Source organism: Squalius cephalus, assembly GCF_949319135.1.
Source record: "Squalius cephalus genome assembly, contig: scaffold_62, whole genome shotgun sequence".
NCBI lineage: Eukaryota > Metazoa > Chordata > Actinopteri > Cypriniformes > Leuciscidae > Squalius > Squalius cephalus.
The window spans coordinates 238,029-382,207 of NW_027645841.1; the positions used below are offsets into that span (position 1 = coordinate 238,029).

Here is a 144,179-nt window from a genome sequence, read left to right on the forward strand (position 1 = left end):
GTGCTCTGAGGCCCGTCCTCGCCAGTGTTCAGCGCTGGTGCTGAGAGCAGAGTAGACCATCGATGATAAACTCCCTACACTGATTATATCAGGCTTTACACATCTCCAGAGGGAACACATCAGCTAACAGCACAGTTACCCCTGTACACACACATCCCGGTGTAGATTTAAAAATCCTCCCATTATTGTTGAATCACGGAAGCTACACCAGTTACTTTTGCCAAGAGATTTATTATGTATACATGTGTCATGTGTCAGAAAGAGAGAAACAGGCATATGAGAATATAAGGCTACATGAGAGGAGGTCTTCATTCCTCTATCTTCTCCCCCCATCATGCTAGCTGTAAATGGGTTAACCCTTACTCCATCATCTCTATGTTTCTCCTCTCACCCCCTCATGCCTTTATGTTTCTCTGGGGTGGTACAGTAAAATTGAGCTTATATACATCACACAGAGACTTACAGCGTCCTTGTAAGGTAGAAAATAATGTATACCTAATGCTTATGTTTAAAGTAGGCTCCTTATTTGCCAGATGCTGAAGCTCCACTGTTTTTATTCATTTCGGTTTTAAAATAGTTGTAATTTGTAATTGGATGACCTTTAGTTAACTGGAACTCTCCTGCAATCTTGCATACCGTATCAGCATCCAATTCCCCACCATCTATTGTATTGATCCACGAATTATACAGTTTGACTTCTCTGTCTATGACTTCTTTAAGGGGAGACGTTCTACTAGAGGAAGCAGTTGGTGTGCTGAGATCTTCAGGTGTTGCTGAGCCGCTAAATCCACGTAGGTCCTTGTTAATCCAACCACCTCCTCTTGCCATCGAATGCTCTTCATAAAGAAACTTCTCTCCTATCTCTCTGGTGTTTGGGTTTTCAACCATTTCCACGGCCATAAGAATCAGAGGAAATGTCCGGAAGTTTCGAGCAGATTCAGCTATAACTGATGCAGTGAAATATGTGGTGTACGTGGGCTCATCTTTTAGCTGTAGGAAAGTTTTCTCTCCATGAAAAATATCTTTCACATAATTAGCATATGTTGTTTTACTAATTGAAGCTCGAAGGTTTGTGTAATCTACTTTGTCTGTCTGTCCCTCAATACGTTTCTTGACTTCTTTCCTTTTCTTCTCATCATCTCTTTGATTTTGGTCAAGCCTTTTTCCAACTGGATACACATACAGACTTACAGGATCAACTTCGTATATCCAGTCTTTGACCATCAGGTATGTGAGCTTATCTTCTCCATCCTTTGCATAATGACGGATAATACTTCTGACATCTCCTGCTGTGTTAATCTCATAACAACTGGAAAGAACATTATTTAGTCCTTGCTGATCTATTATCCACTGAATTTCAACCTTGTTATTTTTTTGTATTTTTCTTTCCCCTATTACATAATGGTTTATGTTCTGGCTGGCTGTTACTCTTTGTGGAGGGTCCAGGTGTTCATGAAAGAAGGCCCAGGACAGAGCTTCAAGTTCATTAATAGCAGTTTGGTCAGCAGGGGTTAACTTGCCAAAAACATTCTGGTCAATAAATCTGCGTGGCTTATCAGACCAGCCGTATTTGTTGGTAACTTCAGGACTACTTGTTGTTCCTTTACTGCCAGACGGTTTTGGTTGGTTCTGTTTTTTGGGCATAAGAAAGTTTCTTTCATGAGTAAAGACTTGCTCTCCTCTCCTGCCAGGCTCATTTCTGATAATGACGTCTCCGTTCCTATCCAGGGTTGCCACCACCTTCTTGCTGTCATCGTTCTGTCTCCACTGCAGCCCTTCCTCAGAGATCTCCTGGGTGATGATCTCTCCTGTGTGTCTGACCTGGAGCACAGCACTCCTGAGGTGCAGCTCGGTCTCGATGTGGGCCGTCTCATGGAGCTCCCTCAGCAGGGCTTCAGCAAACTCTTCATCTGACCCCACCTCACAGGCCACCACACTGGTGGTTCTGATTCTGTGGCCCGTCCTGAAGGTGTGCTGAATGATTCTGGCCACGTCTCGAGCCGTGTACCCTGCCAGTCTCGTCTCTCCAGAGCTGTCTCTCTCACCGTGGCCTACCAGCGTCAGTCGGCTGTCCTCTGACAGAGGCACAGAGGCACCGTGGATCAGTTCGGGTCTCTGGTTTTCATCCAGAGCGTAGACAGAGGTCACTGTTGGACGTTTCTCATAGAGAGAAGCAGCAGCTCTCCTGACAGTAGGGTCGTCCTGCATAATGAGGATCTGCTGGTGGTCATACTGTGTGCTTGGTGGAGTTAGGTAGAGAGAGACTGAGTCAGGCTGGGTCATGACCTGGTAGAGCTGGGGATTCTCCTGGACTGTTTCTAAGACTGCTTTAAGGCCAGACACAGCTTGTCCATCTTCTGAAACTCTTCCAGATATCTTCACTATAGTGTCGCTGTCTGCTTCTGGTCCACATGAGCCATTGAACAGGCTTTCTTTGCTGACTCTTGCTGAGTAATGAGGACTCACGCTGGACTCCTGCTGGACTCTGTCCTCGGCTGGCTTCTCTTTCTCAGTCATGACCAGAAGTGTTCGGCTGTAGCTGTGTGAGATCTCTGAAGCACTCATCTTCTGTTCATCAACATGCTGGAAAATGAACATATATATGACATTTAATATAAAGATTAGGTCAAGATGATCATTTATGAAACGTGGTATCTCACTCCATGTTTTCTGATGTTGAACTCTTTTAATAACTCGTTTTATTAATTTAACACTGACTGTGTGGGCAGAAATATGTGTCACTAGAAACTGAATTTAGATTTGAATTTGAATTGCGCAATTATTGAATCATTTTAATGTATTAATTCCAATCATTTTTTAACTGACTGTAATATTATGAAATTGAATAAATTTGCTGTGAAACTGAATTTGTTCCTCACTGAAAATCCATCCATCCATAACCCCTTATCCTGCGTTCAGGGTCTCGGGGGGCTGGAGCCAATCCCGGCTCACATCGGGCGAAAAGCGGGGTACACCCTGGACGGGTCGCCAGTCCATCGCAGGGCCACACATAGACACACAACCACTCACACTCACACCTAAGGACCATTCTAGAGACACCGCTTAACCTAGCCTGCATGTCTTTGGACAGTGGGAGGAAGCCGGAGCAGCCGGAGAGAACCCACGCAGACATGGGGAGGACATGCAAACTCCACACAGAAAGGCCTGGAAGGAATGACCAAGGTTCAAACCCACGACCTTCTTGCTTTGAGGCGACAGTGCTAACCACCGCACCCCCGTTAAGGACTGAATGCATGCAAAAACTGAGATACTGACAGAATAAGCACTTTTACTTTTGATACTTAAGTGCATTTAATATGAAATACTTTTATACTTTTACTTGAGTATAATGTTGAGGATGTTTTGGTAAATATGGTATGTATTGTACTATATTAAAAGACAATTGTTCAGCGTTTAGTGCAAACAGTGGCAGAGTTGTTGCCCTTTGAACAGCATGCCCGGGATTTAAGTCAAGTAAGTCAAGTATATTTGTATAGCGCTTTTCACAATACAGATTGTATCAAAGCAGCTTCACAGTATTAAATTAAAATAATACAACAAGGTTTGTTTCTAGTGGAATTTATTGATTGATAAAATTAAATTAAATATCCCCAAAATATTCCCAACTGAGCAAGCCAAAGGCAACAGTGGCAAGGAACCGAAAAACTCCATCAGGTGACCTAATGGAGAAAAAAAAAAACCTTGGGAGAACCCAGGCTCAGTCGGGGGCCAGTTCTCCTCTGGCGTTTATGAACTAGAGGTCGGATTTAACTGTAAGATTAAAAATATTATATGAATGCCTGACTGAAGAGATGCGTCTTTAATCTAGTTTTAAACTGGGAGAGCGAGTCTGAGCAACGAACAGTATCAGGAAGGCTATTCCAGAGTTTTGGAGCTAAATATGAAAACGCCCTCCCTCCTTTGGTGGATCTGGATATCCTAGGTATGACCAAAAGCCTCGAATTTAGTGATCTTAAAGAGCGCGATGGATTGTAGGGTGTATATTATTTACATCCTGGTCAGGCCAAAGTCGCTCTACTATTGTTTATTTTCTTCTCCTAAGGAGGACAATAACTAATGTGACTGAGCAAGGCATTTCCCTCGAGTCTCAACTATGACTCCTGCTGCTAAATGCTGTCTCACCGCTTTCTCCTAGAGAATTACAGTACAGCTTTGTAGCCTGATATATTATTATTATTCATTAAATTAATTTTCCAGTGACACATATTTCTTCCCATAGATTTGGCTTCCGGTATTGAATTCAGTTCTTCTAAACTCTGCGGTGTTTACTTGTTCTTCTTCTAAAGTCCACCAACCTGTTCCTCCTGAGTGCCATGGGATGTAAAGCCTTCCTCACACTGATGCCAATGACCCTGCTCACTCTGGCCAATGCCCAACCTGGGGGAAGATGTTTATTATAGAGGCTGTGTTCACACAGTAATTACACACGTTCATTAAAACCTGATAAAGACCATGTGAAAACTTAAAGACTTCAGATTGAGCGTTCCTTCCCTAAGAAAGAAGAATAACAACACATTGGTATAAATGTATAATATTTAGCAAAATTAAACATTTTATTTGTATAAAAATGTCAATCCTTATTGACTCTGAAAGACATGATATACTGTAAGATCTTGCTTATTATTATTCCATACTATGATCGATATGTCAACAACTTTTGTTTTGTTTTTACTTCATCTTAATCTGTGGATTATTTATTCAGTTCATCAATTCATGAAGATTAGAAACTGTGAAAAATGCCTGTTCACACATGTTGATGTCATCGTATGTCTTGTTTTGTTCAACTAATTGTCCAAAACCAAAAGATGTTCAATTTAATATAACCTTAACACAAAGGAAATTATTAATTAATAGAACATTATGGCTTTTGAGAGGCTGGAAACCAAATGTTTGGCATTTGTGCTTGGAAAATTACTACGATCAACAAATAAATAATGAGCTAATTGTCCTGGGGATTCTTTCACAACATCGATCATAACTTTTGAGAATGTTTTAAAACTACCTCGGAGATGAACTGCTTTTTAAAGTTAGAATCCGCTACAATAATCCAATAAAGCAAAGAACAGTAGGCAACAGGCGCTCACGGCGAGACTGGTCTTCTCAGCGGCGTCAGTGGTTCTTCTTCACTTTTCTACAGTTTTTGTAAGTATCTCTCACATTTGTGAAAGAGACACTTTCTTTTTTAGAAATCCAATACTTTTATGTATATACCGTATATCCACCTTGTTTGTAGCTATAAAGGAAAGGCAAAATGTAAAAGGTGTTCATAGAACTTAAAAAAATGAAGGCAACCGTTTTCATGGCCTTATGGCTTATTTTGTTGAATTAATTATTATTTAAATTAAAAGTATTCAGTGAAATGTCTTGACTGAACTGAAAGTTGCCCTAACTTAATTTCTGCCATCATTATACCAGATTGAATAACTCTAATAAGATTTCTAACAAGTTTTATGCATGGTTCCCATGCATGGTTTTAAATGGTAAAATTGTATGTGCTTCTTGACTTTTTTTCCAACTCATTTTTATAGGCCTATTACCTTGTATGCTTATTTATGACTTTAAAAAAAAATATTGTAATTGAATGCATGTACTTCCTAAAGTTGTATGTTCAGAATGGTAAGTAAACCAAAACACCCTTAAATATATGTAAATCTATGTTTATTTTTTCAGCATTATTTATTTAATCTGTGTGTGTGTGTGTGTGTGTGTGTGTGTGTGTGTGTGTGTGTGTGTGTGTGTGTGTTACAAACTCTGACCCTCAAGCACACAGCACATGCTGCAGGTTTCCATCTCTATTTGATCCCGGGCACATGGCCAGCTCTCTCCCGGGTCCACAGCAAAAAACAAACAAACCTCAGTGTGCCATACACAACTACAAGCGGCCGCCACCACAACCTGTTCGCCTTCCCCACCAGGTAGTCTAGTCTCCTCCAGCCCTGTCAAAATGTCCTGCTTTAATGGCCATCCAACACTAATTCAATCAGTTTTTTTCAGTCTCACTTCCCAACCCTCTCGTGTGTCAGAGTGACAAAGGCCTTTGAACGAGATTCTTAAACGTAAAACACTCTGTCGCACAAAGCCAGTGAGGACGAGGCGGTGTAATGAGGAGACGGCCGTAACAAGCGGACCGAGGGTGACAATTAAGGACATCCAAAGAACAGTAGGCGACAGGCGCTCACGGCGAGACTCTGTGCGGTGGTTTGGTCCGCACCACAGACTGTATAAGACAGGTGGATGTAGACACCGTGATGTCACCCGCTGGTTTGTGGACTACCGCTTTGGAGCCTTGAGTTCGATATAGTGGCCGTCGCCATCTTTGATTTTTGGAACCAAGTGACCATATTAGGACAAAAGGGTGGAGCTGTGGAGGGATATGCATTATTACTGTATGCCTGACAGGTTGCCGTGGTAGCGACTTGTCAATCAGCTTGTAGCCCCGCCCTAAAGCCTCCCCTGCTCTCTGGTCTATGTTCATCTAAATGGGACCATAATTTACTAAATGATCATCATGCTGTGTTGAAGAAGACTTGAAACTAGCGACTGAGACCATAAACTCATTAGGAAAGTGTTTACTGAGGTAATAAATCAGTTGAGAAGTAGCCTCATTTTCTTTTTTTGTGATCAACTTTTTATTGTCTTTAGAAATAACATCCATTCAAACAAACAGACAGGGAAGGGGGAGCAACAGACATATTATCCATAATTTAACAATATGAAAGAGTGATAAAAAATATATATTAATTAATTAAATTAAAAATAAATAAAACACCTTATATTGTCATTCCTTTATATAGTCCAATATGTTGGAAGAAAAACATTCCCATGCATCAATGGTACTAGGTTTAGCCTTGTTAATTTGTGCTGTTGTACATTCACAAGTCACTATTTTGTGTAAGCTATGAATCCAATATGTTTTTGCACACATGTGTGGAGTAAACCAGTTCTGTATTATTGTCTTCTTTGCAGAAGTAGCCTCATTTTCTCATAGACTTCTATACAAACACACTTCTTTCTGCAGCCAGTGGGGGCGCCCCCTGCTGGTCATTAGCTTGAAGCACTGGCTTCACTTTTATTTTTTATTCACAGTAATTTGTTTAGGCTTGGTTAGTAGGGAATTACAAACCTGCACACATGTATTCAAACACACATAACTATAGAACCAATTCTTAATGCGCATGTGAACGCCATCAGCGTTTCTCACAGGATCGCGTTTAAAGTCTGTGTAGAGAGAATGGTGTCGTCTTGGCGGCCCCTAATTGAATTAAAATTATACATAACTTTACCTGATAGGCCTGCAATAGTTTAGCGGGGATGCTCTGCCATGTGAATTCCCTCCTGTTGATGTCCTGGGTAGGGTTGCACCAGCCGTTCGTAAGTTCTTTCTTAAATTGGAACGTAAAGTCCACACTAGAGGCTTAGTAACACTGTAAAACCTAACACTCAAAATCATTAATTGGTTTGAGTAGGACAAACTTAAACTAAAACTAATTAGTTCAGTCCAATTAACTTGTTTGAGTATTTAGCACTTTCTTTTTTTTTCAAGTTCACATAACTGATTTATTTTAAGTAAACTGAACTGTTTCATTGTTTTGAGTTTTATGAAATTATTTATTTTAATTTAGACAAACTTAAGTTTAACTGAAACGGCTGGGATGTCTATTTCCCAACATGCTTTGCCGATGGCACTCGAAAGGGAATGTAAATGCTAAAATTAAGTGTAATATAATGGGGGGGGGGGGTGTTTTGTGTGTGTGTGTGTGTGTGTGTGTGTGTGTAAGATTAATGTTAAATGTGAGATTTAGTTAGTGATTAATGTTTTGTTATGCTAATTTAGAAGAATTTATGTTAATATTGGCTTTACACTGTAAAAAAATAAAATCTTTAAAAAAAGGGTCAATGACTGTCAGCTACGGCTGCCGTACAAAACAAAAAAATAAGTGCAAAATACTTTTACAGAATCTTCATTAATCTTTTTTAACAGAAACACAGTTATTTCACATTTATTTTCAGATTTTTTTTTACTGAAAAACATGCAGTTAACTACACGCATGATTTGTTGTGACTATACGTCGCTGTATCAGCAACTACACAGTTACTGTCTGTTAAATAAAGCAACATGCAGCATTTCATCAGTGTTTCTCTGCTCATCCTGGACTGAAGCTCAGGCTCTACTCTTCAACACAACGGTGACACACGAAACACACCATACAGAAACACTTTAAACCCCGACAGAACATTAAACACTAACAGATCTCTCAGGATCTCAGCATCTTCACTTATTACAATCCAGACTTTATTTCTTTCATACTAACATTCTTATTGAGAATTAACAGAGGTTTAGAATCTGAAGCTTTATTGAAAAGAATAAAGTTTGATGTCACCATGATGGAGATCAGTGTTTGCTTAGTTGGGCTCTTGACCTTTTAATGTTTAACTTAAGTTTTTCTCTGGCAGCTTTAACTGTGTGTGTTTAATGCATGTTATGGAGGAATCCAAGAGAAACTCATATCAGATGATGTTGGTCACTCTTTAGTGATAATAGTCATCATGTAGTGTCCTCCTGCTTCATTGATCCATCTGAAGCGTAATATCTGATTAAGTTGTTAAATATTAGTTGCTAATTTTGCATGATAAAACTGCTATAAATGATCCTGCTGTGATGCTCAGATTTTATTAAATCATTATACAGAAAATGTTATTACAGGACCATATAGACTCACTCAGACATCAAGAATCAGCGTATGCATCACAACAATGGTGACAATGAAAAAAAAATCTGAACTACTATAAAGTCACAAAAAGGCTTTGTTGGTTGTCACCATTGTTGAGATTCATATGTTGAATCTTGATGTCTCTATACTACAATAAAAATGAACCAGCTCAACATTTTTTCTCTATAATAAATATTTATTAAAATTTCAGATCGTTATAATACTGATGCCACAATATTTCTAGGGTCATGTGAAAAGTTGTGGCATTATTGACTTTTTATAAAGCTACACTCCATCTACATATTACATAATCTAACCTAATATATTCATGCTTGACTGACAAATCAGTGAACCAGATCACCATATGATGATTATAACATCACCATTAACTGACCAAGATCATCTGATATATCAAATACACAGTTAAAGCAGCCAGAGAAAACTAAAGTTAAAAGCTCAAGGGTCATGAGCCCAACTAAAGCAGACACTGATCTCATGGTGACATCAAATTTATTTTAAAGTTTTTTACACTTTATTTAAATTAGCATATTTTACTTTAATTTTATGGTTTTTGTTTGGCAGCTGCCAGTCATTTGACCCTTTTTTAACGATTTTTTTTACAATGAAGGTATATGATCATAATAATGCAGGAAATACCTGTGAAATAACAGTGTTTTTCAGTTTATTTAAATAAGCATATTTTACTTACATTTTATGGTTTTTGTTTTGTTTTGTTTGGATTTGTTTTACAGTGTAGGATAGTTACCATCATGGTGACAAGTGGTGCATGCAGCTTGATTTTAGAGCAAATAATCCCTTTATATTGTTGCGCTCATACAGCAAGTGCTTCTGTATAACGTACTATTGCTAATATGTTAGCAAATTAATATGTTAGTATTATAGTCAGGGCTTGACATTAACTTTTTTGCTCACTAGCCAATGTGGCTAGTGGTTTTCCAAAGTTACTAGCCACACAGCATTTTTACTAGCCACATTTTTGTTGTTGTGAAATTACCTGATAAAAGTAGGCGTGCTAAAATTTACTTGAACTAGATTAACCCTTTTAAAACCACTGTACACACCCAAATCAAGACTACATAAATAATTTAATATATAACAATACAGGTCATTATCATTAGCTCTGATAAGGTTGTGTGCAAAGCTCATTTTTTTAAAATAAAACCATGTATTATGTATTATATGTCTTTACATAGCTCCAACGGCATACGTAACTTCAGCAGGGCAGCTAGCTGTCTCTTCGTTTCTGTGTTGTTGGTCACTAGCGCGCAAACGCAAGGCAACACTGTGTCCATGTAATACTCATTAGGGCTGTCAAAATTGCTCAAAAATGACGTTCGAATATTCCCTCTAAAAAAAAACACAGCCTATATTCGAACTATTCGAACATGGTTGCGCATTTTGTCAATTACGAGCATTACGTCAATAACAGGACAAATTAATACGAAGAGACATAACTACTTGTATGTAGTTTATTTAAGTTTAGTTTAAACATATTTGACAACGTATTACCTACACAAAAACAAGTAAATCAACTAATAGCCAAGACCGCAGACCTCGCTCTCGCACTCTCGCTCGCTCACTCGCACTCGCAGGCACTCTTTCTCTCTCTCGCCCTCACCTCATGCTGCGTTCACACCAAACGCGAATAGAGCGTCTGGCGCGAGTGATTTCAATGTTAAGTCAATGTAAAGACGCGTTTACGCGCGCCTGGAGGTCTTGCGGCGCGAATGAGGCGTCACGCTCTCTGCGCATACGGTTTAAATGAACAACAACAATAAGCAAATGTTGAGTGCTGATCAAGAGTTTTGTGCAAGCAATTTAAGGTCGTGAGACTCGTGACTCTTATATAGCAGGCTTCATTCAGTGATTGAAACAAATATTATTAACATTAATTTAAGTTTTACAGTATAGAACCGACATTGAATGCTCCGAGCGAGCTGTGCACGGAACTTTTCCTTGACATGAAACGGTAATCAAGTGGAAGCCTGCAGTGCATGAAACTGCTGTATCTAACCTACCTTATTCATGCAATATCTATTCATTCAGTACAGTAGCCTTAGTATGTTTCTGTTTAACGTTAAGCTTCTTCCTGTTACCTGCTGTCCCTGATCCCTCAGGCAGCGCGCCCACTCGCAAAGCAGACAGCCGCGCCTCTGCTACCACGGGCGTTTTTCCACATTCGAATATTCATTTTCACCTTCGAAATTCTGTTTTTTAAAACTATTACAATATATATTTGACAGCCCTAATACTCATGGGAGTTGTAGTGTCACACTTATTTCAGATGCCTTTTGAAAAGACTACAATTATTCAACCTGCCAAAGTGGCTAGTTGGAGTGACTATGTTACCCGCCACCAGCAAAATCCACCCGCATTTGGCGGGTTGGCGGGTGTTAATGTCAAGCCCTGATTATAGTATTAAGTTTATACTAATAAAAGTGTTCACATTGAGATTAAATGAAAGTTATAAATTAATTGTATGAATTAATGTACTTTGAGTTTAAGAACTTAAAAAAATTTGAGGCGATTGATTGTTCTGCCAACTTATTCAGGTTTACAGTGTACTTCATAGATTTGAGTTATATTAATTGAATGGACTTAGTACTATTAACTTTATTTACCCAAGTTATCTTAACAATAAGTTATTGAGTTACTTGGACACAAATCAAATTTTTTTATGCTTAAATTGTTTGAGTTAATAAACTTAATTGAATTAAGGCAATCGGTTTCCTCAAATGAAATGAGTTAGCTTAACTTGTTGGATTTTACAGTGTACTAGCTAGTTTGTAACTAACTCTGAACTTTATTCCGTTGCACCATTTGTTCGTAAGGCAGAACGTAGCTAGTAGGTCGTAAGCTCTCCGTAAATTAATGCGTAGTCGCATAATATGACGTTTAGCCTCGATGATCCAATAGCAGCCTTCAAATACATGAGCAGATGTTGTGTTGAAATGCTGTGAATTTCAGTTTATCCTTCATTCTTTTGCCTCGCGTTACTAATGGTAAAAATAAGTTTCCGTTAAATACGATACTTGATCATGAAAGTGTTTTTGTAAATAACATCCAGAAACTGTTTTTGAAATGAAATAAATAAGGATCAATAAATAAATATTGATATAAAAAACATAAGAAATTATGTTTATTAATTATGACTGATATTTGACATGCACACCCAGATAGCAAACAGTCATTGAAACTATGTTAAATCAACATTCCTTTTTCAACATTAAGTCAATGAATTAACATTGAACTCTGATGTTGATTCTACATCATTTTGCACTCTGTTTTAATATTGAAACAACGCTGAAATCCTGTCCATAGATCAACGGAATTTCAATGGTATTTCAATTATCAGGAATATTGAATCAATGTTGAAATTTCAACCGAACTAAGGATCAAGCTCAAATGATGATTGTCATAATATAACCAACACCATCAGATCACATTGTCTCTTTGTTCATCTGACTGTTATAAATCAATAACAGCAGACAAGTAAAATCTAAAGTAAACATATAAGGGTCGAGAGCCCAACTAAAGCAAACACCCATCACCATAACGGTGGCTTACAATTTGTGATTTTCTTCTTCAGTGATTTTGCTTGTTAACATCAGGTGTCTTCAATAATGCTCAATCATCACTCAATTAATCACTTAATTATCTCATTACCTTCAACACTCCTGAGGTTAATTTAACACTCATATTTTAACACTTTACACTCTTGAGTGTGGACTCATATACACTCCCAGGAGTGTTAATTTAACACTGGAGTTTTTGCTGTGCATATAAAATGTCATCCCATAATTCATCCTTGAGTCTAAGTGGACTTTTGTGCCAAAGGAAATGAAGTTCCATCAAGGCGTTCCTGAGATATTTCTCCAGATACCTTTGGTCTGAAGGGTTCTTGAGTCCTTCATGAAGCATGTGTTCAGACAGTCCTCTGAGGCGGTGCAGGCCAACGATTTCGGGCCGGAGCTCCTGCCACTCATCTTTCACCTCTGAAACAAACATGTTATACTTTGTATGTAGGTGTTCCTCATGCTTATTGGCTGACGTCTTTATTAAGATGTCTGTCATATTTCAGCAGCTCAGTGAGTGTCTCCTGCAGTATTAACCCACACTTACTGTGACTGCATGAGTTAGATTTGTGTATGGGAGGAAACCTTGTATCTCCTACACCAAAGAAATATATTTGAAATATATTTTCAGAGTATATTTTGGAATATATGCAAATATTTGAAATTGGCCCAATAAATATATTTCACACTTAACATCATATATTTTTGTTATATTTCAGAATATATTTCAATGTATTTTTTTCTGTATGGGTCCCCAAAAATGTCAAAAATATATGTGGCATATATTCCAAATACATTGCTTACAAATGCTTCCAGAAAGTGTTGGGGTCATGGCCCATCATCCCCAGTGTAAACGACACCTATGGTAATGTGTAACTGTGTTCTGTGGAAACTCATATGCCTTGTACAGAAAAATGCAGCCTCGTGCATATTAAATCATTGCAATTCAAGCCTCAGTCATAGTTTACATCAGAAAACACTGTTACTGACAACATGTTGAACACATCGACTGATAGACCAAAGACACGTGTTCACTGACACAAAGATGTACATTGAGAGAAGACTTTGGGCTTTTGCAGATAATCCCCTGTTTGGTGCTGTTTGAACACATTGTTTTGAGAAACCCTCTTAGTGTTAAGGGTGGTCCCACTTTATATTAAGTGGCGTTAAATACTATGTACTTACATCAAAACATAAGTACAATGTACTTATTGTGTTCATGTTGTATTGTAAAACACTTTTGCTGCTATTGAGGTGTGATACGGGTAAGGTTAGGGACAGGTGAGGTGGATTGGGTAGCTTTAAGGTGTAAGGGAAGGGTCAACTGTGTAATTACAAATGTAATTACATAAATTAATTACAGCTGTAATTACATGCAGGAATTTTTAAAATGTAAGTACAATATAAAAACATGTAGTTACACAATAAGTACATTGTATCAAATTATTAATTTCAATGTAAGTACGTAGTACTTAAAGCCACTTAGACACTATTGATTTCACACATTGTGTCTTGTGTCAAGCTGTTTATGTTTGACTTGGCAACACCAGCGTTTACCGAGGTAATAAGGTAAATACCATATTACCTCGGTAACCGCTGGTGTTGCCAAGTCAAATATTATTGAAACTTTAAAGATGTAGAAGAGAGCCTGAACGTGTTAAAATGTAAAATATTTCTTACTCAATAGTTCAGTGAGGCTGAGGAGGATGAGGAGGATCAGGAGACTCAGTGTCCTCCGGCTCTTTATCCCACCTGCCATCATTCTGCAAAACATTGAACACTTCTTATTATCAAAGTAGTGATGCATCGACCCTTTCCAGTTATCACTGCAGCTTAACATCTGGTGTCCCTCTGCTGTCCTCTGGCTGCTCCGTCTCCTCTCCTGATGGGCCGAGAGCTTTACAGTAACCACTGACTGTTATAGCTGCCTGGGGGGTGGGGGGGGGGGGGCTGTTTTAGGTGAACAAACTGGAGCTGGCTCCCGTCTGAGATCCAAAGAACAAAGCATGACAAAGAACAAATCACCCTTACACAAATTACTTTTACTAATTGTTAATTATTGTACTGTCCGTATAGAGTGGTGATATTATTTATTAACCATACTGTTTCATTTCATTAGTGGGGTGTTATTTTGTAACCATCTTGTATTAGATTAGATTAGATTCAACTTTATTGTCATTACACAAGTACAGGTACAAGGCAACGAAATGCAGTTTAGGTCTAACCAGAAGTGCAATAGCAGCAAGTGCAGGATATACAGTGGTTCCATAAGTGCAGAACATGGATATGTACTGAATAAATATAGAGTTGAATACTATTATAAACAAAAATTTACAGATAGATTGTCCTATGAATATAATATACAGATAACTATTACTGTGAACAGAATTTACAGCTAGATATGTACTGAATATATATACAGATGGCTGTTACTATAAACAGAATGTGAGCATAATAGACAGATGGCTATTACTATAAACAGAATTTTACAAATAGATATATGTATAAGTTAGGCTAAAATGAGCAGTATAACAATGGATTTAAAGTAGTGCAAATAAAGTTTGGACAGAAGCTATCCGAGTGAAAGTGCAGTGGAAAGTAATTGCATATTACAGTTAAAGTACGGTATTGCAATGTATATGTAAACAGTCGGTACTGTAAATAAACAGTCGGCAGTGCAAATTGAGCATATTCCAGTCAAGGTAGTAGTGCAAGATGCATACGTAAACAGTTGTTACTGTAATAACAGTCAGCAGTGCAAATAAACATTAACGTATTGCAAATAACAAAATGGAGGCAGGTGTGAGGAGGGAGAGGAGAGTCAATCAGTATATGAGGGGAGTGGGATCAATGAGGGTTAGAGTTTAATAACGAGACAGCTCTGGGGAAAAAACTGTTCTTTAGTCTACTGGTCCTGGTCCGGAGGCACCTGAAACGCCTGCCGGAGGGCAGGAGAGAAAACAGTCTGTGGGCTGGGTGAGAGGAGTCCTTAAGGATGCTGCGAGCTCGATGCAGACAGCGTTTCCTCTGGATGTGCTCGATGGCAGGTAGTGGAGTCCCAGTGATGCGCTGGGCGGTTTTCACCACCCGCTGCAGTGCCTTGCGCTCTGCAACAGAACAGCTCCCATACCACACTGTAGCAGGGGGCTGTTCTGTTGCAGAGCGCAAGGCACTGCAGCGGGTGGTAGTTTTGCAGATCTTGCAGATTTATTTCCAGCAAAAGCTGAGACTGTAACTCAGGCAGTGAGCCGTGCTGAAAGAGCCGCTCTCTGGAAGGACGGATCTATGAGATCCAGCTCCCTTATAAGAGCCATAATGATCCAGTACCTGACACCATAACCCAGACTAAATACCCTTAACCTCTTTTTAAACAAGCATATTCTTGTCACTGGGGAGGTGTGCGGCCTCCAGGTTGTTATTATCACTGCTTTAACATTACATTTACGATCATTGGTGATGTTACTACCAGTTTTACACATGCTGGACTAATACTTTTATTACCACTGTAGAAACTTTATGGTAGTTGTGCTCTTTAAATGCCTCTGCACTGGCTCGCCCGTTAAAACATGAAGCCCAGAGGTTAGGCTGTTAAACAGTTTTATGTAACTGACTGATAGATGATTTAACAGCTAAAAGGCAAAACAATAATCAGTAAACAAAGATATTCTAATAAATCTTAATCAGATCAGTCATTCAACACTGAACAAAGAAACATCATTAACTATATCCACTAATATCCATAACTTACCCAAATATTGTGTCCGGTGCTCAACTGATGGGGAAAGACGGGCAATATAAGGTGCAGTCGGACTCTCTGCAGCAAACACAGGGACAGACTGAGCAGGGCTTCATCCAGGCCTCTTATATGCTCAGGTGTGCCCGACAGGTGAAGGCTAAGTCCCGCCCCCTAGGACTGGGAAGGGCTTCATCCAGGCCTCTTATATGCTCAGGTGTGCCCGACAGGTGAAGGCTAAGTCCCGCCCCCTAGGACTGGGAAGGGCTTCATCCAGGCCTCTTATATGCTCAGGTGTGCCTGACAGGTGAAGGCTGAGTCCCGCCCCCTCGGACTGGGCAGGGCTTCATCCAGGCCTCTTATATGCTCAGGTGTGCCTGACAGGTTAAGGTCAGAGGTCAAAATGCGTTGATTTCACTTTTATACAGATGTGCGATTGTGTGGTCTGTTCCCGACCGTGTCAATCAAACGCTGATTCGGCGGACCACACCTGATGAAACACTTAGTGAAACACTTCGAGGCTTCGTTTGCTCATAGTCACGTGACATGGGTGTTTCGAATCACGCTTCGGATCAGTGTTTCGACACATCTGCGCTTCGGGATCTCGCAAAGCTTCGGAACGACTGTTTCGCGTCAGCCATCCTTACATGTAGGAAACCTCGTCGTGAATTACGGCCGTTTCACGAATATTTTTTTCAGCGTGCATGTTAATCAATGAGTGCATTCACACCGGAACCAGGAGCAGCGCGTGAGCGCCCAACAGGAGCGTCGCGTGAGCACACTCTTAAAAATTATGTGTTAAAAATGAACACAAAATATGTGTAAAGGATTTGTAACACATTTTGTGTTACCACAGACACATGATGTGTAAATATTGTTCTTAACTGTTTACACAATTACTGTGTTAAACACGTTTAGTAGTACATGTTTATATAAAAGGCACATATTCTGTTGCAAATACTCAACGGGCGATGTCAACTTTAATGATTGGATTTATGTATCATGTTGCAAATGTGAATAAAGCATTTTAACTTGCTGGGGGAAAACAACTGTTGGGACTACGCAACGCGAATGTTCTTGCTGCGCCTGCACAGTGGCGTTCTTTTCCAACCGACACCGACCTAGCCAGCCGTCAGAAATATGTCTGTCTGCCTCAGGTGAGTGAAGATAATTAAACGTGTAAAATAATAAATATTTCTCCACCTAGCATGAGAAAGAGTTGTGTTAAATGTCCAGGAAACATAATTTATTTGTTTTGACCGTTTTTATGCCGTTTTCATGTTCCGTAGCCGAATAAATTATGTTTTGTGTGTTACGTTAGCGTCTTTTGGCAAGCGAGCTCTCATGCTTTGCAAAGCTGTTTAGGTATTTATTTATTGGGTATGACTGTTAATAATTGATTTTAAAAAGACTTAAATGTTAATATACATGGCACCTTAAGTTTGAACTCCTAACAGTCATTTTACCAAAAACTATGCAGTGGTTAAAAGGACGGTTGTGGCGATGAGTGTTGTTTGGTTTAAAAAGCTCGCCACTTTATAACTTGATAACGCGATACACTTACTTAACGTTTACATTTTCTCATTATTAAATTATGACTCGTGTATGAGCACGGCATTATAATATGGTGTTATTATATCTTTTATCTAGGTAATGAAAGACGGGGGTCAAATCACTTTTACTCTAAAAATTTTACACAGAGTGTCTTCATAGACGGGAAGGAAACATGGAGAAAACTATTCACAGTTGGAAGTGTCCCATTCGGTGAAAATGAAGGACATGTAAGGATGTTTTTACATTATTAATTTCTGAATATGAAATTACTTGGCAGTGTGTATACAAACTGCAAAAGCATACTTGAACTTTTTATTTGTCCATTTCTCATGTCAGGAGCATTTTTTTTTGATGGGCCATCACACAGTGGATTTATAGAAATGAGACTACAGAACATCAGACGGAAACTTCAACAGATCTACAATTTGAAACGACGTCTTTCTACAGACCAACCTTCTCTGCCGATTACTGATGAAACAGTCCCCACTGAGTGGTTGACCTTGATAAAGAGGATGCGACCCTCACCAGAGAACTCGTCGTCAATAAAGACTGCAATCGACCAAACCTTCAGTTACCGAAGAAGATGGATAATGATGAAATCACCAACTGTTGGTCAAATCTTCAAGGAATATCCCAGATTTCTGGACATGCCAGCCTTGGTAATGCATGTTAAACTAAGCTGCAGAGAACTTTACACAAAGATTGTGTATCATAATTTGTTAATATTAATAATTTCTTTTGTTTCTGTTTTATGCACTGCAGGTGGACATTGGATTTTCCAAGATGACGATTATCCCAAAACTCAAGGAAATAGCATCCTTTGAGAACAAAACGGACATCAAACACTTATTGGAGAAAGCTGACAATCAGCAGGATGGTAAGATTTTCTTCTTTTATTTCTGTGGCATGTGCACTCATTTCTAAATTAGGTTTATGTGAAAATGACGTACATTTTATCGTTCAATGATTTAAAGGTAATCATTTCAAATAGAATTTTGTTTTTAATCTCTTGCATGTGACCTGCATCTTTACTCCCTCAAGATGAGCTGTGTTACACTATGTTAAGGATCCTCATTCATCTTCTTCCACCCTCGGCAGTAAATGCGGTGTCAAATCTGCTCTCTCATACTTGTTGGAATATGCATTGTTAGCTTTTTATAAAGTTAAAATGTCACATGCAACAACATTTTCTGATGCTTTTCATTGTTTCATTTCTATAGGCTGGTACCATTGTGACGTCTTTGCTTCGAGAAGGCATGAACGGGTCTCTAAAGTCAACACAGCCTCAGCTGGTTTCCATCGGCTCTCCAGGACATGAAGCCCAGTATGTAATTGTGGCAAAGAATGACTCTTTAGCTTTTCCACAAACTTTAAACAGTTTGTTTAAAGTGTTTGATGAATGTTTTATATGATTAATGTTTTGAAATGCTTTTTTTTTTTTATTAACAGTATTTTTTACAGTATGAATTCCATGTTAAAACCAGGAAAAAAATGCAAAATAAACACAGTATGTGAACCGTATTCGATGCTTCAGTGTGATTTCATGATAACTGTACATATTGTATTCTGATCTAGCTTTTTCAATATTAGTTTATAATAAAATAAATCTATAACACACAGTTGTGTTAGATGTATACAAAAAGGACACATTAATGTGTTAACTAAAGTAACACATTTGTCTGTGTGTTTTCACAACACATATTCTGTGTTGTATTTTAACACAACTTGTGTTGTCCCTGAGCACACTCAGAACATGTGTTGAAAACGACACACGTTGTGTTGTTTTCAACACATTTGTTTTAAGAGTGCAGCAGTGAAGCGGGTGTTTCGCTGCCGAGTCTATTTTGTCTGCGCTGCTCACGCTCAATTAAACTGAATTCACACTTTTGATGGACAAAATAAATATGATTTCAAACAAAAGTGCCCAAAATGCACATGTCTAGTGTGTTTTAAAAAAGAACTCTATTAGGTTATGTCAGAAAAAAGAAAATGAAGACTCAAAAATATTTATATAAAATTTACCCATTTAAACGTGTTTTTATTATTTAGTTTGGGTAAAAGGATATGGTATTTTATAAAAAATATATATTTAGAAAAGAAATATTTGTGTGTGCTGTAAAGTGGTTAGAAAAAATGAAATCGGAATCGGTTAAAGTCGGTATCAGCAGGACAAACTCAATGAAAAATCGGAATCAGCCTAGAAAATTGTAATCGGTGCGTCTTTGGTTAGGAGTTATAAATACTATTAAGTTGTCTATCTCAATCTAAAACACATTTCAAGAGAAATATTTAATTTTCTGTACTATTTCTTATGAAAATGTAAAATGTTTGTGTATTTATATGAGTGTGTGTGTATATATATATATATATATATATAGGCTATGTGTGTGTTGTGGCACAGTGATGAACTCGGAAACTTTAAAATGGCACTTTATTACAAAAAGGTTGCCGACCCCTGATCTAGAGTATGATTACGACGATGAGTAGGTCCTGACACGTGTTGTCTAACTCCAATTGAGTTTACAATGTCTTTAAATGCCAATCCCAATGCATCTTTTTCATTATCTATATGCATATTAAAATCACCAATAATTAGTACTTTATCTGCAGTCAATATTAATTCTGATAGAAAGTCCGCAAATGCTTTGATAAAGTCTGTATGGTGCCCTGGTGGCCTGTATACAGTAGCCAGCACAAATCTCAAACGTGATTTATCGTTTACACTATATATTTTTACATTAAGCACTAACACTTCAAAAGAATTATATTTAAAACTTGATTTCTTAGTGGTTTTGAAAATATTACTATAAATTACAGCAACACCTCCCCCTTTGCGTTTCAGACGAGGCTCATGTTTATAACAGTAATCTTGCGGGGTGGACTCATTGAAAGTAATGTAATCGCTTGGTTTTAGCCAGGTTTCTGTCAAACACAGCACATCTAGGTTATTATCTGAAATCATATCATTAACAATAAGTGCTTTTGAAGTAAGCGATCGAATATTCAGCAACCCAAGCTTTAGCATTTGCTCATCTGAATTATAGCTGTTTTTTTATTTGTTGAACATCAATTAAATTTTTAACCTTAGATGGGTTAAAACGTTTTTTGGATTTCCAAATTCGGGGAACAGACACAGTCTCTATATGATGATAGCTAGGTGAAAGAGGCTCTATGTGATGGGATTTATCTGACCTGGGTGACGCGAGGCCGCTAGCAGACGGTCGGTTAAGCCAGTCTGTCTGCTTCCTGACCTGAGCCCCAGATTGTCATGTTTGAGCTCTAAGACTATGAGCCATATTACTAGAGAGAAGAGCAGCACCATCCCAGGAGGGATGAACACCATCTCTTTTCAACAGGTCAGGTTTGCCCCAAAAACTTTTCCAATTGTCTATGAATTCTATATTATTAAGCGGACACCACCGAGACAGCCAGCGATTCAGTGAACACAATCTACTAACTATCTCATCACTCCTGCAAACAGGAAGGGGGCCAGAGCAAATTACAGTGCCTGACATCGTGTCATCTACTAAAGCTGTGTCACCTGTTCTTTACACAGAACCTGTTTCACTGCAGGTACTTCAGTAAAGTCAAACACAGAATTATTTTATGTATGTGAACATTTACACACCTGCTCAGGTGTGTATTTTAGATGGGTGTTAGTGTGTCTTTTGTTTTTCAGGACATCACCTGTCACATCTACTAACAAGACACACCTGACATGAACTAGGAACAAAAGTTTAAAAGGAAACATTAAACATGAAAAAAAATACCAACCATGAACCCAGCAAACCTGTTACAAGCACAGCTTTTTTCCCCGAAGTACTTGGAACTATAAATGCTTATTGTGAGGTGTAATGGAAAAGTCATTATCACAGTGTTATATAACTTTTGTATCACTGCTGTCATGTCTTTTCTTTTGACTCAGAAGATATTTTGAGGAATGTTCGTGTTGAAGCAACACTGACCCATTTAAAAAAGACATTTAAAGGATGACTTAAATGTACATTTTTGCATGACCTATCCCTTTAACATTCACATTTTATTATATAATATTTGCATTACATTTGTATATATTTGCTTAACAGGCTCCAAGGCAGTTGTAAGACAAATATATATATATAAGAACTTTACAGCAAATATTGTGTGATCTGCACTTCCTGAATGTGTTTCCAGCAGCAGTCGCTCTGATCCGACTCATTCCCCTTCACTACAGTTCAATGTTTGTCTGAGGCCTTGTCCACACGGACACGGGTATTTTTAAAACCTTGACTTTTTTTACGCGGTTTGGCCGTTCGTCCACACGGAAACGCAGTATCAGGTCACTGAAACTGAATATTTTTGAAAACACCTGCCAGGGTGAGTATTTCCAGAAACGCCGGTTGCAGTGTTGTCGTGTAGGCAGTAAAACCGGGGTTTTTGCTTCTGATTCAGGCTTCTGATTGGCCAACGTGTTTTTGCGTTTTCATGTAGGCGGAGATTTCTTTTAAACCAAGCATGTGTGGTACCCGTACCCAAAAATACCCGTGTCCGTGTGGACTAGGCCTGAGACACACCCTTATAGTTTAGTGACATGAGCTGTGTCCCAATGTGAAGACTGCATCCTTCAAACGATGCAGCCTATGCGTCCTCCGAACGGCACACCATGTAGCCTTCGTAGGATTTCCTAATTGCGCAGCCAGCTGTTCCCGATTACCGCTCTGGCGCCAAGCAACGGTGCGAGAGTATGCTGCCATCCTGATAATTCATTTGATATAATTGAGTAAACAGCTATGGAGCCAGAATTGGCTATTGTCATTTTTAAGTTTTATATTTTACTGGAGGACATGGTATTAAGGATGTTTCAGGTCATGTACTTTCAGCTTAGCTGAAGATTCAAATGTTCATTTATATCTTACCTTGATGCGATTTTGTAGGCTAGTGTATTCTTTCTTATTATGCACATAAATGGACCATGGTAAATATATTTACACAGGTTTTCATCGCTATTTGAATATAAAACCCAGTTGAATATAAAAAGTCCAGTGCGAATGTTACTCCCGCTCTTCATCGGCAGCTGTCAGTCACTGTTGCTAGGCGACAAGAACAATCCTCCGTAGGCTAGACCGGTCCGAGCGCTTCAGATGCGCCCTTTGAAATGGGACGGAGCTGTAGTTAGCAACAATTTGTTAATATTGTGACAATAGGCCTACATTTACTTTAATTTTCAAAATAACCAGTGGTGGTATGTAAGGAACTACATCGTTAATACTCGAAGTGATTTTCCCACACAGGACAGCAACACTACAAAATTATGTTATTTTACAATATGATGCATTGTTTTACAATAAACTTCACAAAAGTATATAGTTTAAATGTATCAACCTTGAAAATATTCAGAAGTAAAATGCAACATAGGCTATGCAGTAATATAAAAGCAGAACCATCATAAAAAACCCTGACAAGGTTTTTTTCCTCCAGAATTCCTTTACTTTTACTCTTGATACCTTAAGTACATTAGAGTATGCAAGATAATTTTGCTTAACTAAGGTTTGAAATATATGACTAGTAGTTTTCCCCCAATGCAGTATTGGTGGTTATTAAAAGTACTTTAGTGTAATAAAGTATCTCAATATTTATTCCATGAGTCAGCCCTGCAAACCTGTTGGTAGACAACTTAGTGGATAGTGAAAATATGCAGTCAAACACTCTGAAGAACGTCCTAGATGATGTCCCACCAGCAGAAGCCTTACCAGGGTCTCTATTGTGGAGCCCATCTCGGTCCAGCAGCACACCAGGGTCTCCCACTCAGCTGAATAAAAGTCTACATCATTTTTTCTTATTTTATGTAAATTTAAATGTTTATGTTGATTTTGAGATGTTTAACGTATGTTGTAAATAGCTGGGGGAAAACGTTATAGAAGAAGTTGTTTCATGTAGAAATTATGACTGTCATTACAAAAATAAACAATGTCCAGAGCAATGAATTCTCTTTTATTTACACATTTAAAGTTGCATATTTTTTTTTCCTTTTAAAAAATAAGTGAAAAAAGTTAAAGAATATATATATATATATATATATATATATATATATATATATATATATATATATATACATACATACACATACATACATATTTCTTAATCATTCTTTCAAGAAGAGAAAACAGCCTGTCCATTCTCTCCTGTGCTCTCCTCGCCTCGCAAGTCCCATGTCTTCTCTAATCAAGTCCAAAACCTCGTCCTCTCTGTCTCGCCTTCATCGTGGTGCTGGTGCTGGTGGTGCTGCTGGTACCCCTGGCTCCTCCTCTTCTTGGTCACACACTGCTGAACTCGGCCCTGGTGTGTCCTCAGGGATTGAGGCAATGAGGGTGCAATGCCTCTGTCCCAACATCTCATCCATGAGGACAAACCAGGGTCAAGTTTCAGCAGTGGGTTTCCCACTCACACCCTCACCTGTCCCAGGACACGTGCAATCCTAAGGCAGAGCAAATTAACCATGCTTGTTAACAACAACAGCACATACATTGCCATTGCCTTATCTACTGCTTTTCCTATTGTTGTGGGCTTTATAGGGTGAGTGATATTTCTTATTTACACAAGTTAGACAGACTAGTGCAAATATTACAATAAAATTTTATTTAATTTATTTAGTTTATTTATTTATTTTAAATTGCAGTTTAATAAATTGAGCTGTCTGCTCCTTGCTCCCTGAAACAATTATTAAACTATTAGCACAAGTTTTGCCTCAGACCACCTGACAAATGAAGCCACGCAATGGTGAAGGAGGAGTTATGGTGAAGTTTATAAGAAAGAAAAACTTGTGGCTTTTAACTCAGGTTTCTAACTGTGGTTTCACTAGCTATTTGAGTAAATGAAAACATAATACTTACATTTAAATGTGAATTTGCCGTCCACCAGCGAACTCTCGGCCGTCATTTATTTATTTATTAATAAAAATGCTGTCGTCACCGCCGCGCGATGAATTATGGGGTAGGATAGTCCGCAAAGTGTCCATTTATGTATCCTTCCTTTCACGGGGAAACGAAGGGTGCATTTGGCGCCGCTTTAGCCTTCGTCGCGCCACGATGACGCAACCGGCCTTCGAATACGGCCTTCGGAGGATGCAGAATTGAATTGGGACAGCCTTCATAGCGCCGCGGTGACGCAATCGGCCTTCAAATGCGACCTCCGAAGTGTACAGCCTTTGAATTGGGACATGCTTCGTCGCTCCGCTGTGACGTTTCGTCGCGCCGCTGTGACGCAATCGGCCTTCAAATGCGGCCTTCAAAGGATGCAGTCTTCAAATTGGGACACAGCTAAGGACTTTCCTCCTCATGTAATCCAGCGAGTTAAGTTGCTGGATATATAAAATCTGTATGCAGTTCTACAGATCTTTATTGCATCTTCATCTAATTTATTAGCAACCCACAAAAAGAAGACCAAAAACAAAAAAGATGCTTCGATCTGAAAAAAAAAAAAAAAAAAAAACTCTGATCACCGGAAAAGTCTTCAGAATCTAAAAAAATATTTTAAAGAAAGTGAAGGTAAGGCGAAGACAAATGTGATTTGATTTAATTTTGCAGTTCATATGCACAACTCAGTTCATATGATAATGTGTATATATAATCAGTCTATCTTTTTGTCTATCTCCTGCTTCCATATATGTATTTAGAGTAATATCCATCTGTTACATCCGATTTACAAACCAGTAAAAATCATAACAAAAAAGGTTCAGTACAACATTATTGTTCAAGTCTAAGGCTTTAGTTAGTAGCCTACATTCAAATAATGTTATTTGTTTCTTTGGAGCGCAAATTGACTTTAACAAGGATAAAAAGGAAGCTGTTCCGCCTACATGAAACATGGGGGGGATGGGGGGGGGGATGGGGGGGGGATGGGGGGGGATGGGGGGGATGGGGGGGGGGTGGTGTGGCGCAATGGATAAGACACATGCCTTTGGTGTGAGAGACCCGGGTTCGAATCCACTGTGAGACACCAATGTGTCCCTGAGCAAGACACTTAACCCCTAGTTGCTCCAGAGGCGTGCGACCTCTGACATATATAGCAATTGTAAGTCGCTTTGGATAAAAGCGTCAGCTAAATGATTAAATGTAAATGTAATGTAAATGTAATTACGTCAGAAGGGCATAACCAGACCTTCATCTGCTTGAACTACTTTCCTAAAGTTAGTCCCACCATTAAAATATTAAATTAGAAAACTTTACAGCTCATATTCTGTATGGAAATATTTATATTAGTGCTAAAATGAACACAAATATAAACTGCACATTTCTGGAAGGTCCACTATCCACTTTTATAAAGGATGTGTTAAAACTGATTCAAACTGTGTTAAATTCTTACACATCAATGTGTGAATTTTGGGACAACACTTTTTGTGTTCATTTTTACACATTCACATACATTTGTCAGGAATGTTACCAAACCCTCCAAGATCAAGACAAAGACCTTTAAGACGGAAGCTAATGCGATAATTAAGTGAATGTGTAAGTGATGATTGAGCATTAGAGATGAACAGCTGCTTTTAACAAGCATAATTACTGAAGGAAAGAGGAACTAGAACAGAAAAAGAGAAGAGATCGAGCAGAAACAAAACAACTAAAACAAACTTACAGCATGTCTACACCAGACGTAAAGGGCATGACGTGACAAAAGCATTTAAATGGATTAAAAAGGGATATTGTCTACACTGGAGCTATTCTGACTCCCGACACTGGCTAGAGAGCTCCACATAAGTCCTGAGGGCCCAGACCGGGCAAAGTAAGTCTTGTAGATGGCACTCTGGCCTCCACTACAGTGTTGGCTACCCTTACAGGGAGCTACAAAGGCTCCCGTCGAGGTACCACAGATGTAGGCTCCTCAACTCAAGTTGGGGATGCCAAAGGGACCCTCTCGCCTGAGAGAGAAGGTCTCTCTTCAGCGGAGTCAGCCACAGAGCTGTCAACCATGATTGGTTTCACCAGAGTGGAGGCACCAGGAGGGCTGAGGATCTGGTCTCTCTGCTACATCTGATGACCTGAGGAAGCAGAGAGATTGGGCGTACAGGTGAGCCTTGGGCCATTTTTGGGTAGAGAAAAATTATGGGCAATGAGAGTTGGCTTCTGAGGCGAAGAGGTCTACAGATGGTACTCAACCAGAATGCCTATTAACTACAAAACTACCGCGGCAAAAATAAACCAGTCGCATTTCAAAGTCATTCTCGAAATGACTGCCAGGTGGCGCAAAGGGATATTGTGCAAAACAGCAGCAATTTCTGCATTTTTTTTCAATTGCCTTAAGTGGAGTTAATGTCAATTTACAGTAAGGATGAAATACTACAACTATGGTAAACAGAATAGAACAATTTTTATAAGGCCAGAAAAATAGAATAACAAATTAAAAATACAGACAATAACAATATAACCTGTATTTCATATTGTAGGCCTAGACGTCGGTGGGCGACAAGCCTATTCCCCGGGGAGCAGTGCGATAAACACACACACACACACACACCAAAAAACAAACAAAAAAAAAAAACACAAAAACAAAAACAAAAACAAATGTAATACCAAAATAACAAACAAAAGTAAATTATGTGCAATGAAGCTGATTATTTGTACTATTCTACTGAGGAATTAGACGAATGAAGAGCGCTTCTCGTTCGTGTGGGCGAACACACATTGGAACGGTTGGGCTTTTTATATCGAGTAAAGTCATGCCCGAGTGGTAGGACTTACTTTCCGATCATTTAGATGACACGGGTTCAAATCCCGAACCAACTTGGACTATTGTAATTTTTATATTAGCCTAATAATGCATTTTATAGCCTATTATTGATGCAGAGATATTTGTCTAGTTCTAAAACTCTTTTACACCATAGTTTTTTGCTTATATTTATAAAATAAAATTACCTTGCATTTCCATTTTACACTAAGGAACAAATATTATGCAATGACTTTACATCTGTAGCCTATAATAATTCCGTATTTGTATCGTAATTTCAAAAGCAGTTCTGTTATATATATATATTGCTATTTCACCAATAAACCATATAAAATATATAAAATAAAGAGATGCAACAGACGCTTTTAAACGACAAACAATAAAATCAGAACCAGTATTCTGTTACGTTCATGGTTTCAGTGGCCGTAATGCATGCATGGTTTTTCACATATGGTGAGTAAGAAACTGGATATACAGATGGTGGTCAACCAGAATGAGACTTTTACCGCCGCCGTTCCCGCGGCGGCAAAATTGGGATGTGTATTTGCTGCCTTTTACCGCTGAGTGGCGCTGTAATCACAGACTTTGAAAAGTGTCAGTTTATTCTCTTTATGACGTAATCTGCCGCGGCAGTAATTTGAGCTGAGGTCACAGATAAATTCAAGATAAATATTGTGGTTAAACGAATTCAAATTCATTAAATTCAAACAAAGTAGACACACGTTAACATTGTGTGCCCAGTTTTTCTATAATTTAGAAAGGCTATGTCAATAGGTTACTTGTCATTTTCTTCGTGTTATTTTAATGTGTTTGTAGATTTATTAACTGAAACATAACAGTGAAATAAATTAAAATAATTTACCGTGAAATTAAAACATTTTCAGGATTTGCAGCTCCTAACCGATGTAGTCGGTTTAAGCATTCTTTGTTATATTCAGAACTAAATATAGCCTTACATGTTACAAACTTTTAAAACAGAGAAAATAGTAGACGTTGGCGATTCAGACGATAGCTCTGTGGTCAAAGCATTAACAAGAGCCTCTCGGAGCTTCAAACGATCTGAGATCGAATCTCAGTGTAGCCGACAGTGTTGTTGATGCTTAAATATGTATCTGTTTATTAAAGTCAATCATCTTGTTTAATTATCAATTGTACATTACAACATAAATTTGCTACATTCCCGCTGCAAAGACGACACATCTGATGAAGGAAGACTGTCAGTCGATCGCACCAGAAAATGAAGATGATGAAGCTCGTCTTTAATCTGCTAAATTATTTTTTTGTGTGTGTGTGAATCATTCACGAGATTGAGATGACTGACAGTATACCCGGCCATATCAACGGAAGACATTTTTCAAAACAGATCGAACAAATCAGAAAAATACTTTCAATACAGTATTGCTTTCAATTAAAAAATAAACAATGAAAATGTAAAAGAAAAATAAAATTAATTAAGTTTGAAAACCCATCGCACATTTTAAGATATGAATAAAGTGTCGGGACAGTTTATTTATTTAAACAGGGTTGCATCGATAGAGTTTATTCCCTTTGTGATGCAAAATAAGAAACACAGAATCTTAGGCCTATTCTTGCAACATTTTAAATTTCTATTGTCAAAGAAATTGCAGCTAAATTAAAAAATTAAAACGGTACAAAACGGAAAAAGTTCAAAGCAACATAAATTAAGAACAGGCGTTTTTCTTTGCCTCTCTCGCGCTGGATATTTTTTTAGTAAGTTTGGTCTCCCTCACTGCGCGCGGTGGGTCTTTCTCGAAATTAAGCATTTCAGCGTAAAAAAACACCATACAGCTGATAATACTGTATATGTCGCTGTGTGTCATCCACACAAATCACGAAAGAAAAAACTGTAACAAATAGCTTTTGTTCCTTCAAAGATACAACATGCCTTGCTGAATTCACCTTACAATAAAACGAGGTGGTCGCGAATTAAAGAGCTCTGTATCTGCTAAATTTAAATTGTTTGTGGAAAACCTATACAATCAATAAAACTACAATATATAATTTAATAAGATATAGGGCCTACTGTACATAGGCTATGGACTTTTGGAGATTTTGAGATTAATCCTTAAAAGAATTTTGCCTTTGCCTGCTCATCAGGGTGGCTCCAACACTCTCCATATGAAAGACGGAACATTAACACCTCTGTCCTGCACCCCCACGATAAAGCAAAGTATTGCCTTCTCCAAACCCCCCACAGGCTAGCTGAGTTTGCAAAACAAAACAAAGAGTTTGCCACTCGTCGTGCCAAACAAATTATAAACTTCAATATTTAATTCAAAACAATCTCAAAACGCTTTGTGACATTTTGAAAAGCCGTGGATGCATTACTGCCACTGGAACCATGAACGCAACAGAATACTGGTTCTGATTTTATTGTTTGTCGTTTAAACGTCATATATATGAATTATTATAGGCTACAGAAGTAAAGTCATTGTATAATATTTGTTCCTTAGTGTAAAATGGAAATGCATGGCGATTTTATTTTGTAAATAGGCAAAAAAAATGTTTTAGAAGACAAATCTCTCTGCATCAACAATAGACTATAAAATGCATTAATAGGCTAATATAAAAACACCAGTAGTCCAAGTTAGTTCGGGATTCGAACCCGTGTCATCTAAATGATCGTAACGTAAGTTCAACCACTCGGCCACTAGGCCTATTCACTCGTTGCGATACGGCCTAACGTTCCAGTGTGTGTTCGCTCACACGAGCGAGAAACGCTCTTCATTCAAATGAACGCGCCGCCGCATTTGTTGAACACAAATTCAACATGCCAGAATAAAACCTGGCTTTAGAACAATGCATAGTGCCACTCGTCGTGGTGTGCCAAAAAATTACACTAATTTAGTTTAATTTATTTCAGTGTTAATGTTTGAGTTAAAAAATCCTCTACAAATTAAATTAACCCAAAGTCGGCTATAAGAGTCCTTTAGGCTAAGTAAAAAGCAAAGGGCTTACAGTCTTAACATTTAGGCTACTTTGCTTAAATTCGATACATTTATTTTCAGTAGGGCCTAATACATTTGTAGGGATGTAATTTCAGTATGCTTTACCAACGCTATGTATTCAATTAAAGTTCCAAGAGGTCTGGTCTCTATATTTCCTTCCCAGCTGACACTAATATGCAAGTGCACAGCAAAAATCACAACTTGTGCTTGCTGCGAACGCAAGTTATTTAAGGTGTCTCAACTGTACACAGTCTACAGTGTGAATTCGTTACAAGGTTTCATTTAATTACATTAACGTGCAGCAATTTGTACAAATAGAGTCTATAGGCCTACTATACTGTTGTAGACATTAAATAATCTCATTTAGTATCATATTTGTTAAAATATTATAATGTAGTTTTTTCAATCTATGTTGAATATGAAAAGTGAACAGCATGAGTAAGATAAGATGCATTATATCGAGAGATGGATATGGAGTGGGTCAGACATGATTTTGACCACTTCATTAAGTTTTGTTTAGTAGAAACCTTTTTTTAAAGTGAATTTCGTTTTCTATAAATTGTATCTTAATTTTAATCATTTTTTCATCACCCAATTGTCTGGATTCAATAAGTAAGAGAAGCAAATATAACAGACACTAATCATAGAGGCGCCCGTGAGGTCACTTGCATTGCACGTCAGCTGGAGCGCATCTCATCCTCCTAATTTAACGAAACTCAGCGTATGCCTCACACAGACATGATAAATACATCAAATACACAAAGCTTGAAATGTCTTCAAACGAAATAATTCAAAACGAAAAAGAAAAAGGCTACTCTCTGATTATGTCTTTGTGCATTTCTCTCTAGGTGCGTTCACTACAAATATGGCGATCGTCAACTTCATCTTTGCAGTCGACACTGTCAGAAAACACTAGTTCATTGATAAAAATCATATGAAGACAAGGCATATATTAAGTTATTTTAGCTGTTATGAGAAAAATAAATCTAACAAAACCTAAAATCTAAATCTAATAAATAATAAAAAAAAATATTAACGCCAATTCAACATGCCAGAATAAAACCTGATTTTTGAACAATGCGTAACGCCACTCGGCCTGGTGTGCCAAAACACTACATTTTAAACTTCAATGTTTAATTCAAAACAATCTCAAAACGCGTTGTGAATTTTTTTTAAAGCCTAGCCTATATACATTAAGGGCATTGAAACCAGGATCTTAACTAAAACGTGTTCCGCGTAATCTCTCAAAAATTATGCCACACTACTCCATGTAAATTTTTTTTTTTTAAGGACTGCTTTTGAAATCACTATAAATTACTGTGCAATTGTATCGCTCACGAGAGCTCTTCGTTTATCTAATTCCTCAATAGAATAGTAAAAATATTCAGCGTCATTGCTCCTAACATCGTCTCTATTTTTAACTTTTGATTCTATTTTTTTAGCTGTAAAATTGATTCTATCTTTGGTTCTATTCTGTTGTAGCCTAATAGACCTATTTATATATATGAAAAATATGCCTATTATTTAACCCACTTACATTTTAAAATACGGCAATTGCTGCTGTTTTGCACAATGTCCCTTTGCGCCACCTGGCGGTCATTTCGGGAACGACTTTGAAATGCGGCTGGTTTATTTTCGCCGCGGTAATTTCGCCGCGGCAGCTGGCGCGGCGGTAATAGGCATTCTGGTTGACCACCATCTGTACCATTGGGTCGGTATTGGGTCCCGAATTGGTATAGGGTTATCCATAAGTAAGTTTTAGATTCCGAGTAGTTAAGTAATCAACAGGTTCTATTTAGAGATATTAAGTGAGTTCTAGGGTAGGGATTTAAGTGGACCTGTTAACATGTACCATGTCCCAATTTAAGAACTGCTAAGTTTATAAAAGAATTTTTAGTTTTAGATTAGCTAGATAGATTGGATAAATTAAGTAATATTAAATTAGGTAAGTTAATTTCAATTCAATTAAGTTCCATTAAATTTCATTAACTTTCATTAATCTTTCATTAACTTTCATTAACTTTGGTTGAGGGATTCAGATCCGGAAGGACAAATTGAGCCATTGCTCCTTGTCTTAATCCTCGATCATCATGTTGTTCCCCCTCCCTTAATTAATTCTAATTCTGGAACTATTTATTTATTAATGGGTACTAACCCTAACCCTAACCCTATTTATTGAAAGATGTAGCCCTCTGGTTTTTTAAGTTAGGCATAGAAAGTCAAGCCAATGTTTCGCCATGGCTTCCCCTGTTCTTTTAGTCCAATGTATTCTGTCTGTCGCTGTTCTAAACGATTCGTTGGGTAGAAGGGGGATGTATTTCGTTTTTTCTTTAATAATTCGGTTGAGGAACTCTAAGTTCTCTTTACAGCGTGTGGGTAATTTGCTATCATAATTTATTAGCGGGAAGTAGATTGTTGCCGTAGGGAATATCTCTTTTGCTGCTCCCCTTACTCTTTCCAGAATCTTCTGTAGTTTCGTAGTGCTGCCCACCTCCCTATCGTTGGTGGCGAAGTGTAGGATTACTATGTGTACTTCCGGAGTGATTTCAGTTTTATTTTTTAGAATATGGTAAATGTGTTCAAGCTTGGCTCCCGGGTAACTGACCACTTGCGTCTTTTCATTAGGGATTTTGGGTAAGTGGGTGAGGTTTGAGTCTCCCAAAATTAAAATGGGTTTTTGGGTTTTAAGTGACCAATTTCCAAATTTGTTCTGGCGGTGCTCTTGTCTCTCAAAAATCCCAAAGCTCTGTACTCGTTTCTCTGTCTGGAGTTTTTTGAGTATTGGTTCCTTCTTCCCTGTGGAACTAGTCGGTTTGGGTTTTGAGTTGCTACCGCTTGGGGTTGGATTTGTTGATTCCGCTTGTTTTGGTTCTGTTGGTGGCGTTTCTGACTCCAACTGGTGTACTTCCACCGTTGGGAAGAAGATCTCATCGTTAGAATCTTCCGTGGCCCCCAACGAGAACCCCATGTTTGTTTCTTTAGGTCTTTTGGCTAGTGGTTGATCGCTGTTGTCCTGTTCTTTGTCTATTTCTATAACCGTTCGACGGTTGCCTAATGTGGGGGTCTTTTTTGTGTTGGTCTTTGGGTCTTCTTCTGGTTTTAATGTATGTGTATTTTTATTTTGAGGTGTTTCCTGGGATTCTTGGTTTGGTTCTTCCGGCTTTTTGATTTTAGTGGTCATAAAGGTTTGGACCACTTCGGAAGCTTGTAGAATAGTACTTTCTTGTAGTGTCTTTATGTTTCTCTTGCCCCATTTAATGGCAATTTGCCATGCCTCTTCCCATCTTACCCTGGAAGTTGAGAGAATGGTATCTTGTGTGGTTTTTAAGGTCTCCTGATAGTGGTCCTTCAATATATCGAGGCCCATGTGGAGCCAGTTTCTCGCGTTGGCGTAGATCCACAAATCCGTAGTGGGATTGTGTTTGCTCATGGCTGGTTTTATTGCCCTGGTTAGTTCATCCGCCACTCTATTTAATCGACTTGGTACACTGTTTTGTTCAGCCTTTTCCCGCAGAGTTTTGGCATGATGGAATGCCCTCAGGTAGTTGTAGTACCCTCTGATCAGCTGCTTAAAATCTTGATCTTCCGACATGTTTACTGAAATTGGAAAAGATTTCCAGATTATTACATATAGAGGACTACGTTTTATGTCTATATATCTAAGCTACTGCTTGTTTGAACCAGAAAATGTTAGACCTGTCTGGGTCACCCATTTCCATGTGCCTGTCTGGGCATTCGGTTCACTCCCTAATCCCGTTCACCCCCTCCCCTAAGAGGTTGAGGGGTCGGGAAAGGGCAAGCCGTGTGGTGTATTGTGTGTTTTAGAAGGAGGTAATTTAGAAGGGTAAAACTATTTACTAATTGTTTTAGTCAAATTGTTTCTTTTCTAGCCTATCATTTAGCCCCTTAGGGAATTTAGTATCTAATTTTTTGATCCACCGCCATTCTACTTTTCTTCTTTGCTGTTCCGTCCAATGCGGGTTATGCTCCATACCTCGAATGCGTATATTTTGAGTACCATGTCTTTGAAAATGTTTAAATAGAGTTTCACTTCTTGAGTTTCTAGCGGCCGTGCGATATTATATTTGTGTTGGTGTAGTCTGCTTCTAATCGAGTTTTTAGTTTGCCCAACATACTGTTTTTTGCATTTGTTGCATGTTATCAAATATATACAATTAGTATTGTTGAGAGATATATTGGGAATTAGGTAAGCTCTATATTTCCCCGTTTGTTTAATCATTTTGGGTCCACGGATCAGGGCTATAGGTTTTTCGGTGGGAAGGCGGCTTTGAATTAAGATGTCTCTCAGGTTGGGGTTTCTTCTGTATGCTGCCAAAATGGTGATGTTTTGTGTATTGTTAAATATTTGTGTAAAATTGTCTTTAATTTTTTTGTTTAGTTTTTTTGCGGTGGGTGTATAGGTAAAAATGGCCGGAACCACAACTTGTTCCACCGGGGTTTGTTGTTCTTTCAAGTTGGATTGTTTGTCCCGATGTTTTTTATATATTTTTTTGAGTTTGGATTTTGTGTACCCCCTGTTGCGAAGTGATCTAAACAAAATGAGTTTGGCCCTCTGGAAGTCTTCTTCTCTTGAGCAGATTCTAGAGAATCTGCAAAGTTGTGCTGTCACTATTCCCTCAAAAGTGTGTTTTGGATGGAAGCTTTTATGGTGTAGTAGTGCGTGTGTATCTGTTTCTTTGAAAAAAACTTTTGAGTCTAATTTATGTGTAAGGTCAAAGTCCGGACCTTTGAAGATGGTGGTGTCTAAGAAGTTGACCGTCTTGGAGTTTGCCGTGGCTTTGACCTTGATTAGTTTGTGATGGTTGTTTAAGATTTGTACGAATTCTTCGAAGCTTTCCATATCGTGTTCCCATATTCCCCAAATATCGTCAAGGAACCTGTAGTATTTGAATGGTAGTTTGTTGCGTTTTGGGAAGACCGTCTCTTCCCGGGGTGCCATGTATATGTGCAAAAGGCTTTTCATGGCGCTATGCATTGTTCTAAAGTCGGGTTTTATTCTGGCATGTTGAATTAGTGTTCGACAAAAGCGGTGACGCGTTCATTTGGATTTATTTTACTCTTAACAGCTAAAATAACTTAATAGGCTACTCTGTAATTTTTAGGTCATATAGATAAGAGTAGACTACATCAAAACTGTAAACTTTTATTCATATTAGGCTAACGACAAATTTGTCTGTCGTCTCTGTCTCCGGGAACTGCGCGTCACAAAAATGAACCGAAAGCCACTTGCCTCAGCTCAGTCATGATACGAAATTGGCTGTCTAAAGCCTGATTGTGTAATCCATATGAAACCGAGAGGTACAGATGATCTACTCAAACATGTTTAGCTATCATGTGAGCGCTTCCCAATGAGGAAAGGACAAGGAAAGGGTGAAAATCTCGCTCTAATTAAATCTAGGCTAAATCGCCCTGAATTAAATTGTAAAAACAGATCAAATAAATGCAGGGGCGGTTCTAGAGGCCCTGGCCCCTGCTGAAATCTGATTGGCCCCTGATTGGCCCCCCTTCCATCAGTCGTCGATGAGAAGAGCAACCGGAGAATTCTTCACAACGATCACAGATGCAATTCCACCCCCAAACAATTGGCGGCAGTAATGTGTCGATGCAACTTGGGAGAAGAAGCAGAGGTCTTGGCTTTATATTATCTTTGCGGCTTTGGCTTGAGGGATACAAGAACATTCTCTGACGTTATGACAGTAGGCGGGAGAAAGAATCCGTCTAACATTATCCAACTTGAAGACAATTCTTGGTGAGTCACAAATCCTCATGTTGTTTGTCATTAAAATATTAAAGGATATTTAGCTGCTGCTCTCACTTATTTTAGGTTTGTTAACTAAATTGTGGAAGGAGCACTGGAAGCACTGTCAAAGTAAACCAATAAACTTGTAAGCCACTAAACTTGTTAGCAATGTTAACATGTTTTTGCTAAGATAGCGCTAGCAAAGATTCTGTAGTTAACTTTATCAAACCAGTCCCTCGAGGATTTCACGTTTTTTTTGTGTGATTTTTGCGATCAAAATAACTGATTTTGTGGTGGTAGTTTCCAGAAATTTGTGAAAAAATTTGCGATTTTTATATTTTATAATTAGGACATCACATTTACCATAATAGTATTATGTCAGATGCACAATAGTCGTACGCCACAAATCACAAACAAAATGCATAAAGCTTTTTTATTTTGGTCTAATCAAATTTTCATCAAATTAACTTTTAAAACAACCTATGGACAATTTTTCAAGTAAATCCTGAGTTGAATCAAATCAAATCAAAATCAAATCAAGTATATTTGTATAGCGCTTTTCACAATACAAATTGTATTAAAGCAGCTTCACAGTATTAAATTAAAATAATACAACAAGGTTTGTTTCTAGTGGAATTTATTGATTGATAAAAATAAATTAATATTCCCAAAATATTCCCAACTGAGCAAGCCAAAGGCAACAGTGGCAAGGAACCGAAAAACTCCATCAGGTGACCTAATGGAGAAAAAAAACCTTGGGAGAACCCAGGCTCAGTCGGGGGCCAGTTCTCCTCTGGCGTTAATGAACTAGAGACCGGATTTAACTGTAAGATTAAAAATATTATGTAAATGCCTGACTGAAGAGATGCGTCTTTAATCTAGTTTTAAACTGGGAGAGCGAGTCTGAGCAACGAACAGTATCAGGAAGGCTATTCCAGAGTTTTGGAGCTAAATATGAAAACGCTCTCCCTCCTTTGGTGGATCTGGATATCCTAGGTATGACCAAAAGCCTCGAATTTAGTGATCTTAAAGAGCGCGATGGATTATAGGGCGATAGAAGATCCGTTAAATAGACTGGAGCTAAGCCGTTTAGGGCTTTATAAGTCAGTAGCAATACCTTGTAATTAATATGGGACTTTATAGGTAACCAATGTAGTGATGATAGAATTGGTGTTATATGATCATATTTTCTTGATCTAGTAAGAACTCTAGCGGCGGCATTTTGGACTAACTGTAGCTTGTTTATTGAGGATGCAGGACAACCAGCTAATAAAGCATTACAGTAATCTAGTCTCGAGGTCATGAATGCATGAACTAACTTTTCTGCATCAGGAACTGATAGCATGTTACGTAGCTTAGCAATGTTTCTAAGGTGGAAAAAGGCTGTTCTTGTAACATATGAAATATGATTTTCAAAAGACAGGTTGCGGTCTAGAATAACACCCAGGTCTTTTACTGTAGAGGATAAAGTAACAGGACATCCTACTATATTAAAGTTGTAGTGTGCGAGGTTTTGTGGGCGGTTTTTTGAACCGATAAGTATTACCTCTGTCTTGTCTGAATTTAATAAAAGAAAATTGCACGTCATCCAATCTTTTATATCTTTAACGCACTCTGTCAATTTGGATAATTTAGCGTTTTCATCCGGCCGTGATGAAATATATATTTGAGTGTCATCAGCATAACAATGGAAACTAATTCCATGTTTCCTTATAATATTTCCAAGTGGCAGCATATATATTGAGAATAACAGTGGGCCTAACACAGATCCCTGCGGCACTCCATAGTTTACTGGAGTTATGATCGATTTTTCCCCATTTAAATAGACAAAATGGTGTCGGTCAGATAGGTATGATCTGAACCAGCTTAATGCTTGTCCTTGAACACCAGTATAATTTTGTAGTCGATCTAAGAGTATTGTGTGATCTATAGTATCGAACGCAGCACTAAGATCAAGTAAAACTAGTATTGAGATACAGCCTTGGTCAGAAGCTAAGAGTAAATCATTTGTGATTTTAACGAGCGCAGTTTCAGTGCTATGATGCGGCCTGAATCCAGACTAAAACTTTTCATAGATATCATTTTCTTGCAGGAAAGAGCCCAGTTGAGCGGACACAACTTTTTCTAGTATTTTAGACATAAAAGGAAGATTTGAAATGGGTCTATAATTTGCTAGATTATGTGGGTCTAATTGAGGTTTCTTAATCAGAGGTTTATAACTGGCAGTTTAAATGTTATTGGAACATGACCTATATTGAGATAATATTCTATATTGAGAAGAGGCTCTTCCACTATCGGTAGTACTTCTTTCAGTAGTTTAGTGGGTATAGGATCTAAAGAACATGTTGTTGTTTTAGATGAAGTGATAAGTTTATTTAACTCTATTTGCTCTATAGTTGTAAAGCACTGTAATTGTTCTTGCGGGGTGATAATTGAGGCTGAATTATAAGGCGCGATTGAAGATTGAACGTTTACAATTGTGGTTCTGATGTTTTCTATTTTCTCAGTGAAGAACTTCATGAAATCATTACTACTAAACTGTAACGGAATATTTTGTTCAGGTGACATCTGTTTATTTGTTAGTCTAGCCACGGTGTTAAATAAAAACCTAGGATTGTTTTGGTTGTTTTCTATTAGTTTGCGGAGGTGCTCAGCCCTGGCCGCTTTTAGGGCCTTTTTATAACGTGACATACTGTCTTTCCACGCGATTCTAAAGACCTCTAAGTTAGTTTGTTTCCATTTACGTTCTAAATTACGGGTTTCTCTCTTTAAAACACGCGTAGTATTGTTGTACCATGGTGCTTTACTTTTCTCTCTGACCTTTTTTAATCTAATGGGTGCAACAATGTCCAAATTTCCAGAGAGAATGGTGCTCATAGTGCTAGTTAATTCCTCTAGTTCATCTGTTTGTTTGGGTTCACTGAGCAGCTGAGACAGATCAGATAAGCTATTAGAAAAATTATCTATGGTGGATGGAAGGATTGTTCTACCTGGTCGATAACGCGGCGCAGCATGATATATTACAGGAGTACGTAATAAGCAAGTTACCATGTAATGGTCAGTGACATCATCACTTTGTGGAATGATATCTATATCGGTTGGATCGGTTCCATGTGATATAATTAAATCGAGTGTATGATTAAAACGATGAGTTGGTCCGGTAACGTTTTGCTTGACCCCAAAGGAGTTTAATAAATCTGTAAACGCAGCCCCTAACCCATCATTTTGATTATCTACGTGTATATTAAAATCTCCAACAATTAATGCTTTATCGACATTGACTAATAGGTCTGAGAGAAAATCTGCAAACTCTTTTAGGAAATCAGCGTAAGGCCCAGGCGGTCTATATACGGTAGCCAAGGCTAGAGATAATAGGGATGTTTTTCTGACATCTAAGAGCGTAACATTTAGTACAAGTACTTCAAATTAAATAAACTTATAACCCATTTTCTGAGTAACATTAAAAATCTCTTTATAGATCGTTGCAACACCGCCGCCACGACCAATCAGACGGGGCTCATGCTTATAGGAGTATCCTGATGGAGTAGACTCATTAAGACCGAAATAATCATTTGGTTTAAGCCAGGTTTCAGTAAGGCAAAGTACATCGAAGCTATTATCTGTGACTATTTAATTTACAATAACTGCCTTAGGTGCGAGTGATCTAATGTTTAGAAGACCTAGCTTTAGAAATTGTTTTTGTTTACTAATAGCAACATTTTCTGTTTTAATAACAATTAGATTTTTCCTAGATCCTGCAGTAGATTTAATATTTGATCGCACTAAACGAGGAATAGACACAGTTTCTATGCAATGTTCTACACTAGTATTTATATCAGTTAAATTGGCGCAGCAGAGATTATGATTTGGACTTTTGGTTAATAGTCAAAAGGTATTTAACATTTTGGAGATGTTATCTGCTCCGATTCTACTTGGGTGTAAGCCATCGGCACGGAAAAGCCTAGGACGCTCCCAAAACAGATTCCAATTATTTACAAAAAGCAGTTTCTGCTCACTGCACCATGACATTAACCATTCATTTAGCGCGAATAGTCTGCTAAACTTTTCATGTCCTAATCGGTACGTGGGAAGCGGTCCTGACACAATAATCGTTATTTCGGGCGATGTGCTGCGTACCGTATCGATCAGATTCCTGAAGTCTTTTTTCAGAACCTCCGTCTGGCGCAGCCTGATGTCCAGGCTTCGTGGTGGCGTGTTGGAGCCGGAGTGAACGAGACCATGGCTGATCGCGACCTCGGCGCTCGGGACCGATGCTGAGAAACGCACGGAGTAGACGAGGTCGGAGTCAGCGGGTTAGTAATGTTAATCTCGGATTTGTGTGCATCGGCGCGTGATGTTTCAAGAGCTAACCGCCCGTCGATCAGCTCGGCTTGTCTCACTAAAAGGTCGTGGATCTGTTTCTCAACAGCTTCCAGCTCAGACTGCAGTGCGTGCAGCTCAAATGTGTCCTCACCTCCACCAAAAGGTAGACTACTTACATCTGATATATTCGCCATTTTAACAGATGGACAGTAAGTTAGCAACGACGCTACCCGTGATGCTGTCAATATTAATACAAATTTATGACTGAAGTCTTGGATATAATCCGTTTTGTTTTTTTGTTTTTTAGTGGTACGGGTGTAGAGTAGACGCACGATAGGCGGAAAATTTTTTTTTGTAAGTGAGTGTGGAGAAGACGCGTTCAGCCGTGATCCACAGGAGTAACCTATAAGAGTATCTGATGTTGGATCACTAATAGGCTTGAGACGCGTCTGCTCAACAGTCCGCGTTGTAACTATGAGGTTTGAGCAGCAGAACGTGCTTCTCCGTGAGGAAAAGTAGAAAATGTTCGTTATAAGTGAGTTTAAAGAGAAAATCTAGAATTATAAATCAAATCGAAGGAGCTCCAAAGACAACAACGCGTTCAGACGCGACGCATGCGCATTCGTCAACAGTTGAGAGGTCCTGAGCTGCAGAAGGCAACCAGTTACTTATAGTGCGGCGTTTTGCATGGCGTCCCCACTGCTTATAGCTATACGCAATACGAAGTGACCGTTCGGAAGGGAAATACTTGGTTACTATCGTGACCTCTGTTCACTGAGAGTAGGGAACGATTAGTGCGTATAGCCGGCCGCACTATAGTAACCTGGCAAGTTGTCGCTTCAGTCGTTAAACCTGCTAAAATGGCGTTTTTCGGGGACTAATATCATAGAAAGTAAAAGAAAAATAGGCTAAGGCCGAGCCCCCTGGGCGGGCTCTGACGTGTAATGGCGTGATGCTAGCTCATTGGCGCACACGTCAGAGGCGCCCGCGCCATTGGATGTGCAGTTGCCGCAGCACAGCCAATGAGTGAGCCAGACACTCACTGCTAGCTGTGCAGCTGCAAAATGCGTTTTACATTATAGGCTTCAGTAAATAGAGGAAAAGGAGTTTCCCCTTTTCCCGCAACATCTGTATCCACGTAAAAATGCATTGAAACTTTAATTAAACTAGAGATATTTCAATTGGGTGATTTATAATTTAATGTTTTGTGAGGTCTTTTTCTTTTTTGTGATTATTTTGCGGTTAAATTAGGAATTATTCAGGATCGCAAAAAAATGCAACATTTTGTTGATTTTGCGTTGTATTCAGCGATCGCGGAATTGCGAAAAACTGGAGGGACTGTCAAACGTCTGTGGCGTTAGCCTTAGAGTTTTTGCATGCTAACCGTATGTAATTAGACCTTTGTGATAATGTTAACTATCGTGTTTGGCAGATATAGTGAGCATGAAAAAAAAGGGACAGTGACCACTGAAGGTGAGGGTTTTAGAAAGGAGAGGTCAGAGGACAGAATCAACCAGCAGGCAGCAGAGTACGGTCGACAACCGCAGGCTGAGGACCAGGGTAGCCTAAACCCCCTTCACCAGGTCAGAGAAAACATGATGTAGGCAAAGCCAGATGATAGAGACACAATGCAATGTATTAAATGGTATTCATTGAAATTACAACGAGGAGAAATGTAGCACTACTGCTTGCTGAGGGTCTGAAAATAATGACGCCAAAATTGACTAGCTGTTTCTGCTAGCAGCTAGTACCAGAAAAGTTAGCAATAACTGCTCATATTAACATAATTTTCAGAAGAATGCATGCCTCGCTGATGTCAAGTAACCTATACAGTTCAACTTTAGCTGTCATTGTTACCCTTTCTAGGTTAACATGATTAATGTTGTATGGATTGCATTTTATTATTTTATTTCTTAAACAGAACTAAATTTATAGTTGTCAGATGGCATGTTGAATAGAAGCATGGATTATTTTCGTGAAACATATTTCTGTTTTAGCTCTATGTGAAGGCACAGGCTCAGATGATGAAAGCCAGAATGAGAGCGAACCTGATGACTTCAACCCACAATCTCCAGAACCACCCAGACCAGAGTCCCCAGATAGTGCTGCTTCCAACGGTAAGCTACTATCTTCTTACTGTGTGCATATTTTAAATAAGATGAGAGAAACATTACAGGCAATGTATGTGGTACTGACTCTGTGGTTATGTTTAATTGTTTTTCATTTGCTTCTTGTAGACATTTCCTGGCGCCTAGCAGAGGGTTCGGTGCAGAGAAGTTGTGCTGCTCCACCTGGACCTGATGGTATGCCTATATTTTCATCCTGTTGAAGTTCTTAATGGACATTTAACAAACTACCGTAAAACTTCAAATAATAGCCCGGGCTTTTATTTTCCCAAATCGCCGAACTGCACCGGCTTGTATTTGAGACAGGCGTCTATAAGAGACAGGCCTTTAATTCAGTGTTGTTCATTGAGTGTAGCATATCCATAGAATTAGGCTGACAGACAGAAAGCATGACAGTAAGAGTTTACCACATTATATTAAGTTTTATTTATAATTCAAATGTGTTTAACAAATCAGTTAATGTAAGAATTACATTATATTGCGTCGTGCCACGTCTAGGACAACTCGAGGTAACGTTATCACACACCGGTCGCGCAATTGCTCAGTTTATGGCCAGCAATATTTTTATGTTTAAGGACATTATGGAGTTAATATAATGTCTGTACTGTACTATGTTATGATTGTACTGTACAATTAAATACAATCGTTGCTAAGTCTGCAGTCTGAACACTTTACCTCAGAGCGTCCGTTAACTGAATGAATAGATAATATAATACCTCGAGTTGTCATTGACGCAGCGTGGCGCTTCTCGTCTTGTGTGCGAGATTATTGGCAACATAAAAAAACATTCATTACTATCATCTTCACCGCGATACATCTCAACTACAAGTTCATTGACAAATTCCTCCTCGTCGCTCCCGTCCACTTCTCCCTCTCCGCCTTGCTTGCACTAACAGCTCCCGCCCAGATGCGCACGGCTCTCTCGCGTGCGCAATCTGCACGATATAACTGGTTTAAAAAGATGATCTGACAGGTTTTAGAAGATTAAATACAAACCGAAACAAAAAAACAGACCAGGCCTCTATTTGAGACCGGCGTTTATTTACCCAAACCTGTCGTCACACCGGGCGTTTAAAAGAGACAGGCGTCTATTTGGGACTCGGCTATTATTTGAAGTTTTACGGTATGCATTGATTAACAATAATTTACTGTTTATAAGAAACAACATGATTATGAAACTTAAAATGTGGAATTCAGAAAGAAGCTATATATATATATATATAATTTTTTTTGCTTCTCTCCAGACATTTCCCAGTCCAGAGCAGATGGTCCAGTGCAACCTGTCCTCAAGGTCTTCCCCAAGACACAGCACGGGAACAGGAAGAGAGCATTCATTGAGACCTGGTACAAAGACTTTACGTGGCTGGAGTATTCTGTCTCTAGAGGCTCTGTTGTTTGCTACCCTTGTCGCCACTTTTCGCTCCCAAATGCCCCAATGTCTATATTCAGGTTAGAATCAGGGTTCTCTAATTGGAAAAAAGCACTGTGTAGAAATGGTGGCTTTAGAGATCATTGCAAACCAGAACATCACAGAAGTGTTGTGTTTGCTTGGACGCAGCACAAATTAGTCATTGAAAAAAAACCTCCATGATCGAATCAATAAACAAAGAAAGGGAAAAAAGAGTTAGAGAGAACCAGATATATATCAAAACCATTGCTCAGGTGCTGCTGTTAACAGCTGTTCAAAACATTTCTTAGCGTGGACCCAGGGAATCTGAAGGCTCGGATAACCACGGCAATTTCTTAGCCATCTTGGATGCAATTGCACAGCACGATTCATTAATTGAGAAACGCATGAATGCACATGGGAATGCAAAATACACCAGTAAGAACATTCAAAATTAAATTTTAGAAACGCTTGCAGAGATGGTTCAACTTGACATAATCAAGGAAGTAAAACAAAGCGAGGTCTTCAGCATAATCGCAGACGAAACAAAATACCTGCAAAAGAAAGAGCAGATGTCTTTTGTTGTGAGGTCTACTCTAGATCTAATATTATCACATGGAATAGATGTTGATGCCGTTGAAATTCTGCAGCAGAGCGATGACATCTCAGATCATTATCTAGTCTCGTGTAAATTACATTTAGCCAAGACTGCAAAGCCAACTCCGTGTTACAAATATGTTAGATCTATCACTTCTGCCACTAAAGATTGCTTTATTAATAATCTTCCTGATCAGTTTCATCTTCTTAGCATCCCGGATAGTTTAGAAGAACTTGATATTGCAACAGAAACTTTTAACTCTCTCTTTTCCAGCACTTTAGACACAGTTGCTCCGTTGCGCTTAAAGAAGATTAAAGAAAATAGTCCAACGCCGTGGTACAGCGAGCACACTCGGGCCCTTAAGAGAGCAGCCAGAAAAATGGAGCGCAACTGGAAGAAAACAAAACTAGAGGTATTTCGCATTTCATGGAAAGAGAGTTTGATTGCATACAGAGAGGCTTTAAAAGCTGCTAGATCTGCTTATTTTTCAACCCTATTAGAAGAAAATAAACATAATCCTAGGTATTTATTTGAAACAGTGGCTAAACTAACGAAAAAGAAAGCTTCAAACACAGAAGTTTCCAAGCAGCACAGCAGTAATGATTTTATGAACTTCTTCACTCATAAGATTGATAATATCAGGGAGAAAATTATAACTATGCAACCGTCTACTACAGTATCGCATCAGGCAGTGCATTGTAGTCTCCCTGAGGAAAAATTTGATTCATTTATTGCTATAGGAGAGGAAGAATTCGTTAAACTCGTTAATTCATCTAAATCGACAACATGTATGTTAGACCCTATACCGACTAAGCTACTGAAAGAGATGCTCCCAGAGGTCATAGATCCTCTTCTTAATATCATTAATTCATCTTTGTCTCTAGGATACGTACCAAAAAACTTTAAGCTGGCTATGATTAAACCGCTTGTTAAAAAAACGCAACTTGATCCTACAGAATTAGTCAATTACAGGCCGATCTCGAATCTACCTTTTCTGTCAAAGATATTAGAAAAGGCAGTATCTTCACAACTATGTTCCTTTTTAGAAAGAAATGATATCTGCGAGGATTTCCAGTCAGGATTTAGACCGTACCATAGTACCGAGACTGCTCTCATTAGAGTCACAAATGATTTGCTCTTATCATCCGATCGTGGTTGTATCTCTCTATTAGTGTTACTCGATCTTAGTGCTGCATTTGACACTATTGACCACAACGTTCTTTTAAATAGACTCGAAAACTATGTTGGGATTAGTGGAATTGCACTAGCATGGTTTAAATCATACTTATCTGACCGTTATCAGTTTGTAGCAGTAAATGAAGAGATGTCTCATCGATCACAAGTTCAGTATGGCGTACCACAAGGCTCAGTACTAGGACCGCTGCTGTTCACTCTGTACATGCTACCCTTAGGAGATATCATTAGGAAGCATGGAATTAGCTTCCACTGTTATGCTGACGATACTCAGCTCTATATTTCTTCAAAACCTAACGAAACTTACCAATTCACAAAATTAACGGAATGCATAGCTGATATAAAAAATTGGATGACTCGTAATTTCCTACTTCTAAATTCGGAAAAAACAGAGATTCTAATTATTGGACAAAAAACTCTTTGATACCAGTCTTTCATTTGAAAGTCACGTGTCTAGTATCTGTAAAACCGCATTTTTCCATCTTAAAAATATATCTAAATTACGTCATATGCTCTCATTGACAAATGCGGAACAATTAGTTAATGCGTTCATGACATCAAGGCTAGATTATTGTAATGCTCTACTGGGTGGTTGCCCTGCACGTTTAATAAACAAACTACAACTAGTTCAAAACGCAGCAGCTCGAGTTCTTACCAGAACCAGGAAGTATGACCATATTAGCCCAGTTCTGTCAACACTGCACTGGCTGCCTATTAAACATCGTATAAATTTTAAAATATTGCTGATTACTTACAAAGCACTAAATGGTTTAGCTCCGCAGTACTTGAGCGAGCTCTTAACGCATTATAGTCCGTCACGTCTATTGCGATCTCAAAATTCCGGCCAGTTGATAATACCTAGAATATCAAAATCGACTGCTGGCGGTAGATCCTTTTCCTATTTAGCACCAAAACTTTGGAACAGTCTTCCTAACATTGTCCGGGAAGCAGACACACTCTGTCAAGTCAAAGCTAGATTAAAGACACATCTCTTTGACATAGCATTCACATAATACATTATAGACTTCTATAATTCAATGTTAGGCTGCATAGATTAGGTCAGCTGGAACCGGGAACACTTCCCATAAATCCTGATGTACTCGTTACATCATGAGAAGAATGGCATCTACGCTAATTTTAGTGTCTGTGTTTATCCCGAGGTTTTCCCGCAGCCTGCCGGATCCAGGCCGTATCCAGATCTGACGAAGGACCTTCGCCTGGACCCGATGACAACGCAGTGCTGAAGTGCCAGCTAGTCTCTCCCTATGGAGGATCCCTCTACCACTCTACAGATAAAGCGTCGTCGGGGAAACTCAATATGCGTATCTACCCCGAATTGATAAAATAAAATAAAATAAAATTCTTAATCAAACCTATAAGGAAACACCAGTAATTTGTTTAGGCTTGGTTTGTAGGGAATTACAAACCTGCACACATATATTCTAACGCACATAACTATAGAACCAGTTCTTAATGCGGATGTGAACGCCATCAGCGTTTCTCACAGGATCGCGTTTTAAGTCTGTGTAGAGAGAATGGTGTCGTCTTGGCGGCCCCTAATTTAATAACAAATGATCGTTGCGACGGAAGCGAATCAATCAAAACTAACTTTAGTTGGAAAATAACTTTATTAAAGAACCGCTATAAAGCCAAAACAATCTTACCTTAAATTATACGTGTATCTCTGTAAAGCTGCTTTGAAACAATCTACATTGTTAAAAGCGCTATATAATGAAGATGACTTGACTTGACTTGACTTAAAATAATTTGTAACCTGGCTGCCTTAAAATGTTGTGTTAAGTAAGCTAAGAAACTTCAGTTTTTTGTACATATATTGGAGTTCCTTAAACCTAGAATTAATCGTTGGGGTAACAAAGGTGAAGCTGACAAAATAGTCTGATCAACTTTAATTTAAGTTTAATGAATTAGTTTTTTAGTTACTCCAACAAGACATTAAAAGTTGTGTAAACCTAAATCCCAGTTGAGACAACATAAAATGAGTGAAACCAACAAACTGTTCTGCTATCTTGAGTTGTTTACACTAAGCATCTTGTTGAGTCAATTTATAATTATTAGTTGTGCAAACAATATAAAAATTGGCTAAATTATTCATTTTGTTGAATTAACTTATTATTTTAAGGCAGCCAGGTTACTTTTTCAAGAATAGTTCATTTTAGTTGCAATGTTAAGTTCATTCAACACACTTAAATCATCCCTGAGGAAGGTGACAGTAAGATTACTAGACCTGGAAACTTCACATATAGACCTGAACACATCTTAAATCAGCCCTGAGGAAGGTGACAGTAAGATTACTAGACCTGGAAACTTCACATATAGACAATTGTAGTAATCTTACTGTCACCTTCCTCAGGGCTGATTTAAGATGTGTTCAGGTCTATATGTGAAGTTTCCAGGTCTAGTAATATTACTGTCACCTTCCTCAGGGCTGATTTAAGGTGTTCAGGTCTATATGTGAAGTTTCCAGGTCTAGTAATCTTACTGTCACCTTCCTCAGGGCTGATTTAAGATGTGTTCAGGTCTATATGTGAAGTTTCCGGGTCTAGTAATCTTACTGTCACCTTCCTCAGGGCTGATTTAAGATGTGTTCAGGTCTATATGTGAAGTTTCCAGATCCAGTAATCTTACTGTCACCTTCCTCGGGGCTGATTTAAGATGTGTTCAGGTCTATATGTGAAGTTTCCAGGTCTAGTAATCTTACTGTCACCTTCCTCAGGGCTGATTTAAGTTGTGTTCAGGTCTATATGTGAAGTTTCCAGGTCTAGTAATCTTACTGTCACCTTCCTCAGGGCTGATTTAAGATGTGTTCAGGTCTATATGTGAAGTTTCCAGGTCTAGTAATCTTACTGTCACCTTCCTCAGGGCTGATTTAAGATGTGTTCAGGTCTATATGTGAAGTTTCCAGGTCTAGTAATCTTACTGTCACCTTCCTCAGGGCTGATTTAAGATGTGTTCAGGTCTATATGTGAAGTTTCCAGGTCTAGTAATCTTACTGTCCCCTTCCTCAGGGCTGATTTAAGATGTGTTCAGGTCTATATGTGAAGTTTCCAGGTCTAGTAATCTTACTGTCACCTTCCTCAGGGCTGATTTAAGATGTGTTCAGGTCTATATGTGAAGTTTCCAGGTCTAGTAATCTTACTGTCACCTTCCTCAGGGCTGATTTAAGATGTGTTCAGGAATATATGTGAAGTTTCCAGGTCTAGTAATCTTACTGTCACCTTCCTCAGGGCTGATTTAAGATGTGTTCAGTTCTATATGTGAAGTTTCCAGGTCTAGTAATATTACTGTCACCTTCCTCAGGGCTGATTTAAGGTGTGTTCAGGTCTATATGTGAAGTTTCCAGGTCTAGTAATCTTACTGTCACCTTCCTCAGACCAAGGGGGATTATAAGTGCTGCTGCTGCTAATGTTTCAATTTTCTATAAGTAGTTTACCAGATAGATTATTATATGGAGGCTTAATATAGTGTAGGCTAAGCCTACCCATGTAGATTTTTATTTAAAATGTATTTTATGTTGCTTAATGTTTCACATGCAACAGGTGAGCCAGTGCACAATTATTTTTTATGCATTTTAATTTTCTGTGCATAATATATTTTAAACTACATAAATGCCATTATCTGTACCGTATCCCAACTATCCCAACATCAATTGAGCAATATAACATGCATTTTTATTCAGTATATAAACAATATTTTTGCTTTTTATGTTAAAGACACTATTGATACCGTGAGAAATTTACATTCTCAGGAAAATAGCCGCTTATCAGTTAATTGTTAATCGATCGATAAGGTCAATCAACTAATGATTCATGAATTAATCGATAATTTGCATCCCAAACTTTAGCCAAGTCCCGCTTCATGCCTGCAGCTGATGTGCTCTCTTCAGATGAGCTGGACAGAGCATTAAAGTAATGTTGTCAGACCGCCTCTTACTTAATGCACTCTTGTGTTGCTCTCTATAACTCAAGGAACAGTTTCTGCATAAAGCTGGCACTCTCTGCTTACTCTGAGTCTGATTAAAGGCCAGTTACATTAATACAACCATCAAACTCACAGTGAATTGGTCGTTGCAGGATATTTCATGGACAAACCCCCTAATGCACCTTGTGTGTAAAGCTTGGACGGATGCACAGGTTGGTGTTTCAGCCTGCAGCTCTGTGCCAGAAGACTCCAGATCCAGAATCCTCTAAGATAAAGGCTCAAGACATGCAGGTGTTCTTCACACTGACCATATTGGTTCGCCGGGACTGGGAGAGGGCCGAGGCCCAGCTGTGGAGGCCAACTCACTCCCTGGAGTTTATTTATATGAGGATATGCAGACAACGGCTGACACTAGAGTCTCGCTTCATGGGCACATCTAGAAAGTGTTATTCTCCGGCCAAGAAGAGGCACAGAAGTGTTTATAGCACATGTTCACTACTTTCACATGCGTGCAGATGCATGACTGTAGTGCAGCTGTTTTCAGAAAGCAGAGACATAGCAAAGCTCCTTGTGCAGAAACTGGAGGATTTCTCCCTAAATTGTTCAGACTGGCAACCACAGAACAATGATAACTGATCATCTCCAGCTGAAGTAATGAAGCTAGAAGGCAGATGATGGACTGTGGTGCAGAAACAGTGGCAGTGTTTCACACTATTGACTTACATTTCCCATGTTGTCTGTCAGTGGCCAAGTCACAATAACATATGGTTTTACTGAATAATTAAGTAAATATAATTTCTTAATAAATATACCTAAAGAAACCTAATTTCTTGACTGGCCACTCTCTGCTGTCTCCTTTTGTGCTGTGTCAGCCACCGTAGCTGTCCTACGCTCTCTGAAAGGTAGGGGGCAGTGGAGGACTGGACAGATGGTTGCAATTCACTAACCTCACCACTAGATGCCACCAAATCTTACACACTGAACCTTCAGGAGAACAATGTGGGCTTTAAACACTTCATCTCCTGCATTCTGGGGGATTTTTCTGCACCAATTCATTGAGGAAATGTCTTTATTTATATAAAAGGAAACACAAAATTCAGGTGTCAATTCAAAAAATAAAACTATAGTGTAATATAGTGCTGTAAGACTCTCATGCATTCTCTATTGCTGTCAAATATGTTTCTCATGTTTTTTTTACAAAACTAGATTAATGTAGCAATTTAAATAATTTACAGTTGTTTTAATTTGTTTTTCTTGCATGCCGACAAGAGTTTGATCTTCAAACAAACGTGCACCCCTTATTCACAGTTTTCTTCTTCACCCCCTCCACTAAAGTCATCGCCGTCACCCCTGTGAGATCATGTGTCGATGCGTTTGCCGACACCTCAGGGCCACACAGTGAAGCTTTCCCACATTCAGCATCAGATGTGCCTGTTGTAATGCGAGTGATGAGATGCAGTGCTGTGCAGACTGAGGCACGTCCTCGCCAGTGTTCAGCGCTGGGGCCGAGAGCAGACAACGGGTGATAAACTCCCTACACTGATTATATCAGGCTTTACACATCTCCAGAGCTAACTCATTAGCTAACGGTATCAGGCTTTACACATCTCCAGAGCTAGCACATCAGCTAACGGTATCAGGCTTTACACATCTCCAGAGCTAGCACATCAGCTAACGGTATCAGGCTTTACACATCTCCAGAGCTAGCACATCAGCTAACGGTATCAGGCTTTACACATCTCCAGAGCTAACACATCAGCTAACGCCACAGTTATCCCTGTACACACACATCCCGGTGTTTCCCCCATTAGTGTTGAATCACGGAAGCTACACCAGTTACTTTTGCCAAGAGATTTATTATGTATACATGTGTCATGTGTCAGACAGAGAGAAACAGGCATATAGCAATATAAGGCTACATGAGAGGAGGTCTTCATTCCCCATCATGCTAGCTGTAAAGGCTTCCTCTGGGTTTCTCCTTCCTCTCAGCCCTTCATCTCTATGTTTCCTCTCATGCCTTTATGTTTCTCTGAGGTGGTACAGTAAAGCTTATATACATCACAGAGAGACTTATAGCGTCCTTGTAAGGTAGAAAATCATGTTGTATACCTAAGGCTTATGTTTAACACTGGAGTTTACCCCATGCTTTCACATGGCACAATCCACTCTCCACATTAAGAAGCTATTTCCCAGTGTATAGATTAGTGATGTACATATGGCACATTAGCATCAGCTGAAACATCCCTTCTCTCGCTAAGAGCAGCTCTACACATCTGAAGCATCTTCATCATCACCACTGGATCATCTCTGCTAGTGGACATTACCTCTAAGCTAACTATAACTCTCTCTCTGCTCAGCACACAAGTGCACACACAGTCTGACTTCACAAAAACATCATAATATTATAAAGAAAATTAATAAAGAAAAAACCATTAAACAGTAAATCTTCACTGATTAAAGAGTTGCACTAGACATGGCTGTGTGTTCTTCTTGATGGTGTGGCCATGGGAGGTCTGATACGTTTAGCTCTGGGAAGTCACGTAGCCGTCAGTGTGGGCTCCTTATTAGCCAGATGATGAAGCTACACTGGTTTTAATTTTGGTTTTATAATCAATGTAATTTGTAATTGGATGACCTTCAGTTAACTTGAACTCTCCTGCAATCTTGCATGCCGTATCAGCATCCACTACCCCACCATCTATTGTATTTATCCACGAATTATACAGGTTGACTTCTCTGCCTATGACTGCTTTTAGGTTAGCGTAAGCAGTTGGTTTGCTGGGATCTTTAGGTGTTGCTGAGCCGCTAAATCCACGTAGGTTAGGGTTAATCCAACTACCTCCTGTTGCCATCGAATGCTCATCATAAAGAAACTTCACTCCTTCCTCTCTGCCGTTTTCAGCCATTTCCAAAGCCATAAGAATCAGAGGAAATGTCCGGAAGTTTCGAGCAGATTCAGCTATAACTGATGCAGTGAAATATGTGGTGTACTGGGGCTCATTATCGTCTAGCTTTAGGGAAGTTTCGTGTCCAAGAAAAATATCTTTCACATAATTAGCATATTTATATATTTTTTTTTTATCTCGAAGCTGATCGTAACTTACTCTGTCTGTCTGTCCCACAATATGTTTCTTGACTTCCTTCCTTTTCTCCACATCATCTCTTTGATTTTGGTCAAGCCTTTTTCCAACTGGATACACATACAGACTTACAGGATCAACTTTGTATATCCAGTCTCTGACCATCAGGTGTGTGACTACATCATCTCCATCCTTTGCATAATGACGGATGATACTTCTGACATCTTGTGCTGTGTTAATCACATAACACTTAGAAAGAACATTATTTAGTTCATCCTGATCCGTTATCCACTTAATGCCTTTCAGCTGGTCATCTTCTTGCATTGTTTTTACCCCTATTACATAATTCTGGTTTATGTTCTGGTTGTCTGTGTTTACTTTTTGTGGAAGTATCAGGTCTGCATGGAAGAAGGCCCAGGACAGAGCTTCAAGTTCATTAATAGCAGTTTTGTCAGCAGCGGATAACTTGTCAAACACATTCTGGTCAATAAATCTGCGTGGCTCTTTAGGCCAGCTGTATCTGTAGGCAGCTTCAGGAGTTTCGCCTTTGATCATAAGACAGTTTCTTTCATGAGTAAAGACTTGCTCTCCTCTCCTGCCAGGCTCATTTCTGATAATGACGTCTCCGCTCCTATCCAGGGTTGCCACCACCTTCTTGCTGTCATCGTTCTGTCTCCACTGCAGCCCTTCCTCGGAGATCTCCTGGGTGATGATCTCTCCTGTGTGTCTGACCTGGAGCACAGCGCTCCTGAGGTGCAGCTCGGTCTCGATGTGGGCCGTCTCATGGAGCTCCCTCAGCAGGGCTTCAGCAAACTCTTCATCTGACCCCACCTCACAGGCCACCACACTGGTGGTTCTGATTCTGTGGCCCGTCCTGAAGGTGTGCTGAATGATTCTGGCCACGTCTCGAGCCGTGTACCCTGCCAGTCTCGTCTCTCCAGAGCTGTCTCTCTCACCGTGGCCTACCAGCGTCAGTCGGCTGTCCTCTGACAGAGGCACAGGGGCTCCGTGGATCAGTTCGGGTCTCTGGTTTTCATCAAGAGCGTAGACAGAGGTCACTGTTGGACGTTTCTCATAGAGAGAAGCAGCAGCTCTCCTGACAGTCGGGTCGTCCTGCATAATGAGGATCTGCTGGTGGTCATACTGTGTGCTTGGTGGAGTTAGGTAGAGAGAGACTGAGTCAGGCTGGGTCATGACCTGGTAGAGCTGGGGATTCTCCTGGACTGTTTCTAAGACTGCTTTAAGGCCAGACACAGTTTGTCCATCTTCTGAAACTCTTCCAGATATCTTCACTATAGTGTCGCTGTCTGCTTCTGGTCCACATGAGCCATTGAACAGGCGTTCTGTGCTGACTGTTACTGAGTAATGAGGACTCACGCTGGACTCCTGCTGGACTCTGTCCTCGGCTGGCTTCTCTTTCTCAGTCATGACCAGAAGTGTTCGGCTGTAGCTGTGTGAGATCTCTGAAGCACTCATCTTCTGTTCATCAGCATGCTGGGAAATGAACATATATAAAACATTTAAGGCGAGACACTACAGGTGAATATGGTAAAATCTTTAACTAGCAGATATCACCATGAAACTTTCCCAGTTGATTACCTACTTTAAGATGAGGAAAAAACACTTTATAATAACTGCACGCTATTAATCATTAGTTAAGCATTAGTAAACAGTTAATTCGTCATTTATAAAGCATTAATAGACATTAATAAGCAGTTTATAAATACATCTGTGAGACAGCGATCTTATTAATCAATGAAAACACCTAAAAAAATGGTTTGTAAATAATGCAATATTTCATTTAAAAATGATAATTTGATCATTAATAAAGTATGAAAATACAATTATTAAACACATTATAGATATGCTTATAAATCAAGAATAAAGCATTTATAAACTGCTTATTAATGTCTATTAATGCTTTATAAATGACGAATTAACTGTTTACTAATGCTTAACTAATTATTAATAGCGTGCAGTTATTATAAAGTGTTACCCAAGTTTTCTGTAATTTAATGTTTAAATATGCAAATTAGGCAATATCTAATTAAATATGCACTAATTTGCATATATTTAAAAAACTAAATCTGAGTATTGGATAAAGCCAGGTTAGAAATAATATTTTCATTGTTCACATATTAGATGGGGAAAAATTACAGAGGGATTTATGGATATCTACTTTTGTTTTCCTGTAAATCAGAAAATACTGTCAATAGCCTTAAATGATTTTCGCCATGTTTTTTGGAATAAAATGTTATATAACTCAGGCTAGGAATAATATATTTACAAATCCCTCTGTAAATGTCTTCAAAATATAACTAGGTACTAGACTGAAGAGTTTGGTGTATATCAGTGCGACTGAAGTGGAGATTTCGGACTTGGAGAATGAGAGAAAAGTCATTTTGAGAAAACGGGCTTTAAAGATTTATCATCAGCCAATGAGATTGCACATTCAGCCCTTATACTTTCACGATTGGTTGCTGATAAAAAGGAAATGCCCATATTTGAATTCGACAGCATTGTACAGGAGATATGTGACGACAGGAGCACTTTTTTTCACAATTCACAATTTACAACGACAACTTTTGATGAATTTATGCTAAATCTACAGACGCAAACAGACAAAGTGTAGTAAAATAAAGACCTAAATGTGTATTTCAGACTTTTTTTCACCACAAGTCTGAAAGAAGACATGTTATTGAAGACAAATATCCAAAAATCTCAAAATTGACCAGTAAAAAACCCTGATGTTTTTGCCTGCCGTGTCTCGCCTTAATATGAATAAAGATTAGGTCAAGATGATCATTTATGAAACATGTGGTATCTCACTCCATGTTTTCTGATGTTGAACTCTTTTAATAACACATTTTATTTAATTTAACACTGACTGTGTGGACAGAAATATGTGTCACTAGAAACTGAATTTAGATTTGAATTGCGCAATTTAAATTATTGAATCATTATAATGTATTAATTCCAATTATGAAATTGAATAAATCTGCTGTGAAACTGAATTTGTTCCTCACTGAAAATCCATCCATCGTCAACCACTTATCCTGCGTGCAGGGTCTCGGGGGGCTGGAGCCAATCCCGGCTTATATCGGGGTACACCCCGGAGAGAACCCACGCAGACACGGGAGGACATGCAGACTCCACACAGAGAGTCCTGGAACGACCAAGCTTCAAACCCACGGCCTTCTTGCTGTGAGGCCACAGTGCTAACCACCGCGCTATTTACTTTCACATCAAGTTTTCACAAGTCAAATTCAGATTGTTGAAACACACATCCTGGTCCTTGAGGAGGATCAATCGAGTGCAGATTCATATCTCTTTGACCCTATCTGTCACTCTTCGAAAACTGTGTGTGTCTAACCATTTTACAAAGAGGACCAGACATGTTACAAATGCTGATTTGATTTGCTTCACAACCGAAGTGCAAGGATGGGATGATACTGAACCTGTACGTTTGGCATTTTTATGTTGCTTTACTTTTTATTTAGCATGTTAGCCTGTTGAACTTGATGCTGATCTATTAATACGACTGTCACAGCCAGCACAACTGGATTATCCACCACTTTGACATAATGTTGAGAGATTAATTCATTAAGAACTGAGATACTGACAGAATAAGCACTTTTACTTTTGATACTTAAGTACATTTAATATGGAATACTTTTATACGTTTACTTGAGTATAATGTTTTGGTAAATATGGTATATGTATTGTACTATATTAAAAGACAATTGTTCAGCGTTTAGAGCAAACAGTGGCAGAGTTGTTGCCCTTTGAACAGCATGCCCGGGATTTACATCCTTATAAGGGTGAGCGCTCCACAGTCGCTCTACTACTGTTTATTGTCTTCTCCTGAGGACAATAACTAGTGTGACTGAGCAAGGTATTTCCCTCGAGTCTCAACTATGACTCCTGCTGCTAAATGCTGTCTCACCGCTTTCTCCTAGAGAATTACAGTACAGCTTTGTAGCCTGATATATTATTATTATTATTATTCATTAAATTAATTTTCTAGTGACACATATTTCTTCCCGTAGATTAGGATTCCAGTACTGACTTCAGTTCTTCTAAACTCAGCGGTGTTTACTGGTTCTTCTTCTAAAGTCCACCAACCTGTTCCTCCTGAGTGCCACGGGACGTAAAGCCCTCCTCACACTGCTGTGAATGACCCTGCAAACTCTGGAAAATGTCCACCCTGGGGGAAGATGAACATGCTTATTATAGAGGCTGCGTTCACACAATAATCACACAAATTCATTCAAACCTGATAAAGACCATCTGAAAAGTTAAAGACTTAAGATTGAAATGCCTGTTCACACATGTTGATGTCATCGTATGTCTTGTTTTGTTCAACTAATTGTCCAAAACCAAAAGATGTTCAATTTAATATAACCTTAAAGCAGTCAATCAAGCAGTCAATGAAGCAGTCAATCAAGTTTACATGATTTACAAGATGGATTTCCACTATAATCAACAATTATATAAGAATTATATTATATTATATATGACAAATGTAAACATATAAAAGAAAAAAAAGAAAAAACGTTATATCTTTCGCGGCCAGGACGCCGCCATTGTGCAGTATTCTAACATGTGACGTCACGGGGTTGGTTGGCTTTAATAAACCTGGCTGAATGTAGGAATATCCCGACATCCGTTGCTCACTGGCTCTGAATACACATAGGCCTAAGTAGTATTAACATATACTTTGTGTCACTTTTGGTTAATTTATGAAAGTTTATGTCAATACAGTATGTAAAATGATATTTTTCCACTAATCGATGACCTGCTTTACATTTAGTTTCTTTGTTTTGTACAGTTTGTAAAGACTACTCTCTGAGCGTGGCCAGTGTGGTGTAGGGGTAATGGTATTCCTGAATGTCTTGACTCAAATACTTTGACTCAGTTAACATATAGGCTACCCTATTGATGAAACAACAATGATTTTGACACTCTGGGTTTCAACATTACGTAATACCTGCTTGGGTGAATTTCACCCCCAACAATCAAAGGAAAATACAATCAGCAACAGTTTCCCCTATACAGACGTTCCCCCTGTAAAAACATTTGACACCCACTGACCAGTCAGTTTGAGTGACACATGGATTCCCTGTCAATCACTTGTGACAAGGGTCATAAATCAATCAAAGGGGTCATAAATCAACCAAAAGTGACACAAAGTATATGTTAATACACACAGGCCTACAGTCAACCCATGGGTCACAGGAGAGGTGGGATGTTGGTCAGCCAGCAGATAAGCCTCCTGAACCAGCAGTGGAGGGAGGCTTCGGCAGGCTCTCTCAGGGGAAGGGAGACAGCGCTCCGCGAGTGAACGGCAGGCGCTCTGTGGATAGTCACCATGGCATGTGTTTAGTTTAGCAGGGATGCTCTGCCATGTGAATTCCCTCCTGTTGATGTCCTGATAACTATTTAGATCCTGGAAACTCACAAACAGCGAGGATCAGTCTCTCCTCCAGTGATTTGTGCTGCGCGTCGTGTACAAAAAGTTCAAGACAATCCAACTTCGGCAGCGGGCGTGTGTGCACAAACGTGACAGTCTCACGGGAACGCACCCGCTTGTGCTCGACCACTTCACCTCTCTCCAACAGGGGCACTTGCTACTGAACACAGACTGTTTCTGCTGCTCCCTGATGAAAGATACCTGTGGATACCTGTTCAGAAAAAACAAGAAAACAGGACTCTGATGGCAGGGGCGGAGCCAGACGATGTAGACATTCGGGGCTTAGACCAAACCAGGGGCTAGGGGGGTCCAGGGCTATACTCCCCCGGGGAGATTTTTTACCTATTTACGTCAAGTCATCTTCATTTATATAGCGCTTTTAACAATGTAGATTGTCTCAAAGCAGCTTTACAGAGATAAAGTATAATTTAAGGTAAGATTGTTTTGGCTTTATAGCGGTTCTTTAATAAAGTTATTTTCCAGCTAAAGTTAGTTTTGATTGATTCGCTTCCGTCGCAACGATCATATGTTATTAAATTAGGGGCCGCCAAGACGACACCATTCTCTCTACACAGACTTTAAACGCAATCCTGTGAGAAACGCTGATGGCGTTCACATGCGCATTAAGAATTGGTTCTAAAGTTATGTGCGTTTGAATATATGTGCGCAGGTTTGTAATTCCCTACAAACCAAACCTAAACAAATTACTGGTGTTTCCTTATAGTTTTGATTCAGAATTTAATTTAATTTTATTTGATCAATTCGGGGTAGATACGCAAATTGAGTTTTCCCGACGACGCTTTATCTGTATAGTGGTAGAGGGATCCTCCATAGGGAGAGACTAGTTGGCACTTCAGCACTGCGTTGTCATCGGGTCCAGGCGAAGGTCCTTCGTCAGATCTGGATACGGCAGGCTGCAGGAAAACCTCGGGATAAACAAAGACACTAAAATTAGCGTAGATGCCATTCTTCTCATGATGTAACGAGTACATCAGGATTTATGGGAAGTGTTCCCGGTTCCAGCTGACCTAATCTATACAGCCTAACATTGAATTATAGAAGTTTATAATGTATTATGTGAAAGCTAGGTCAAAGAGATGTGTCTTTAATCTGGCTTTGAACTGACAGAGTGTGTCTGCTTCCCGGACAATGTTAGGAAGACTGTTCCAAAGTTTTGGTGCTAAATAGGAGAAGGATCTACCGCCAGCAGTCGATTTAGATATTCTAGGTATTATCAACTGGCCGGAATTTTGAGATCGCAATAGACGTGAAGGACTATAATGCGTTAAGAGCTCGCTCAAGTACTGCGGAGCTAAACCATTTAGTGCTTTGTAAGTAATCAGCAATATTTTAAAATTGATGCGATGTTTAATAGGGAGCCAGTGCAGTTTTGACAGAACCGGGCTAATATGGTCATACTTCCTGGTTCTGGTAAGAACTCGAGCTGCTGCGTTTTGAACCAGCTGTAGTTTGTTTATTAAGCGTGCAGGGCAACCACCCAGTATAGCATTACAATAATCTAGCCTTGATGTCATGAACGCATGAACTAATTGTTCCGCATTTGTCAATGAGAGCATATGGCGTAATTTAGATATATTTTTAAGATGGAAAAATGCGGTTTTACAGATACTAGACACGTGACTTTCAAATGAAAGATTGGTATCAAAGAGCACACCCAGGTTCCTAACCGACGACGAAGACTTAACAGAGCAGCCATCAAGTGTTAGACAGTATTCTAGGTTATTACGTGTGGAAGTTTTTTGTCCAATAATTAGAATCTCTGTTTTTTCAGAACTTAGAAGTAGGAAATTACGAGTCATCCAATTTTTTTATATCAGCTATACATTCTGTTAATTTTGTGAATTGGTAAGTTTCGTTAGGTTTTGAAGAAATATAGAGCTGAGTATCGTCGGCATAACAGTGGAAGCTAATTCCATGTTTCCTAATGATATCTCCTAAGGGTAGCATGTACAGAGTGAACAGCAGCGGTCCTAGTACTGAGCCTTGTGGTACGCCATACTGAACTTGTGATCGATGAGACATCTCTTCATTTACTGCTACAAACTGATAACGGTCAGATAAGTATGATTTAAACCATGCTAGTGCAATTCCACTAATGCCAACATAGTTTTCTAGTCTATTTAAAAGAACGTTGTGGTCAATGGTGTCAAACGCAGCACTAAGATCGAGTAACACTAATAGCGAGACACAACCACGATCGGATGATAAGAGCAAATCATTTGTGACTCTAACGAGAGCTGTCTCGGTAGTATGGTACGGTCTAAATCCGGACTGGAAATCCTCAGATATCATTTCTTTCAAGAAAGGAACACAGTTGTGAAGATACGGCCTTTTCTAGTATCTTTGACAGAAAAGGTAGATTCGAGATCGGCCTGTAATTGACTAATTGAGGTGAGGACACCTTCGAGCTGCATTCTGTGCAGCTAGAGCTGGAATCCGTGGAGAAGCAGATCCGCGACCTACTAGAGAGACAGGCCGAGCTACAAGATCGACAATTCGCGCTTGAAACATCACGCGCCGATGCTCACAAGTCAGTGGTTAGTAACCTTTTGACTCCGACCTCGTCTACTCCATGTGTTTCTCTGCCCAGGATGCGATCATCCCTGGTTTCATTCACTCCGGCACCGACACAACAACATGGACCCTGGGTGATTCCACAGCGGAAGACGCGGGCCAGGACCAGAGCTAGGACCTCTCCGCCCCTCCCGGCCTTCGAGATCTCCACCCGGAACCGCTTCTCCCCTCTACGCGAGACGGAACGCAACGCTGTGATCATCGGCAGTTCCATCGTCCGGCATGTCCACGCTACCTCAGGTAAAGGTAAGGTGCGCACTCACTGCTTTCCTGGTGCTCGTGTTCTCGATGTCGCTGCACAGGTTCCCGGGATTATGAACGGTGACGAGCGCGTCGGAGCTGTCGTGCTGCACGCGGGAACGCACGACATTAGGCTACGGCAGTCGGAGGTTCTGAAGAAGGACTACAGGAGCCTGATCGAGACGGTACGCAGTACATCGCCTGAAACAACGATCATCGTGTCTGGACCGCTTCCCACTTACCGACTAGGACACGAAAGGTTCAGTAGATTATTTGCTCTGAATGAATGGTTAATGTCATGGTGTAATGAACAGAGACTGCTCTTTGTAAATAATTGGAATCTTTTCTGGGAGCGACCTAGGCTCTTCCGTGCTGATGGCCTTCACCCCAGCAGAATCGGAGCGGCTCTTCTGTCGGACAACATCTCCAAGACGCTACACACCATATGACTAGTAAGTCAAAGTCCAAATCACACTCTTTGCTGTCCAAACTTAATTGATATAAGTACCAATGTAGAACATTATATTGAAACTGTGTCTATTCCTCGTTTAGTGAGATCAAATAATAAATCTACTGTAGGTTCTAGGAAAAATCTAATTGGGATTAAACCAGAAAATCTCAATATTAGCGAACAAAAACAATTTATAAAGCTAGGTCTTTTAAACATCAGATCGCTTACACCTAAGGCGGTTATTGTAAATGAAATGGTCACAGATAATAGTTTCGATGTACTTTGCCTTACTGAAACCTGGCTTAAACCAAATGATTATTTCGGTCTTAATGAGTCTACTCCACCAGGATACTGTTATAAGCACGAGCCCCGTCTGATTGGTCGTGGCGGTGGTGTTGCTATAATCTATAAAGATATTCTTACTGTTACTCAGAAAACAGGTCACAAGTTTAATTCGTTTGAAGTACTTGTGCTAAATGTTACTCTCTTAGATGTAAGAAAGAAATCCCTATTATCTCTAGCCTTGGCTACTGTATATAGACCGCCAGGGCCTTACGCTGATTTCCTAAAAGAGTTTGCAGATTTTCTCTCAGATCTATTAGTCAATGTCGATAAAGCATTAATTGTTGGAGATTTTAACATACACGTAGATAATTCAAATGATGCGTTAGGGGCTGCGTTTACAGATTTATTAAACTCCTTTGGGGTCAAGCAAAACGTAACTGGTCCTACTCATCGTCTTAATCATACGCTAGATTTAATTATATCGTATGGAACCAATCCAACCGATATAGATATTATACCGCAAAGTGATGAAGTCACTGACCATTACATGGTCACTTGCATACTACGTACCGCTGAAATTTGTCATGTTGCGCCACGTTATCGACCAGGCAGAACAATCCTTCCAACAACTATAGATAATTTCGCAAATAGCTTACCTGATCTATCTCAGCTGCTCAGTGAACCCAAACAAACAGATGAACTAGAGGAAATGACTAGCACTATGAGCACCATTTTTTCTAGTACATTAGACATCGTTGCACCAATTAGATTAAAAAAGGTTAGAGAGAAAACTAAAGCACCATGGTACAACAGTGCTACGCGTGTTCTAAAGAGAGAAACTCGTAATTTAGAACGTAAATGGAAACAAACTAATTTAGAGGTCTTTAGAATCGCATGGAAAGACAGTATGTCACGTTATAAAAAGGCCCTAAAAGCAGCCAGGGCTGACCATCTCCGCAAACTAATAGAAAATAACCAAAATAATCCTAGGTTTTTATTTAACACCGTCGCTAGACTAACAAATAAACAGACGTTACCGGAGCAAAATATTCCGTTACAGTGTAATAGTAATGATTTTATGAATTTCTTCACTGAGAAAATAGAAAGCATCAGAAACACAATTGTAAATGAACAATCTTTAATGGTGTCTTATGATTCAGCATCAATTATCACCCCGCAAGAACAATTACAGCGCTTTGCAACTATAGGACAGGAAGAGCTAAATAAACTTATCATTGCATCTAAACCAACAACGTGTTTATTAGATCCAATACCAACTAAACTACTGAAAGAAGTGCTATCTGCAGTGGAAGAGCCTCTTCTCAATATTATTAACTCGTCTTTATCTTTAGGTCATGTTCCAAGAATATTCAAGTTGGCAGTTATAAAACCTCTCATTAAGAAACCACAATTAGATCATAATAACCTAGCAAATTACAGACCCATTTCTAATCTTCCATTTATGTCTAAAATTCTAGAAAAAGTGGTGTCCGCTCAACTGGGCTCTTTCTTGCAAGAAAATGATATCTATGAAAAATTTCAGTCAGGATTCAGACCGCATCATAGCACTGAAACTGCGCTCGTTAAAATCACAAATGATTTACTCTTAGCTTCTGACCAAGGCTGTATCTCAATACTAGTTTTACTTGATCTTAGTGCTGCGTTCGACACTATAGATCACAAAATACTCTTAGACCGACTACAAAATTATACTGGTGTTCAAGGACAAGCATTAAGCTGGTTTAGATCGTACTTATCAGACCGTTACCATTTTGTATGTTTAAATGGGGAAAAATCTAAGATAACGTCAGTAAACTACGGTGTACCGCAAGGATCTGTGTTAGGCCCTCTATTATTCTCGATATATATGCTGCCACTTGGTAATATTATAAGAAAACATGGAATTAATTTCCACTGTTATGCTGATGACACTCAATTATATATTTCATCACGACCAGATGAAAACAATAAATTATCTAAATTAACAGAGTGTGTTAAAGATATAAAATACTGGATGACATGTAATTTTCTGCTATTAAATTCAGATAAAACTGAGGTATTACTTATTAGTCCAAAAAACTGCCCACAAAACCTCTTACAATACAACTTTAATTTAGAAGGGTGTCCTGTTACTTTATCCTCTACAGTAAAAGACCTGGGTGTTATATTAGACCGCAACTTGTCTTTTGAAAATCATATTTCATATGTTACAAGAACAGCCTTTTTCCACCTTAGAAACATTGCTAAGCTACGTAACATGCTATCTGTTTCTGATGCAGAAAAGTTAGTTCATGCATTCATGACCTCGAGACTAGATTACTGTAATGCTTTATTAGCAGGTTGTCCTGCATCCTCAATAAACAAGCTACAGTTAGTCCAAAATGCAGCCGCTAGAGTTCTTACTAGATCAAGAAAATACGATCATATAACACCAATTCTGTCGTCTCTACATTGGTTACCTATTAAGTTCCGTATCAATTACAAAGTATTACTACTGACCTATAAAGCCCTAAATGGTTTAGCTCCCGTGTATTTAACGGAACTCCTATCGCCCTACAATCCATCGCGCTCTTTAAGATCACTAAATTCGAGGCTTCTGGTCATTCCTAGGATATCTAAGTCCACTAAAGGAGGGAGGGCGTTTTCACATTTAGCTCCTAAACTCTGGAATGGCCTTCCTGATATTGTTCGAGGCTCAGACTCGCTGTCCCAGTTTAAAACTAGATTAAAGACGCATCTCTTTAGCCAAGCATTCACATAATACTTACCTTTTATACTACAGTTGAATCAGATTGAATGCATTAATATTGCGAACAGCAGCTACGCTAATTATTTCCCATATGCTTTTCTGTTGTTATCTCGGGACGCTAGTCCCGAGGTAAATACAGATTGTCAGCTCCAGTATGTATCCTGCCTCTCATGGAAACTACAGATTCTCCGACACCCGTGCAGAGACGACTCGGCGCCTGTGAAGAGACGACTCGACGCCTGTGAAGAGACGACTCGACGCCTGTGAAGAGACGACTCGGCGCCTATGAAGAGACGACGCGACGCCTGTGAAGAGACGACTCGACGCCTGTGAAGAGACGACCCGACGCCTGTGAAGAGACGACTCGACGCTGGCGATATGTTTATGCCCTAAATCAATACATGATTAACTAACTGTATTTCTCTATGTACATTTCTGAAATGCACTTTCTGTAAAGCTGCTTTGAAACAATATGTATTGTGAAAAGCGCTATACAAATAAATTTGAATTGAATTGAATTGAATTAATTCTGAAGGATCAAGTTGCGTTTTTTTAACAAGCGGTTTAATCATAGCCAGCTTAAAGTTTTTTGGTACGTATCCTAGAGACAAAGACGAATTAATGATAGTAACAAGAGGATCTATGACCTCTGGAAGCATCTCTTTCAGTAGCTTAGTCGGTATAGGGTCTAACATACATGTTGTCGATTTAGATGATTTAATGAGTTTAGTAAATTCTTCCTCTCCTATAGCAACGAATGAATCAAATTTTTCCTCAGGGAGACTACAATGCACTGCCTGATGCGATACTGTAGTAGACGGTTGCATAGTTATAATTTTGTCCCTGATATTATCAATCTTATAAGTGAAGAAGTTCATAAAGTCATTACTGCTGTGTTGCTTGGAAACTTCTGTGTTTGAAGCTTTATTTTTCGATAGTTTAGCCACTGTTTCAAATAAATACCTAGGATTATGTTTATTTTCTTCTAATAGGGTTGAAAAATAAGCAGATCTAGCAGCTTTTAAAGCCTCTCTGTAAGCAATCGAGCTCTCTTTCCATGAAATGCGAAATACCTCTAGTTTTGTTTTCTTCCAGTTGCGCTCCATTCCTCTGGCTGCTCTCTTAAGGGCCCGAGTGTGCTCGTTGTACCACGGCGTTGGACTATTTTCTTTAATCTTCTTTAAGCGCAACGGAGCAACTGTGTCTAAAGTGCTGGACAAGAGAGAGTTAAACGTTTCTGTTGCAATATCAAGTTCTTCTAAGCTATCCGGGATGCTAAGATGATGAAACTGATCAGGAAGATTATTAATAAAGCAATCTTTAGTGGCAGAAGTGATAGGTCTAACATATTTGAAACACGGAGTCGGCTTTGAAGCCTTGGCTAAATGTAATTTACACGAGACTAGATAATGATCTGAGATGTCATCGCTCTGCTGCAGAATTTCAACGGCATCAACATCTATTCCGTGTGATAATATTAGATCTAGAGCAGTGGTTCTCAACCTCTCCTGCAGGGACCCCCTGACAGGCCATGTTTCTGTTTTAACCCTGAAATGGCACACCTGATTCAAATAATTAAAGGCTTAATGAGTAGTTGACTAATTGATTAATTGACTAAGTCCTACTCTTCCTACTCTAATAACTACTCATTAATTGAATCAGGTGTGCCATTTCAGGGTTAAAACAGAAACATGGCCTGTCAGGGGGTCCCTGCAGGAGAGGTTGAGAACCACTGATCTAGAGTATGATTACGACGATGAGTAGGTCCTGACACGTGTTGTCTAACTCCAATTGAGTTTACAATGTCTTTAAATGCCAAACCCAATGCATCTTTTTCATTATCGATGTGTATATTAAAATCACCAACAATTAGTACTTTATCAAAGAATTTGCGGACTTTCTATCAGAGTTAGTATTGGCTGCAGATAAAGTCTGTATGGTGCCCTGGTGGCCTGTATACAGTAGCCAGCACAAATCTCAAACGTGATTTATCATTTATACTATATATTTTTACATTAAGCACTAACACTTCAAAAGAATTATATTCAAAACTTGATTTCTTAGTGGTTTTGAAAATATTACTATAAATTACAGCAACTCCTCCCCCTTTGCGTTTCAGACGAGGTTCATGTTTATAACAGTAATCTTGCGGGGTGGACTCATTTAAAGTAATGTAATCGTTTGGTTTTAGCCAGGTTTCTGTCAAACACAGCACATCTAGGTTATTATCTGAAATCATATCATTAACAATGAGTGCTTTTGAAGTAAGCGATCGAATATTCAGCAACCCAAGCTTTAGCATTTGTTCATCTGTATTATAGCTGTTTTTTATTTGTTGAACATCAATTAAATTTTTAACCTTAGATGGGTTAAAAAGTTTTTTGGATTTCCAAATTCGGGGAACAGACACAGTCTCTATATGATGATAGCTAGGTGAAAGAGGCTCTATGTGATGTGATTTATCTGACCTGGGTGACGCGAGGCCGCTAGCAGACGGTCGGTTTAGCCAGTCTGTCTGCTTCCTGACCTGAGCCCCAGATTGTCATGTTTGAGCTCTAAGACTATGAGCCATATTACTAGAGAGAAGAGCAGCACCATCCCAGGAGGGATGAATACCATCTCTTTTCAACAGGTCAGGTTTGCCCCAAAAACTTTTCCAATTGTCTATGAATTCTATATTATTAAGCGGACACCACTCAGACAGCCAGCGATTCAGGGAACACAATCTACTAACTATCTCATCACTCCTGTGAACAGGAAGGGGGCCAGAGCAAATTGCAGTGCCTGACATCGTACTTGCGAGTTCACACACCTCTTTAATATTAATTTTGGTGATCTCCGACTGGCGGAGTCGAACATCATTAGTGCCGACATGAATAATGATCTTAGAGAATTTACGATTAGCATTAGCCAGCACTTTTAAATTTGCTTTGATGTCAGGCGCTCTGGCTCCCGGCAAACATGTGACTATGGTGGTTGACGTCAGCTAAATGCACTATTTTTCAGGCTGTTTGAGATAATAGAATGCCTAAAAATCTATACACTATCTGGGAAAATGATGATAGTTACTCAGTAAAAAAGAAAATCACCCCTATAGAGCCTACAACCTATTTTGTATTTAACTGTTCTCCAGCTGTAGTGAATCCAAAACACCAAAAATGTTAAGGATGACTCATTTTCACCCCTGGCAACTAAAGAGGCAACCATTATCTGACTATTTTTAAGTTAGCCAACATAGGTAAAATTGGAATTTGGTGTAAACATATTTACTAATCTTAAGAGTTCAGTTCTGTTTAGTTTGTGCTTAGCTGACAAATTTGCTACATCAGAATCCATGCCATAATAATTTAGGCTGCTCTACTAGCAAACAGCAAATACTGCAGTGCACAGTAAATGTGTTTCGGTTTTACGAGTTACTGTTAGTGTTCCGTAGAAAAAACAATATAAAAAACTGTGTTATGTCCATATTAACTTCAGCCGGTTAGCCAGTAAGCTCGCTACGACGCCGGTGAAGCCCGCCAGCCCCTGATGACAACAACGAAGTTTTTATTAGATAGATAGATAGATAGATAGATACTTTATTCATCCACTAGGGAAATTCAAGTTTCCAGTAGCAACAGCTAAAAAACAAACAAGACAGACAAGCTGCCGAATTAATAAATACAATTAAATTAAGTTAAATTAAATTAAATTACACCCTGTTCACAGGAATAAATTAAAAAGCCGGATCGCCTGAGGGACAACTGACTTCCTCAGTCTGTCAGTGGAACAGGACAGAGAGAGCATCCTGTCGCTGAAGGTGCTCTTCTGTCTGATTATGATCTTGTGCAGTGGGTGTTGGACATTGTCCAAGATGGAAAGAAGCTTGCTAAGGGTCCTTCTCTTTGCTACAGATGTTACAGAGTCAAGTTTCACACCCACCACAGAACCAGCCTTCTTCACCAGCTTATCCAGCCATGTAGCATCCCTTTTTTAATGCCGCTCCCCCAACATACCACAGCATAAAAAAGGACGCTAGCGATGACCGTCTGATAGAACATCTGCAGCAGCTTCTTACAGATATTGAAGGACCCTAGCCTTCTCAGGAAGTAGAGTCAACTCTGTCCCTTCCTGTATAGGGCATCTATGTTTTTGGACCAGTCCAGTCTCTCGTCCAGCTGCAGGCCTAGGTATTTGTAGGTTTGGACCACCTCAACACGGTCCCCTTCAATAAGCACAGGCTGCAGTTGGGGCCTTGGTCTCCGCAAGTCGACCACCATCTCCTTTGTTTTTGTAGTGTTAAGCTGCAGTTGGTTATAGCTACACCAACTCACAAAGTCCTTAATCAGGGTCCGATACTCACCCTCATCTCCATTCTTAATCCGAGTTGTACTTAAAATCGGAGGTGTACAAGGTGAACAAGACCGGGGAGAGCACTGTCGCCTGTGGTACTCCTGTGCTGCTGACTACGGACTCAGAGATGCAGTCCCCCAGTCGAACATACTGTGATATCTCATTAAGGTAGTCTGAAATCCACGTTATTAGTTTTAGGTCCACACCCATCCCCGTCAGTTTGTCCTTCAGCAGAGGGGGCTGGATGGTATTAAATGCGCTGGAGAAATTGAAAAACATGATTCTCACAGCGCTACCACCCCATCCAGGTACGAAAAGGACCGGTGTAGAAGATAGAGGATGGCGTCATCCACCCCCACCCTCTCTTGATACGCAAACTGCAGAGGGTCAAGCGCGTGGCTGACCTGTGGTCTGAGGTGGTGTAACAGCAGCCGCTCCATGGTCTTCATGACATGTGATGTCAGGGCAACTGGCCTAAAATCATTCGGCTCCTCAGGGTTTGGCCTTTTCGGTACAGGCACAATACAGGACGTCTTCCACATCTCAGGAACCTTCCCTAAACGTAGACTCATATTGAAGATATACTGTAAAGGGTCACCAAGCTCTATGGCACAGCTTTTAAGCAGTTTCGGACTTACTTTGTCTGTGCCAGCCGCTTTACTGGGACGGAGCCTTCTCAATTCCCCACTCATCTGGGCTGCTGTAATGATGGGTAATGGAAGTGGGATATTAATCTCGCATCCAGTGCTGTTAGTGTTACTGCAGGGGGTAGGGGAATACAATGCGGGAATGGCAACAGTACAGGCCCCAGTAGCAGCAGGGCAATCAAACCTATTAAAGAAGTTATTAAACTGGTAGGCCCTCTCCACATCCCTTTCCACACGGCTCCCACGCTTCAAGCTAATACCTGTGATGGTCTTCATGCCCTCCCACACCTCCCTCATACTGTTTTGCTGCAACTTCTGCTCCATTTTTCTTCTATACACATTTTTAGCTTCTTTCAGATGGAACTTGAGCTCCCTTTGTATGCATCTTAACTGTTCCTGGTCACCAATCATAAAAGCCGTCTTCTTCTGGTTGAAGAGGTCTTTGATGTTGCTCGTGATCCAGGGTTTGTTGTTAGCAAAGCAGCGTACAGTTCTAATGGGAACAACAATGTCCATACAGAAGTTCATGTAGTCAGTTGTGCCGTTAGTGATACCCTCAATGTCCTCCCCATACGCCTCCTGCAGCATTTCCCAGTCAGTACACTGGGAACAGTCCCGCAGGGCTTCCTCCACCCCCGGAGACCACTTCCTGAAAGAGCGTGTGGTAATGGGTTGTCTTACAACTTTGGGCTTATAGTGAGGCTGGTGCAGAACAAGATTGTGATCTGATCTCCCCAATGGCGGTAGAGAAAGGACAGTGTATGCATCCTTAACATTAGCATACAATAAATCAATAGTTCTGTTACCTCTAGTGGGACAGTCAACATACTGACAGAAAGCAGACAGTGAAGAGTCCAATGTGAAGTGGTTAAAATCCCCAGAAATAATCATGATCATAATCATTATTGGCAGTTGGCAAACAAGCTGAGTGATGTGCGATGCATTACCATCCGCCACCATGCATGGTAATAGAGCTTTTGTTTCATTTTTTGCCATTGAAAGTTGAAGTTATTTAAAAAAAACGAAAAGATTCGGGGCTTTTGACAAAACATTCAGGACTTAAGCCCAATTACCCCCCCCCCCCCCCCATTTATTTATGTCGACTGTATGTTTGTCTGCGTGTAGCACCTTATGACTAAAGCAAATTACATTAGTAAGAATTATGGCAGAATGCAGGGCCGTGCTCGACCACAAGCCAACCTTCACTGCTTCAGATATGGATGTTGCTGCAAAGAAGCTACACGATCTAAAACCTGGACACATTAAACCCCAAAGTTAAAGTTAACCTTTGACCTTTTGCATATAAAATGTCATCCCATAATTCACCCTTGAGTCTAAGTGGACTTTTGTGCCTATGGAAGTGCCATCAAGGCGTCCCTGAGATGTTTCTCCAGATACCTTTGGTCTGAAGGGAGTCCTTCATGAAGCATGTGTTCAGACAGTCCTCTGAGGCGGTGCAGGCCAGCGGTGTCGGGGCGGAGATCCTGCCACTCATCTTTCACCTCTGAAACAAACATGTCATACTGGTGTGTAGGTGTTCCTCATGCTTATTGGCCATCATTTATTAAGATGTCTGTCATATTTCAGCAGCTCAGTGAGTGTCTCCTGCAGTATTAACCCACACTTACTGTGACTGCATGAGTTAGATTGGTGTAGGAGTTACACAGTTTCCTCACAGTGTTTTGGTTAAAACAAATAAGGGCAGTTCAGTATTTAGAGAGATCTCCGCTGGTAAATGGGCTCTGGGGGTTAGTGTTAGGGTTAGGGTTAGTTTAGGTTAGGGTTAGGGTAGGTTAGGTTACCCTAACACTTGGTCTGGGCCTCAGTCATTACAGTTCTTCTCAGTGGCTTTGGCACATTTCTCAGATCAGAAGTGAAACTCTAAAATAAACCCGACTTGTTCAACCTCCACATCATCTGGTCACTTCATAAAAGCAATTTCTCTTCTCAAGATATTGTAATTTGACACATTCATGCAAATGATTATGAACAACTGTCTGCTGTTGATCCCAATGTGTTATTACTGGTTCTCTGGTGAATAGTCTGACCGCCCAAAACATGAAGGCATTCGTTGCATAAGTCTCTACACGCTAAATGGTTGCCACAATCTGTCAGCATATTTATTCTACATGTCTGTTAGACTTTATTTCTGTAAATGTGTCCTGAACTGATATCTGTTATGATCTGGATGAGGATCTGTGGGGAACGATCAGACAGGAACGATCTGTGATGATCTGCTGTACAACAGTCTTTTCTTTTTCAGTTTACAGTTTCAGTTTACAGTTTCTCCACAGTTCAAGACACACATGTGAATCATTGTCTAATCTCTTGCAATCAATCTCAAAAATACATTAATGTGCAAGGGCGTCACTTTGTGTTGAAAAGTGGCGAGGACATTTAGGGGCTCATATTAGGGCTGTGACAAAACACAAGTCACAAGAACAAGACAAGCGATATTTATAGAGGAAATAGGCTATTCGACTGCAGAGTCCTTTGAGCATTAAACTCTTAATTTCCTGCATTCTGGAGACCAATTTATGGTGGAAATGTCTTTATTTATATGAAGGGAAACAAATTCATGTGGCCAGTGACAAATCAGAACATATAAATATGATCAATTATAATAATAATACAATATAATACAGTAATCAGTAGCTTGTTTTTTTAGCCTAAGATACTTTTCATTTCATGTTTTCTTACTGTGCAAGTAAACCTTTCTCATATCATGTTTATTTGTTATTAAACATTTCTTGTTGCAAGCTAATTGTCAGAATTTTTTACCAAATGCTTCCAGAAAGTGTTGGGGTCATGGCCCATCATCCCCAGTGTAAACGACACCTATGGTAATGTGTAACTGTTTACTGTAGAAACTCATATGCCTCGTACAGAAAGATGCAGCCTCGTGCATATTCAATCATTAGGGGTTCAAGCCTCAGTCATAGTTTACATCAGAAAACACTGTTACTGACAGCATGTTGAACACATCGACTGATAGACCAAAGACACGTGTTCACTGACACAAAGCTTTACTCTGAGAGAAGACTTTAAGCTTTTGCAGATAATCCCCTGTTTGCTGCTGTTTGAAAACACACTGTTTTGATAAACCCTCTTAGTGTTAAGGGTGATTAGTGAAATGTACCAGAGCCACTGAGAAAAACTGTAATACACTATTGATTTCACACATTGTGTCTTGTGTCAAGCTGTTTATTCACCTTATTACCTCGGTAACCGGTGTTGCCAAATCAAACATTACTGAAACTTTAGAGATGTAGAAGAGAGCCTGAACGTGTTCAAATGTAAGATATTTCTTACCCAATAGTTCAGTGAGGCTGAGGAGGATCAGGAGACTCAGTGTCCTCCGGCTCTTTATCCCACCTGCCATCATTCTGCAAAACATTGTACACTTCTTATTATCAAAGCAGCGATGCATCGACCCTTTCCAGTTATCACTGCAGCTTAACATCTGGTGTCCCTCTGCTGTCCTCTGGTCTCAGATCCTCTCCTGATGGACAGAGAGCTTTACAGTAACCACCGACTGCTGCTGCTGTAGTCAGACAGTTATAGTTACGCACAGAGAAAACTAAAGTAAAACTATCTTAATGACAAACATGCTAGTTCATAATAATAATTACTCATTTAGATGACGCTTTTATCCAAAGCGCCTTGATCAAGCCCAGGTCTCCCACACGAAAGGCATGTGTCTAATCCACTGCTCAATCACCACCCAAATACTCACCCAAACTATTTGCATGATGGAGTTACGTGGGCTGCCGTTTTACCATTTCACTGCAAAAGCGATTTGATTATCTTTATAGCCTCCAATCAAGAGCATTCATTTAAAACACTGGGTTGCAAAGAGCAGTGGGATGTGGCAAAGGGTCAGAGGTCGGACTCAAACCCATCCAGCACCGCGTGAGTCTGCTATTTTAGGTGAACAATCTGGAGCTGGCTCCCGTCTGAGATCCCAAGAACAGATCACCCTTACACTAATTACTGTTACTAATTGTTATTTACAGTATGTCCATATAGAGTGGTGATATTATTTATTAAAGGGTTAGTTCACCCAAAAATGTAAATTCTGTCAGTTTACTCTCCCTCATGTTGTTCCAACCCCGTAAGACCTTCGTTCATCTTCGGAACACAAATTAAGATATTTTTGATTAAATCTGAGAGCTGGATCACTCCTTTTCGCTTCTCGAGTTAGTTCATGTAGTAAATCTGCGCAGGGCGTCTGTGTTGTAGTCACACGCATCACACACATGACCAGCGTCGGCCAATAGTGAGCCTTTGTGTGACGTATAACAGACATCACAGGAAACATAATTTCCTGTTTTCGGTCGAAGTCCAAAGTAGTCGACTGTCGAGTTCACGCGCGTGATCATAGGTAACTAACTAACTGCGTGAACTCGACAATCGACTACTGTGGACTTCGACCGAAAACAGGATGTAAATACAGGTATGGCGCAATGGATAAGACACATGCCTTTGGTGTGAGAGACCCGGGTTCGAATCCACTGTGAGACACCAATGTGTCCCTGAGCAAGACACTTAACCCCTAGTTGCTCCAGAGGCGTGCGACCTCTGACATATATAGCAATTGTAAGTCGCTTTGGATAAAAGCGTCAGCTAAATGAATAAATGTAAATGTATGTGCGCTGGCTGAATTAACGTAACTTTTATTAATATCTTTCACATCTACTGCAGTCAGATTCACCCGTGTTCACTCTGAAGGAATCACTCACATGGCTGGTGCACTTGTAATGACACATGAAGGATGTTAAGAGGCTAAAAGCAGGTTTAAAACTTGCCCCATTGAAGTCAACAGGGTGCAAATTTTAAAAAGAGGATAACACGGTGTAGGCAACACCGATTTTTGTCGTTGTTCTCTGTACTGACAGCACTCCAAATTTACAAAAAAATGAGCTCAATGTTAAAATTGACCGGAGTTCTCCTTTAAGCAGAGCACTCATTCAACATTGAACAAAGAAACATCATTAACTATATCCACTAATATCCATAACTTACCCAAATATTGCGTCCGGTGCTCAGCCGACTGGGAAGACGGGCAATATAAGGTGCAGTCCGACTCTCTGCAGCAAACACAGGGACAGACCGAGCAGGGCTTCATCCAGGCCTCTTATATGCTCAGGTGTTGCCCGACAGGTGAAGGCTCAGTCCCGCCCCCTAGGACTGATCAGAGTCACTGCTATCACCAGTCCATCTATTATCTCACTCGTACAGCTACAGCTGCTGTGTGCTGTCCGGCAGCTCCTGCGCTGCTACAGGAGGGCTGTGGAAGGACTTTCATAAACTCATCCACATCTGTGATGAGGTAGACGACACTATATGCTTCTTCTGAAACTGCTGGTCCTGAGTTTGATTCAGGAACCCAATGACTGCATCAGTTCATCAAACCATGTTACTCTGCTTTTAGATCATGCAACATGTCTCCCCTCGACACAGCAGCAGAAGCCAAAGGACTCTTCTTTCTTCCAGGAGGGGTTCATCAACACACGCGCAAATAAAATGTGTATTTAACATCCACAACTTGTGTGAGAGTATACTGTAATGCAGAGATAAAGTTATGCTCCCAAACAATTATTAATAGTAATAACTCGCTTTATAAAGTACCTTTTATAACACAGTTACAAAGTGTCTCAGAATAAAACACATTTTAAACAAAGACAAAGTAATTTGAGATGACTTTCCCTTTAATTGTCTCCTAAACTGTACAACTAACATACTGTACATGGTGATAGTCGTGGCCATTGTGATTCCTTTGACATTTTGAGCAAACCTCTGAAAGAAAAGACTTCATGAGAGTTAAAATATCAGTAAATATTAAATGTTATTTGAGGTTTAATTTCCTCCTAAAGGGCCCAGTGAAATGCACACAGGGATGAAAGATTTTGAAATCTTATCTAACGTTAAATAAAACAATAAACAAGAGAATTTACCATTTTTTGCACCATTCCTTTAATAAACAGTATTTCAAGTTATATTGCAAAACAAAAAAAATACAATGTGAAGGTTTTAAAATATTCAAATGTTATTTATTGGAACAATTTCTAGCCGACGAAATCTTTAACCCTGCTACATTTATTTATGCGTGTTTCAAAAAAACAATTCAAGACAAATGGCATCTCCCTCTTAGATACATAATAGGCAATATTATATATAATTAAAGCTGCAAGCAGCCTCAAAGGGGCCAAGCCCTCCAATGGTTCCCTGGGTTCAAAAAGTAGCTAAAAATACTTTGGTTATTAAAGTTTCTTATAAAGTTTTGAAAGCAAAGTATTCTTACTATAGCAGTGCAGAGCCGCAAGAACAAAAACAGCACAAATTGAATATACATGTAAATGTACATCAAGCACAGCGAGCATTTAAGCACCAACAGCAGTGCAGAGCCAGAAGGAATTTAAATGACAACTTTATACACAATTTTAAAGTTGTCCCACACAGGATTCGAACCCACAACCGGAATGGTTCGGGACTCGTGACATGTGGTTTAGCAACTTGCGCCACTCAGAGGATGTGAGTTAGACAGCTGCTGAGAAGAGGCTTCAGTGTATGAATGAGCACACAAAATCATGTTAACGAGATTAGCATGCTAAGATAGCTTAATGCTAATGTAGCTTATGGTTATCCTGATAGCTGAAGAGCCACATTAGAAAGAATGGCATCTGGTTAGTATGCTAACCAATTATTATGCTAAGCTAACTAGCATAAGGCAACAAACACAGGCTAGGTCAACTTTGGAGACGAATATCTCGGGAACGGTAGTGAATATCAAAAATCTATTCAGTCATTTCTGTGTGGCTTGGTCCAAAGATCATCTGAGCAAACTTTGGGCAAAATTTAGCAAGATTTGAAGGAGGAGTAGCAAAAAAACTGTTTACTATTTGCTTCAATATGGCGGACAGTCACATTGTTGGAAAATGACAAATGAGATATCGTCGGAATCTGCATAATCCAAGGAACGTATTGACATAAAGAAATCCAATTTTAACCTATGTTTTCAAAAGTTATAAGCATATTTGCAAAACACCTTATACCTCTGGAACAGTAGGTGGCACTGTGTTCAAAGTTCTCAGGTACCTTCAGGCCATGCTAATGATGATCCTTACCAATTTTGGTGCCGATATGTCAAATACTTAATAAGATATTGCAATTTATGACAAAAATCAAAATGGCGGACAAGTGGTTCATTGAATCCTGGCAAAATCAGTATCCATGGATTCATGACCCAAGGAATCCATAGATACCAAATTTATGATTTTCTGACAAACTGTTCAAAAGTTATTGGCCAAAATAGCCATTTTCCATATCTCATGACCCGTAGGTGGCGCTGTTCCCAACTTTGGCATGGAACCTCAGGGCATACTTCCGATGAAGCATACCAATTTTCGTTTCGATTGATCAATTTTTGGCTGAGATACAGCCTCTGAACCAATTTTGGGTCGACCTCGTTAACTTTGTGACACCATAACTTTTGAACAAACTTGAATAAAAAAAAAATCTGTTCAGTCATTTCTGTGCGTCTCAGTCCAAAGTTCATTTGAGTAAATTTTTGTCAAATTTGGTCAAATTTTGAAAGAGGAGTAGCGAAAAAACTTAATACTGTACTTTTCAAAATGGCTACTACTGTAATGGGCGGAGTCTTAATTAATATAAGATATTGATTGTAATCAGCATGATGAGAGGAATCAGGTGTACTAAGTTTCATGTCTCTAGATTAAAGGGTTAAAAAGTTATAACCATTTCAATGTTGTATTTTTGTACTGGTGGTGGCGCTATAGAGTTGGTCCTAGAGACACAAAAATTGCTACAATTACTTTTCATTACCATCACTACAAGTGTGCCAAATTTCATCATTTTCCTATGTACGGTTCATAGGGCTGCCATAGACTTCCATTTGCGGAATAATAATAATAAGAAAACTAACAGATACAATAGGTGCCTTGCCCCTTCGGGGCTTGGCCCCTAATTATAAGAAATATTTGTGTAAAATGTGAGTTTACTCTACAACACGTATAACAGAGGTTATGTGTTTTTATAACAGCTGTGTCTCTAGGCCTGGGGGGTTTTCAGTGGAACATTTTCTAGCTGACTTAAATCTTCAACTCGGAAACAGTGTGACGGTTTACTTTGGAAACCAATTCAGGTAATATTGTATTTTATACAATATTATAAGTATTTGAAATAGTTTTATATAAACTGTGAGTTTAAACTAGAACACATCTAACAGAGGTTTGTTTGCATAAGAGCCGTTGCACAGAGAGATCCGAGCACTTCATGTAAATGTGATAAGGTCGTGTGGTGCCTGGGTGTCATTAAAGACAGTACAAATTAAATTTTACAACTCCAATTCCTAACAGAAGTTATCTCATTGTACTTTACATATAGATATCTGCATTTGACTGACAAACAGGCTTTTATCATTTATGTGTACAAAAAACTGTTAAACCGTTTAAAGCTTTACATATTTATCAGAGAAATGTTTGACATGAGGTTTCGATATCTAATGTTCTCCTTACAAATCCCAAGTCACAGGGCCTTTTATATAATAGTATTTGGGTTGTATTTGTATGTAAAACTGGGATGAACATGAACAGATCCGATGCAAATTGCTTTAGTTAGCACTTGTCCTGAAGGTTTCCTGTGCTGTGCCCTGTTCCTGAGTGGAGATAAGGCACCACGGCTTCTCTCATGTGTTCCCACATGCCAGGTTTCCCACACAGCTGAGATATACCAGGGTGAAGACCTGCTGCGGTCGTGCCTCTGCTTAGACATAGTGTGTGAAGTAGAGTCAGTTTTACTGCAAGTAATACTTCTGTTAAAAAGACCAAACAGATGCAGATGCAGTGTTGACCAAACCAGGAGTCTTGTGATCCGCTGCACCCCTACTGTATTTTCTCAGGTGTTTTATCCTTCTAGTTAATATGGTCACACACATTCAGGATATTCAGGATATGGACCTAAATACTTTAACCATTTAAATAACAACATTTTTCTTTATTTACTGCTGTGAGCTTTTGGTGTCTCCATCTGTCATGAATATACGACTACTTGAAGTGTAAAGTCTTGACTTCAAACTAAACATCAAGGCATTTCCTTCTCTTGACTCTTTTCTTTGTGGTTAACAGAGATCCAACTATTTATTGTGGAGTATAATTAAATTTAATTCAGTTAACAGGTCTATTTGAAATTACTTTCTATGCAGGTAATGTTCATATTCTAAGATGTATTCTATAATATTAAATGCAGCTTTACAGTTTTTCTCAACAGTTTTTAAATTATGCCTCTTTTTCTCAAAACTCTAAACACAAATCCACAACTTCTCACCCAATTCCCCAAACGTCCTGTTTTCAGGTCAAAATGAAGCTCTCCACTCAAAACCATTCAATCTTGCTGAAAAATATGAAAGTAAAATAATGCCAAATGTTTTTGAAATAAAAAGCCTGTTGAATTGCACTACTTGAAAAAAATAGGCATTGCATTAACCCTGCTTGCATTTTAATGCATTGTGTTTTTAGGGCTTGCATTTTTATGGGCTGAAATTCAGCATGGTTGAATATTTAAGATGTGAATATTTCAATTCAAAACATTTCAAACACATTTTCATTATTAAAAATTCAATAATCCATATTCACCATTCATATTTCACTTCCAAAATAGTCAAACTGTTTAAAAAAACAACCTATAATATTCAACAGGCACTTTTTGGTCCATTTTATTTCGCTTTGCAAATTCGCTTCCACAAATTCAGTGGTTCAAATTCGACAGAAAATTCTACGTTGACATCCAGGAACTGCAGGAAAAGCAGTCGATTGCCGAACATACTCTCCATTTGCTGTTAGTTTACCTCACCAGCAGGGGGTGCAAGTTTTGTTGAGCAAAACACATTCACACACTCGTATCAAAACATTTGAAGTCAGGGACAAACATTTTACATCTTCAAATCAGTATGTGAATTCATGCAAAGAATGACCTGTAGAGTATTTTCTCACAAATCTGCTACGAGCCTCAAATGCTGTTTCTTTTGCTCACAAATGACAAGTTACACGCCTCTGGAGCAACTAGGGGTTAAGTGTTTTGCTCAGGGACACACTGGTGGATGTGTCGCAGTGGGAATTGAACCTCGGTCTGTACGCTCCTCAGATCTCATATCTCAGTGAAATGTGGAGCAAAAGTGCTGTGTGCACCTGGAGAGCCAGGGGCGGGCACTGTTCAGAGATCAGAGAACCCTTCTGGCCAATCAGAGGAGCTCATCCGCGTCTGCCGGCCCAGTTGATGTTAGACCACGCCCACGCTCCAGTAATCTGGAAAACTGCAACAGGAGGCATTGAGTTTGATGAACTAACTGCTTATCAGCGTCTGATCTATTTCTGAAAAGACACAGATACAGAAGTCTATTTTACTGAAGATAAACTCATGGGCAAGATTTCCCAGATCCTGCTGAGACTCAAGCTTTTTAACCCTTGATATCTTCTTCAGGTTACAGTAAGCTGACTTTGTTATTGTCTTAATGTGGCTGTTAAAATGTAGGTCTGTCCATGACTACACCAAGATTTCTGGCTTACAGTAGTTTGTGATTGAAGGTGAGCGCTGATGTTTAATCGCTCTATGTTGGCTCTAAAAACAATGACTTCAGTTTTATCTTTGTTTACTTGATGACAATTCTGGCACATCCAACCGTTTATATGTTCTACTGATGCACACATCAGCTCTGCTCTACATTTCACTGAGATATGTGACACAGAAGTGAGAGCGTGCAGAACTTCTGTGAGCATTTGAGACTCGTTGCCGCATGTTCAAGCAGTCATTAGTATGAATCCACACGCTGATCAGTGCGTGAAAGGTTTGTCCATGATTTCACATTTATTATACGTGTGTGAGAAAGAAGGTGTTTCGCACCATATTCGTTGCAGCAACAAAATGTGAGCGTATGAGTTTCTTCATTTGTGATTTGTGAATACAATTTGTACACCTGCAATGAAGAATTTCAGAAGGGGTAACGTGTTTGTGGGAGTAAAAAAGTATTTTTCTCTGTGACTTCAAATTTGCTGTTACTCATAATGATACTAGACTGCTTGATTTCGACTCTCCACCCACATCTGCACCTCAAGACTCCCACTCATCACCTGCAGAGGGTTATACTCGGCTCCCAAATCTCCTCCCGCACCTCACTCCTCTACTCCCCCTACACACACGACTGACCACCAGTCCACTCGTCCAACAGGGAGGAGGAGTCAGCATACAGAAACTGTGTGAGTGGTGGTACAGTGAACAACCTGAACTTGAACTCTAACTAAACCAAATAACTCATATTGGACTTCAGGAGGAAGCGTAACAGAGACCTGACCCCGCTCGGCATCAATGGGGCACATGTGGAAAGAGTGCTGTCTTTTACATTCCTGATAGTGCTCATTTCTCATCAGCAAACACTACCGCTACCATAAAATAGCACAACAGAGACTCCCCTTCCTGAGATTGCCATACAGGAATAATACAGGACATAAGCCTTCTACCAGGCCACCATCAAGAGCCTGCTGACACACTGCACCTGGGTGTGGTACACAAGCTGTAGACACTGCCCTCTCTGGAGGACATCCCCAGCTCACGCGACCTCAGCAGAGCTGCCAACACCACCAGAGACTCCACCCGGCCCAGTCACCAGCTCTCTGAACGGCTTCCCTCTGTCAGGAGCTGCAGAGCTGCCAACACCACCAGAGACTCCACCCGCCCCAGTCACCAGCTCTCTGAACGGCTTCCCTCTGTCAGGAGCTGCAGAGCTGCCAACACCACCAGAGACTCCACCCGCCCCAGTCACCAGCTCTCTGAACGGCTTCCCTCTGTCAGGAGCTGCAGAGATGCCAACACCACCAGAGACTCGACCCGGCCCAGTCACCAGCTCTCTGAACGGCTTCCCTCTGTCAGGAGCTGCAGAGCTGCCAACACCACCAGAGACTCCACCCGTCCCAGTCACCAGCTCTCTGAACGGCTTCCCTTTGTCAGGAGCTGCAGAGATGCCAACACCACCAGAGACTCCACCCGCCCCAGTCACCAGCTCTCTGAACTGCTTCCCTCTGTCAGGAGCTGCAGAGCTGCCAACACCACCAGAGACTCAACCCGCCCAAGTCACCAGCTCTCTGAACGGCTTCCCCCTGTCAGGAGCTGCAGAGCTGCCAACACCACCAGAGACTCCACCCGGCCCAGCCACCAGCTTTCTGAACGGCTTCCCTCTGTCAGGAGCTGCAGAGCTGCCAACACCACCAGAGACTCCACTCGGCCCAGTCCCCAGCTCTCTGAACGGCTTCCCTCTGTCAGGAGCTGCAGAGCTGCCAACACCACAGGAGACTCCTCCACCCGCCCCAGTCCCCAGCTCTCTAAACGGCTTCCCTCTGTCAGGAGCTGCAGAGCTGCCAACACCACAGGAGATTCCTCCACCCGCCCCAGTCACCAGCTCTCTGAACTGCTTCCCTCTGTCAGGAGCTGCAGAGCTGCCAACACCACCAAAAACTCCACCCACCCAAGTCACCAGCTCTCTGAACGGCTTCCCCCTGTCAGGAGCTGCAGAGCTGCCAACACCACCAGAGACTCCACCCGCCCCAGTCACCAGCTCTCTGAACGGCTTCCCTCTGTCAGGAGCTGCAGAGCTGCCAACACCACCAGAGACTCCACCCGCCCCAATCCCCAGCTCTCTGAACGGCTTCCCTCTGTCAGGAGCTGCAGAGCTGCCAACACCACCAGAGACTCCACCCGGCCCAGTCACCAGCTCTCTGTACTGCTTCCCTCTGTCAGGAGCTGCAGAGCTGGCAACACCACCAGAGACTCCACCTGCCCCAGTCACCAGCTCTCTGAACGGCTTCCCTCTGTCAGGAGCTGCAGAGCTGCCAACCCCACCAGAGACTCCACCCGCCCCAGTCCCCAGCTCTCTGAACGGCTTCCCTCTGTCAGGAGCTGCAGAGCTACCAACACCACCAGAGACTCCACCCGGCCCAGTCCCCAGCTCTCTGAACGGCTTCCCTCTGTCAGGAGCTGCAGAGCTGCCAACACCACAGGAGACTCCTCCACCCGCCCCAGTCACCAGCTCTCTGAACTGCTTCCCTCTGTCAGGAGCTGCAGAGCTGCCAACATCACCAGAAACTCCACCCGCCCCAGTCACCAGCTCTCTGAACGGCTTCCCTCTGTCAGGAGCTGCAGAGCTGCCAACACCACCAGAGACTCCACCCGCCCCAGTCCAAAGCTCTCTGAACGGCTTCCCTCTGTCAGGAGCTGCAGAGCTGCCAACACCACCAGAGACTCCACCCGGCCCAGTCACCAGCTCTCTGTACTGCTTCCCTCTGTCAGGAGCTGCAGAGCTGCCAACACCACCAGAGACTCCACCCGCCCCAGTCACCAGCTCTCTGAACTGCTTCCCTCTGTCAGGAGCTGCAGAGCTGCCAACACCACCAGAGACTCCACCCGCCCCAGTCACCAGCTCTCTGAACTGCTACCCCCTGTCAGGAGCTGCAGAGATGCCAACACCACAGGAGACTCCTCCACCCGCCCCAGTCACCAGCTCTCTGAATGGCTTCCCTCTGTCAGGAGCTGCAGAGCTGCCAACACCACCAGAGACTCCACCCGCCCCAGTCACCAGCTCTCTGAACTGCTTCCCTCTGTCAGGAGCTGCAGAGCTGCCAACACCACCAGAGACTCCACCCGCCCCAGTCACCAGCTCTCTGAACTGCTTCCCTCTGTCAGGAGCTGCAGAGCTGCCAACACCACCAGAGACTCCACCCGCCCCAGTCACCAGCTCTCTGAACTGCTTCCCTCTGTCAGGAGCTGCAGAGCTGCCAACACCACCAGAGACTCCACCCGCCCCAGTCACCAGCTCTCTGAACTGCTTCCATCTGTCAGGAGCTGCAGAGCTGCCAACACCACCAGAGACTCCACCCGCCCCAGTCCCCAGCTCTCTGAACGGCTTCCCTCTGTCAGGAGCTGCAGAGCTGCCAACACCACCAGAGACTCCACCCGCCCCAGTCCCCAGCTCTCTGAACGGCTTCCCTCTGTCAGGAGCTGCAGAGCTGCCAACACCACCAGAGACTCCACCCGGCCCAGTCACCAGCTCTCTGTACTGCTTCCCTCTGTCAGGAGCTGCAGAGCTGCCAACACCACCAGAGACTCCACCCGCCCCAGTCACCAGCTCTCTGAACTGCTTCCCTCTGTCAGGAGCTGCAGAGCTGCCAACACCACCAGAGACTCCACCCGCCCCAGTCACCAGCTCTCTGAACTGCTACCCCCTGTCAGGAGCTGCAGAGATGCCAACACCACAGGAGACTCCTCCACCCGCCCCAGTCACCAGCTCTCTGAATGGCTTCCCTCTGTCAGGAGCTGCAGAGCTGCCAACACCACCAGAGACTCCACCCGCCCCAGTCACCAGCTCTCTGAACTGCTTCCCTCTGTCAGGAGCTGCAGAGCTGCCAACACCACCAGAGACTCCACCCGCCCCAGTCACCAGCTCTCTGAACTGCTTCCCTCTGTCAGGAGCTGCAGAGCTGCCAACACCACAGGAGACTCCTCCACCCGGCCCAGTCACCAGCTCTCTGAACTGCTTCCCTCTGTCAGGAGCTGCAGAGCTGCCAACACCACCAGAGACTCCACCCGCCCCAGTCACCAGCTCTCTGAACTGCTTCCCTCTGTCAGGAGCTGCAGAGCTGCCAACACCACCAGAGACTCCACCCGCCCCAGTCACCAGCTCTCTGAACTGCTTCCATCTGTCAGGAGCTGCAGAGCTGCCAACACCACCAGAGACTCCACCCGCCCCAGTCACCAGCTCTCTGAACTGCTTCCCTCTGTCAGGAGCTGCAGAGCTGCCAACACCACAGGAGACTCCTCCACCCGCCCCAGTCCCCAGCTCTCTGAACGGCTTCCCTCTGTCAGGAGCTGCAGAGCTGCCAACACCACAGGAGATTCCTCCACCCGCCCCAGTCACCAGCTCTCTGAACTGCTTCCCTCTGTCAGGAGCTGCAGAGCTGCCAACACCACCAAAAACTCCACCCGCCCCAGTCACCAGCTCTCTGAACGGCTTCCCTTTGTCAGGAGCTGCAGAGCTGCCAACACCACAGGAGACTCCTCCACCCGCCCCAGTCACCAGCTCTCTGAACTGCTTCCCTCTGTCAGGAGCTGCAGAGCTGCCAACACCACCAGAGACTCCACCCACCCAAGTCACCAGCTCTCTGAACGGCTTCCCCCTGTCAGGAGCTGCAGAGCTGCCAACACCACCAGAGACTCCACCCGCCCCAGTCACCAGCTCTCTGAACGGCTTCCCTCTGTCAGGAGCTGCAGAGCTGCCAACACCACCAGAGACTCCACCCGCCCCAATCCCCAGCTCTCTGAACGGCTTCCCTCTGTCAGGAGCTGCAGAGCTGCCAACACCACCAGAGACTCCACCCGGCCCAGTCACCAGCTCTCTGTACTGCTTCCCTCTGTCAGGAGCTGCAGAGCTGGCAACACCACCAGAGACTCCACCTGCCCCAGTCACCAGCTCTCTGAACGGCTTCCCTCTGTCAGGAGCTGCAGAGCTGCCAACCCCACCAGAGACTCCACCCGCCCCAGTCCCCAGCTCTCTGAACGGCTTCCCTCTGTCAGGAGCTGCAGAGCTACCAACACCACCAGAGACTCCACCCGGCCCAGTCACCAGCTCTCTGAACGGCTTCCCTCTGTCAGGAGCTGCAGAGCTGCCAACACCACAGGAGACTCCTCCACCCGCCCCAGTCACCAGCTCTCTGAACTGCTTCCCTCTGTCAGGAGCTGCAGAGCTGCCAACATCACCAGAAACTCCACCCGCCCCAGTCACCAGCTCTCTGAACGGCTTCCCTCTGTCAGGAGCTGCAGAGCTGCCAACACTACAGGAGACTCCTCCACCCGCCCCAGTCACCAGCTCTCTGAACGGCTTCCCTCTGTCAGGAGCTGCAGAGCTGCCAACACCACAGGAGATTCCTCCACCCGCCCCAGTCACCAGCTCTCTGAACGGCTTCCCTCTGTCAGGAGCTGCAGAGATGCCAACACCACCAGAGACTCCACCCGCCCCAGTCACCAGCTCTCTGAACGGCTTCCCTCTGTCAGGAGCTGCAGAGATGCCAAAACCACCAGAGACTCCACCCGGCCCAGTCACCAGCTCTCTGAACGGCTTCCCTCTGTCAGGAGCTGCAGAGCTGCCAACACCACAGGAGACTCCTCCACCCGCCCCAGTCACCAGCTCTCTGAACGGCTTCCCTCTGTCAGGAGCTGCAGAGCTGCCAACACCACCAGAGACTCCTCCACCCGCCCCAGTCCCCAGCTCTCTGAACGGCTTCCCTCTGTCAGGAGCTGCAGAGCTGCCAACACCACAGGAGACTCCTCCACCCGCCCCAGTCCCCAGCTCTCTGAACGGCTTCCCTCTGTCAGGAGCTGCAGAGCTGCCAACACCACAGGAGACTCCTCCACCCGCCCCAGTCCCCAGCTCTCTGAACGGCTTCCCTCTGTCAGGAGCTGCAGAGCTTCCAACACCACCAGAGACTCCTCCACCCGCCCCAGTCCCCAGCTCTCTGAACGGCTTCCCTCTGTCAGGAGCTGCAGAGCTGCCAACACCACAGGAGACTCCTCCACCCGTCCCAGTCCCCAGTTCTCTGAACGGCTTCCCTCTGTCAGGAGCTGCAGAGCTGCCAGCACCACAGGAGACTCCTCCACCCGCCCCAGTCCCCAGCTCTCTGAACGGCTTCCCTCTGTCAGGAGCTGCAGAGCTGCCAGCACCACAGGAGACTCCTCCACCCGCCCCAGTCCCCAGCTCTCTGAACAGCTTCCCTCTGTCAGGAGCTGCAGAGCTGCCAACACCACCAGAGACTCCACCCGACCCAGTCCCCAGCTCTCTGAACGGCTTCCCTCTGTCAGGAGCTCCAGAGCTGCCAACACCACCAGAGACTCCACCCGCCCCAGTCACCAGCTCTCTGAACGGCTTCCCTCTGTCAGGAGCTGCAGAGCTGCCAACACCACCAGAGACTCCACCCGCCCCAATCCCCAGCTCTCTGAACGGCTTCCCTCTGTCAGGAGCTGCAGAGCTGCCAACACCACCAGAGACTCCACCCGGCCCAGTCACCAGCTCTCTGTACTGCTTCCCTCTGTCAGGAGCTGCAGAGCTGCCAACACCACCAGAGACTCCACCTGCCCCAGTCACCAGCTCTCTGAACGGCTTCCCTCTGTCAGGAGCTGCAGAGCTGCCAACCCCACCAGAGACTCCACCCGCCCCAGTCCCCAGCTCTCTGAACGGCTTCCCTCTGTCAGGAGCTGCAGAGCTACCAACACCACCAGAGACTCCACCCGGCCCAGTCCCCAGCTCTCTGAACGGCTTCCCTCTGTCAGGAGCTGCAGAGCTGCCAACACCACAGGAGACTCCTCCACCCGCCCCAGTCACCAGCTCTCTGAACTGCTTCCCTCTGTCAGGAGCTGCAGAGCTGCCAACATCACCAGAAACTCCACCCGCCCCAGTCACCAGCTCTCTGAACGGCTTCCCTCTGTCAGGAGCTGCAGAGCTGCCAACACCACAGGAGACTCCTCCACCCGCCCCAGTCACCAGCTCTCTGAACGGCTTCCCTCTGTCAGGAGCTGCAGAGCTGCCAACACCACAGGAGATTCCTCCACCCGCCCCAGTCACCAGCTCTCTGAACTGCTTCCCTCTGTCAGGAGCTGCAGAGCTGCCAACACCACCAGAAACTCCACCCGCCCCAGTCACCAGCACTCTGAACGGCTTCCCTCTGTCAGGAGCTGCAGAGCTGCCAACACCACAGGAGACTCCTCCACCCGCCCCAGTCACCAGCTCTCTGAACTGCTTCCCTCTGTCAGGAGCTGCAGAGCTGCCAACATCACCAGAAACTCCACCCGCCCCAGTCACCAGCTCTCTGAACGGCTTCCCTCTGTCAGGAGCTGCAGAGCTGCCAACACTACAGGAGACTCCTCCACCCGCCCCAGTCACCAGCTCTCTGAACGGCTTCCCTCTGTCAGGAGCTGCAGAGCTGTCAACACCACAGGAGATTCCTCCACCCGCCCCAGTCACCAGCTCTCTGAACTGCTTCCCTCTGTCAGGAGCTGCAGAGATGCCAACACCACCAGAGACTCGACCCGGCCCAGTCACCAGCTCTCTGAACGGCTTCCCTCTGTCAGGAGCTGCAGAGCTGCCAACACCACCAGAGACTCCACCCGGCCCAGTCACCAGCTCTCTGAACGGCTTCCCTCTGTCAGGAGCTGCAGAGATGCCAACACCACCAGAGACTCCACCCGCCCCAGTCACCAGCTCTCTGAACGGCTTCCCTCTGTCAGGAGCTGCAGAGATGCCAAAACCACCAGAGACTCCACCCGGCCCAGTCACCAGCTCTCTGAACGGCTTCCCTCTGTCAGGAGCTGCAGAGCTGCCAACACCACAGGAGACTCCTCCACCCGCCCCAGTCACCAGCTCTCTGAACGGCTTCCCTCTGTCAGGAGCTGCAGAGCTGCCAACACCACCAGAGACTCCTCCACCCGCCCCAGTCCCCAGCTCTCTGAACGGCTTCCCTCTGTCAGGAGCTGCAGAGCTGCCAACACCACAGGAGACTCCTCCACCCGCCCCAGTCCCCAGCTCTCTGAACGGCTTCCCTCTGTCAGGAGCTGCAGAGCTGCCAACACCACAGGAGACTCCTCCACCCGCCCCAGTCCCCAGCTCTCTGAACGGCTTCCCTCTGTCAGGAGCTGCAGAGCTTCCAACACCACCAGAGACTCCTCCACCCGCCCCAGTCCCCAGCTCTCTGAACGGCTTCCCTCTGTCAGGAGCTGCAGAGCTGCCAACACCACAGGAGACTCCTCCACCCGTCCCAGTCCCCAGTTCTCTGAACGGCTTCCCTCTGTCAGGAGCTGCAGAGCTGCCAGCACCACAGGAGACTCCTCCACCCGCCCCAGTCCCCAGCTCTCTGAACGGCTTCCCTCTGTCAGGAGCTGCAGAGCTGCCAACATCACCAGAAACTCCACCCGCCCCAGTCACCAGCTCTCTGAACGGCTTCCCTCTGTCAGGAGCTGCAGAGCTGCCAACACCACAGGAGACTCCTCCACCCGCCCCAGTCACCAGCTCTCTGAACGGCTTCCCTCTGTCAGGAGCTGCAGAGCTGCCAACACCACCAGAGACTCCTCCACCCGCCCCAGTCCCCAGCTCTCTGAACGGCTTCCCTCTGTCAGGAGCTGCAGAGCTGCCAACACCACAGGAGACTCCTCCACCCGCCCCAGTCCCCAGCTCTCTGAACGGCTTCCCTCTGTCAGGAGCTGCAGAGCTGCCAGCACCACAGGAGACTCCTCCACCCGCCCCAGTCACCAGCTCTCTGAACGGTTTCCCTCTGTCAGGAGCTGCAGAGCTACCAACACCACAGGAGACTCCTCCACCCGCCCCAGTCCCCAGCTCTCTGAACGGCTTCCCTCTGTCAGGAGCTGCAGAGCTGCCAGCACCACAGGAGACTCCTCCACCCGCCCCAGTCCCCAGCTCTCTGAACGGCTTCCCTCTGTCAGGAGCTGCAGAGCTGCCAACCCCACATTAGACTCCTCCACCCGCCCCAGTCCCCAGCTCTCTGAACGGCTTCCCTCTGTCAGGAGCTGCAGAGCTGCCAACACCACAGGAGACTCCTCCACCTGCCCCAGTCCCCAGCTCTCTGAACTGCTTCCCTCTGTCAGGAGCTGCAGAGCTGCCAACACCACAGGAGACTCCTCCACCCGCCCCAGTCCCCTTCTCTCTGAACGGCTTCCCTCTGTCAGGAGCTGCAGAGCTGCCAACACCACAGGAATCTCCTCCACCCGCCCCAGTCCCCAGCTCTCTGAACGGCTTCCCTCTGTCAGGAGCTGCAGAGCTGCCAACACCACAGGAGACTCCTCCGCCCGCCCCAGTCACCAGCTCTCTGAACTGCTTCCCTCTGTCAGGAGCTGCAGAGATGCCAACACCACCAGAGACTCGACCCGGCCCAGTCACCAGCTCTCTGAACGGCTTCCCTCTGTCAGGAGCTGCAGAGCTGCCAACACCACCAGAGACTCCACCCGGCCCAGTCACCAGCTCTCTGAACGGCTTCCCTCTGTCAGGAGCTGCAGAGATGCCAACACCACCAGAGACTCCACCCGCCCCAGTCACCAGCTCTCTGAACGGCTTCCCTCTGTCAGGAGCTGCAGAGATGCCAAAACCACCAGAGACTCCACCCGGCCCAGTCACCAGCTCTCTGAACGGCTTCCCTCTGTCAGGAGCTGCAGAGCTGCCAACACCACAGGAGACTCCTCCACCCGCCCCAGTCACCAGCTCTCTGAACGGCTTCCCTCTGTCAGGAGCTGCAGAGCTGCCAACACCACCAGAGACTCCTCCACCCGCCCCAGTCCCCAGCTCTCTGAACGGCTTCCCTCTGTCAGGAGCTGCAGAGCTGCCAACACCACAGGAGACTCCTCCACCCGCCCCAGTCCCCAGCTCTCTGAACGGCTTCCCTCTGTCAGGAGCTGCAGAGCTGCCAACACCACAGGAGACTCCTCCACCCGCCCCAGTCCCCAGCTCTCTGAACGGCTTCCCTCTGTCAGGAGCTGCAGAGCTTCCAACACCACCAGAGACTCCTCCACCCGCCCCAGTCCCCAGCTCTCTGAACGGCTTCCCTCTGTCAGGAGCTGCAGAGCTGCCAACACCACAGGAGACTCCTCCACCCGTCCCAGTCCCCAGTTCTCTGAACGGCTTCCCTCTGTCAGGAGCTGCAGAGCTGCCAGCACCACAGGAGACTCCTCCACCCGCCCCAGTCCCCAGCTCTCTGAACGGCTTCCCTCTGTCAGGAGCTGCAGAGCTGCCAGCACCACAGGAGACTCCTCCACCCGCCCCAGTCCCCAGCTCTCTGAACAGCTTCCCTCTGTCAGGAGCTGCAGAGCTGCCAACACCACCAGAGACTCCACCCGACCCAGTCCCCAGCTCTCTGAACGGCTTCCCTCTGTCAGGAGCTCCAGAGCTGCCAACACCACCAGAGACTCCACCCGCCCCAGTCACCAGCTCTCTGAACGGCTTCCCTCTGTCAGGAGCTGCAGAGCTGCCAACACCACCAGAGACTCCACCCGCCCCAATCCCCAGCTCTCTGAACGGCTTCCCTCTGTCAGGAGCTGCAGAGCTGCCAACACCACCAGAGACTCCACCCGGCCCAGTCACCAGCTCTCTGTACTGCTTCCCTCTGTCAGGAGCTGCAGAGCTGCCAACACCACCAGAGACTCCACCTGCCCCAGTCACCAGCTCTCTGAACGGCTTCCCTCTGTCAGGAGCTGCAGAGCTGCCAACCCCACCAGAGACTCCACCCGCCCCAGTCCCCAGCTCTCTGAACGGCTTCCCTCTGTCAGGAGCTGCAGAGCTACCAACACCACCAGAGACTCCACCCGGCCCAGTCCCCAGCTCTCTGAACGGCTTCCCTCTGTCAGGAGCTGCAGAGCTGCCAACACCACAGGAGACTCCTCCACCCGCCCCAGTCACCAGCTCTCTGAACTGCTTCCCTCTGTCAGGAGCTGCAGAGCTGCCAACATCACCAGAAACTCCACCCGCCCCAGTCACCAGCTCTCTGAACGGCTTCCCTCTGTCAGGAGCTGCAGAGCTGCCAACACCACAGGAGACTCCTCCACCCGCCCCAGTCACCAGCTCTCTGAACGGCTTCCCTCTGTCAGGAGCTGCAGAGCTGCCAACACCACAGGAGATTCCTCCACCCGCCCCAGTCACCAGCTCTCTGAACTGCTTCCCTCTGTCAGGAGCTGCAGAGATGCCAACACAACCAGAGACTCGACCCGGCCCAGTCACCAGCTCTCTGAACGGCTTCCCTCTGTCAGGAGCTGCAGAGCTGCCAACACCACCAGAGACTCCACCCGGCCCAGTCACCAGCTCTCTGAACGGCTTCCCTCTGTCAGGAGCTGCAGAGATGCCAACACCACCAGAGACTCCACCCGCCCCAGTCACCAGCTCTCTGAACGGCTTCCCTCTGTCAGGAGCTGCAGAGATGCCAAAACCACCAGAGACTCCACCCGGCCCAGTCACCAGCTCTCTGAACGGCTTCCCTCTGTCAGGAGCTGCAGAGCTGCCAACACCACAGGAGACTCCTCCACCCGCCCCAGTCACCAGCTCTCTGAACGGCTTCCCTCTGTCAGGAGCTGCAGAGCTGCCAACACCACCAGAGACTCCTCCACCCGCCCCAGTCCCCAGCTCTCTGAACGGCTTCCCTCTGTCAGGAGCTGCAGAGCTGCCAACACCACAGGAGACTCCTCCACCCGCCCCAGTCCCCAGCTCTCTGAACGGCTTCCCTCTGTCAGGAGCTGCAGAGCTGCCAACACCACAGGAGACTCCTCCACCCGCCCCAGTCCCCAGCTCTCTGAACGGCTTCCCTCTGTCAGGAGCTGCAGAGCTTCCAACACCACCAGAGACTCCTCCACCCGCCCCAGTCCCCAGCTCTCTGAACGGCTTCCCTCTGTCAGGAGCTGCAGAGCTGCCAACACCACAGGAGACTCCTCCACCCGTCCCAGTCCCCAGTTCTCTGAACGGCTTCCCTCTGTCAGGAGCTGCAGAGCTGCCAGCACCACAGGAGACTCCTCCACCCGCCCCAGTCCCCAGCTCTCTGAACGGCTTCCCTCTGTCAGGAGCTGCAGAGCTGCCAGCACCACAGGAGACTCCTCCACCCGCCCCAGTCCCCAGCTCTCTGAACAGCTTCCCTCTGTCAGGAGCTGCAGAGCTGCCAACACCACCAGAGACTCCACCCGACCCAGTCCCCAGCTCTCTGAACGGCTTCCCTCTGTCAGGAGCTCCAGAGCTGCCAACACCACCAGAGACTCCACCCGCCCCAGTCACCAGCTCTCTGAACGGCTTCCCTCTGTCAGGAGCTGCAGAGCTGCCAACACCACCAGAGACTCCACCCGCCCCAATCCCCAGCTCTCTGAACGGCTTCCCTCTGTCAGGAGCTGCAGAGCTGCCAACACCACCAGAGACTCCACCCGGCCCAGTCACCAGCTCTCTGTACTGCTTCCCTCTGTCAGGAGCTGCAGAGCTGCCAACACCACCAGAGACTCCACCTGCCCCAGTCACCAGCTCTCTGAACGGCTTCCCTCTGTCAGGAGCTGCAGAGCTGCCAACCCCACCAGAGACTCCACCCGCCCCAGTCCCCAGCTCTCTGAACGGCTTCCCTCTGTCAGGAGCTGCAGAGCTACCAACACCACCAGAGACTCCACCCGGCCCAGTCCCCAGCTCTCTGAACGGCTTCCCTCTGTCAGGAGCTGCAGAGCTGCCAACACCACAGGAGACTCCTCCACCCGCCCCAGTCACCAGCTCTCTGAACTGCTTCCCTCTGTCAGGAGCTGCAGAGCTGCCAACATCACCAGAAACTCCACCCGCCCCAGTCACCAGCTCTCTGAACGGCTTCCCTCTGTCAGGAGCTGCAGAGCTGCCAACACCACAGGAGACTCCTCCACCCGCCCCAGTCACCAGCTCTCTGAACGGCTTCCCTCTGTCAGGAGCTGCAGAGCTGCCAACACCACCAGAGACTCCTCCACCCGCCCCAGTCCCCAGCTCTCTGAACGGCTTCCCTCTGTCAGGAGCTGCAGAGCTGCCAACACCACAGGAGACTCCTCCACCCGCCCCAGTCCCCAGCTCTCTGAACGGCTTCCCTCTGTCAGGAGCTGCAGAGCTGCCAGCACCACAGGAGACTCCTCCACCCGCCCCAGTCACCAGCTCTCTGAACGGTTTCCCTCTGTCAGGAGCTGCAGAGCTACCAACACCACAGGAGACTCCTCCACCCGCCCCAGTCCCCAGCTCTCTGAACGGCTTCCCTCTGTCAGGAGCTGCAGAGCTGCCAGCACCACAGGAGACTCCTCCACCCGCCCCAGTCCCCAGCTCTCTGAACGGCTTCCCTCTGTCAGGAGCTGCAGAGCTGCCAACCCCACATTAGACTCCTCCACCCGCCCCAGTCCCCAGCTCTCTGAACGGCTTCCCTCTGTCAGGAGCTGCAGAGCTGCCAACACCACAGGAGACTCCTCCACCTGCCCCAGTCCCCAGCTCTCTGAACTGCTTCCCTCTGTCAGGAGCTGCAGAGCTGCCAACACCACAGGAGACTCCTCCACCCGCCCCAGTCCCCTTCTCTCTGAACGGCTTCCCTCTGTCAGGAGCTGCAGAGCTGCCAACACCACAGGAATCTCCTCCACCCGCCCCAGTCCCCAGCTCTCTGAACGGCTTCCCTCTGTCAGGAGCTGCAGAGCTGCCAACACCACAGGAGACTCCTCCGCCCGCCCCAGTCACCAGCTCTCTGAACTGCTTCCCTCTGTCAGGAGCTGCAGAGCTGCCAACACCACAGGAGACTCCTCCGCCCGCCCCAGTCCCCAGCTCTCTGAACTGCTTCCCTCTGTCAGGAGCTGCAGAGCTGCCAACACCACCAGAGACTCCACCCGGCCCAGTCACCAGCTCTCTGAACGGCTTCCCTCTGTCAGGAGCTGCAGAGCGGCCAGAACACGCACCTCCAGACTCAGAGACAGCTCCTTTCCCAGAACTATCTGCACTTTAAACACAAACATACACTGCTAGACTCCTGCAGCTATCCATCCAGCACTTCACTAACATTACAGACAAGGTATTAATCAAGTTATTATAGCATTATTTAATTTTTTTAGTGCTTATTTACAGGCCCAGAGAGAAGGAAATGAAAAGTGGAATAAAGTCGTTATTTTTGTTTGTTTTTGCGCACAAAAAGTATTCTCGTCGCTTTATAAACTTAAGATCGAGCCACTGGAGTCACTTGGACTATGTTAACGATGTCTTTAATACATTTTCTGGGCCAGCAAGTTTCAGTCCCTTAGAAGCCTATGGAGGAGTGAGACAACTCTCAGATTTAATCAAAAATATCTTAATTTGTGTTCCGAAGATGAACGAAGGTCTTACGGAGTTGGAACAACATGAGGGTGAGTAATTACTGACAGAATTTTCATTTTTGGGTGAACTAACCCTTTAAGAGCACATACAGCTCTTTGCTCTGCCTCTGGACAGAAATCCGGGGGGATAATGTAGTTGCTGTGGTAGTTTGAGGGGTGTTGGGATTTAAGGCAAGAAATGTGTGTGGGCCTCAGCAATACCTTTGTGAACATTAATGTTTTTCTCACATGGATTTGCCTACATTTATAAACAATAAGTATCTTCTCTTCTGTGAATTGAAAAATATTTATGTGGCGAGAGTCATGTATATATAAATCATGAAATAAATGTGTGATTCCAGCAGTGTGCATTAATACAAGGTGAGCGGTTAGAAAACTGTTTTTACCTGTAGTCCTTGATGAACTCCTGTGTTTTCATCAAGGTAGAGAACGAGGCCTGTGATCACAGCTTCTCTTCAGGACTCTGTGCTGCTGTCCTACACATATATGGAGGACCAGACTATCTTACAGTACAGATATCAGAATGCTACAGCATTAAACTAACAGCTACTATGATAAAAGTACATGCCTCGTTTATGATGTCAAGGGTCTCATCCGTTTCTTCCCAACAGCTCCTCTCTTCCAATCTACGTGTGTTTGTCCAACTGGGAATGTGGACTGTAGTGGCTTCAGTCTGATCCTGCAGAACTCTTCCTGGATCTGAGAAAGAGACTGAGAGAGAGAAAGAGAAACATCATGAGATACTGAAAAGAATTAGAGCCACAGGGAAAGAGAAACAGAATACCGGAAAGAAGTAACCCTAGAAACCACCACCATGGGATCAACATACATACCTTACCAAGGTAATGGGAACTAATGTACAGCCAGCAACATTTGGTTGCAGCTGGTTAATTTTTTGTATATTTGTATTATTTACCGTCCACTAAAAGTGCTGTTTTTGCCACTGACAGGTTCAGATTGTTATTATACTGTATACACCTCTTACCATTGATTGCTGAGTGCTCTCCACTTGTGTTAATTATCTGAACATGCTCCTCCCGAACCTTGTTAATAAAACATCATTAGGTGAGTTTTTTTTTTTTCTTGAGAAAAGTGAACACCTATCTTGTGTACCTAATATTTATCCAAATGAGTCAATATTAAATCAAATCACAAGAATTGAATTGAAATCGTGAAATTTGTGTCAAGCAATAATAAATCACCGTAGCTTACCAGAAATGGTACCATGTAAACATTGTAACATGTTGTCACTAAACCTAATACAATTCTGTTTAGTTACTAAAATGTTTTGACAATCACAATACACTTATTGTGATGCTTTTTTTTTACATCCCCCCAATCCAACAGCAGGGGCACTAATGCAATCACTTATATGTTACGTGTAAAAAAAACAACTGAGGAAGAAGAGTCGGCCTACTAGCCACTGACAGAAAGTTAGTTTTATAAGGCTTACCTATACAGTATACTGCACTTTTAAATTTGCTTCATGATATTTGAATAGTTAAGTTATAGTATATAGCAGTGGTTCGTTTCAAAACTGTGCAACTCACCGAGTGGTTAGTGATGTTCGTTGATGTTCCAAAACAAGTAGTGTTGCAAAATACAGTTTCTGTCGTGTTTTATTTGGCATTCTGTAAAATCCCATTGATTTCTGTTGGAGGACTCATTGCTCGTTGATATTACTGCGCTTCAGACTTAAATATCGAGCGGAGGTTGTGAGGTATCTGAAAAAATAGTTCCACTATAGCAAATAACACGGATTGAAATCATACATTGCGCCGATATATTTGTTTTTAATCATCAACGAACACCACTAACCATGTTCGTGCATGCCCGTAGTCAGCCACTCTGGAGCGGTCAAAGGCGACTATAAACGAGTCAAAAAGTCGAGACAGGACCCATCGTCAACATTTCTGTGTCCACCACTCTAGTTCATCCAAAACAAACCAGAAAAGAGACTCAAAGTGCTAAATATCGGAATTATCCTTTAAGTTTTCACTGTCTCTGCAGGGCTGCCAACTCTTACGCATTGAGCGTGAGACTCACGCAATTGACACTTTTCACACGCTCTCACGCCACACATCCATTTTCTCACGCACAGAAAAATTGCGGAGCAAAGAGGTAATTTTAATATTAAACTAATTCTCAGCTCTTAGATTCCGTCAATTTTATTACGAAATTCAGACAAAAATACGTTTGGCGTTTGTAAATGTGACGTGACAGATCGCTGAGCGCCTCAGTTCAAGAGCACTTGAACCGATCATCTGTTACTTTTTATTTAAAGATGCAGTACAACTTACCGAAAGTATACATAATATCGACCAATTAGTGTTTTTCAACCATGGAAAGAGGTCAATATAACAGCAGGAGAACAATTATGTCACATAACGTTATACATTTACCTCAGGAAAGCCGTTTAATGACCATAGCATGTTAATCGAATAGAAAAATAGCTAGAGAGGAGATTTTGCTGAGTACTATATTACATATTTATTATATTTTTACTTATGTCATTAAATAATTGTTATTATAACAAAAACTGCATTATATTTAATTTAATTTGTTATTTTTAACCTTTAATAATACCAGCAGATTACAGCATTAGGTGAGATTTTTTTTTTTTAAATAAATTTTAAAATAAACATGTATCCAAATTAGTCAATATTGAATCAAAATCAGAATCAAATCACAAGAATGGAATTGAAATCTTGAAAATTTTGTCAAGCAATAATACAAACTGTATCCTACAGTCATTGTACAATGTAAACATTGTAACATGTTGTCACTAAACATTAGTTACAAAATGTTTTGACAATCACAATTACACTTATTGTGATGCAATATTTGTTTTTACATACCTTAGATTAATTTCATATGGAGGAAAAATATGAAGAGCAAAATAAAATTGGTCACAATACACAAAGTAATGTGTTGAAATATCTGCACCGAATTCTTTTTTTGTGTGTGTGTGAGAGAGACTGTAATATGAATGAATGCCAAAATACAGAGCGGGAAATTCGTGGCGTGAAAAATAACGTGCTTTCATGTTCACTCTCGTGTTAAAGTTCTTTGCACCTAAATCATCGAGTCTAATCACCATACAGGCAAAGCAGTGTCAACGTGTGAGTACGATAACAACGAGCTGACAAATATTTATGTAATTTAATGTAAAACTCTGTGAGTGGTGCGGCAGGATTATCAGAATCCTCCGGTGTTCGGGCTGGTTGCTCCATTACTGAAACGTTGTTGTACAGCTGTCTAGTTTTACTACTTAAATGTCAAACTTGTTTAAAAAACTGTGGTCGCTATGTTTAGTTTACTGTGGGAGATTATGTAACTATAGCAACCGCTTCACCGTCGCCGTGTTTTTTCCAAAAGCTATAGTGAAATGCTTAATATTCAAGCTGTGTCTATACAAATCGCAAAATTATACTGTGCTCTAAAAGCGTAACACGTTACTCTCTTATGAATGCTTCTGCGTGTGTATCAGAAGAGAGTAGTCAAGCTTTGGGATGTACGTCATAACTGCATCTTTAATGGACAGCTCTGTTGCTTAGATAAGTCCATCTTGTCACCGTTTAAACTTGCCTGGCAATCATCTTATTGCAGTTAACATTATCTAAATTGTAGTTTCTCACCAAATCTCTTGATATGCGTTTATTAAAATGTCTCTTACCCTGAAATAATGTTATGGTTATATTGTTCATCCTATTTAGGATGGATAGTAAAGTATAGTACCAAAGAAAGTAAAGTTTAGTTGCCTAAACCTTTACAGTAACAGTATTACAACATTTTCTCGACTAGCCTGTCTCTAACTTACTAACTAACTGTCTCGACAATATATTTTAAAATGAATTGCATGCCATTTAGCAACACCAGTTATACAGCTTTTATTTATAAATTCTAATGTAGATCTAGCTTACTGCAAGTGTCTCAGGCAGCCACCAAGCTAACACAGTGAGTAACTTAACTTAACTTAACTTAACATAAACCTAACATTCTGCACACTCAAATGTGTATGATTGTTTAGAGGAAATAAAACTGCTTTGTGTTACCTTACAATTTTGATTTGACAAATACATGTGAATAAATATCAAGAAATTTAGTGAGAAACTATTACTCTAGTCCTGATCTTGATTGTGTAATCTGTTTATCAAATGTTGGTTGACTTGAATTACTTTAGGCAGTGCTGCAAGCAGTGTGAGGCATTTGCAGTAGCACCTCAATGCAGTACACGAGATCCAGGGGGCGGAGTTGGATCCAGATATAAGGGGTGGAGATTGGTAGGTTTAGGGGTGGGTTTAGGGATCAGGGGGTGGAGATGGGTAGGTTTATGTATATGTAAGGTGGGAGGATCCAACTCCTCCCCCTGGATTTCGTGTTCTGCAGTGAGGACCATCTCGGCATTTGCCCTTGACCAATGAAGTGGAGCTGCAAGTTCTGCTATTTCATGACAACCAATCAACTCATTGTCATAAGGCACTACAAGCTGAAGCACTGCCATCACGCAAGTAACTATCCGCTTCCCTGCATCTATGAAGACTGTGTGTGTTCATTTAGAACTGAGTTTGCTCTAAGGAAACATTTGGCCAGGGACCATAAACAATCTGTCCGGCTCTCTGCTGCAGCCTTTACGTTGAACTGTGATCTTTGTGCTTTCTCAGAGACCTTACCTTAATGAGGCATTACTCAATATTTCACACACTTAAAGACTCTCCAAAACAGAGAGAGTGTGAAATGTCCTTTTCAAAACGGCATCTTTCAGTCTAGAGTATATAGTACATTTCATGCTGATAAGAGTAAAAAACACAAGGAGTGTGGAGTAAAACATTTTCGTACAGAAATTTATCAAGCTTGCACTTCAGATCTTCCAGACTCACAAAATTCCACAAATTTGGATGATCTGGACCTCCCAGCATCTCCGTTATCTTTACCATGTGAAGAAAATGTGCAAGATTTACTACATCGAAAACTAGCATCATTCTTTCTCCAGTTGCAAACAGTTCTTCATGTTTCCAAAGCAGCAACCCAGGAAATTGTAAATGAACTTGCCTGCATTTTCGCAGTTGCAGAAGAGTTTGCATCAAAAATAATTGAAGATGTTTTGAGCAAGCACAACTGTGCATTAAATCAGTGGTTCCCAACCCTGCTCCTGGAGTACCCCCAACACTGCACGTTTTCTTTGTCTCCCTAATCAAACACGCCTGATTCAACTCATCAGCTCATTATCACATGGGTTAATGAGCTGATGAGTTGAATCAGGTGTGTTTGATTAGGGAGACAAGGAAAACGTGCAGTGTTTAGGGTACTCCAGGAGCAGGGTTGGGAACCACTGCATTAAATGATACAGTTAGCAGTGCCATAAAAGAGATAATTGTGAAAGCAAATCCATTCAGTTCTCTGACTTGAGCCAGACATAGAAGTACTAAAAAAAATCAAGGAATATATGTTCAAAAACTGGGAGAAAATATTAGATGTACTGTACTCTGTGTGTCTGCGGACAATTTGGGTGCGCACTCACTTGTTTGGCCAGCTGCTCAGAAATTAACATAGCGATGGTTTGTTTCCACTCAGAACAACCGAAGCTCATGAAAACATCCTTCTGGATTTAAAGGGGACAAATTTGGTTTCTGTGGATGGTGTAAAAAGAGACTGTGTACTTAATAGACTCTCTCATTATTACACAATACAAGGATTCCCCCCAGATTTCATGCATGATGTATTGGAAGGGGTAGTACACCAAAGGAACTGAGTTTATGCCTTAAATCTTTAATTTCCAAACATTATTTTACTTTTGATGATCTCAACTCAATTATTCAGTCCTTTCCTTTTAAATATTCTGCTAAAATTAACAGACCTCAACAAATTCCAAAATCTTTTGCAATAAAACGCCCTATAGGGGGTAACTGTCATGGAAACTGGACTTTATTGTGATTCTTGCTATTGATGATTGGTGACAAAGTACCAGAGAATGACAAAACATGGCAATTGTTTTGGAACTAAAAGACATTGTTGAACTTCTGACATGTGGACATTTTTCAGAAGAGACATTGCACTACTTGGAGTTTAAAATCTCATCTCATAGGTGCTTGTTAAAAGAAGTCTTTCCTGACTTCAGTCTTTTACCAAAACATAATTTTCTCGAACATTACCCTGAACTTGTTCGTAGATTTGGACCACTGGTAGATTTCTGGACCATTCGCTTTGAAGCCAAGCACAGCTGTTTTAAAAGAGTGATTCACGATGTTCGGAATTTTACAAATATCTTACTCACTCTTGCTACAAAGCATCAGCTTACATTAGCTTATTGTATAGACCTACCCAGTCTTTTTAAACCTGACTTGGAAGTTGGGCATGTTGCTTTTGTTTCTGTGGACACTATGGAGCACTCTATGAAACGGGCTATAGAGGACAAATTTGCAAATATCACCACGGTATCTCTTGCAAGTCACCCATACACAAAATAAATATATTTTCTGGATATGTTTTGGAATATATGCAAATATTTGAAATTGGCCCAATAAATATATTTCATACTTATATTTCATATATTTTTGTTATATTTCAGATTATATTTCAATGTATTTTTTTCTGTACGGGTCCCCAAAAGTGTCAAAAATATATGTGGCATATATTCCAAATACATTGAAATATATTCTGAAATATAACAAAAATATATGAAATATAAGTATGAAATATTTTTATTGTGCCAATTTCAAATATTTGCATATATTCCAAAATATATCCAGAAAATATATTTCAAATATAATTATTTTGTGTATGGGCATGCATCTCTCCATGGGACTAAGTATGCAGAAGGAATGTTCCTGTCTGTGGGACATACAAGTGGACTGCCTGACTTTGCCAAGTTGGTTAAGATTTTGATAGTGTCCAACAGTGTCATTCATCATTGAACCTTACATTGCATGGTTCATTGAGCACTTAAGGTGTTATGAACTGGAAAAAAGACTTGCCCCTGAACTAAAGGTCATGGAGCCACATGAACTAAATGGACACCACCCCTTCTACCCATACATGCAAGCAGGCAAATTAATGGTGGTACCAAAATTCAATTCAATTCAATTCAAATTTATTTGTATAGCGCTTTTCACAATACATATTGTTTCAAAGCAGCTTTACAGAAAGTGCATTTCAGAAATGTACATAGAGAAATACAGTTAGTTAATCATGTATTGATTTAGGGCATAAACATATCGCCAGCGTCGAGTCGTCTCTTCACAGGCGTCGCGTCGTCTCTTCACAGGTGCCGAGTCGTCTCTTCACAGGCGTCGAGTCGTCTCTTCACAGGCGTCGAGTCGTCTCTTCACAGGCGTCGAGTCGTCTCTTCACAGGCGTCGAGTCGTCTCTTCACAGGCGTCGAGTCGTCTCTTCACAGGCGCCGAGTCGTCTCTTCACAGGCGTCGAGTCGTCTCTTCACAGGCGTCGAGTCGTCTCTTCACAGGCGTCGAGTCGTCTCTTCACAGGCGACGAGTCGTCTCTTCACAGGCGCCGAGTCGTCTCTTCACAGGCGTCGAGTCGTCTCTTCACAGTCATCGAGTCTTCTCTTCACAGGCGTCGAGTCGTCTCTTCACAGGCGTCGAGTCGTCTCTTCACAGGCGTCGAGTCGTCTCTGCACGGGTGTCGGAGAATCTGTAGTTTCCATGAGAGGCTGGATACATACTGGAGCTGACGATCTGTATTTACCTCGGGACTAGCGTCCCGAGATAACAACAGAAAAGCGAAATATGGGAAATAATTAGCGTAGCTGCTGTTCGCAATATTAATGCATTCAATCTGATTCAACTGTAGTATAAAAGGTAAGTATTATGTGAATGCTTGGCTAAAGAGATGCGTCTTTAATCTAGTTTTAAACTGGGACAGCGAGTCTGAGCCTCGAACAATATCAGGAAGGCCATTCCAGAGTTTAGGAGCTAAATGTGAAAACGCCCTCCCTCCTTTAGTGGACTTAGATATCCTAGGAATGACCAGAAGCCTCGAATTTAGTGATCTTAAAGAGCGCGATGGATTGTAGGGCGATAGAAGTTCCGTTAAATACACGGGAGCTAAACCATTTAGGGCTTTATAGGTCAGTAGTAATACTTTGTAATTGATACGGAACTTAATAGGTAACCAATGTAGAGACGACAGAATTGGTGTTATATGATCATATTTTCTTGATCTAGTAAGAACTCTAGCGGCTGCATTTTGGACTAACTGTAGCTTGTTTATTGAGGATGCAGGACAACCTGCTAATAAAGCATTACAGTAATCTAGTCTCGAGGTCATGAACGCATGAACTAACTTTTCTGCATCAGAAACAGATAGCATGTTACGTAGCTTAGCAATGTTTCTAAGGTGGAAAAAGGCTGTTCTTGTAACATATGAAATATGATTTTCAAAAGACAAGTTGGCGGTCTAATATAACACCCAGGTCTTTTACTGTAGAGGATAAAGTAACAGGACACCCTTCTAAATTAAAGTTGTATTGTAAGAGGTTTTGTGGGCAGTTTTTTGGACTAATAAGTAATACCTCAGTTTTATCTGAATTTAATAGCAGAAAATTACATGTCATCCAGTATTTTATATCTTTAACACACTCTGTCAATTTAGATAATTTAGTGTTTTCATCTGGTCGTGATGAAATATATAATTGAGTGTCATCAGCATAACAGTGGAAATTAATTCCATGTTTTCTTATAATATTACCAAGTGGCAGCATATATATCGAGAATAATAGAGGGCCTAACACAGATCCTTGCGGTACACCGTAGTTTACTGACGTTATCTTCGATTTTTCCCCATTTAAACAGACAAAATGGTAACGGTCTGATAAGTACGATCTAAACCAGCTTAATGCTTAATGCAAAAGCAACCTTCTTTATTAGGGTAAAGTATGGCTGTACATGCCTTTTTATATTGAATAATTTGGTTTGATAGGATATAGGGCTGTGCAATATATTGAAATTATATTATATGGCCAAATACACACAAATTCATGTCAAAATTGTGACAGCAGCATAATAGACCTGCTTCTTTCTGTGTGCTTTAAGGGTTAGTTCACCCAAACCTTCGTTCATCTTCGGGAAACAAATTAGGATATTTTTTGATGAAATCCGAGAGCTTTCTGACCCTTCATAAATGTCCGTAATTCCCTCGATTTTACGGACTTTAAGTTACTATGGTTAGGTTGCTTTTAGCTAACGTTAGCTACTATAACGTTATAGTAAAAAACGTTCCTTACTGCATCTTTCGAGATTTAGCTCTTCTTGGTAGCTGCCCATCTCTTTTAAGTCATCTCCGTCCACTGTAATACGACCCTCTTGGCCCAACACTACCACAAAAGCGTCCAAACTTTCCAAAAGAGCTTCCATGTTGCGCCAAAATGCTTAGTTTAACGTTTCCATGACAACGGTCCGAGTTGAGCTTCCGGGTCATGTCTTTACTGTAGTTTGTTTTCTCTTGTGCAGAACTTCATAGTTTTTATTCGAGAACAACTATAATCGGATTGGAGTAGGGCATATTGAGAGATGTTATTGTTAATATAGTTTTAATACAGACGTAAAATGGACTGTTAAACGGCCCATAATGGTTATTACATTCTTTAGGAAACGATAGGCTGATAAAAAAACAGCCCAAAATCACAGACATGGGGATTCGCATGGGACTGGTATTATCAGAGGACCCCTGTGTTGGTCGAAATACGGTAGGTAATTTTCGGGGGAATTTTTACAGACATTTTTACAGACATGGCAGATTCGCACGGGATAAAAATCCCAGACAACCTCTGCGATTATTACAAATTACCGGAGGTCCCTAGGTAATACTAATCCCGTGCGAATAGGGCTATAGACAGCAACAGTACTACCATGTTCAGGGTCCAGAATTCAAGTCAAGTCAAGTCACCTTTATTTATATAGCGCTTTTACAATACAGATTGTATCAAAGCAGCTTCACATTGATAATATGTGCTAACAGTGTATGATTATGATCCAGGCAGCATTACAGGACAGAAGTCAGATTGGTCGTGTCGATGAGGCCTTCACAGGGGTGATGAGACTGGCACTTCAGGGATGCGTCATGGTTGGGTCCAGGTGCAGATCCACCATCTGATCTGGATACGGCCGGGGTCCACCTCACTTCAGGAAACGGAGAGTCTGGTTGACACTTCAGCACTGTGTTGTCGTCGCGTCCAGGCGCAGGTCCTTCATCAGATCTGGATACGGCCTGGATCCGGCGGACTGCGGTAAACCTCGGTGTAAACAGAGAGACTTATGTCACAGGTCGGGGTGGGCCAAACCAGACTGCACCCACCCCTGGGGACCGGGCACCGCCTCGAGGAGCGTGTCAAGGGACCAGACAAAGACAGAGGATAAAGGAATAACAATTTCTTTATTAAGTTAAAAGCAGGTAAATTTGAAAAGTCCTAATTAAAATCTCTTCTTTCGCCAGAAGCAATTCGATGGGCCCCCTGGACCGGGGCGGGATGGACGTTCGTGGACACCCTGCGGCTCGTCGGAGAGGAATCAGAGGAGGACGCACACCGCTCAGGTAAGCCACTGGGTAAGTACCCTTTACAAGGCTCTCAAGGAAGTCTTGGCTACACGGACCCCATTCGGACTGGAACCAGGTAGGTATTCGCAGTGAGGATGGAACGAACGCCGGAGGCTGCCCAGAGGTAAGTATCCAGAGGACGGGGATCCTCGACTCAGACGGTCGCAAGGACGCAGGTGGCGAGCGGGCCGGGCCAGGAGGGGACCATGAACAGCAGAACAACACTTTAATCGAGACACATGCCGTAGTTACTCTCCTTCCTTCTGGACAGTAGCAATGCTTTGCAACACGGGCACGAAGGGCCACCCGGCAAGGGAACACTTCACTTTGGCTGTGCCCTGCAACGATACGACAGGGTTCAATGGTTCAACAAGATGCGACGTTCAACAGTGATACCTTCTCTCCTTCTGAACAGGGCGGAGGCTTTCAGTGGGGACAGGTGGGGACCACCAGGCGGAGAAGATGCTTTGAGGGAGACACTCCACTTGACTGCACACTGTAACCAGGTAACAGGATTTAACTTCCCAACAGCATATGGAACGTTCAACTGAATACCTGCTCTCTCTTCTGAACAGGGCAGAGGCTTTCGATTAGGGCATGTGAAGACCACCAGACGGGGAGGACACTTGGAGCGAGCCGTTCCACTTCGGCTGTACACTGTAACAATGCAACAGGATTTAACTGTTCAACAGTATATGTAACGTTCAACTGAATACCTTCTCTCTCTTCTGAACAGGGCAGAGGCTTTCGATTAGGGCATGTGGAGACCACCAGACGGGGAGGACACTTGGAGCGAGCCGTTCCACTTCGGCTGTACACTGTAACAACGCAACAGGATTTAACTGTTCAACAGTATATGTAACGTTCAACTGAATACCTTCTCTCTCTTCTGAACAGGGCAGAGGCTTTCGATTAGGGCATGTGGAGACCACCAGACGGGGAAGACACTTCGAGCGGGGTGCTCCGCTCCAGCTGTATCCTATAACAATACGGCAGGGTTCAATGGTTCAACAGCATATGAAACATGTAGCTGAAATACCTTCCTTCTTTCTAGACAGAACAGAGGCTTTCGATTAGGGCATGTGAAGACCACCAGACGAGGGGACACTTTGAGCGGGACGCTCCACTTCAGATGTACACTGTAACGATGTGGCAGGGGTTATCTGTTCAACAGTACATGAAACATTCAGCTTTAACAGGGCTGGGTTGTCTCGAAGCAGTAAGTTGGGCGCTCGATGTATCAGAAGCCCTTCCTTGAAGACAGCGAGTGAAAGACTAATGGGGGAGAGTGCACAGCAGACTAATATTACTTCTCCACACAATAAACTTCACTCCATAACACGAACCGTGTGAATCGTCACTTCAGGCACTGCATTCCACTCGCACACCGTGCATTAGGGCCAGCACTCACCCATCGGTCTTCCTTCCACTGGATCGAATCTCGTCTTTTGCAAGGGCTTACTTCTCTCAGGAAACAAAGCAGAAGTCGGATACAGCTGTTGTCACATCCGGCAAAGGGGAAGGCAGAAGTTGGAGACAGATCAATAATTCACTCGGTGTACTAGTTCACTCGTGCCACACGCTTTCCAAACTCCCAACACCACTTCAGTATTAGTGCATATAAACAACGGATCCAATACTCATCACTTTGCGTCTTTCCCACTGCTGACGATCTTCCTTGGGTTTTTGTTGATAGATACTTCACTCTCTTCTTTCCCCTTCTCAGCTTCAATCTTCGCCCACTTCACAGCCCAGCCTCAAATAAAACACAGCCCAGCCTCAAATTAAACACAGCCCGCCGACAAACACAGTACCTCACGGGAGGAGAACCACACTGACCGTCTGTTTCCTCTCTCTTTTTAAAGCCTCCTCTTAATGCGCGTTCCTCTCACAACACTCTCTGTAATTCTCCTCACCTGCTGTCAATCAGGCAATTGGCCTCGCTGCCATGGCAACAGATTTCGTGGTGTGATGAGACGACCAACCACAAGAGGTCTCCAAATAATACTGCCTTCACGAGGATTTTACTCTCTCTCCTTATCTGGCTTTTGTCACACCGTGACATACCCCCCTGCCAAACCGTTCTAGTCCCTAGAACGGGATCCGGACACCCAATCTCCATACCTGGATGGGGGTTGTCCCCGGTTCTCCCTTTGGGACCGTCTTGGCGGGGAATTCGGTTCCTCGGGCCTTGGCCCTATCCCCACTCTCTGAGGGACCACAGCCCATCCCACCACGGGAGGCATCCACACTGGTTCAGTAGGCGGTCTCTCTACAGCTGGTTTGGGGTAGTTTGGACAAGGGCGCATCAGATTGCGGTGGAGCACCCGCTCTGGCCCTGCTCTCCCTTCGGGACGAATGGCATACACAGGCTGATCGAGGCGCGGCTGTCGTTGGATCACATACGGCTGGGGCTCCCACCGATCACTGAGCTTACCCTTTCCTTGTCGTCGGTTGTCTTGAACTAGAACTCTCTCGCCAGGCAGTAATGGTGCACTTCGTGCCGTACGGTCATACAACCTCTTATTCTTGGCTGCGGCTTGGTTAATTCGGTCTGAGACCCGTTCATAGGCCAGTTGAAGGCGTTGATGGTGTCTGGTCACCCACCCCGTTACGCTGCCTCCTTCTTCAGCCGCCGCAGTCCCCAGCAGTAGGTCCACTGGTAGCCTCACATGCCTTCCGAACATCAGGTAAGTTGGTGCATAGCCGGTCGTACTATGAATGCTATTATTATATGCATGTACCATCGCCGGGAGGTTATCCACCCAATGTCCCTGTTGGTCACCTTCCAAGGTCCCCAAAAGACCAATCAGCGTCTGGTTAAACCTCTCACACCCTCCATTCCCCTGAGGATGATAGGGCGTCGTATGAGTCTTCTTACATCCATACAATTGACACAACTCATGTACTACCCGGGATTCGAAATTGGGTCCTTGATCCGAATGGAACACTTCAGGGCACCCGAAGGGCTGGATGACATACCTCCACAAGGCATTAGCGGTAGTGATGGCAGTCTGATCCAGAGTTGGGATGGCCCAGGCATACTTAGTGAATAGGTCTGTGATCACTAGGATGTTTTGGATACGGTCGACCGGCCTACCCAACGTCAGATAATCCATAGCGATGATATGCATCGGTGCTTTGGCTCGAATAGGGACCATTGGAGCTCGCGGCTCTTTCCTGGCTTTAAACAGGGTGCAGCGCGGACAGCCCCGCAGGTAGGCCCTCGTAGTTCCCTCCATCCCAGGCCAGTAGAAGTGGCGTCGCAAAAGTGCCGTTGTCCTCTCCTGCCCCTGATGACCAAGCTTGGTGTGGTAAGCCTCCAGCAGGGCGTGACACCTCTTCTCGGGAACCACTACCTGACAGACCGGGTCCCCCGAGTGTGAGTCCTGAATGGACCGACAAATCACCCCCTCTTTCAGATGGAGCCTCTCCTTCTGGCCCAACAAGCCTCTCACAATTCGATTTTGCGCCCGGCGTTCCGCACCCTCCGGCCAACTGCCCCGCTCCAACCAGGCCCGGACCATCAACAAGTCCTCGTCTTCGCCCTGCCACATCCTCCAACGCTGTGGATCCCACCCCCAACTTGCAGGCGGCTCCTCCGGTGGCTGCCCCGGTGCCTCCACAATGCCCACCATCATTCCCTCATCACGGTCTGCCTCCAGCATGGGTCTCGGATCTTCCGACCCTCCTTCAGGCCACCTAGACAGCACGTCTGCGTTGGTATGTTCCCTTCCTGGCCGGTACTGAAGCTGATAATCAAAGTTGGCCAATTGAGCCACCCACCTCTGTTCTACCGCCCCCAGCTTGGCGGTTTGCAGGTGTACCAGCGGATTGTTATCGGTCACCACGGTTACCTTTGCTCCCCATAGGTAGTCCTTGAACTTCTCACTGAGCGCCCACTTCATGGCCAGTAACTCGAGCTTAAAGGAACTATAGTTGGCATCGTTTCTCTCCGCAGGGTGCAAACTCCGGCAAGCATAAGCGATGACTCTCTCTTCCTCCTGTTGTTTCTGGGCCAAGACAGCCCCCAAGCCCAGATGGCTAGCGTCCGTGTAAAGAATGAAGGGCTGTGTGAAATCGGCATATGCCAGAATGGGTGCTTGTAACAACTCTTGCTTGAGCTTCTGAAAAGCAATCTCACATGCCTGGTCCCACTCCACCACTGGGGACCCTCGGCCCCGGGCATGTCCCGTTCCACCCAGCAACTGGTTCATGGGTTTGGCGATCTTGGAGAAATCCTTGATGAATCTCCTATAGTACCCTACGAAACCGAGGAAGGATCGAACCTGGCGCACAGTCTTTGGGGCCGCCCCACCCCTGTACGGCCGACACTTTCTCTGGGTCCACAGCGATCCCTGCCGCGCTCACCATATGGCCCAGGAACTTTACCTCCTTCCGGAAAAGCTGGCATTTATCCGGTTGGAGCTTCAGCCCATACTTCTCCAGAGAGCGGAACACCTGCTCCAGGTGCTGAAGGTGAGACTCAAAATCGGGGGAATAGATAATCACGTCATCCAGGTACACCAGGGTGGTATCCATCAGCAGGCTCCCTAAACAGCGCTGCATTAATCGCTGGAACGTGGCAGGGGCGTTGCAGAGGCCGAAGGGCATCCGGTCCCACTCGTATAACCCAAAGGGGGTCGTGAAGGCCGTCTTCTCCCGGTCCCGCTCGTCCACCTGCACCTGCCAGTAGCCGCTCGCCAAGTCTAGCGTGGAATACCAGGCCGCCCGTGTGAGGCTAGTAAGGGAATCCTCGACTCGAGGCAATGGGAAAGCATCCCGCTTTGTCACTAGGTTCAACTTCCGATAATCCACACAGAATCTCCATGCGCCTGTCTTCTTCCTCACCAGTACGATCGGGGCCGCCCAGGGGCTGCTGCTCTCCCGGATGATCCCTTTATCCAGCATCCCTCGCAGAAGAGCACGAACCTCAGAATATAATGTCGGAGGTACCGGTCGGTAGCGCTCTCTACTAGGCGTGGCTTCTCCAGTGGGAATTTGATGTTTCACGATGTTAGTACACCCGTAGTCTTCGTCGTGGGTAGAGAACAACTGTGGCCATTTTGAGAGAAAAGCCTTGAGCCGTCTTGTCTGATCCTCTTCCAGCCCTTCTCCCCGTAGGGACTCACCTCCAAGGTGGGCCGGCAGTCCTTCTCCGGCCCCTCTGCTGCGCATTCCCGTCTGCGCCAGAGCAACTTCCACTATGGTTGGGCCTACTTGGCTAAACTTGACTTCTCCTGGCTCTTGCACTTGCTGCGGCTTCACCGAGATGACTCGGGCTAGACACTGATGACGGTACAGTTGGATGGGAAAAGCATTCGTGTTCCGAACTCTCACCCTAATTCGACCTCTTTGGGCGGATGCCAGTCCTCTGGCCACCTCCACCTTAGGACCTTCGTTGTGAGGTTCCACCAGCACCCACTCCTCCGGGTGGTAAAGTCTAGGGGGCACCCTGACCCAGACCATCGCCTCGCTTCGAGCCGGGACAGACAAAGCATAACGGCAAGCCACTCTCCCAGTGCTCTCCCGGTCCTCCTGTTGCTCAGCCAGACAAACTCGGCGACAGTCCGCCCGGATACGCTCCCATTCTCTGCCCTCAGGTGTCACAGTTACTCGGGCCGGCCTACTCTGGAACAGCTCTTCCCAGCAGTCGGAGATAACATTCATGCCCAGTAGGGCGCGATGAGACCCCAGACACACGTCACGAACCACCACCACTCCTTTCTGGGGCACAACCATACCGTGGATCTCCAGGTCCGTCATTACATAACCCACATACGGGATATCGAGTCCATTGGCCCCTCGCAGAGTTAGCCAGGGGGCCTCAGTCGTCGGCCGGCCCTGGGTGCCGAATAGTTCCTGAACTAGGCTCTCCGCAAACAGAGTGACTTGCGACCCCGTGTCCAACAAACACTGCACCTTCTTGCTGTTGACTCGGATCGTAATAACCGGACAGCGGCCCACCAGGCGTTCTTTGGACAATCCAGGAGAAGAAGGGTCTGAAAAGGGGGTCCCGACCACTTGACCCACAGTGGCCGGAGACTCTAAAAACCCCCTTGTGAAGCGTGTCTGGAAGGGCACTGGCGGATGTAATGTCCAGCTTCTCCACAACCGTTACAAATAGGGCGCCCTTGTTCATCCCACTGGAAGCGGGGACCCATGGATCGGGCGAAACGACGCTCTGGAGGGCGACTCCCGTCAGAGTAGGCCCGCTCCCGCGGCGAAGGAAGGGACTGGAGGCGTTCTCGGCGGAGTTCTTCGACAACAGATTTGGACAGATCAGACATTTGTTCACGAATATCCCTTTTCAATTCTTCCCGGAGGGCATGCTTCCAATCGGAGGTGGCAGGGGCCGAAGGCCCACTAACAGCGTTCGCCACCAAACAGCTAGGAGGATCCACACCTTCGCTGTGATCACACTCAAGGGCCAGAGCTTCTCGCCGCAATTCTTCAAACGTAAGGTCAGGGTTCCGTCTCAACTGCACCCGCAGACTCTGACGTACGGGTCCCTCTCGTAATCCCAGCAAAAACTGATCTCGCAGTAGGGTCTCCTCGTCGCCCAGGCCATGGTCCTGTCTTCCCCTTAGCCTGGTGAACTGTTCCTTCAGTTGCAACGCAAATGGCCGAACAGTTTGTCGAGGCCCTTGCCTACAATTGAAGAATTTGGTTCTCAGGACAGCTACCGGGGTGGTGTCTCCGTATTGTACCGTGAGGAAATCAAAGATGGCTCGAACTGTGGTGCGGGTTGCTTCCGGTGCTGCTTGTACTTCTCTTCTTGCTTCGCCCTCTAGTGAATTTAATACGAACTGTACCTTCTGCAGGGCGTTCAGCCCTTGGAGCCCTGCCAGGTATTCCACCTGGGCCTTCCATGCTGACAGGCCTAATTCTGACCCCGGACCTCCATACTTCTGGGCCCACGGGGCCCCCATAAAGAAGGGCATAACCGGCTGTCTAGCCTCTGGCTCTTCTTCCTCTGCCATGTAGGACCTTGATCGCTCCACTCGAGACGGTAACCCTGCCGACTACGCCAAGTTCTGTCACAGGTCGGGGTGGGCCAAACCAGACTGCACCCACCCCTGGGGACCGGGCACCGCCTCGAGGAGCGTGTCAAGGGACCAGACAAAGACAGAGGATAAAGGAATAACAATTTCTTTATTAAGTTAAAAGCAGGTAAATTTGAAAAGTCCTAATTAAAATCTCTTCTTTCGCCAGAAGCAATTCGATGGGCCCCCTGGACCGGGGCGGGATGGACGTTCGTGGACACCCTGCGGCTCGTCGGAGAGGAATCAGAGGAGGACGCACACCGCTCAGGTAAGCCACTGGGTAAGTACCCTTTACAAGGCTCTCAAGGAAGTCTTGGCTACACGGACCCCATTCGGACTGGAACCAGGTAGGTATTCGCAGTGAGGATGGAACGAACGCCGGAGGCTGCCCAGAGGTAAGTATCCAGAGGACGGGGATCCTCGACTCAGACGGTCGCAAGGACGCAGGTGGCGAGCGGGCCGGGCCAGGAGGGGACCATGAACAGCAGAACAACACTTTAATCGAGACACATGCCGTAGTTACTCTCCTTCCTTCTGGACAGTAGCAATGCTTTGCAACACGGGCACGAAGGGCCACCCGGCAAGGGAACACTTCACTTTGGCTGTGCCCTGCAACGATACGACAGGGTTCAATGGTTCAACAAGATGCGACGTTCAACAGTGATACCTTCTCTCCTTCTGAACAGGGCGGAGGCTTTCAGTGGGGACAGGTGGGGACCACCAGGCGGAGAAGATGCTTTGAGGGAGACACTCCACTTGACTGCACACTGTAACCAGGTAACAGGATTTAACTTCCCAACAGCATATGGAACGTTCAACTGAATACCTGCTCTCTCTTCTGAACAGGGCAGAGGCTTTCGATTAGGGCATGTGAAGACCACCAGACGGGGAGGACACTTGGAGCGAGCCGTTCCACTTCGGCTGTACACTGTAACAATGCAACAGGATTTAACTGTTCAACAGTATATGTAACGTTCAACTGAATACCTTCTCTCTCTTCTGAACAGGGCAGAGGCTTTCGATTAGGGCATGTGGAGACCACCAGACGGGGAGGACACTTGGAGCGAGCCGTTCCACTTCGGCTGTACACTGTAACAACGCAACAGGATTTAACTGTTCAACAGTATATGTAACGTTCAACTGAATACCTTCTCTCTCTTCTGAACAGGGCAGAGGCTTTCGATTAGGGCATGTGGAGACCACCAGACGGGGAGGACACTTGGAGCGAGCCGTTCCACTTCGGCTGTACACTGTAACAACGCAACAGGATTTAACTGTTCAACAGTATATGTAACGTTCAACTGAATACCTTCTCTCTCTTCTGAACAGGGCAGAGGCTTTCGATTAGGGCATGTGGAGACCACCAGACGGGGAAGACACTTCGAGCGGGGCGCTCCGCTCCAGCTGTATCCTATAACAATACGGCAGGGTTCAATGGTTCAACAGCATATGAAACATGTAGCTGAAATACCTTCCTTCTTTCTAGACAGAACAGAGGCTTTCGATTAGGGCATGTGAAGACCACCAGACGAGGGGACACTTTGAGCGGGACGCTCCACTTCAGATGTACACTGTAACGATGTGGCAGGGGTTATCTGTTCAACAGTACATGAAACATTCAGCTTTAACAGGGCTGGGTTGTCTCGAAGCAGTAAGTTGGGCGCTCGATGTATCAGAAGCCCTTCCTTGAAGACAGCGAGTGAAAGACTAATGGGGGAGAGTGCACAGCAGACTAATATTACTTCTCCACACAATAAACTTCACTCCATAACACGAACCGTGTGAATCGTCACTTCAGGCACTGCATTCCACTCGCACACCGTGCATTAGGGCCAGCACTCACCCATCGGTCTTCCTTCCACTGGATCGAATCTCGTCTTTTGCAAGGGCTTACTTCTCTCAGGAAACAAAGCAGAAGTCGGATACAGCTGTTGTCACATCCGGCAAAGGGGAAGGCAGAAGTTGGAGACAGATCAATAATTCACTCGGTGTACTAGTTCACTCGTGCCACACGCTTTCCAAACTCCCAACACCACTTCAGTATTAGTGCATATAAACAACGGATCCAATACTCATCACTTTGCGTCTTTCCCACTGCTGACGATCTTCCTTGGGTTTTTGTTGATAGATACTTCACTCTCTTCTTTCCCCTTCTCAGCTTCAATCTTCGCCCACTTCACAGCCCAGCCTCAAATAAAACACAGCCCAGCCTCAAATTAAACACAGCCCGCCGACAAACACAGTACCTCACGGGAGGAGAACCACACTGACCGTCTGTTTCCTCTCTCTTTTTAAAGCCTCCTCTTAATGCGCGTTCCTCTCACAACACTCTCTGTAATTCTCCTCACCTGCTGTCAATCAGGCAATTGGCCTCGCTGCCATGGCAACAGATTTCGTGGTGTGATGAGACGACCAACCACAAGAGGTCTCCAAATAATACTGCCTTCACGAGGATTTTACTCTCTCTCCTTATCTGGCTTTTGTCACACCGTGACATACCCCCCTGCCAAACCGTTCTAGTCCCTAGAACGGGATCCGGACACCCAATCTCCATACCTGGATGGGGGTTGTCCCCGGTTCTCCCTTTGGGACCGTCTTGGCGGGGAATTCGGTTCCTCGGGCCTTGGCCCTATCCCCACTCTCTGAGGGACCACAGCCCATCCCACCACGGGAGGCATCCACACTGGTTCAGTAGGCGGTCTCTCTACAGCTGGTTTGGGGTAGTTTGGACAAGGGCGCATCAGATTGCGGTGGAGCACCCGCTCTGGCCCTGCTCTCCCTTCGGGACGAATGGCATACACAGGCTGATCGAGGCGCGGCTGTCGTTGGATCACATACGGCTGGGGCTCCCACCGATCACTGAGCTTACCCTTTCCTTGTCGTCGGTTGTCTTGAACTAGAACTCTCTCGCCAGGCAGTAATGGTGCACTTCGTGCCGTACGGTCATACAACCTCTTATTCTTGGCTGCGGCTTGGTTAATTCGGTCTGAGACCCGTTCATAGGCCAGTTGAAGGCGTTGATGGTGTCTGGTCACCCACCCCGTTACGCTGCCTCCTTCTTCAGCCGCCGCAGTCCCCAGCAGTAGGTCCACTGGTAGCCTCACATGCCTTCCGAACATCAGGTAAGTTGGTGCATAGCCGGTCGTACTATGAATGCTATTATTATATGCATGTACCATCGCCGGGAGGTTATCCACCCAATGTCCCTGTTGGTCACCTTCCAAGGTCCCCAAAAGACCAATCAGCGTCTGGTTAAACCTCTCACACCCTCCATTCCCCTGAGGATGATAGGGCGTCGTATGAGTCTTCTTACATCCATACAATTGACACAACTCATGTACTACCCGGGATTCGAAATTGGGTCCTTGATCCGAATGGAACACTTCAGGGCACCCGAAGGGCTGGATGACATACCTCCACAAGGCATTAGCGGTAGTGATGGCAGTCTGATCCAGAGTTGGGATGGCCCAGGCATACTTAGTGAATAGGTCTGTGATCACTAGGATGTTTTGGATACGGTCGACCGGCCTACCCAACGTCAGATAATCCATAGCGATGATATGCATCGGTGCTTTGGCTCGAATAGGGACCATTGGAGCTCGCGGCTCTTTCCTGGCTTTAAACAGGGTGCAGCGCGGACAGCCCCGCAGGTAGGCCCTCGTAGTTCCCTCCATCCCAGGCCAGTAGAAGTGGCGTCGCAAAAGTGCCGTTGTCCTCTCCTGCCCCTGATGACCAAGCTTGGTGTGGTAAGCCTCCAGCAGGGCGTGACACCTCTTCTCGGGAACCACTACCTGACAGACCGGGTCCCCCGAGTGTGAGTCCTGAATGGACCGACAAATCACCCCCTCTTTCAGATGGAGCCTCTCCTTCTGGCCCAACAAGCCTCTCACAATTCGATTTTGCGCCCGGCGTTCCGCACCCTCCGGCCAACTGCCCCGCTCCAACCAGGCCCGGACCATCAACAAGTCCTCGTCTTCGCCCTGCCACATCCTCCAACGCTGTGGATCCCACCCCCAACTTGCAGGCGGCTCCTCCGGTGGCTGCCCCGGTGCCTCCACAATGCCCACCATCATTCCCTCATCACGGTCTGCCTCCAGCATGGGTCTCGGATCTTCCGACCCTCCTTCAGGCCACCTAGACAGCACGTCTGCGTTGGTATGTTCCCTTCCTGGCCGGTACTGAAGCTGATAATCAAAGTTGGCCAATTGAGCCACCCACCTCTGTTCTACCGCCCCCAGCTTGGCGGTTTGCAGGTGTACCAGCGGATTGTTATCGGTCACCACGGTTACCTTTGCTCCCCATAGGTAGTCCTTGAACTTCTCACTGAGCGCCCACTTCATGGCCAGTAACTCGAGCTTAAAGGAACTATAGTTGGCATCGTTTCTCTCCGCAGGGTGCAAACTCCGGCAAGCATAAGCGATGACTCTCTCTTCCTCCTGTTGTTTCTGGGCCAAGACAGCCCCCAAGCCCAGATGGCTAGCGTCCGTGTAAAGAATGAAGGGCTGTGTGAAATCGGCATATGCCAGAATGGGTGCTTGTAACAACTCTTGCTTGAGCTTCTGAAAAGCAATCTCACATGCCTGGTCCCACTCCACCACTGGGGACCCTCGGCCCCGGGCATGTCCCGTTCCACCCAGCAACTGGTTCATGGGTTTGGCGATCTTGGAGAAATCCTTGATGAATCTCCTATAGTACCCTACGAAACCGAGGAAGGATCGAACCTGGCGCACAGTCTTTGGGGCCGCCCCACCCCTGTACGGCCGACACTTTCTCTGGGTCCACAGCGATCCCTGCCGCGCTCACCATATGGCCCAGGAACTTTACCTCCTTCCGGAAAAGCTGGCATTTATCCGGTTGGAGCTTCAGCCCATACTTCTCCAGAGAGCGGAACACCTGCTCCAGGTGCTGAAGGTGAGACTCAAAATCGGGGGAATAGATAATCACGTCATCCAGGTACACCAGGGTGGTATCCATCAGCAGGCTCCCTAAACAGCGCTGCATTAATCGCTGGAACGTGGCAGGGGCGTTGCAGAGGCCGAAGGGCATCCGGTCCCACTCGTATAACCCAAAGGGGGTCGTGAAGGCCGTCTTCTCCCGGTCCCGCTCGTCCACCTGCACCTGCCAGTAGCCGCTCGCCAAGTCTAGCGTGGAATACCAGGCCGCCCGTGTGAGGCTAGTAAGGGAATCCTCGACTCGAGGCAATGGGAAAGCATCCCGCTTTGTCACTAGGTTCAACTTCCGATAATCCACACAGAATCTCCATGCGCCTGTCTTCTTCCTCACCAGTACGATCGGGGCCGCCCAGGGGCTGCTGCTCTCCCGGATGATCCCTTTATCCAGCATCCCTCGCAGAAGAGCACGAACCTCAGAATATAATGTCGGAGGTACCGGTCGGTAGCGCTCTCTACTAGGCGTGGCTTCTCCAGTGGGAATTTGATGTTTCACGATGTTAGTACACCCGTAGTCTTCGTCGTGGGTAGAGAACAACTGTGGCCATTTTGAGAGAAAAGCCTTGAGCCGTCTTGTCTGATCCTCTTCCAGCCCTTCTCCCCGTAGGGACTCACCTCCAAGGTGGGCCGGCAGTCCTTCTCCGGCCCCTCTGCTGCGCATTCCCGTCTGCGCCAGAGCAACTTCCACTATGGTTGGGCCTACTTGGCTAAACTTGACTTCTCCTGGCTCTTGCACTTGCTGCGGCTTCACCGAGATGACTCGGGCTAGACACTGATGACGGTACAGTTGGATGGGAAAAGCATTCGTGTTCCGAACTCTCACCCTAATTCGACCTCTTTGGGCGGATGCCAGTCCTCTGGCCACCTCCACCTTAGGACCTTCGTTGTGAGGTTCCACCAGCACCCACTCCTCCGGGTGGTAAAGTCTAGGGGGCACCCTGACCCAGACCATCGCCTCGCTTCGAGCCGGGACAGACAAAGCATAACGGCAAGCCACTCTCCCAGTGCTCTCCCGGTCCTCCTGTTGCTCAGCCAGACAAACTCGGCGACAGTCCGCCCGGATACGCTCCCATTCTCTGCCCTCAGGTGTCACAGTTACTCGGGCCGGCCTACTCTGGAACAGCTCTTCCCAGCAGTCGGAGATAACATTCATGCCCAGTAGGGCGCGATGAGACCCCAGACACACGTCACGAACCACCACCACTCCTTTCTGGGGCACAACCATACCGTGGATCTCCAGGTCCGTCATTACATAACCCACATACGGGATATCGAGTCCATTGGCCCCTCGCAGAGTTAGCCAGGGGGCCTCAGTCGTCGGCCGGCCCTGGGTGCCGAATAGTTCCTGAACTAGGCTCTCCGCAAACAGAGTGACTTGCGACCCCGTGTCCAACAAACACTGCACCTTCTTGCTGTTGACTCGGATCGTAATAACCGGACAGCGGCCCACCAGGCGTTCTTTGGACAATCCAGGAGAAGAAGGGTCTGAAAAGGGGGTCCCGACCACTTGACCCACAGTGGCCGGAGACTTGTGAAGCGTGTCTGGAAGGGCACTGGCGGATGTAATGTCCAGCTTCTCCACAACCGTTACAAATAGGGCGCCCTTGTTCATCCCACTGGAAGCGGGGACCCATGGATCGGGCGAAACGACGCTCTGGAGGGCGACTCCCGTCAGAGTAGGCCCGCTCCCGCGGCGAAGGAAGGGACTGGAGGCGTTCTCGGCGGAGTTCTTCGACAACAGATTTGGACAGATCAGACATTTGTTCACGAATATCCCTTTTCAATTCTTCCCGGAGGGCATGCTTCCAATCGGAGGTGGCAGGGGCCGAAGGCCCACTAACAGCGTTCGCCACCAAACAGCTAGGAGGATCCACACCTTCGCTGTGATCACACTCAAGGGCCAGAGCTTCTCGCCGCAATTCTTCAAACGTAAGGTCAGGGTTCCGTCTCAACTGCACCCGCAGACTCTGACGTACGGGGCCCTCTCGTAATCCCAGCAAAAACTGATCTCGCAGTAGGGTCTCCTCGTCGCCCAGGCCATGGTCCTGTCTTCCCCTTAGCCTGGTGAACTGTTCCTTCAGTTGCAACGCAAATGGCCGAACAGTTTGTCGAGGCCCTTGCCTACAATTGAAGAATTTGGTTCTCAGGACAGCTACCGGGGTGGTGTCTCCGTATTGTACCGTGAGGAAATCAAAGATGGCTCGAACTGTGGTGCGGGTTGCTTCCGGTGCTGCTTGTACTTCTCTTCTTGCTTCGCCCTCTAGTGAATTTAATACGAACTGTACCTTCTGCAGGGCGTTCAGCCCTTGGAGCCCTGCCAGGTATTCCACCTGGGCCTTCCATGCTGACAGGCCTAATTCTGACCCCGGACCTCCATACTTCTGGGCCCACGGGGCCCCCATAAAGAAGGGCATAACCGGCTGTCTAGCCTCTGGCTCTTCTTCCTCTGCCATGTAGGACCTTGATCGCTCCACTCGAGACGGTAACCCTGCCGACTACGCCAAGTTCTGTCACAGGTCGGGGTGGGCCAAACCAGACTGCACCCACCCCTGGGGACCGGGCACCGCCTCGAGGAGCGTGTCAAGGGACCAGACAAAGACAGAGGATAAAGGAATAACAATTTCTTTATTAAGTTAAAAGCAGGTAAATTTGAAAAGTCCTAATTAAAATCTCTTCTTTCGCCAGAAGCAATTCGATGGGCCCCCTGGACCGGGGCGGGATGGACGTTCGTGGACACCCTGCGGCTCGTCGGAGAGGAATCAGAGGAGGACGCACACCGCTCAGGTAAGCCACTGGGTAAGTACCCTTTACAAGGCTCTCAAGGAAGTCTTGGCTACACGGACCCCATTCGGACTGGAACCAGGTAGGTATTCGCAGTGAGGATGGAACGAACGCCGGAGGCTGCCCAGAGGTAAGTATCCAGAGGACGGGGATCCTCGACTCAGACGGTCGCAAGGACGCAGGTGGCGAGCGGGCCGGGCCAGGAGGGGACCATGAACAGCAGAACAACACTTTAATCGAGACACATGCCGTAGTTACTCTCCTTCCTTCTGGACAGTAGCAATGCTTTGCAACACGGGCACGAAGGGCCACCCGGCAAGGGAACACTTCACTTTGGCTGTGCCCTGCAACGATACGACAGGGTTCAATGGTTCAACAAGATGCGACGTTCAACAGTGATACCTTCTCTCCTTCTGAACAGGGCGGAGGCTTTCAGTGGGGACAGGTGGGGACCACCAGGCGGAGAAGATGCTTTGAGGGAGACACTCCACTTGACTGCACACTGTAACCAGGTAACAGGATTTAACTTCCCAACAGCATATGGAACGTTCAACTGAATACCTGCTCTCTCTTCTGAACAGGGCAGAGGCTTTCGATTAGGGCATGTGAAGACCACCAGACGGGGAGGACACTTGGAGCGAGCCGTTCCACTTCGGCTGTACACTGTAACAATGCAACAGGATTTAACTGTTCAACAGTATATGTAACGTTCAACTGAATACCTTCTCTCTCTTCTGAACAGGGCAGAGGCTTTCGATTAGGGCATGTGGAGACCACCAGACGGGGAGGACACTTGGAGCGAGCCGTTCCACTTCGGCTGTACACTGTAACAACGCAACAGGATTTAACTGTTCAACAGTATATGTAACGTTCAACTGAATACCTTCTCTCTCTTCTGAACAGGGCAGAGGCTTTCGATTAGGGCATGTGGAGACCACCAGACGGGGAGGACACTTGGAGCGAGCCGTTCCACTTCGGCTGTACACTGTAACAACGCAACAGGATTTAACTGTTCAACAGTATATGTAACGTTCAACTGAATACCTTCTCTCTCTTCTGAACAGGGCAGAGGCTTTCGATTAGGGCATGTGGAGACCACCAGACGGGGAAGACACTTCGAGCGGGGCGCTCCGCTCCAGCTGTATCCTATAACAATACGGCAGGGTTCAATGGTTCAACAGCATATGAAACATGTAGCTGAAATACCTTCCTTCTTTCTAGACAGAACAGAGGCTTTCGATTAGGGCATGTGAAGACCACCAGACGAGGGGACACTTTGAGCGGGACGCTCCACTTCAGATGTACACTGTAACGATGTGGCAGGGGTTATCTGTTCAACAGTACATGAAACATTCAGCTTTAACAGGGCTGGGTTGTCTCGAAGCAGTAAGTTGGGCGCTCGATGTATCAGAAGCCCTTCCTTGAAGACAGCGAGTGAAAGACTAATGGGGGAGAGTGCACAGCAGACTAATATTACTTCTCCACACAATAAACTTCACTCCATAACACGAACCGTGTGAATCGTCACTTCAGGCACTGCATTCCACTCGCACACCGTGCATTAGGGCCAGCACTCACCCATCGGTCTTCCTTCCACTGGATCGAATCTCGTCTTTTGCAAGGGCTTACTTCTCTCAGGAAACAAAGCAGAAGTCGGATACAGCTGTTGTCACATCCGGCAAAGGGGAAGGCAGAAGTTGGAGACAGATCAATAATTCACTCGGTGTACTAGTTCACTCGTGCCACACGCTTTCCAAACTCCCAACACCACTTCAGTATTAGTGCATATAAACAACGGATCCAATACTCATCACTTTGCGTCTTTCCCACTGCTGACGATCTTCCTTGGGTTTTTGTTGATAGATACTTCACTCTCTTCTTTCCCCTTCTCAGCTTCAATCTTCGCCCACTTCACAGCCCAGCCTCAAATAAAACACAGCCCAGCCTCAAATTAAACACAGCCCGCCGACAAACACAGTACCTCACGGGAGGAGAACCACACTGACCGTCTGTTTCCTCTCTCTTTTTAAAGCCTCCTCTTAATGCGCGTTCCTCTCACAACACTCTCTGTAATTCTCCTCACCTGCTGTCAATCAGGCAATTGGCCTCGCTGCCATGGCAACAGATTTCGTGGTGTGATGAGACGACCAACCACAAGAGGTCTCCAAATAATACTGCCTTCACGAGGATTTTACTCTCTCTCCTTATCTGGCTTTTGTCACACCGTGACACTTATATTAGCGTAGACGCCATTCTTCTCATGATGTAACGAGTACATCAGGATTTATGGGAAGTGTTCCCGGTTCCAGCTGGCCTAATCTATGCAGCCTAATATGGAATTATAGAAGTCTATAATGTATTATGTGAATGCTAGGTCAAAGAGATGTGTCTTTAGTCTAGCTTTGAACTGACAGAGTGTGTCTGCTTCCCGGACAATGGTAGGAAGACTGTTCCAGAGTTTTGGTGCTAAATAGGAAAAGGATCTACCGCCAGCAGTCGATTTTGATATTCTAGGTATTATCAACTGGCCGGAATTTTGAGATCGCAATAGACGAGAAGGACTATAATGCGTTAAGAGCTCGCTCAAGCACTGCGGAGCTAAACCATTTAGTGCTTTGTAAGTAATCAGCAATATTTTAAAATTGATGCGATGTTTAATAGGGAGCCAGTGCAGTTTTGACAGAACTGGGCTAATATGGTCATACTTCCTGGTTCTGGTAAGAACTCGAGCTGCTGCGTTTTGAACCAGCTGTAGTTTGTTTATTAAGCGTGCAGGGCAACCACCCAGTAGAGCATTTTTAGAGCATTTTTTCAGAATTTAGAAGTAGAAAATTACGAGTCATCCAATTTTTTATATCAGCTATACATTCTGTTAATTTAGTGAATTTGTAAGTTTCGTTAGGTTTTGAAGAAATATAGAGCTGAGTATCGTCGGCATAACAGTGGAAGCTAATTCCATGTTTCCTAATGATATCTCCTAAGGGTAGCATGTACAGAGTGAACAGCAGCGGTCCTAGTACTGAGCCTTGTGGTACACCATACTGAACTTGTGATCGATGAGACATCTCTTCATTTACTGCTACAAACTGATAACGGTCAGATAAGTATGATTTAAACCATGCCAGTGCAATTCCACTAATGCCAACATAGTTTTCTAGTCTATTTAAAAGAATGTTGTGGTCAATGGTGTCAAACGCAGCACTAAGATCGAGTAACACTAATAGAGAGATACAACCACGATCGGATGATAAGAGCAAATCATTTGTGACTCTAACGAGAGCTGTCTCGGTACTATGGTACGGTCTAAATCCTGACTGGAAATCCTCCAGATATCATTTCTTTCTAAAAAGGAACACAGTTGTGAGGATACTGCCTTTTCTAATATCTTTGACAGAAAAGGTAGATTCGAGATCGGCCTGTAATTGACTAATTCTGTAGGATCAAGTTGCGTTTTTTTAACAAGCGGTTTAATCATAGCCAGCTTAAAGTTTTTGGTACGTATCCTAGAGACAAAGACGAATTAATGATATTAAGAAGAGGATCTATGACCTCTGGAAGCATCTCTTTCAGTAGCTTAGTCGGTATAGGGTCTAACATACATGTTGTCGATTTAGATGATTTAACGAGTTTAGTAAATTCTTCCTCTCCTATAGCAATGAATGAATCAAATTTTTCCTCAGGGAGACTACAATGCACTGCCTGATGCGATACTGTAGTAGACGGTTGCATAGTTATAATTTTCTCCCTGATATTATCAATTTTATAAGTGAAGAAGTTCATAAAGTCATTACTGCTGTGCTGCTTGGAAACTTCTGTGTTTGAAGCTTTCTTTTTCGTTAGTTTAGCCACTGTTTCAAATAAATGAAAAAAAATTCCAAGATGGCGGCGCAGGGAACTGCAGCGGCTTTGCTCTTCACTATGTTGTTGTGTTTGTTTGTTTTGTTTACGTCCGTGTCTACAAACACCCGGACATTTAATCGACAGGAACTTTTAAAGATTGGGACACTGTATGGTGAATTAGTACTAAGCAAAACTTACAACTTTGAATATTTACCACCGGAGATCGCGCGACTAGCGGGGAGCAAGTGGATTATTACCCCAGGAGATAGACGCAGGAGGCGGCGCAGAGATCGACGACAGAAGCGAGGCCGCAGAGCCGGGATTAGAGTCCGGCTAAGGAGGGCACCACACAGGCCCGCGCTGCCCAGCCTTTTTGTGTCTAACGCCAGATCGCTATGCAACAAAATGGATGAGCTGGCGATGATCATCGAGGCAAACAGTTACGCTAAAGACTGCTCGCTGGTAGTAATCACAGAGACGTGGCTGCACTCTGGGATTCCGGATGAAGCTATTATACTAGCGGGTCGTACAGCACACCGGGGCCGACAGAACCAGCAACTCCAGAAAGAGCAAAGGAGGGGGGCTCTGCATCTACTCTAACAACAGCTGGAGCACCGATGCCACAGTGACTGAAAGACGCTGCTCACCAGATGTGGAGTTTGTCACACTGAGATGCCGGCCCTTCTACTTGCCACGTGAGTTCACTGTTGTTTTTATCACGGCTGTTTATATTCCACCTAGCGCTAATGCTAATGTAGCTATGGACATCTTGCAAACTAGTATGAATAGACTGCAATCCACCCACCCGGATGGAATCTTTATTGTGGCAGGGGACTTTAATCATGCTAACCTGTGTACTGTACTTCCCAAATTTCATCAGTATGTAACATGTCCAACCAGAGGTGATAATACTCTGGATCATGTTTATAGTAATATCAGAGGGGCATACAAGGTCTCAGCTCACCCCCATTTAGGGCAGTCTGACCATTTGACCCTCTTTCTCACACCAGCGTACAGACCTGTGTTTAAGAGATCCGTGCACACTGTGAAACTAACAAAACTGTGGCCTGCTAGTGCTATTCCACAATTGCAAGACTGTTTTGAGCGCACGGACTGGGCACTTTTCTCACAGCAGAGTCTTGAAGATTACACCTGCACTGTTTTGCCCTACATTAAGACCTGCATTGATAATGTCACTGTTGAAAGACAGGTCAAATGTTATCAAAACAATAAACCATGGATGAACAGGGAGGTCAAACTGCTGCTGAAAAAACGTGATAAAGCCTTTAAGTCCGGAGATACGGAATTATACAGCACCGCCAGATCCAAATTAAAGACAGGCATCAAGGAAGCAAAAGTGGCCTACAGGAGGAAGATAGAGGAGCACTTTGACGAAGGGGATCCGCGGCGCGTTTGGCAGGGAATACAACACCTCACGAACTTTAAGGGTTCAAAAGACCCAAGCCCAAGTACCAGCAGCAATCTGGCCGAGGAGCTCAATCATTTCTTTGTGCGCTTTGAGGTGAATGGGACTGAGTCAACATCGGCCGGACCAATAATACTCTTGCCCAGAGAAGATGCCCCGACATTCTCCTTGAGAGAAGAGGAGGTCAGGAGGGCATTTCTTGGCGTGAACCCCAGGAAGGCTGCCGGGCCCGACGGGATCCCTGGGAGAGTGTTGAGGGATTGCGCAGATCAGCTGGCTGGGGTATTCACTTCCATCTTTAACCTCTCTCTGTCTACCTGTTTCATTCCCAAGTGCCTTAAATCTGCTATCATTGTGCCGATCCCGAAAAAATCAGCTGTGAGTAGCTTCAATGACTATAGACCAGTGGCCCTCACTTCCACTGTTATGAAGTGCTTTGAAAGACTGCTGCTAAAACACATAACATCTTCCCTTCCCCCCACACTGGACCAGCACCAGTTTGCCTATAAAGCAAACAGGTCAACCGCTGACGCCATCAACACAGCCCTGCACTGTGTGCTGACCCACCTTGAACATCCTGGCACCTATGCAAGACTGTTGTTTGTGGATTTTAGTTCTGCGTTTAATTGCATCATTCCTGGTAGACTGGTGTCCAAGCTACATGGACTGGGCATCAGGACAAACATCTGCAGATGGATCCAATTCTTTCTAACAGATCGTCCCCAGTCAGTTCGTCTGGGCTCGCAACTTTCATCTGTTCTCACACTCAGCACTGGGGCACCCCAGGGTTGTGTATTGAGCCCCTTACTCTACATTTTATACACTCACGACTGCACCCCAGTTCATGAAAGTAATACTATTATCAAGTTTGCAGATGACACCACTGTAGTTGGACTTATTCACAACAATGATGAGTCCGCCTACAGGGATGAAATCCAAAAACTCTCCGCCTGGTGCTCCACCAACAACCTGTCTCTCAACGCCTCTAAGACCAAAGAGGTGGTGGTAGACTTCCGCAGGAAGAAGATTGACCTTGCCCCCATCTACATTAATGGAGAAATTGTGGAGAGGGTTAAGGACTTCAAATTCCTTTGGACATACATTTCACAGGGCAACCAACACTACAGCCCTTGTGAAGAAAGCTCAGCAGCGACTGTACTTTCTCAGGTCACTCAACAAAATTAACCTCTCTCAGAAATTGCTTTTATCATTTTACAACTGTTCTGTCCAAAGTATAATCTCACACGATATTCTGGTGTGGTTTAGTAGCTGCACAGCTGCTGACAAAAAAGCGCTGGACAGAGTAAGGAAATCAGCACAAAATATAATTCACACACAGCTCCCCTCACTCATGGACATATATCACACCAGATGCATGCAGCGGGCAAAAAATATAATTCAGGACTGTTCCCATCCAGGTCACGGCCTCTTCATTTTGTTGCCATCTGGAGGGCGCTACAGATCTTTCCGGGGTTGCACCTCAAGACTTTTGAATAGTTTTCATCCAAATGCTTTGAAATACCTGAACTCATGAGCATTTAGACTGCTCTGCATTTTTAATGACTATATTTTAGCTATTTTATTATGTTATCTGTTCTCTCTTTTAATGTATATATGTATTAATGTACAGTAGCTTTGTCATATTATGTGTTACCACTTTGGGAAGTGCAATTTAAATTTCGTTGTTATATGCAATGACAATAAAGGCAATAATTTAGGATTGTTTATTTTCTTCTAATAGGGTTGAAAAATAAGCAGATCTAGCAGCTTTTAAAGCCTCTCTGTATGCAATCGAGCTCTCTTTCCATGAAATGCGAAATACCTCTAGTTTTGTTTTCTTCCAGTTGCGCTCCATTTTTCTGGCTGCTCTCTTAAGGGCCCGAGTGTGCTCGTTGTACCACGGCGTTGGACTATTTTCTTTAATCTTCTTTGAGCGCAACGGAGCAACTGTGTCTAAAGTGCTGGAAAAGAGAGAGTTAAACGTTTCTGTTGTAATATCGAGTTCTTCTAAGCTATCTGGGATGCTAAGATGATGAAACTGATCAGGAAGATTATTGATAAAGCAATCTTTAGTGGCAGAAGTGATAGGTCTCACATATTTGAAACACGGAGTCGGCTTTGCAGCCTTGGCTAAATGTAATTTACACGAGACTAGATAATGATCTGAGATGTCATCGCTCTGCTGCAGAATTTCAACGGCATCAACATCTATTCCGTGTGATAATATTAGATCTAGAGTATGATTACAACGAGTAGGTCCTGACACGTGTTGTCTAACTCCAATTGAGTTTACAATGTCTTTACATGCCAAACCCAATGCATCTTTTTCATTATCGATGTGTATATTAAAATCACCAACAATTAGGACTTTATCTGCAGCCAATACTAACTCTGATAGAAAGTCTGCAAATTCTTTGATAAAGTCTGTATGGTGCCCTGGTGGCCTGTATACAGTAGCCAGCACAAATCTCAAACGTGATTTATCATTTACACTATATATTTTTACATTAAGCACTAACACTTCAAAATAATTATATTTAAAACTTGATTTCTTAGTGGTTTTGAAAATATTACTATAAATTACAGCAACACCACCCCCTTTGCGTTTCAGACGAGGCTCATGTTTATAACAGTAATCTTGCGGGGTTGATTCATTTAAAGTAATGTAATCGTTTGGTTTTAGCCAGGTTTCTGTCAAACACAGCACATCTAGGTTATTATCTGAAATCATATCATTAACAATGAGTGCTTTTGAAGTAAGCGATCGAATATTCAGCAACCCAAGCTTTAGTATTTGCTCATCTGTATTAAGCTGTTTTTTATTTGTTGAACATCAATTACATTTTTAACCTTAGATGGGTTTAAACGTTTTTTGGATTTCCAAATTCGGGGAACAGACACAGTCTCTATATGATGATATCTAGGTGAAAGAGGCTCTATGTGATGGGATTTATCTGACCTGGAGTAGGAAGCAGTGCTGGTAGAATGCATGAAGTGAAGTTGTCACATTGTCAATTTGATTTGTCAAACATACAATGGCAAGTTTCTCATTTACTCCTGATAATAAGTCATCTGAGGTTATTCATTACAGCTACAGTAAACTCTGAAGACCAATTATAGCCATTATGGTTTGCTGTTGAGTAAATGTGCACCTCAGGGTGCTGTTAACACCTGTGCTGAATGCAGAGATGATCTATTCATTAGAGGTGTGAAAGCAACACATCTAAACACAGTGAATGCACTGATGCAATAGCTGCTGCTCATTATTCAGGGGTCAGTTACATCATATTTTGCTTTGATGTATTTTTTAAGTAAATGAAGTAGAACTTTTATTCGACAAGTAGATATACAAAAAAATCCTCTCAGTGCAGGTGCCAACAGTACAGAGAAACACATTACCTATAAATTACCAGAAGTGGGGCCTGAGGAATGTGTAGCAAGCACCTCACAACACATTCCCCAACCCATACACAAAAGAAATATATTGAAATATATTTTCAAGTGTCAAAAATATATGTGGCATGTATTCCAAATACATTGACGTTGTTCACTTATATTTATCATTTTGAAATATATTCTGAAATATAACAAAAATATATGATGTTAAGTGTGAAATATATTTACATTTATAACATGTAATGTAAAATATATGACAAAATATATGGCCATAAAATGTTTAGCTTGCCAAAGAAGGGTCAAAAATGTATTTTGATCATAGTAATTCCTCTACCTTTTCCCCTATACACAACAGTAGGCTACCATATTTCACTACTGTATTATGACACACAGCTATAATAAATACTGTACTTACATTTAAATGACTGCAATGTAAATTGACAGATAGTTGCTTTCCTAGGCAAGGCAAGGCAAGGCAAGTTTATTTATATAGCACATTTCATACACATAGGCAATTCAAAGTGCTTTACATAGAAGAAATTATACAATTTTTTAAAACAGTTTAAAAAAAATAAAAAATAAAATGAAATACAGTACAGTAAAAACAGTCGGACGAACAGTGGCACAGTGCTCATTCAGTAAATGCTTAGCTAAACAGATGTGTTTTGAGTCTGGATTTGAATGTGACTACTGTAGGAGCACGTCTGATCTCCTCTGGAAGCTGGTTCCAGCTGCGGCTGGCATAATAGCTAAAAGCAGACTCACCATGCTTAGAGTGAACCCTTGGTATTTCTAGCTGATATGATCCTAATGATCTGAGTGATCTGTTGGGTTTATATTCAGTGAGCATATCTGCAATATATTGAGGTCCTAGGCCATTGAATGATTTATATACCAGTAATAATACTTTAAAATCAATCCTAAATTTAACTGGGAGCCAGTGTAAAGACCTGAGGACTGGTGTGATATGTTCATATTTTCTGGTTCTGCTCAGAATCCTGGCGGCAGCGTTCTGTATGAGCTGCAACTGTCTTATGGTCTTTTTGGGAAGGCCAGTGAGGAGTCCATTACAGTAATCCACCCTGCTGGTGATAAAAGCATGCACAAGTTTCTCTAAGTCTTGTCTGGAAACAAAGCATCTAATTCTTGCAATATTTTTCAGATGATAGTATGCTGATTTAGTTATTGCTTTGACATGACTACTGAAACTAAGGTCTGACTCTAGTGTCACACCAAGATTCCTGACTTGATGTTTAGTTGTTTGACCCCTAGAGTGAAGGTATGCGTTCACCTTAAAGCAGCACTAGGTAACTTTTCAACCTTCATAATATATTTCCACGACTCTTGTGATGGTACATCGACTTACAATAGGTTGAATGACATGTCTGCCATAGCCTGACGGGGTCTGTATCGTTTTTAATCGTACTTTTAAACTTCGGGGTTCGGGTAGTAACCCCCGCGCACAAAAAGAACTACAAAATTCGACTGCTTTACGGCATAGGCTACCTCACTTCCCCCAACACGTCCTCACATGCTGTTGGACTTGTAAGTATATTGCTTTTATTGTATATCACTCGGACAAGCTTTCACTCGTTGGTGTGAGCTAAAAAGCACCTGGCGTTCTTGTTGATGGATTAGTAAAGACATCTTCGGAGGCTAGCTCGATGTTCGATGTCCGACGATTTGAAACGCGTTGTGTTTATTACCTAATCGAACTTGTGTAACTGTCTGTCACACGTTTTACCGTCCACAGCATTACTTGATAGACAAAAACAGGACAAGAATGAGCATCAAACAGAAACAATCCGCTTACGGAATGTTCGAGGCGCACAATACTGTATTATACAGACTGCCGAAAGTTAAACAGGGCGCGCGCAGCTCTTAAAGGGGACACACCTTATTTCCACTCGTTACAGCTTCCATCCGACTGAACAGGGACCGGTATACAGGCGGGGGGGATCAGGCCGTGAGTGAAGAGACTGCTCTGCGTGAGTGGTATTAAATACAAGTAGTCCACAGCGACTCTAGGGGTCGTTGTTTGACCAAAACGGAATTCCTACCTAGTGTGGCTTTAAGAACTTCATCTTTGTTTCCAAACGCAATGACTTCAGTTTTGTCTTTGTTTAATTGAAGAAAGTTTTGACACATCCAACTGTTGACTTCATCGATGCATTGGCACAGGGAGTCAGTGGGGCTGTAGTCGTTAGGTGATAGGGCTAAGTAGAGCTGTGTGTCGTCTGCATAGCTGTGGTAAGATATCTGGTTCTTTCTCATTATTTGGCTCATTGGGAGCATATACAGGTTGAACAGGAGTGGTGCAAGAATTGAGCCTTGAGGGACTCCGCATGTCATGGATGTCCACTCAGACTTATGGTCTCCTATACTCACATAATAACCTCTCCCACCTCAACCTCTTCCTAGGACTATTAGGCCATATTAGGTGGCACGTACCTAACACTAAGTACAATTATTAGATTTATTGTTGTTTTATTGACATCTTTCTTGTAAGTAATTTATCTGGAGTAGGTCAGGCCCATAAGGTAATTACTAAAGTAAATCAGAGAGTCCGTTTTTTGGCCAGAATATCGAAGTTTTTAGATGAAAAAACAAAGCTAATTCTGGCAGGAGCTTTAATTCAGCCATATTTTGATTATGCGTGTGGATCATGGTACAATGGTGTTACAGGGAACCTGAAACATAGGCTTCAGACGTCTCAAAATAAATTAATAAGGCTTATTTTAGACCTTCCCGTAAGAACTCATCTGGAATCTTCTCACTTTGAAAGAGTGGGATGGTTGAAAGTTGAGGATCGCGTGTCTCAGATGCAGCTGGGTATGGTACATAAAATTGTTAATGGAGATGTTCCCAAATATTTTAGAAATTATTTTAAAAGAGTAAGTGAAGGTCACAGTTACTCCACTAGGGGTAGCTCAACAGATTTTGTACCCCCCAGATTTAATACGAATCTGGGCAAACAGTCTTTTCTTTACGCTGGAACTATCCTTTGGAATCGGTTACCTGGTACACTAAAGACAGTACGAAGCATAGGCAGTTTTAAACAGGGTTTGAAAGTATGGCTTAGATGCCAATCATAGTTTTATTATATCATAGTCTATTTTCATTGTATATTTTTCTGTATAATATGAATGAATTTGTTTAATGTATGAAAAATGATTGATGTGTGAATTGCTGCAACTTGTCCTTTCCCCTTGCCCTTATAGGGACCACAATGGAAATAAGTCTTTGGGCTTTATTGTGTTATCCCTGACTATTTATGTGTTTTAATATATGACACAGAGTACTGTTTTCATATTTTTATATTTAAGTGGTCAAATAAAATCAATCAATCAATCAATCTTGAAGTCATTTAAATATTGAAAATATACACAATATTTATGATGCAAGTATAACAGTGACACTCCAACAGTGAAGTACACTTAAACTATACATAGTTCCCACAGGCCAATTAATGTCACGTGACCTCCCTGGAGACGCCATCTTTGAGGGCAAAAGCTGCTGTGTTTACAATGTTTTACCATACTGTCTATGAGTTTTACAAGCAAATTTCGAATATTTCTTTCTATTTATAATGTTACGAAATTCATGAAGAGACAAAGTGACAGAGATTATAAAGAGACTCTATTAACACAAGACAGAGAAAATTTCAGTCATAAATGGTGTGGATCCGTATGCGCTAACAAAGGAAGCACTGAGCACTGATTATGCAGCTTTGCCTCAGATACAGTATTATCATGTGTACCATTATCTGGTATTGGCTAGGAGTTTTAATACATGTGAGCAATTCCGAGCCTGGAAATATGTGCATGAATATGAATGTACACGGTGTGAAAATAAATAAAACTCGCGTGCAAATTAATTCATTAATGTAATGCGGAACTACTTTATACGCGGGTTCTTTAGGGACATAATCTGAGATTGCCATGCTGGAATGTGTGTGTGAGTGAGAGAGAGTCGCGGGCGCGATCGAACAGTGGAAACAATGTTGTTTTTGTATGTTTTTAATATTTTGTCATTTTGTTCATACAGGACATAATTCAAACTGCAAAGTGTTAACTTCTATTTGTGTACACTCGCAATAAAAAACAACAAATTCTTGCGTGTTTTGAGGGAGTTTCTTTCCTGTTTATCCTCGCCAGCCATAAGCTCCGTCGTTGTTCTGACAAAAGCTTAGTCTTCTCACATTCATGAAGTCTAATGACGGGTATACTGTAAAATCCACATTTAACTGAACCTCCGACACGATTTAAACATCCATTGACCCAGCAGGAGATCACCATTTTCACTTTTTATCACGAAATTAACTCGCTTTCAGCTTCTTCTACTATTGTTCTGCCCACAGAAATGGCGCCGGGTCGGCAAATGCCCGTATGTTGTGACGTCATGTGGGAACTATGTATAGATAGAACTCAGTGTCTAACACTGCATACACACACTGTTAAATAACTGTATTCAATTCTGTAAAAATAAGGGAAAAAACTCTGCATTCTGTGTGTTATTTTCTACATAAAATTGTCATTTTAGGCCAATAAAGTCAGTAAAGGGGCAGCTGTGGCCTACTGGTTAGGGCTTTGGGCTTGTAACCGAAGGGTTGCTGGTTCGATCCCTGACCAGTAGGAAAAATGTGGGCGGGGGAAGTGGAAGAGCACTGTTCTCCCATACCCACATCCACAGCTGTAGTGGTCTATCTAAAGAAATAAACTGAAAATGTGTTGTTTGTTTGTGAAAATGTTAACTTTTTAAATTTCAAAATATATTTCAAATGAAACAATTTGCAAAAGTTAAAACATATATGAACATATATTTACATATATTTAACTAAAATATATTTATTGGGCCAATATCAAATATTTGCATATATTCCAAAAATATATTTTGAAAATATATTTCAAATATATTTCTTTTGTGTATGGGTTGTGTCAGGCCAGAGGAACATTGGGAAATGTCCTTACTTTGATGTATCTGTTGGCCAAGACTTTGTGAAGGTTCGCTGTCTTTTGTCTGCTCCACCCCATGGCCTGTTGTGTGAGCATATTCTCTCTCCCTGATTGAAAAAATAAATCTGCATGCGTGATTGGATCAATTTAAATGGGAAATGCCATTGCAGTTTGACATGACTTAATACAACAATTACTTTAGTGAGAGGAGAACAGGAAAATTACATTTTAGAAGTCAGAAATACCTCATCACAGTGTATGGTTTGTAATGTGTCATACCAACCTGCCTTTGTCATGTATTTAGTGACGAGAGCTGCCCTGGAGAGGAAGCTGTTTACCTAGATGTAAAAACAATACAGAAATTAATGTATTCCCATATTACTTTACACCAAAAAAAAAAAAGCACAGTAAATGTGGAATCACCTTCAACTATCATGCTGTAGATCACATTCATGTTATTAACACACATCTTCTCCCCCGAACTTAAGTCGAGCCCCTCCGGCAGCAGCATCTTGACCTCCTTGTTGGGGTACTCAAGAAAAGCATGGCCTCCAGCCACTGCATTCAGCTTCTCGACCTGAGAGAAAAAAACATACTCTAAAAACAATAATAAGGGCTTTATGTCTACATTAAACTGTGCCAGACACCAGATCCACAACCGTATGTTTCAGATGCACCTCAGATGCACACTTTTTAGCTTAAGGAAGAGCTGATGTATACTGTACATAAGCTGATATAACAGATTGGGGATGTGGGAAAGGTGTGAGTATATGTGGGTGGGTTTGGTGTGTCTACTTCATGTGCATGATGCATGCATGAACGTGTAAGTACAGTTGCATAGGGGTTATTACTCTTGTCTGGCTTAGACTGTTCTACAGAGCATGATTGAATTGAAACTATAACCCTCCAAGAGCAACTTCATGTAAAGAGCCCTACTAAGAGATTGGTTACAAGTTTTTGGTCCACTACACATCACATTCACTTACTCACACACATCATATTCTGTGCAATGAGAGAATCTCACTCAGTAGCGTGGTCGGATGGTAGCAGCATGTCTTGGTTAAGGGCCCAGTCAGGGCTTCCCCACAGCTCAAACTGGAGCCGCTCCCACCACACCAAACTGATTGACACAGCCCTCAACGACACCTGCCGCATAAAGACAACGCCGGTCCCGTGCCTCTACGCCCTAGCTGGCATTAGATAGTGACAGAACGACATCTGAGATTGCAACAGACTCGAAGAAGAAGAAGACGCAACTGAACGCTATGTTCTTACATATTGGCGCTTGTTGCATGAACCACTCAGTAGGGAAGAGTAAACTGTGGATGATATGGAGAGCTCTGACATATGTTACAGAACTGCGGGCTATCACCTACTGTAGGTGATCCTGGCTGTTTCTGGCCTGTTTCTTTAAACTTTTCCAATGATAATAGTTTAAAATGAAGATGCTGAAACTGATCAATTTTTTTATCTCCATTAAATATCCATACAATGTGCAATTGAAAATATGTGCTAACCTGACGTGCTAATCAACTTCTTCCGTCTCTATGCGAGTACATCTATAGTAGAAGTCTAAAGTTTCAGAATAGTCGGTTATAATGTAACACTCTCTCACTAAACCCCAATCCCCCCCCAAAAGCATCCACACCACCTGTGTCACCACCTGGACCAAGGTCATTCTGAAGCCACATTAGTAATATGGTAATGTAGCACAAGTTACTTACCAAAATCACGGCATCATCCATTAAATGAGATTTTATTTTCTTTTTCTTTTTCTTAGCCACCCAAGACTCCTTCTCCATCTTGAATTAAAAATAAATAAATAATTCAGCCTTAGATGTTGCGGCTGTGCTGTCTTGCACATGGGGCAGACCTTACATCCATTAAATATTTTGTCTTGGCATGCAGGGCATGACTTCTTCAACCCTCCACCAGCCATGCTTTTGTTATTCTGTAAACCATAAACAAGAAAAGGATGGTTAGAAGTTTCCTTAACTGTCAAGAGTTTTGAAGGTTTCCATAAAACACTTTCAGTCTTTCCACTACAATTATCATGTAATAGACTAAATTTCAGCTATGTCGCGACTGATATGTGTGATCAATCCAGGGTATCTAGTATAACACTGTGTGACCTGCTGTTCCTACATCAAATATGATAATCATATATCATTATAATGAAACAAAATACAATACTATCTTTAAAATACCTAAACTTGTGCTTAGTAGAAAATAAAAATCTTGGGATACTTACTGTATGAAATCATTCAATAATGAAAGAAAGAGAGTATTAGTGAGTGAATGTGTGAGAGAGTGTGTGTGTGAGAGAGAAAGAGAGAGAGAGAGAGAGAGAGAGAGAGAGATAGAGAGAGAGAGAGAGAGAGAGAGAGAGAGAGAGAGAGAGAGAGAGAGAGAGAGAGAGAGAGAGAGCGAGAGAGCGAGAAACAAGAAAGAGACAGTGAGAAAACAGAGAAATAGAAAAAATGTGACAGAATGGCTCTTAAAAGTGTCTTTGTTTGTGTAAAGCCGTCTTGTATCTGTAACAGACAGAAAACATTATTAGAATGACCATTAGAACAAACATTTCTATATGCATTAGGACATATTATATTATAGTAAAAATGTGTTACATCCTAATCAAAAACATTGCAGAGAATAGAATATAAGATATCACATCCACTTGACGACATGATTGCTTCATAAACAGTCTTGTTCTGTACATTTAAATTAATTATAGGCCGTTTAGAGATTTCGTCAGCCCACAGGTCAAGAAATTGTCATACAAGGAGACGACCGAATATGGTGCATTTAGATGGAGACCGCCAGGAGGACACTAAATGCACACTGCAGAATCAATCAATCAATCTATCTATCTATCTATCTATCTATCTATCTATCTATCTATCTATCGATCTATCTATCTGTCTATCTATCTATCTGTCTGTCTATCTATCTGTCTATCTATCTATCTGTCTATCTATCTGTCTATCTATCTATCTATCTATCTATCTGTCTGTCTATCTGTCTGTCTGTCTGTCTGTCTGTCTGTCTATCTATAAAGCAAGAAACGTCTGTCTGTGAGTATGTATGTGTCCCTCGCATATCTTACTGACCACTCATCGGAGGGCACAGGGATGTCCTCGATTTTACCAGTAAGCTACCAGTACCAGTATTAGGCCTACAGTAACACATAGAGGAACGCGATGCACTGCATTTCGACACACATATTTTAACATTAATGATGGCATCTGTAAACAAAAATTGGCAACTGTTTTCATAACCCAAACCTGCTAAATTAGCTAGACCCGCACAGTCAGAGCTAGCTCTAGCTAACAAAAGACAACTCTGAGACAGATTTTACATACTTACAACCAGGGTTCGAAATGACTTAGGACTCTTGGGGGGTCCCCTAAAATTTAATTATTAAATTATTAAAAATTCTGAAGATTTGTTTCATGGTTTGGGCTAGGCCCAGTATTGTAGTGGTGTCTGGAGAAGTGGCTATAATCTAACAGGTAACCCTCTAACTCTGGAGCAACAGAGTTACAGCACTTTATATAAATCTAATCCCTGACATGACAAAGTGAATAACAGGCCATTAAGGAAGTTGACTCTAAATCCACCAGGTGTACTCATTATGGCAGCACCATTGGCATTTCTCATCCCTTATGTTACATTAAATGGGATTTGAAAAACAACTGGCCGCTGGATTGAATAATAATGATGTCTGAAAAGACTGTACCTACATTAGATGGATTACTTTGTTTCAAAGTGGTCAATCCATAACCTGAACTAAAATCTTTAGGGACACGTTTAAAGTCCGCGTGAACCGGAAGTTGCAAACGACTTTTCTCCAGTGTTGTGACGTATTTCCCAGTGAAAAGGAATATTGAACAGAGGGCAGGGTTTTACTCTAGCGCTCCTCCTCTCCATCTCTCGCTCATTACAGACTAACGGTTTGAGGGGAGTGGTTAAGCGTTTCCCAAACCAAGCCGTCAAACATACGTCATCAGGGAAGGTCCTCCAATGCAGAGGGGAGGGGCATTTTCAGATTTTGATTAAAGATTACAAAGCCAAAAAAATTTTTTGTGTGGATTGACTTGCATGGATGAATTGTTCACCACAAAACGATCAATTTAGGCAAACAAAGTAAATATGGTCAATTTTGAATTCATGTGGACTTAAAAAAAAAAACGTAACATTCTAACATGACTACAGCTAGCAAGAAACGTTGACAAACGTACTCTTCTTATCATTACACTGGGTATCTAGTTAATGCAACTTGAACTCCTAATATTTTACTATAAGCAATTATGGAGATATAAACATAATCGAAGCACTTACAGGATTTTCATTCAGGATTTCACTCTTTGTGAGGTTTGGTTTTGCCGCGTTCAACTACAGTGCGTGTCTGTGGGAGCACCACAACAACAATCTGCGATGCTGTACAGGAACTCGCTCGGCTGACAGCTGCCCTGATTGCTGCCTCGCGCTAGGAAATAAATTAATAATTGTTATAAATATAAAACGTCACTAAAGACCTATAATTTTCACAATCATTTTTAATGTTAAAATATATTTGTCGGGGACCCCCCAAAATCCAAAAATAAATTCTTATGGAGGGTCCGGGACCCCCCTCATTTCGACCCTGCTACCATAACTAACTAATTTTCACGATGCAACCGACACTGATGTAAAAAAAAAAGATAGGTAGGCTTTTGATAGCAACTTAGTCTTAGTTTGGTGCTTCGAAGGAATCAAAAATTCACATAACACAAGCTGCAATAATAGGAAAAGGGCGCAATTCTGGGATGTAGCCTGCATGAGGAAGTAGGCCTATGACGCGTCGCAGCAATTGCAACATAATTTTCTGGATATTAATTAATTGAGCGTCTTTGTTTGCTACGTGTTGTTTGGGTATGCATATCTGGCCAGGTTTAATGGGCTAAATAAGCAAAGACCATATTGGCAAAATATTTTTTTGTTTTAGTTCGCATAATAAAAAGAAGCCTAATAAGCCTACATTTTATGAGAACAGGAGTAGCCTAGGCCTAGAAATATAATATCAGTTTAACAATATTTATTATTGTTGCCAACAAAACAGTTATTTTGGGATATTTAAATTCCATGGCCCTATGGTGCAACTTGATTCTGAGCTGAAATTAATTATAGGCCCATCACGCGATTTTGGTTAATCAAAATAGTCCTCTAATGCCATGGAAATGAATTATTTTGAAATGAGCAAACAAAATAACAATAATTAATTGAGTGAGACCTGAGGTAGGCCTAGTCCGAGTGTCCCCCACGGATGAATCGGTGATCGCATAGGCCTATAGATTCTCTTTTAGCCTAGGCTACTGAAAGAAATGGCTGCAAAACATGATCAAACTGGATTTTATTACGGCAGGCATAATGTCACATTAAGATCCGTGGTAATTACAGGCCATTGCAACAGAGTCGACTTGAAGCCTTTAAGTTTCTAAGCCAGCAACATTAAAATGTCCAGTGAGTGAGGTCATTGTTGAGGTTGGTTAGGCTAACAGAATCAAAGTGAATTTGTATGATGGCAGGACAATGGAATAGCTACAATAACAGAGATGTTAATGTCATTATGGCATTTGATGTTGGAAAAGAAATACTCCAAATGTTGTGTTTCCAAATGAGAAAGCACGTCTGTTGGGTGAGATCTGTACTCCGTCATTGAAACGGGTATCCGTGTGTGGACCACGGAAGATGAGTGTCATTGACTTGCGTTGGAGTTATCCGTGGCTGGATCACGGAATTTGGGGCGATTCCATGATGGCTCCACGGATTTTGAGTTAAGGGCCCGTGGACTTTACACAGAATCCTGTGAGACCAGGTTGATATAAGGCTAGAATGGTATTAATGCGCAAAAGAAGGCAATCTTATCTTGGAAAAAAAAAATGTTTTCATAAAATTGCAATCTAGATATTTTCTTTGGCCTACACAAGAAAAAGAAAATGGAAAAAATATAGGGACAAATTAAGTTCATATATATGTCCTGCCCTGAGCACAAGCTCTCATTCTAATCCTGTAAGTCTTAAATACTTCTATAAAGTATAAAATACCCTATTTAAACACTAAGTCTTAATAAAAATTAAATGGATAATATCACCTCTGTACTTAATTACTGTTTGTCTGTGTTGAGCGCACAATATTTGAACAAAAAGGTTTCAATAAGCGCCACCTGCTTGTGATACCTTAAAATGTAAGCACAACAAAAGTCCACGTTGTTCTCTAAAGACAGATATTGATTAACCTGCATTGATTGCTTACCTCCACCATAACTGATTTTCCCACACAAATGTTAATGATTTCATGTTAGAGCTAGAATGACCACTCATGTGTTTATTTACAAAAATGGCAAGAGCGAAGAAAAACAAGGCAATTTTATTTTTATCAAAATTTTGATAAAACTGCAATTTAAAGGGGTCATGAACTGGATTGTTTTATTATTTTATAATGTTGCCTGGGGTGCCCTTATAATGTTAGTATGATTTTTACATAAAAAAATGTCATAATTTATAAATAAAAGCCATTTTTCCAAGCCTGATTTCTGCCTCAGATTTGAACGCTCCGTTTTAAGGGGCGTGTCTGCTGTGAGACTGCAGTGCAAACGCCCACTGCTGTGATTGGCTGACATGCTTGCAATGAAATAGCTAGTATTACAGGAACTCTCTCGAAAACTTTTACTACGTTTTTACTATTACAGATTAACAAATCGTGAAAAGTATCGTTTAAAGCATTATATTTAAATCTATTCCATCACATGAAAGGTTGCAGCATGATGAGCACTGAGCAGATGACAGACAGTCTGTGATCGCGTGAATAAAGATCTTATCATTGCAACGCAATTTTTGCACTCTCACAAATGCTTACACCAAATCACAATGCAAACACGATGTGAATGCACAGTAAGAGCTTCCCATACAGAAATGTAATATATGTCAATATATGTAAATTACATATATAATGTTAGTGCCCATGTATGTCTGCTGCATATATGAGAATATATGCAAAATTCATATATGTAAAACACATATACATATATGAAACATATATTTCAAAATATATCAAAAATGGCCGTTTTCATGTAAGTGCCATATATTTTCCCGTATATGCACATAAATGTGAAATATATGTAAGACGCATATATGTATACGTGCATATATGTATACGTGCATATATGACGCATATATGTATACGTGCATATATGGCGCATATATGTATACGTGCATATATGTACTTATTTCTATAGTACATACTTTCACATATTAGGGATACAAATCTTGTATCTGAATGCCTTGAAATTAAATGCCTATAGTTGGAGATTTTGTCTATTGTGTGAATACCAAATATAGTATTTTAATACAATAATGCAGTGTTTTCTTTGTCATTTTTGACAAATACATCCACAAAGTACCATAACCATATGCCACAGCTTTAAAAATGCATCAGTATCACATGCATGTACACTGTAAAACTTTTCACTGTAAATTTACAGTTAAATACAGGCAGCTGGGTTGCCATCCACATACTGTATTTTTACAACACTACTACAGTAAACAGCATTTACAGTACTCCACTGTAATTACCAAATACAGTATATACCACATTTTACATTATTAAACTTGTCGACAGCAATAAATTGTATTTTTACAGGGAATACTGCTTTTATTATTACATAATTAAAATATTATACTTTAAGGTTTCATAAGAGTAGTCACACTAGGAAAAAGAAAACATTTTCTGGGTTTTAAAACATTTATTTAGTTAAATTGCCTTCTGTGAACATGTTGGCTGAATTACTTTTTAAACATAAAATGCAATTTTAACACTTTACAAACAGGTAACAGTTAGCACTTAATTAAAGGAATAGTTCACCCAAAAATTTAAATTAGCACATGATTTACTCACCCTCAAGTCATCCTAGGTGTATATGACATTATTCTTTCAGACGAATACAATCAGAGTTCTATTAAAAAATGTCCTGGCTCTTCCAAGCTTTATAACGACAGTGAAATGCTGTTTCTTTTTTGAAGTCCATAAAAGTGCAAACGAAATCCCATTCAAAGTCTGCAAGGTTTCGCAGAAGTGAGGAAACCTGTAGGCTTACAGTGGTGTTCTTGTTTTGCACAACTTGGCCAGTTTTCTTTGAAGTTACTTGTCCTTTCTTTGTTTTTGATCCACGTTCAGGATTGATGTCAAGAAAGCGTCTAAAAGGCAGAAAAAAACAACAATTAAATATTATTAACTGAGTGTATATATTTTGACAAAGAGAGACAGCACAAAAGCTGTCTAAAACTGAACATAAAAAAAATAAAAAAAATGCAATGTTGGATGTTGTGGAAAAAAAAAATGCAATGTTGGATGTTGTGATCAATAACTGATATTTTTTCTGCCCTGGTAAAATACATCAACTCAATGTGTCTGTTTACATGCACACTGTCAACTAACTAAATTTTTGGAAGTGGGGTTGCCAGATTTAAAGTTTTATTCTACAACTTTTGTCTACTCATCACCCAGCTCATTAACAATATCATGCCCTCATCCGGTGCCATCAGAGTATCAGTGGAAAGGCAGTCATTAGACTCTCCGTTTATATAGAGCACGCATTGCCAGAATCCAGCCCAAACCTTTGTGACAGAAATAATTTAACTTAATTGCAAGCCTTGCAATGTTTATTGCATATATGACAACATGATTTACCAGACTAAAATGCATGTTTGCACCCAAAAATTTAAATTATGTCATTATTACTCACCCTCAAGACTTTTGTTCATCTTCAGGACACAAATGAAGATATTTTTGATGAAATCTGATAGTTTTGTCCTTCCATTGATATCAATATCATTGCAACTGTCAAAGCCCAGAAAAGTGGTAAAAACATTGGTAAATATATAGCTACAGTGGTTCAACCTAAATATTATGAAGCAGGGTTTCTGCACATTTTTTAAAGTCAAATTTAAGGCTTTTTAAGACCCGAAGAAATCAAAATTAATACCATGCATTAGGGGTGTGCAATATTGACAAAATATGTCTCGATCGATATTTTCAAAGTTTTCTTGATAATAATTAGATAACATTTTACTGATTGTGTTTCTGTGCTTGGTGCCATGGCTTGTTTAGGCCTGTTGACAGCTGACTGACAAAGATATTCATATTTTTCATATTCTATGCAGTGGTCAGTTTACAGCAGTGACAGAAATTAACATTTTTTTATTAAGGGGTAGGGCTGCACGATATGAGGAAAAGCTGCGATGTGCGATAACATTGTTTAATATTGCGATGACGATATGACTTGCGATAAATATTCAAATGTGAATGTTAGCTATACTGTTCCCATGTATTAGTGCTTTAATAGGTTCTTTGCATGATAGGTCAAACGTTTATTACCTGCCTGGTTCAGATTACACGATTTTAGCGCGATTTTGGCATGATCCGTTTGACGTAGTGTGTTGTGGGGATTCGTAAACGACAACGGGCGGACGCAAGATTCGATCATTTCATCTCATATAGTGTGTCATAGTGGGCGACAACCTATACGTCGCGTCTGCGATGCGTCACGACAGAAAGAGCATGTTTAATTTTTTAACGGTCCTCCACGATGGGTTGAGTATGTAAGCGAGAGAATGAGAGTGTGTGTGTGTGTGTGTGTGTGTGTGTGTGTGTGTGTGTGTGTTTTAGTGAGTGAGTGAGCCTGAGTAAGTGAGCGAGGGACAGTGAGTGTGTGTGTGAGCGAGTGATTGTGTGTGTGTGTGCGCGAGTGAGTGAGCGAGGGACAGTGAGTGTGTGTGTGTGTGTGTGTGTGTGTGTGTGTGTGTGTGTGTGTGTATGTTTGCAAGTGAATGTGTGCGTGTGTGTGACGGCACGCGTTGACTTGTCGAAAAGCAACGTGTAGTCTGACATATTTCTTGTCCACAACGACAAGAATTTAGGAGTCAAAATCGTGTAATCTGACATCATGACTATTGTAACAGACACAAATCTTGTTAATTGAACCAGGCATTATTCATCGTGTCAGGCTGTCTGTTGCGATGTGTTCATCGCGCGAGTTTATATCGCGATGACGATGAAAATTCGATGTATCGTTCAGCCCTATTAAAGCTGTAGTCTACGATGTTGAAAATCGGTCGAGAATGCCTGAGACGGTTGGGAAGTTTTAAAAAACTCATCCCGCCCCTCCACACACACACCCCTCCCCTCTGTGCTACCTGATCCCTCCCACCGGGAAACGACCTGAACAACGTCACTCAGTCAAGCTGTGATCACCGGTAGTAAACATCCTCTCTCACAGCTGAAAGCAGTGAACACATAAAGCCTTGAAGGAATGAACACTTACAATTTTGACTGATTGACGTCATTTACTTTCACAACATTGCTTAGTCGCTTCAATCTAATGACCTCGCTAATGACACATCATATGTAAAGTTGACTTTCGACACTTGAACTTAGTTGCTTCATCAACAATTCAATGTCACCATTGTCCTAACAAAATAGCTCAGAGGCACACGTTTGAGTTCACGCCCACGCAAGATTAGCAACACATGCAATGTTCTAACAGAAACCCGCTAGGCCTACTGAAATATATTCAAGCACTTCAAGAAATATAATTACTTTGACCCGTGATAGGCGATGCTGAACGGCTAACAGTCCAATGCCGACCGGCAGCATGAGCATGTTGTCAGACTGATAAAAAACTATTTATGTAACACCTCACACCATAAAAGTATAAATAAATGCTTACCTGCTCAACAAAAAGTCAGCCGTGAGTGTAGGGGCAAGCAGGGCCGCTTGCTGCTGTCGGTTTGTTTTTTCTCCATT

At 43.1% G+C, this 144,179-nt stretch overlaps 1 protein-coding gene across 1 annotated transcript; it reads right to left on the reverse strand.

The window, feature by feature from the left end:
• Nucleotides 1-51,449: 51,449 nt before the first annotated feature.
• Nucleotides 51,450-74,577, reverse strand: LOC307154124 (uncharacterized protein). The gene is made up of 5 exons (XM_079898898.1): nt 74,489-74,577; nt 72,776-72,849; nt 70,862-70,967; nt 56,817-56,898; nt 51,450-54,185 (listed from the first exon to the last, which is right to left on the reverse strand). Exons 2-5 carry the CDS (start codon nt 72,846-72,848, stop codon nt 52,176-52,178), a joined length of 2,271 nt encoding a protein of 756 aa, XP_079755024.1. The 5' UTR covers nt 72,849; nt 74,489-74,577; the 3' UTR covers nt 51,450-52,175.
• Between the last annotated feature and the right edge of the window lie 69,602 nt (nt 74,578-144,179).

Coding starts and splice junctions, on each gene's coding strand:
- LOC307154124 (XM_079898898.1), bottom strand. CDS start 72,848: ATGATGGCAGGTGGGATAAAGAGCCGGAGGACACTGAGTCTCCTGATC. Junction 70,968..72,775: donor CAGCCTCACTGAACTATTGG/GTAAGAAATATC, acceptor TGTTTGTTTCAG/AGGTGAAAGATGAGTGGCAG. Junction 56,899..70,861: donor GGACTCCCTTCAGACCAAAG/GTATCTGGAGAA, acceptor ATCTTCCCCCAG/GGTGGACATTTTCCAGAGTT.